Source organism: Colletotrichum tamarilloi, assembly GCF_030869305.1.
Source record: "Colletotrichum tamarilloi strain Tom-12 chromosome Unknown Scaffold_50.1, whole genome shotgun sequence".
Lineage (NCBI taxonomy): Eukaryota > Fungi > Ascomycota > Sordariomycetes > Glomerellales > Glomerellaceae > Colletotrichum > Colletotrichum tamarilloi.
The window spans coordinates 103726-235598 of NW_026849433.1; the positions used below are offsets into that span (position 1 = coordinate 103726).

Sequence of the window (131873 nt, forward strand, 5' to 3'; positions counted from 1 at the left end):
AGGAGGCCGGAGGCGTGACCCATGGAAGCGGCGGGAAGTGGAGAACGGGACCCCAGAAATCCCGGCGACACTCGGTTCCGACGTGGTGGGGCCATCTCGGAAGCTGATGAAAGGCTGAAGGACACTCACACTTTGCGCAGTGGGCAAGGAAGAAAGACTGCATGTGGAAGCCACTCGGTAGCATAATCAGTACGGATACTGAACCTTTCCCCTCCTGATACAATGATTTTGAGTTATTCGGATGGAGGGGAAGGAAAAAAGGAGGGCGGACGGACCAGGGCGTGAGGTTCGTCTGTTGATGGCTATCCCCTCCCCCATCTCGTTGCCACGTGAAGGACAAGCCAGTCGGAGTTTGGCTCTGCCGTTTGCCGTACTGCCGTACGGTTCGATAACCCAATCGCTCGCTGATTTTACCTAGCTTTTTCAGTTGGCGAATGGGGTGAAAAGATGCCAGAGGCTCTCAGACGAGACGACGGGATTGCCCGAGTCAGCTTCCCGCGTTGGAATTTGACCTCTTCAAATGTGAGCGGGCGTTCTTGCCGGGCGGTATTGGGGAAACGTGGTAGCTCGTTAGATGGTGGAGGAGGACGATGGGAACCGTTGCTGGTTTCTCTTGTTCTCGTGGGGCAATGGAAGCCTGCGAGCTGCCTTCTATGCATGTGGCGTTCATTGCAGGAGCTTCGAGAAGCTCTTGCGATGGGTTTTGGAAACTTTGGAACCGAGATCATTTCCAGCACAGACGATGAGGATCTCAGTAGAAACGCCCAAAATACAGAAGCATGCGGTGGGAAATATACTACCTCGATGGGTTGCATATGTCCGGCTGCGGGCGTTGAAGATCGTTGAGGCTACAATCTGTAGCGGCTCCCGGCTACTGCAAAAGGAGTTAGTAAAAGAGCAGCTAGGGACGGACCCGGGGAAGGGAGGAAGAGAAGGGCGAGGAAGAAGGATTTGGTGGCTGAGGCCCTATGTTTGAGTTATACTTGGAAATTTCGATGCGCTTGCGGATGCAGAGATCCTGGTAGCCACGAGGTATGCGTAGATAGAGCACTTCGATGCCGACTGTGTATCCGTAGTGTGTATCGAGTGGTCACCGTCGACCCGCACTGGTGTTTTGGATGATACCTTTCGGTGCCTCGGTCGATCTTCATTAAACCCGGTGGGATGCATACCGCATGAGCGGAGGAGGAGGCAACGTGTTTGACAGAACTATACGTGTCGCTGGCAGAGTCTGATACAGTCAACGCTCATTCCTCGAGTTTTCCGCCCTTCTCGTGATCAGAGCATATGCAGATGTCAGGTCACTGTGATCGGATAACGACTAGAGCATGTGCAGCGGCATAGTGCCGGCAGCGTGCAGCTGGCGGTGTGGCGAGGCGCAAAAGCCAAGTTTGGAGTCTGAGAGTTATTGAGAAAGACACGAGTAAACGGACCGGCTGCAAGACGCTTCGCTTGATGTATCGACAACATGAGTATCGCATAACTTGTTGTAAGAACGCCCAGCTTCGATGCCGCACTGCCAGCAATGTTTGTTTGTGGCAATAAACTGAAGTGGACGTGACCAGCCCTGGACAAGGAATCTCCTTGGCTACAAGTCCAGGATGTTTTAACTATTGAACATAGGTGTATTCTGTGAAACAAACGCATGAAACCCGCGCGTGTATCCAGAACGAATATGCATCTCGTTAGAATGCACATAGCCCCTGTCGGGTCTTGTGACGAGTGAAATCGCTTTCGGGGATTGTTTTGAATAGATTTCCGCTAGGGTCTACTACCAATGGTGAATGGTACGCTAAAAAGTTTGACTTGCGGAGTGAGCTGCCGTCATTGAGTCGTGTTCCGAGGTGGATGAATGGAGTCTTGGTCCCTTGGAGATAGAATCGGATGATAAGTCAGCAACGCACGAGCAGCATTGGGAGCCGTGGTTCTGGGTCGACCACGCGCGACATCGTGTCCACAAAATGTCTGTCGTAAGGCATGAAACGGCGTATCCGGGGCGGAGAAGGTGACTCATGTTTGAACACGTCGTGATGCCTCTTCATGCGAATCTGGAAAGCCATGCCATGCGTGGCATGAAGACCCATAGTTGTTACTTGAGACTGAACGTTGCCAGCTGCGGATTAGTCAATGATCATGACAACTTGAGTTAGCACGTCGTTGGTAATAGTAGTGCTATGAACCGAACGTCCTGGGAACATAGCAAAGTATACAGAGGACGCCGTCCATGACCATCAAAGACCATGGATGATGGCTAGTCCGTACGCTCAAGTCGAGATGAATCGGCCAATGTGCCGATCTAAGTGGAGTGAGAGACCTGTCATCGAGAAGTCGATAATCATGTGCAGTGGACAAAAAAGTCCGCTCGTCTCAAGCCTCCGTCCGCATTGACTGGGGAGCACCGACAAGTGCGGTCACACGACGCCGTGGCCAAGTCTCGACCAAAGATCTAAGCAGACCACGCAGGGAACGAAGGCAAACGGGGACTTTCGGACGACCAAACTGGGCAAAATATGACGATAAGCGCATGTCATTGTTAGAGATCTCTGGAGCAGATGGCGAGACTGCTGTGCGCTGTTTCGGGGTCCTTATGTTTTGGCAAAGGGGATGATGAAGGGTGAACAATGTCATCGCATAGTGGGATGATGGCGTCGTGATCTTTTACCGGGCCAGTTAGGCATCTTCCCCGGTGAAGTGGTTTCTGACCGTCTCAAGCAGTCCATGTTTGCTTCAGGCGCTAAAGGAGATGTGCGTGTATCTATACCCTCCTATGGGGAGCTTGATGAGGATCATGGTGTAACTATTAGGCAATCAATGGAGGGGCCTAGTCTGGCAAGGTCTTCTGCTGAGACTATCCGCGTATCTCTCTCAGCAACGCACAGCGAACTGCCATTGTCTCTTTGACGCAGTAAGCCTGGGCTCAGTCTTTGACGGCGGGTTTGCGATTCGGCTGGGCCGACGACGGATAGAGTCGGTGTCTTGGAGCCGCGGTGAAGAAGTTGGGCGTGAGACATTGTGTCTGGAATTTGAAGACGCACTTGATGCGAGACACTCGCGAATAGGCACCAGAGCAAGGAACGTCGCTGCCCTGCGGTATCAATCCCCTTCTCTACCACAAATAATTGCCAGTTGCAGCACCATCTCCGATGCAGGGTCCTCCCGCACTGGCCGGTAAGGCGCAACGACTCGTACTAGCCGGAATGAGACATGATGTCTGAGGCAGGAGGGTTAGAAATGCGAGCACAGGCGTAGTTGCAAATTGAAGCGCCTTGAGTAAGGTGGAGAGAGGAAAGCGAAAGAGACTGTTCCGAGGACCCTGAAGAAGCGGAAGCTGGTGACCAATGGTCCTAAGTCGAGGCAACCTTCTGGAGGACTTGTATAATGATTTGCGAGATGGTGCGAGGTCCTCGCCATTTCGAGAACACTGGAGAGAAGTCAATTGCGAAGCGTCTTCCCAATCACGGCTGGCACGTAGCGTGCGGTGAGCCAAATTTGGGGCCAACCAGTCAACCCACAGACGGCCCAACACGAGACATACGAGACATAATAGGTAGCCGTGTTTGTTTTCTTCATCGCGATCGCCAACTTTGGAAGTCTTGGCGTGGCTTCGGCGCCCTTTCTAAGTTCCTCGCCACCGGCCGGTCTATTGCTCGAGAGTCGGAGCAAAAGGTCAACTGCGTGATGTCTCCAACGGGCCGGCGGGGAGCGGGTGTAATTCACAGCAATAACAAATGAAGAAAGATTATAGTAGAAAGCGGCTCAGCCAACTCATCGACGTGCAGCGTGCATCCTATCTGCAAGGTCCCGAATTGTCCCCCACCTCTCGTAGTGGTTTGCATTGATTGGACAAGCGTGAAGTGACGACGTTGCAAAAAGGAGAGAAAATGGGCAGAGATGGAGTGGATGGGTCGAATGATGCTGACAAGCACCATGATCCCAGCAAAGCCACGCGGGCAGAGGAAAAGCAAGATGGTGTGGTGCTGCGCTGGAGAACGGATGTTGCGGTTCTTGACCCCTTCTCTCTCTGCTCCGTAATAATGCTGTGTAGTCTGATCGATCCGGCCCCTTTTCGACGGTAACAGGTCCGTACCTTGGGGTAAGGTAAGCAAAGTAGCCTGCTTGACGGTTAGTTTGAGACGACGGAAAAAGGAATGTTTTATCTTATTTTCTTTTCTTTTCTTTTATTTTGGGCTGCAGCTGACTGAAGGTTTGCGCGTTGACCGTTGGTTTGTGAAAAAGGAAATGGAGGTAATTTGCCCAACTTTCCATTCTAGACTACCCTAACTTTATTTTTCAATGGAAGGGATATGCAGACGCCAGACAGACAGGAAGAGTCGCAGGTGCAGTTGCATTTGGATCAGGTACTTGCATTTATTTTCAATTACGGAGTACCTTGAGGAAGGTTGCATTCGTACCTTGTGTGCTTGGTTCTCTTTCACAGCCGCCTCCCTTCTTTCCTTGCCCTGCCTGCCTGCCCTGCACTGGCAATTGGTGACTGACTGGCACCTTCCTCCATACAATTTACTGTGTTACGAAGTACTCCTGCGTAGGTATCCGTAAGGTACTGTTAAATGTACATACATTCTCCACTTTTCCTTTCTGCCCCCTTCCCTCCACGTCGCCGGTATCCTCATGCGTGACGACACCATCGTGGCTGGCCTCTCTGTTCCGTCATCTGCACGTCCCAGTTCGGCATTCGTGTCCTTGCAAAAAGTTGACTCGCCCACAATCATCGACATCGGAAATCGGGGACTGGACGGGGGTGGGCAGCTCAATCAAGCACAAGTTACAGGGCTGGAAAGAAATTGTCCGGTCTTGCCGTGCCAGCGTTCCAGCGTCTTTGCGCCCGCAAACGATCATCAACTCCCGCATCCTCGTCTTAACATCGCGGACTACATGCCTCTTACCGCAACCAGATCTCACCTGGACCCGTCACTAAACCCCCTATGCCCCCGAACAAGTTAACAACCCACGAATGCCAGTAGCCAAAGGCCTCACCTTCTGCCATTCATCCACACTTTGCCGTCCAGTCTCCCCTGTTCGCAACCACGCGCCTCCGCCGCTTCTGAAACAGCCTGACGCACCCCAGGGGCTTCCACCTCGACCCTCGATCCTCGACCCTCGAGCCCCCCCTTTTGCCCTTTTGCGCACATCTCGCACCACTCACGCATCGCGCCAGTCTGTTGACTCTTGACTATCCACTACTCCGTACACCACTGGGGCCCGGCTTTCACCGCATCGTGGTCCACGCAAGGGTTGACCCCTGGCTTCGACTCCACTGCTTCGAGAAAATCCCATCGAAGGGCCTCCATCCTTTCCATCCAACTCCCAGTCGTCTCTGCTTCGCCTCCCACCGTCCGCCCGTCCTCTCCTCTCCAGACTCTCCCACCACCACCATTTGCACTACCCATCCTGTCCTTGTCCGAACAAGTCACTTTGCTTGCTCGACTACGAAGTAGACGCCCTGACAGAACAACCGGGCACACCCTTCCAAGCTCAACGTCGCACGATTGCCAACTCTTCACAACCTGCTTGTTTACTCCGTCTTAACAACACCCTGGACGACAACCTCCTCCTCTGACCACACGCCCACCCGCTCCTCCGCTCCTTGTCCTATACATAAATCAAGCTCCCCCTCCCCGGCCGCGCCACACGACCTTCAAGATGTCGAACCCTACACCAGCCCAGGAAGAATTCAATGCTCTGCTAGCAGCAAACTCCCGTGACACCAGCAAAGTACATCCCGAAGACCGAGACCACGACCGTCGCGAACAGGACAGCCTTGACCTCGACGAGGAAGAGAGATATCGCAACTCCCAAATCGACGCCGCCATGCGTATGCCATCTCTTGGTCAGACCGGCTCCGACCTGAAGCTGCCCCCAGCTAGCTTCGATGCCGGTCGTACCACTGGTGTTAAGGGCGTCATCGCCGATGCTCGCAACTACGAGAACGCTCGCAAGACTTCTTTCATGAGCCGCGCGCGCACTACAGTGAGGCGCTCCATCTTCGGCCTCGACAACATCAACTCCCAGCCGCCACCATCGAACAAAAGCGAAAGCGAGACGGATGAGGGCAACGGCAGCGACTCTGACGACAGTTTCATGCAGCAATGGCGCGAGAGCCGCCGAAGAGAACTCGAGAGCGACTCCAACAAGGTTATTCGGAACCGGAGAACAAGTCCTAGTGTGCGAATTTACGGACGTCTGGATGAGGTTGATGCCTTGGGCTACCTCGATGCCATCGAGAAGGTTGCGCGGGACACTGTCGTTGTCGTCTTCGTCTATGACCCAGAGGTGAGCTCCATTGAGACTATCATTCCCAAGTTTTGAGTCCTAACGAGGCTTCTAGTGTGACGTTTCTGCGACAATAGAGCATGCCATGATGCCTCTTGTATCGCAGCACTCAACAATACACTTTGTCAAGGTACACTATCTTGACATTGAGTTCGACAACGCCGCTGTGCCTGCGATTTTGGCGTACCGCAACCAGGGTGACATGATCGCCAACCTCACAGGCATCATTGAAATGATCCCCGACGACGAAATGTTTGGTACTGACACGCTGGCACGGCTTTTCCAGAAGCACGACATCCTATGATGCAAACACGGTCACAAACAGCACTCAACATGCGCAAAAAAAATAACCTCATCTCCTCTGTTACGATACCCCCATTTTGCAGCGCGTTCTCTTCCGCAAGCATAACGGTTCCCTTTTTTCCTACACCATTTTCATTGCGCATTCGGTTCTCCTATCTCACCAGGACTTTTGGGTTGTGGAGCGGAGTTTTCTCTGGGATATTGTCGTCACTTTGGGGGAAGACGTTGATACACCATTGGTCTTTTCTTCGGGGTTTTCTTGTTTCTGTAATGATGAGGGGAGGTTCATGCCCGAGATGTCGGTTGCCATGCAAGAAACGTACTGGCTGCGGGTTTGGGAAGATGAAAATGCAAAATTACGCTGCAAAAGCATCTAAGGATTGTAGGCTGGGTTCCCAACTTTTACCGATTCCCTGTAGAATTCCCAAGTCCACGCGGACTCTGTCCAACGATTTTACACAAATAATGTGGACGTGCTGCTCATGATTGCATTGATGTCGGTAAATGAGAGGTTACATTGCATATACGTCGTTTTAAGGGTTGCGGTTGCCTTACCCTTAGATACACGTAGTCCCTCGACACCAAACCATCAATGAAGGTAACGAATTCAATGATAACAGCCTCCTAGGGCTGGAGGAGGGGGTGACAAGTACAAGGACAAGGCTCTCGGTGGATTTTCTGCTTCGGGACTTTGCGAGATTTCGAGGCAGATTGCGGGAGGATTTGGATCCAGTACCGGATACGGATACAGAGACATGGGTCCAAATAGAGCGTTTCTGAGATTTGGTCAGCAAAGAAACCAAGAAATGCAGCCTTTTGTTTTCTCTCGCCTCTGCGGTTACTGTCGTCTGTGTGTCTTGCGTGATCTCCAGCAACAGCAGGGGGTAAAGACAAGGAAGAATAGGAGTGAGATTGCAATTTGTTACTAATCCTGGGGTTACAATAGGAATAGTAACAAATTCTCGATTCTCTCAAGTCTCAATTCTCTGCCTCCTTCTTGTGCCGTCTTCTCCCGTTGATGGTTAACGTCCCCCTGTCCAGCTCCGTTGTTTCATAGGAACCAGAAACCACTGAGCCCAGGGAACGAAAATTCCGGCAACGTGTTCCGGCCGGGGGAAAGGGGTGGGCTGGAGCTGAAGCTGGGGCTGGGGTTGTTGGAGTGGCTGGTTTTCTGTTCCGAGAGAGAGGCCCTGTTTGCTCTTTTTTGCTTCAGGTGAAGAGTATTTTCGGGTTGTACAAGTTTCGAGTTCAAAACTGCTTGCTTCTTTTTGCATTCTTTGCATCTTGCCTTTTGACTTTTTTCACACCCATGAGTTGAGGAACATATTTCGAGCACCTACCGACCGTGTATAGATGTGTGCAATCGGGTGGGTGTATAAATCCTCTTGCGTGGCTGGTCGGGTTGGGACTGGCTTTCTTGAGGTGATTTGATACGATTTCTTGTCTGGCGCTGAAGTGTCGTCAAATTGGGTATCTGCAACGTCACGTCTGTGTTTTGTCTATCGCGAACTCCGGAATGGCATTCTTGAAATGCCAGGCCACTTGGCTAGAGATAGCGCAAAGCCTCTGGTACAGCAATCTTCAAGCCAGAGCTCTCCCAAGTCCATCGACTTGAAAAGGAGCGCATTATTCATTCCTCAATGCGAGGTGTAGATGTTGGTATGCCGGCGAAGGACAGGCTTGAGTGATGCAATGATTGCAAGTTTATTTTCACAACGGGGGTCCGAATGTCCACGAGAGACGCTGCAATATTGAGCCTTCATAACGAAGGATGAAGTTTTAGAATTGTAAGAGAAGTGAAATAAGCGAGGTTCTCTGGGTAAGGCCTGTCTCCACGATACGGTGTTGGTCAAAATGACGATGAAGTCGAAAGCACATAACCTTTCTCGTTATCAACGTATATTGCCCTACTGATTACCAACTCCAGCAAGTGACCTATCTTCGAATGTATCTTGGCTCCAATTGTGTAGTTTTTCGATGGGTACATTCCATAAACAGAAATCTCTTGCATTATCGCATGAAGATGTTCCAACGATATCTTGGCTGTTCGTTAACGTGGAAGAGGTGTCAGTCCAGCTGAGGTGAGCTGAGAATGGAAGTTGCACCGCCACTTGACACATGAGCCACAATCAAATGGTATTGAAGCCACACACCCTTTTCTTCGGCTAAGACATGGGATTCTCAGAGACAGGAAAGACGGCAAAAAGGTGAAACATTCGGAAGACATGCGGGCCTCACACAACCTAGGGTCGAAATTGTAGCTTTCTTCCCTCCCCCGCTGAGCCATGGCTGGATATACTTGCGCAGTCTTTTGTGAAATTCGTGGTGAGGCGTCGTGATCGTGGTGCGTGGCGAACCTGTTGGTCTTTTCCTATGCCGCAAGCGGGCGGGAGTCACTTGAGCTTTCCACATTGGATGACTTGGACATTTAGGTTGGTACCTTGCTTCAGCCTGTGCGAGGGGGCGATGAGTGGTTCACTTCCAGACTTTGCGCCTGAAGCGGCAGCTTGGAAGACGTGCCTACAACAAGTGCCCTGGGAAGGTCTTGAAGATAACGAGTGAATATTCCCATAGAAGAACAAGGAGTTCGGCCCAAGTGAAGCCCAAATGGAACCCGATCCAAGTTGAAAAGGAAGCTAAGAGGTGATGTTGGGAGTGAGCGGATCTTCCTCCGTCGAGATGCCACTCGAGGCCCGTAGGGGTTGGAGCTAACCCAAGGCTGTTGGCACCAACAGCGGTTCACAGGCGGGGTGATGGTGGGCTAGTGGATAAGGAACCCCACCATGGCAGGTCGCAGCGGTGCGCGGTGCGTGGTGCAAGTTGCACCTGGCACCGATTTCCTCCGGCTTGTTATCGATAAGAGGTACAACGATGCGTATCTGCTTGTGACGAGCTGCAATCAAAGTGGGCGGGGGGCAGTTGCCAGTGACATTCCATTTGAACGCGAGGTATCCAGGCCCCGGAGCGAGTGACGCATACTCGGCTTTACAAATGTCAGATGTGGTCCTTCAAGGTAAAATGAACGCCATATGTTGCGCCTTTACTCGGTCGCGAAATGGACCCCGCCCCCACCTCCAAAGAGCACATGAGATGCGTCTGGCCGACGGCTGTTAAGATGATATGACTGCTAGGGTACTTTGCACGAGTACTAAGTAGGTAAGGTGCCTTAGGTATGGAATTGTGCACTTATCTCAGCTTTGGCGCTTGACAGTTCTTGCTATTTCGTGCTATTCTGACTTGGTGCCACCTGCCTGCTCCAAAACTGCGGATGGTGAGGCAGGATATGAGGTCCGGTAAAGGAAGGAAGGAAGGAAGGTAGGTAGGTACCTTCCTGGACCGCCTGGTCGTGTCTCGACTGCCGTCCCGTTGCCTTTTCAGCTGCCTTTCTGCCTTTTTGATGGTGCGCCCGACCTGAATGTCTCTCTCCTCTCCGCACCACCCACCACCCTTGAGGTGCATCCATCCATCCATCCATCCCGATACAAACTGTCATATTCCTCCACCACATCTCTCCTTCCTTCACTTCCCATCGTCTTCTATTCAGTATTCTTCGCAGGGCACTCAACTTCCCTTCCGGAACGACCAATATCGGAACGAAACCCCCAAATCCAAACCCTGGCCTGCTGACGCTTTGACGGCTAGGACCAAACGTGAGCAACGCCATCAGGTTAGCAGACTGTACCCTTGTTCCTTATCTTTGTCGCAACTTCTCGATAGCGGCAGCCGCGTGACATCCCCAAGTCATACCCAAGGTAAGGTAGTCACCTCCGATAAACCGACCGCCTTCTCGTCCCATCTCATCCTGTCCCTTCCAGTCCCTTGCCATTTCCCCACCCCGCGTTGGCCATTTCGATCCGCAAGGCAATACCAGCTGGCAAGCACGCAGCAGCGAGCACCTTCTCGGTAAGCTGGGCAAGGCAGGCCAGGCAGACAGGCAGGTACACCGTACAGGCAACACCTGCCGCCGACCGACCTTGACGACGCACCCTACCTTACCTACCTTTACCTGAGTACCCATCTACCTTACTTCACCTCCCGCCACCACCTCACAATCCTCCTACACATCCCAAAGGCCCGGCCAGAGTTAGTTGAATCTCTTTTTTCTCTCTCTACATCCCCGAATCGTCTTTGCTACCTAGATGTTCAACTTCTTGGATCAGGTCGTTTGTCCCGAAGAAAAAGCAACCCCTCCACGCCCCTCAACCGCCGTCCGTTGTGTCAGCTCACGAGCGTGACCTGCTTCATATCCCGCTTTACCCCTCCATCCTCCCACCACCGCCACAACCATCACAACCACTCCGTTAATTCCTTCCACCACATACAGCCGCCGACTGTCGAGCATATCCCATTTCTTCCAGCTCCCAGACTTCCCGAGGCATGACGGGATAACACAAAAGGCTAACCCTTGTTATCTCGGTATGGAAGAGCAGCACAGCGCCGATTCTACCACGGACGTCGACACATCTACCCACAGCCCGGCAGCGTCGACAACCTTGTCATCTTCCGAGCTGACTTTGAGGTTCCCCCGACCACAAGGAAACCGACAACTGGCTAGCTGGATTTCGTCCAGCGAACCCGACATCATGACTCCATCAGAAGCACCCGAAGATGTCGTGGCACTGTCCGAGAGCACATACGAATTTATCAACACTGACGACGAGAGCCAGGACGGCCGTGGCACCGAAGCTGAGTCGTTGAGCTCTTTTGACTATGCCCGCCCCGACGACGTCCACAGCCTCGCTGGCACTGAACATACAGAGGATATGACCAACCAGTCCGATACGGACTCGCAAGACTCAGAGGACGCCGCGCAAGACAGGTCTCGAGCCTCGTCCATTCAATACGCTGAGCAGAGCCTCCTCAATCCGTCCTCCCGCGTCCCGACGCCGCCTTTGGGCATCGATAGCTCCATGGACATCAGCCAGCAAACCCCGCTGGTACAGTCCATCGAATTTGACGAGACGCAAGACCCAGTCTACTTCAAGCAGGTGTCAGTCAAACATACCATTCACACCTTTACCGAGGAGCAGTCGACCTCCATCGCCAAAACACTCCACTTCCCAGACCAGAACAAGCGTCTCATCGCAGCAGTCCGTCAAACAATGGCGTCACACTGTCTAGCGACGAAGGAACCTCTCCGGATCATGTACACGGGCAGCCATGCAGCCAGGCATGATATTATATACAAGATTTCCTCGGCCTTCACAGCATCTGCATCCGCAGATGGATGCGGCATCAGCGAAGATGCTGGTATCTATAACGTTGTGCCTATATCATCTCTGGGATCCCCCAAGGTCCCCGAAGTCGAGTTGATGAAGACTTCACAATACCAAATCAAGGTCGAAAATTGCACGGCAGCGAAGGAGGTTGTCTACCAAGGCGAGCGTTTCCTGGGTGAGACTGTCTATCACATCACTGTGGACGGTGATCGGACTTTCCAGTCTGCTTTTGCGCCCAGTGGATCTATCATTGAGCCTTCATGGACGCTGCCTCATGTCGCCATCTTCTACGTTACGGAGAATGACGATGAGGCTGCTAGAAGCACCCGGAATGCTGCATGGAACTTCATGCAAAGGCACGCCGTGCCTAGCATCTTCATTTCAAACGACGAGGTCCACCATCAACCTAATGCAGTATGGGACGATATGATCAACCAGCACGCTATCCACATCTGCGTGGAGTCTTCTGACCGGGCCATGCCTTCTATCAAGCTCCCAATCGACCTGACCTCATTCCTCAACATCGATGCTCGCCAGATGAATCGAAACCTGGCCTACCTTACCGGCCTTTACGATCACGCACACTGGAAGAAGAGCAAGTGCGACTCTAACACCGTGAGCAAGACTGTTCGTCATACTTGGCGCCGCGCTGTCGAGACCGTGGAAGATATCGACTTATGGGTCGTGGGCCAGACTACGTTTCTTGTCCTTAGCGTCATCGCCACAGCACTGCTCTCCAACTACTTCTTGACAGGAGTTTCAAACACACCAGCACTTTCCACAGTCTCTTCTACCACAGCTAGTACACTGTCATCCTTGACCCCGACAGTACTGTCGACTTCGACTTCGACGATCAATCTATCCACCACAACGATTCGGGTGGCTCAAAAAGCGTCTGCAACCAGCAACACGGCTGTTGCACCTTTCGCAGAGCTTGCCGACTTCATTGCAGACAAATTTCCCGACAAAGCCTACGTATGCTCGGCGGAGAAGGTCAGCCGCAATGAGATACTGATCAAAATCCCCTCTGGCACGAAAACATCATGGCTTGCCAAAGATTCGATCACTATCGATGTCCTCAAGGGCGAGAGGTCTATTAAGACCAGATTCTCTTCGACCGACGAGGGAATCTTGATTGAAATCCCTAAGTCGGAAGCGCATGGCATCCTCACTATTGCGGTCAATACAACTCGAAAGCCCAAGGTCAATGAGACCTTTGTGGTCGACCTTGGACAGACCGTCCTCGAGCGTTGTCTTGGATATGGCAAGGCGGTGGCTTCCCACGTCCTTGATACAGCAAACAGTGTCGCACATCAGGCAGAGGAGCGAGCCTTCGACCTCTCAAGCCTCAACCTCCTGAGCCTGGACTCCATCGTAGCGGATACCAGAGGGTTATCTACCCGCATCACCGCGAGGGCCGCGAACGCTGCGAATGCCATCGTCAAGGGATCTGCAGAGCTGTCTGAGAACCTGCAGAGCCTGAGAAATCCACAGCGATTGCAAGAGTTGAGAGACCGAGCGAATATTGTGTTCACGAAAGCCCAACTTCAATCTCGGCTCCTGGCGTTGAAGGTCTTGCAAAAGACGGAAGAGCATAAGGTCTACTTGGACAAGGCCAAGAAGCACATGGAAAAGCTGCGGTTGACAGCGACGGAGGCCCACAACCAACGCCTGGATAAGGAGAAGAAGGAGATGCGAGCTCGTCGGAAGAGAGAGCGCCTGGCGGCTAGATGCCAAACAGGCTCCGGCTTTTCTAGATGGACGCAGCAGTGCCGACAGCAAGGATGAGTCTGATTTTACACGCAAGTATGGAGATACCTTGGAGGCCGGTTAGGGACAAGGACTGGAAGGAACTGGAGTTATCGGTATGGATTTTGTAATGGCTGTCTCATCTTTTTTGCTTCATTCGCCCTTCAATGTTTAGTTATTCACATCGCTCTCCCCACTCTTCCCACATATTGTTCGCAGTTGCGACGGCGAAGTGAGGCAGGTCAGGGTAAGCTCCGCCGAGTTCCCGAGTTTCTAGTCGCTTTGAGGCGGCTACAGTATTTATGAATGGATGGACAGGAATGATAGACTATGAGCAGGCTTCTGCAATGATTCTCCGAGCAGCCTCGTAAAACTCCCTACTTTACATCTACAAGTTGTGCCTGGATATGCCGTGTGCTTGTGTCCGTCGTCCAAACTTGGTCCCAAGTTGAGTAGTTTCTGGAAAAGTTTCTTCCTACCTGTCTGACTGACAGAAGCACGACGGTCTGAGAGCTCACAACAGGGTCTTACAATGGTGAAGTCAGTCCGGTCATAGTTCGAGCTTGCGAGCAAAAGAGTCGCAGTTAATCATCTAGTAAGATTATTCAGTTCAATAGTGCGGATAGGGCCGGGCAATGACCAAGATAGCGTCAAAATCCTCATCCCCAAATCAGGGACTCCCGGTCCCCAGTGGCAAAGGCAGCAGGCTTGGTGATTGGCTGCGCGAATCCAGCTTGGGCTTTGGCTTAGGTGCATCCCCACAGAGCCAGGAGCGGCGACAGCATGTACAATTCCTCATTATTTGGGTGGAGGGGTACTTGCTGATGGCAGGATGACCACTGCCTGGGCACCTAACAGCAAGGGCCAGGCCCGCCCGACACCCCTCCTGCCCTCCTGTTGTTGACTTTTGAATGAGGGGCTGTTTCCTCATTTTGTCCAACCCACTCCCAACTTCACCTCGAGCGAAGAAACAGAATCATCTTTTGCTTTCCACTCTCCGATCCCCCCCTTTACTGCAGAACATACCACTGCTAGCCCTGGTAAGTATCATTCTTCTTGAGTCTTTCTCCCCGCAGTCCGCTTCCTGTCGGCCTTGATGACGAGCATGCCGTCGCGCCCGTCCGCTCGATGAGGGGCAGATTTGGTCGTAATGCAAAGTCCACGAGCTAACGTTTTTTCTCCTCGTTCCCACCCGCAGATCTAAACATCGTCATACTTCACCCCAAAACCACTACTTCGCAAAACTCATCAATATGTCTTCTGCCGAAGCTACCGAGCCCAAGGTCGAGGAGACCAAGCCCGTCGAGGTACGATCACCCCTTTGTCGCACGCGCACTCGCTCCCCCGCCCTCGTCATGTTCTCATACGAAGATAATTTAAAGCTCACCGTATCTCACGGGTTCTCCATGACGGGCGGGAGACATGCGCACTCTCTGCTCGCTCGCATCGCGATCCAATTCTCCATATTGCCACGTTCGGATGGCTGACAGTATCGCCCACAGACTACCGGCGAGGCTGAGAAGCCTGTGACCTCCTCTTCCGTTTTCTCTATGTTCGGAGGTGGTGCCAAGAAGGAGAAGAAGGAGGACGAGGACCGCGGTGACAACTCTGGCAGCGCAAAGGCCCAGCGCGATGCCGCAAAGAAGGACGGCGAGGTACGTCATATCGCACGCTCTGTTTCGATGCAGGGGTAAGTTGCGTGTTCGATCTTGTGCTAACGTTGGAAATTCCAGGAGGATGAAGCCCCCGAGTCCGAAGATGTCCACTTCGAGCCCGTCATCAAGCTGACGGAGAAGGTCGACGTCGCCACCAACGAGGAGGCCGAGGAGCAGCTTTTCAAGATGCGCGCCAAGCTTTTCAAGTTCGTCAAGGAGACCACTGAGTGGAAGGAGCGCGGCACTGGTGATGTCCGCTTGCTCAAGCACAAGGAGAACGGCAAGACCCGTCTCGTCATGCGCCGTGACAAGACCCTCAAGGTCTGCGCCAACCACTACAGTACGTTGCGTCAGACTTCATTTCACCACCAATATTCTAACAATGACTAGTCGTTCCTGAGATGAAGCTGTCCCCCAACGTCGGTTCCGACCGCAGCTGGGTGTGGAACGCCGCCGCCGATGTTAGCGAGGGTGAGGCTGAGGCCGTTACCCTGGCCATCCGCTTCGCCAACTCTGAAAGTAAGTCCATGGCCGGTATTGAAAATAGTCGCATGGCAGTGGGCTAACGAGGATACAGACGCAAACCTCTTCAAGGACTCTTTCCTGAAGGCCCAGAAGGACAACGAGGAGCTTTTCAAGGCCGCTGAGGGCGAGCCCCCCGCCGCCCCCGCTGTCGAAGAGTCTTAGATTTACCACAACCTCCCGATTCCGTGAGAAGACGAAGATGGAAGGCCCAGCACGCCGGGCTGTCATCGAAACGGCCCGACTCCCCTGCAACACCGAAACTAGCACCATTGTCAAACTTGTTTTTACACCCCCCCGATACGAGGCAGGCTGGATCACTTCGGTGAGGAGAAGCTGAAGAGTGCAAGAAAGACTTGCACCGAGTGGTGTTTGTTTTGAGCATTGATACGCGGATGGATAGCATCAAGGCTTAGGAGCAAGACACTCTACACAGCACAAATCAACAAGAATAAAGTCCCTTCTATATTGATCAGATGTTCCAGTAGGAGAGATAGACGCGCGGATGAATCATACCCCCTCACTTGAAAGCCGACCTGTCTTTCTGTGAAATTGTTGCAAAAATGCGTGTATAAATTTGATGAGCGCTATCGCTATGGCCAACCTAACAGACGACGTTCTGCTGATAAGAAAGCCCTCCTTAAGGCTTTGTCTGCCACATTGTTACGTCGAGCAAGCAAAAGGCATGTATAGGGGCAGGAGGGACAACCATTCAATTAAAGTCCTTGCTTCCTTCCCCGCAACACGCAACACGCTTGCACGCGGTAAGCTTTCCAGCCACACCCTGGGTGTCTGCATGGCCCGAGCGTCACCCTCAGCCTTCCAGTCCCAAACCTCCAAATCCCAACTGGTGAACTTCACACACTTGCTCAGTGCACATCCAGACCTCCCCCCTCTCCGAACCCGACACCCTGCTTGACCCCTATCCTGCGTTGATACAGCAGCTCATCATGATTGTCGAGGTAAGATACTGCGATCAATCCTTCCGCTCCTCCCAGCGCGCTTCGTCGCGTCGATTTGCGACATCACCATCACCAGCTCGCCCTATCCAAACGCCATGCTCGTTGACAGTTTGCGCTGTCGGCTAGCCCAGCATGATTGCTTCCTAGGCAGCCTGGACGATGAATACTGCGTATTCCTCACCCAATCGATCTGATCTTGGCATACCATACCCTTTTTCACCTTCCTCCTACCCAAATTCAACGGGGACCCAGCTACATCGTAGTCCATCAACGTTACCACCACCATGGCCCCTTCCCGAAATACCATGGCCCCGTCGTTCCAATGCTAACTTTGAGATCAAGAGGAAAGTAAGGCTCGTCACCGAGCAGAATGTCATGTAAGTTCACTTGCAAACACCCCTTCTACCATAGTGCCAGCGCCTAATCTTTATCTCCTCATCTCTAGCGACAAGCCGTCCCCCGTCGAGGATTTCCCCATGCGGAAATGGTCGATCAACGTCTACATCATCGGCGAAGATGGTGAGGAGCACCCGGCCGACTGCTTCCTCAAGGTCGTCTACAACCTCCATCCTTCCTTTGAGAACCCGACCCAAAGTTCGTATACTCTGCCTATGATTGCAACCTTGCCTGTTGCAGATCGCTGATCGCAGGCACTTCTAGCCTTCAACAAGCCTCCTTTCCGTTGTGAAAACGAGGGATGGGGTGAATTCGATATGACGATCGATTGCTACATTACCGAAAAGTCGAAGCAGTCCCTCAGCCACGACCTCAACTTCGCTAAGAACCGCTACGAGGCCGAGCATACTGTTTCCTTCAAGAACCCCTCGCAGGCCCTGCAGCTAATTTTGCGCGAAACCGGCCCCTTGCCATCAGACGATGACCGCCTCAAGAAGAAGGGCGGCGCTGGTAAGAAGGGTGCCCAGAAGTACGACTATGAAAAGATTGCCCAGGCGCTTGAGAAGCTGGATGAGGATGACCTGCTCCGCGTCATTCAGATCATCAACGATAACAAGACAGCGGAGACATACATCAAGAGTGATGTCGATGGTGAGCTTGCGCCTGCTTCCCCTGGTGTCGATCTCTTGGCCGGTCAGTTTTCCTTGTGTTGGGGATGCATGGGATCGACATTGGTAATTACAAACACCGAGTTGCGCTTTAGCTAACAGCTTTTTCTAGCGGGAGAGTTTTCCATTGATCTGTATACGATGTCGGATCAGATGACCAAGCTCCTGTGGGACTACTTGGTGAGTCAAAAATACGTTCGGGTTTAGGTTCCGCAGGCCCTTGGCTTGAATATCTTTGAACCACAAGCACTGGCCTTTGCGCGCAATATCTATGGGACTGCATGGGCTTCGGAAGTGGGCTGGGCTGGATATATATGACCGGCCGCTGACCTCACAAAAGAGCAAGAAGGGCCTTGTCAGTTAGGTTACCTACCTACCGCTCGCGGAAGATCACCTATCTCTGCACCACTCCCGACGCCAGCTTTCCCCGCGACCGAATCGAGCACGAGTCGGACAGACGAATCGACATGAGGGACTCTCTTGTGAGGGGCGGCGCGGGGCATGGGGTGTGCTCAAGGATTTCTGCTTCGCTTTACCAATGGCATCTGGCTAGGCGTTACCGGCTTCCTGCTTTTCCTTGGCTTTAGTTACGGATTTTCTTTTTCTGGTCTGCCCCTCGTCTTTCTGTGGTATTGTGTGCTTGTGCGTATTGTGTCTTATTTTGTGTATGCTACCTGAATAAAAAGCACTCGCGGGGAAGGGAAATGGGACATACTGCATTCATGTGATGGGAGGTTGTGCGTCTCTCGGGGGGGGGGGGGGGGGGGGGGTCGTAGAGCGGGTGTTGGGCAGGAATGAAGCTACGAAACGACACTGGACGGGAGTGGCTAGACGGGAAGAGAGAGAGACTAGAGGCTTTCGTTGCGAGGTTACACCGGCTCTGAGTCTCCTCGTTGTAATCATATTGTTCACCGTGCTTTTTTACCATGTCGACGTGACGTGGGTATGCGAGAAGAGGCTGTGTACGTCCCGAGCCGCAATGTCTGACTAGAGGTTTGTATGATTCGCATCTTTGATATTTTTGGTATAACTACTACCGCCCGCACTATGAATCGGAGACTATCTTTTGCTCAATGAGCATCCGACTTGAAGATGGCAAAGTATCGAAAAAGAAAAAAAAAAGGGTATATCTGAAACCATATTCTCATAAGCCGTGCCGATTTCGATTAAAAAAAAAAAGGTGATCCAGGTGCAATGCAATGGAGAACAGCCTTTGCCTTCAAATTTCATGGGCGTTGCTTGCGTAACCGCGTGACCTTGGCCACTTTGCCCGGGTCGTGTGTAATTGGTAAGAGATGAGAAAATCAAGAACAAAATCGCTACATTGGCCAGCCAGTCCATCATCTTTCTTTCAAGGCAGTATTGTCGCCCGTTTTCCTCATTTTGCAGTTTCCCCGCGCCCCATTGCTCCCAATTTTGTGTATAAATGACAGTCACACCTTGCGGATGCCCTTTTATCTTTTCTTGTCTCCTTTAGATCCCCACCCTTTGGTTTTGAGAATGTACTTTTTGTTGAGTCCTCCTTCACTGCGTTTTGCTCCTGCCTGGTTCAGGGAAAGGATGAAGGACCATCGAGAACGGGAAAGCCAGTATCCATGGCCATGTACTCGAGGAGATCGAGACCGCCGACGTTGACGCCCTCGGCCGTCATGGCGACAGCCGTGTTGTCCATATTTTGGAAAAATGCCGGTCCGGGCGGCAGGTACCACATCTCGTTGCCTGGGTTGTTCCAGTCAGTTGAGTCAAAGAGGCCTTCCATGCCTCCTGTTGTAGATGACGGTGCGTTGTTGGTTGTGTTTGTGGCTCCGCCGTTCTCAGGCGCTGGTGCCGGCGTGGACGGGCCCAGGACTGAGGCCGAGCCTGAGGGATAGGGAAAGGTGCCAGTGCTGAGGTCGAAGGGTGTAGCAGAAATGTTGGCGGGGTCGTCTGATTCTTACTGTTAGTTTCTGGTATTACGGTAGGTGGTGGATGACCAAGGGGAGGTGAAGCTTACCATGCGCGTTGAGTCCGTCACGTAACTTTGAGGCATGGTTCGCCCATGATTGGCCATCGGGACCGCCGATTGCTTGGCCGTTGGCAGCGGTGCCGTTGGTAATCCCGTGGGGATCTGGGCTCCTTCCATCCGCAGACCCGAGTCCTAAAGCAGGAGCCTGAATGAAACGGTTACGGAGCCGGCTTGTCAGGGAGTCGAGAAGATCTGCAAATCGAATTCCCAGGTGAACGTCGTCAACGATGCAATTGCGGAGTGCCTTGACAGTCTCGTCCATCAGGTCAATGCTGAGCTTGACGTCTGATCGTGGGGCACCAAGAGCAAAAGTCTTGAGCAGGAACATGGCACCGCTGATGATGCGAAAGTATGTCCGCACGGGGGCATGCTTGAGATAATCGCCCGGCAAGAGACCTTCCACAACCGTCCGAAGCAAGTTGCGGCAGCCGCTGATGACCTCTTTGATGTACTCCTGATCACTGGCGCCGAAGCCACCCAGCTGTCCCAGAGGCAGCTTACCAAAGTAATTTTGCGTCTGGGGAGACAGTTGTGCCGCGCTCCCGGCGTTATGGTTGCCATGAGTGCCGTGTCCCGCATGCGCCGTGTGACCAGCGTTATTGGTACACCGTTCAACGACAGCTTGCAGAGAAAGTGAGTTGACATAGATGCGTACATACTCGTACTCGATGGTCAGAATATGTCTGATATAAGGTGGTAACCTGAAGCGCTCAAATTCCTTCCACCAGTCCTGGAGCAGCGGATGGAAGTCTTTGAGCATCTCAGTGTACTTCCCGCTCTGGATGATATCGGTGGTGTGCTTGCGAGATTTGAAAAACTTTTCGTTGCCAATGTGCATCGCATTGCTTATGCCAGCCCAGCAATGTATTATTTGATCATCGAGCTCCAGGTCCGGGATGTAGTTGAAGGCATTTGACATGGACGACGGGTTAGTCCCAGGTGTTGTGCCCTCTGTGGATGTTGGGCGGCGACGGGTTACCGCCGGATCGCTCTTGCGCAAGGCCTCGGGTACCATGCTTGTCCAACCAAGACGACCGGCGAGCTGGGACAGATAGATCAACAGAAGACGCTTGATGCGGTACGCACGTTGTCGGTACACCTCTTCCTCGTACTCGGGGCGGGAGATGGCACCGTCGCGCAGCAGCTCATCGATGTCGTCAAACACACCAAGCTCGTATGCGAGACCCATGGCGGTGCTGAGAAGCATCCAGCACATTCTGTCACTTCTCCAGGCTGGTTCGAGCCAGCTGTCGAGGCGCTTACCGCCGATATTTGCGGACGGTCGCTGATTGCCGTGCTCGTCTGTGCTAATCAGATCACTGCCTTCGTATGACGGAAGCATGAGCTCGTCAATGGCTTCAGCTGGCGGGAAATGGAGGGCTCTCGGGTGCCACTCTGTGAGGATCATGAGTGACTCAATGGTCCCCAGAGTTCGCAGACTGCCTTTCCGCATTCCACGCCAGGGCGCTGTGCTGCTTGTTTGATCGTCAGGAACAGATGAGGCACCGGCCATAGCTGCGACCCCACCCCCAAATGCCTCTTGGCCCCACAGGCACCTCTCAATCATGCCCCGGAGATATGTCCAGAGCTGCTCGTGGATGGCGTTGGACCGACATTGGCCACCTGTGCCGGGAATCTTGCGATACCTCGAGGAAATGGTGAGAAGTGTGATGGTGAGGATGGGTTCTTCCGTGAGCAAGGTGATGTGAGATGCAGGATTGCGGAAGGTCGGTGGAGAAATTGGTGTAAGTGGTGATAGGTATTCGTAGTAGCTAGGAAATGTTAGCCTAGGATCATTGAGAATTGGTCAATTGCAGATAAGCTTACTAGTCAATGTAGTCAATGGCTTCTTGTGCGGAAAACCAGCCGGCTCTGACAAACCTAAATCTCCCCCAGGCTTTGATGGCGTCCTGGTAGCCGGGCTCACCGGAGAGATCACGTCTCGTCAGAGCCGGGTCAATAGGTTGCGGCTCAAGGGCGACGGGAACCGAGGGCCGTCCGTTGCCATTGCCCACGGGCTTCATGGTCGCACCGGGCGTGACGATGACGGGCTGCTGAGGTATGGCGGGTATGGAAGCGACACTTTCGTGACGCTTGTGGTTGTTGGTCACAGGGCTGTGAGCCGGGGGGTGGTAAGCAGCCGCGTCTTGGGTATGGCTGAGCTGGACTGACCTATCCGTAGCCGCCTTGTACAGCAGATCCAAAGCATCGTGGGGTCCGTAGACACCGGGTCGCATGAGGTCCTGAGCCTCGCGGTTCTCGAGCTGGGCGTTGGGCTCATCGTCGACGACGTAGTCGCTCCGCTGACGGCTGTCGGCTTGGCTCGTGGTGCTCGGGGTATCACCGTCTGTAGGGCGGCGCAGAGGTTGGGCCCTGCCCATGGAGCCTCCTGGAGTCAAGGGCACCTCGCTGTAGAGGCGTTTGTCGATGGCGACGGGCGGGCTGCCGCTGACGTGAACGCGCTTACGGCCATTGCGGATTGTGTAGTCATCGACATCCTCGGGCTCGGGATCCTCGCCGTCCTCGGCCTTGCGCTTCCTCCTTGTTGCGCTGAAATAACATTCTTTGCTCTCGCGACGGCATCGTACGCAGGGGGGATCGTGGGGATTATCGACGCTGCCCAGATCGCAACGGACCTTTCTCCGACGGCACGGGATGCAGGCTTGATAAACGCGTTTGTGCTGGGGGGTGGAAGCCTGGCCAGCGGCGGCGGCGGCAGCGTTTGCAGTCACGGTAGCAGTGGAGGGATTGCTGGAGGTCGTCGGGCTCAGGTTGGATGCAGCCGTGTTGTGGTATTGGGCCATGATGGGCCGGCGAAGGGGGGCAGTCTCGCTGCAATCGTGGGGTGATGGATGGCTCGACTCGGTCGACGTTTCTTTGATGGATAGAATCGGTCAGGTCGGTTTGCAACGGGTTTATGGAGGGGAAAAAGACGGGTTTACAGCCACCACGGGCGGGGCGTGGGTGGTTTTTGTCGGTCCACGTTGGGTGCTGGGAGTCTGGGACCTCTGGGACCTTTGGGACAGCTGGGCGGTCCTTTTGGGGGGTGGTGGTCAGTGCTTTTTTGTCTTCGCATCTTTTTTCGTTTTTTTGCAACGCTGCGGCTTGCAAGATTGGGGCCATTGGGGTTGGATGGCACTTGCCTCGAGGTGGGCTGGGTCAGGGAGCTTACCTTCCTCTGGTGTCCACCTGGTGCGGGGTTGGGGGACGTGGATAAGGTGAGAAGGAGCTCTTCTGCGTAAGGTACCTTTGTACACCTCACTCACTGTACCTACCTAAGGCACTTCAGCTAGGCAGGTGCAACAGACCAACTGCAGATACGTACCCAAGTCTCTACGCAGTACGTGAGGTAAGTACCTCTCTTGGCTGGGCAAGGGCGTTGCGCCTGCGTCCCTCACCAAACTGGAGTTCAAGCTGCGATTCCTTCGTCTGGATTTTCCAGAGACAATCCTCAGACACAGGGCGTATGGGTACTCGTGCGTTTTGCTCTGCTTCGCACTCGGCTCTGGCTTCTGACGGGTGCCAATGATTGCCAGAGGAGAGGTAGGGAGGCTATAGAATAGGTACCTTGGGTACTTGTTAGCTGTTGCTCTACCCAGACTTGTAAGTTGGCGAACCTCTTCAGTCAGACAAGGCCGACCAGGCGTGCTAGGCAACCCAGGCAAGTCTTGGTCAAAATTATCTCCAAAGAAGGAAAGAAAGGACGGACAGCCCGTCCTCTCTTCCTTATCGACAACGGGGATTGGCTCAAGGTACCCTGGGTTGCGTATGTCTCGCGTTCCACCTATGATTGGCGCGATTGCTACCTTGGGTGCAAGTGCAATACGGGATGGAAATGGCGTTGGAAAGAGGAAAAAAAAGATTGTGTAACAATGGAAGGGACACACTACGGTCCGCGGAGACCATCATCAGAAGAATCTTTAGCATGTCACGAGATCGAATTGAGATGAAGGGATGAGAAGTGGGAAATCTAGCAGTAGAATATAGAGATTCTAATTCGCCCATGGCAATTCGTTCATCTACCCTCAATTGAACAGCGAACACGAGACGGGCTGTCTCGACCGCGACTTCGACCTCTGGCCGTTTGAATCGAGTACATAATAAACCCAAACTAGCCAAAAACTTTAGGTAAGAGAAAAAAAAGAAAGCAGAACATCCTATACTGTAGAAGTTAAGCAACAGTTCCTGCCTTCCCGATTTTGCCTGGTGTCCCCTCTCCAGGTCCTCCAAGAAGGATACCCAAAAGGACCACCAAAGCGGGCGCAACAACGGTACACCGCGCCAGAGACGCAGGCGAAAAAACAGCAAAACGTGGATCCTCGACCCTCGGTGCCTTCGGTGTACTTCTTACGCACTGCACTGCAATGCCAATGTGAGGTCACCTGGGGACGCCGGCGGTTCCTGTTGCGTGTCGCGTTTCCATTCCATCCATACGCAAGCAGGAGAAAAATAATCAACTTGTTGCATCCCGTGACCCCCTCGTCCCACGCCGAGGGTCGAGACTTGAAGCAAAAAAGTCTGGGGAACCTACCCGAACCTGGGGTACCATGAATGTGATGGAATTCCAATGTCCAATGTCCTTCCCCATTCGAGGACTCACCCGGACCAACCGGTAGCGAAGTAACGACAAAACCATCGCCTTACCACCCGGCTCAGCTTCCTACTCGATGACCCTTCTTCTCCGCAAATCCCTGCAACCCAATCGCATAAGAGTCAATACCATATACCTACATACATTCTGTACAAATGGGTAGGCACGCCATCACGGACAAACCAGTTCGTCATGCCTCACTGCAGGACATGGACCGTCAACCTCCCGTACTCTCCTCGTCGGCCTACCTTGCCTTCAAGCTACCTTAGGCCGCCGCCAACTCCAAACTCCAAGCTCCAAACTCCAAAACTCCCCCAGCCTACCGCCACCACTCGCGACAAAGCACACCCGCGTCCTCGTGGTCACGTTTCCCCCCCTCGAGGCGCAGCAAACCCAGGTCACGTTTTGCCCAACTCGCCTCTCACATTCGTCCAACACATCCGAGCTCTCTTTCCTGTCCACCGAGTCCGTGGTTCATGCCCGTCATCTCCGTCCGTTCACCAACCCCCGTGATCGCGCACTACGTGGCCGTTCAATCCTCCTCACCTTGTACCTCTTCACTTGCTTATCCGTAGTAAACCCGTAATTTCTGCCCATGCTATACAATTGAGATTCGCTGCCAAGAACCCCTAATCAACGAAAACCGAAAAAAGGACCCCCTCTTTCGGCCAAAGACTCCGGGAGAATGAAACTCTACGCAGGTACCACTCACAATGCCTTTCCCTAAGTGCCTAAATAGAGCGTGGATCCCGTCCCTCTATCTTATCATCCCCGTCCACATATTGGCCATTGCTCTGAGGTGGGCGGCGGGGACAGCGTATCTGTACGCGGGGTAGCTCAAGGCTCGATAAAAGCTGATGCGCGGAGAAGCTACTTGACTCAGGAGTCAGGACCAGGACGGGGGAGTCTACAACATAAATGAACGTCCCGCCTCAAAACTTTGGCTCAGAGCTCCAGCTTCCTTGACCGCACTCGGCGTGTTGTAGTTGTATGCCTGTGTATGTCCTTGACTGTATTTCCAACTTTGTTTGAGTGCCCTGGATGGGAGTGGCTCACGTACATACTCTCGAATAATGATGTATTTGTTGAATTGATCCCTCCTAAGGAGTAATCTGACGAGTTCGGGCCGTCCACTTGGATACACATGTACAAGTCCATAAGTTTCAGAGACAGTCAGCAGACAAAATGAGAATCGCGAGTCAAAGCCATGTGATAGCTAGGTGTACATATAGCCTACGACAGGTGCCCCTTTTCATCAATGGGCCGCCTCAATCGCCTTGTGCCAATTTGCACCCCCGCTCTAACACCAACTTGCCAATAGTGGATTCTTCCATCGAACATCTTGGAATGCCGGAGTGTGTATCAGCTGCCGTAACGTAACACCTCATGCTTCGGTCATGATTGCTCTTCGACGGATACCGAAGCCAACGCCGAAAATCCCACTGCAACGATACTCCATGATTCAGTATGCTCCTTTCAACCAATTCTAAGAACTCTTCTTGGGTGCTGCGGCATCAGTCTGTTCAACCTCGGCCGGGAGAATAGCCGGAGTCGTGTCAGGGGCAACTTCCGGGGATTCGCCATCATCAATCGGTCCAGGCTCCTCTTCAAGGGTCCCATCTAGCGTCGTCGGCTTGAAGTCACCATTATCAATTGACGCGGGGTCATGCCCACGTCCACTGTTGCTCGCCGAGACGCCAATGGCCGGGGCACCTCCCTCAGCAATCTTTTGCTTCGTCTCCCGGATGATCTTTTCAGACTCGCTGACCTTGGCTGGATTGGGCGGAGGGCGCTCAATTCCAATGGCGTTCTCCTTGTCGTTCTGGCTCTCTAACAAAGCTTCCTTGTCGAGACGAACAATCATGCAGGACAGGTTGTCCGTGCTGAAGCGGTTCAGCGCATGATCAACGAGAAGCTTCGATGCCTCAACCGGGTCCTCAATGTTGCGAACAAGGTCGACAGCCTCTTGATCGGAACAGACATCCCAAAGCTAGAACACAAATTAGCCATGTTTCACTGCTTGGGTAGCACAGGACTTACTCCATCGCAAGCAATAATCATAAACTCGTCACTCTCGGGCTGAATGACGGTCTCGGTGGTATACGGGTGCCCAGTGACAAGATCCTTCATATAGGTGTCGCCCAGAGCTCTCGTTACGGCCAAAACACCATTAACGCGGTTGTTGAGTATCAAACCGCCAGCGTTCGCTATCCGTTTTCCTTCATTCTCGTCGCTGCCCTTGTGGTCATACGAAAGACGAAGCGCTTTACCGCCGCGGCAGAGTATAATACGGGCATCGCCAACGTTAGCCGTGTAGAGAACGCGCTGGCGGCTTGCTGCACTCTTCAGTTTGGCATGGGTAGCCTCGGGACCACTTGATGCCGCCTTGTCGTCTGCGGTCTCTTCTGAAGTCAGCTTAGCAGCCTTTGTGGCTGCCGCAGTAGCTGGCGCAATAGCCTGAGAACCGGTTGCCGAGCGGTCACTCGGGACCCGTTCCTCCCAACGCAGCACGGCGACGGCAGCTGTGCATCCACTATTCTTAAGAGGGAGCTTCTCCAACTGTGCGTCAACAGAAGTAAACGTTTGATCAAGGAGTTCGGGAATGGGGCCATTGGGATTCTTTCGGATTATTTCCTCCAGTATGATATGAAGTTTTTTGCCACACCAGTCGGCAGCAAAGGTGCCAGCGTGACCATCAAAGATGGCAAAGTATCCATTGTCCGTTTCAACCATCTCTTGCGAGGAGGCGTCCTTCTCGTCGGATACAGAGTCGCTCTTTTTACCATCGATGGCAGGGGCTGGGGTATGCAAAAAGTTATAGAGGAAGGCATGGGTGTCCTCCATGGTACGGCGGCACTTTTTGTTCCTATCTTCCCAGACACCGACGCGGAAAGTGGAACGCGGGCCGGGAATTGAGTCGCCGGCTGAGTTGTTGTGCTGGCCCTGAGGCACAGCGAGAGCAGGATCCTGCTTACCCAGCTTCTGGAGAGGGGTCTGCGAGCTCACATCCGAGTTGGATCGGCCGACCTGGGAAAAGTTCAGGGTGTTCTTGGCATGAGCCAGCAGGCCCGCGGCCTTACTTTGAACACCGCTGGCACGGCGCTTCTTATCCGCAGCGCCATCTTGCTGCCGTCCCGGGGGACTGCTGTTTCCGCTCCGTTTGTCGCCGCTGGCGGCCTGGTCGTTTGACTTAAGGGAGGCTGAGGCGCCCTTGTCGGATTCGGGCGAAGGCGACTTGCGGTCCTCTTTTGGGTCGCTCTCCGCCTTGGACGCAGCCGAGTTAGAGCCGCCGCCGAACATTCTAGTCAGCAGACCACTCCCCTGGTTGGAGAGGCTGCGACGCTTGCTTCCTGCCAGTTTAAAGAACCTCGAAAAGACGTCAGAGGGACCGGTCCACACGCAGGGTCAATCGAGTTCGATGGGGTCGCAGTGAAGCTGTCTTCGTTGGATGCGTTTTGGATTTCGGAGAAGGATTGTCGCGAAGATGGATGTCTGATAAAGGTATCGTCAGTATTAGGTGAAGAGGTTGGAGAGAACGGTCGTCGGGCCCATGGAGGGGCAGAATGGTCCGAGGCCGACCGGGGGCTAGGCAGAGGGTCGGGTCCGAGCTGAGGAGGATTGATGCATAGGTAAGACGAAAGGAGCCAAGAGAGGAAGAGACGCTGGTCTCTGAGCGGCAGGCGGTATGGCGACCAAGTGCGCCAGCTAGTGGCTATGTGACTGACGTCTAATATCAAGATGGCGCAGGTAGGTATGTGCTCTGCGAGACTCGTAGCGCAACCAGATGCTCAAAAAGTGCTGCGCGCAGCCCGCAAAAAAAGGGTTTGATGAAGATACGGGAACAAGCAGATATCAACAGCGGGATGTATGATGTTTGTGTGTCCAGTTGGCCTGGGGTGACAAGTGACGTAGGCTGGCTGAATGATGGTGGAGGGGAAACCAGAAGGGTAGAAGCAGCAGTAACTCACCAGAGTGACGTACCCAGCGATTCGGAGTGCCGGGACGACGTGGTTGAAGCTGGTATTGATGGCGAGATAGAGACGCCGAGGGTGCAGTTTGAAGATTGCCGGGTGTGATGGCAAAGGCTGCAATATCGTCTAGGAGGGGAGGAGATGGCAGGTTGTTGGTGTTGCGTGAACAAGGTAATGTAATGATGGTGGGCGGCAGAGAGAAAGAGAGTTGAGGTTGTGGAAAGGCGATGCGAAATGCTGCCCGCTTGGTGCTGGTAAGTGTCTCCGCAGCAGCCTACCTAGGAGGGGGAGGGGATGGGAGGGGCACGGGGAGGGCAGAGGCCAGAGTTGGACGGTTTGGAGGGACCGGGAAGGGGGGAAGGTGAAAAGCGAAAGCGGCGGGAACGATTCACAGGGTCCCGTCCTTCCATTCTTAGCGGCGCTTAATACCTGTTCTCCGCTCTCCGTTATGGGGCCTTTCTTCCCTGGCCTGAGCTTCTCACTCTTGTTCTCAACCACCCAAATCCCTATATAGGTATCGCAGCAGCTGAAGATAGTCTGAAACTTAATGCTGTCCAACACCTCAAATATTCACCGAGGGTGAGGCAGATGCGCAGTTAGGTAAGTTGACAGTCACAGCCTTTAACATTGAAGAGGGGGAAATAGGTATAGAGTTGTGTGACCACACAGGCGACGCAAGTTGTGTACCTCAGCACCTCAGTGATGAACAACACCAACTGGGGGGCGGCGAGCTCCACTCGGGCCGTAGTGTACACAGTAGTGTACTGCCACCTGCGTTGTCAAGTCTCACTTGAGGCGGTGATGACCTGCGTCAGGTTGGGAGGTGAGGCGAGACGAAGCGAGGCGAGTGTCCGTGTGTGTAGCGTCCGACGGGAAACTGGATCTGAATCTGGATCCCTCCCCAAGCCAAGAAACAAAGGGCACGCCGGGAGTTTCGACTGTTCTTGTGAGATGTGTCTGATATTTGGACAGTAAGTCCTTGGCTAAACCGACGGGCATATGCTTCGGAGTATCTGCAGGGACAGAGAGGGGATGAAATAGAGCAATATGAGCACTAAGTTAGCCTCATACGCCCTGCGAAATACACTCTTCTCACTGATTCCAACTACCTACCTATTCCATCTATCTCTGTCCAAAGTGACGAGTGTGGTCTCGATCTCAAAGTGGACTACTGACCTCACTCCAACGCCCACCCAATGGGAATGCTAGGTCAAAATCGGCGTTTCTCTCGCCGATCACCAGCGCCAAAGTACCGAATCACTTTGCGTTCTCGTCATCCTGCTAGGTAAGCATCGACCGCATCATTTTTCAAACGTCTTTCGGTCTATCAGATGTAGAAACAATAATCATGTATCTAGGTTCGCATGGCTGGGCGTCCCATGTGACGCATAAACGAACAGGCTCAATCTAGGCTCTCACTCATGCCACACATGAGAAACACACTGCCATTGCGTTTCTCAATGCGCATATGCCATGCCAGAGATACGATGAATAGTATTGAACAGAACATGGCACGCTGGCTGGAGTGTAAGACGACCCTCGGCCGAAAGCCAATATGTGCGGCTAAGCCACTCCGTAACCCGACCCAATCTAGAATATGTTGGCTGCCCCAAGCGCAAGTTGCTATGGCAAGAGAAAGTCATGATCAAGCTTGTTTACACCACAGACAAGGACGGCATATGATAGTATTGCGTGGTCCACCTCGACATTATGGACCGAGGGCGGATGTGCCTTTGCTGGTCACGACGTGTTGGCGTGACAGCTCAACTGGCATATGAACCCTGCCGATCAAGCGGGGCGTGTAAGGGTACCCGCTTAAGCTATCGATCAAGCGCCCATCTATATCCTGCTCCATCGAACCTCATAGGCACAAGCTCACAAACAACCTGTTGTTGTGAGAAATCAGGGTCCGTTGGGGGCCCATTTCGCTGGGTTGGGCTGGCCTGGAAAATGTAGATTACCTTGGAGATATCCGATGGCCCACATGTGCTTGCACAGCACTACACTAACAGAATCGCTGACTCGAGTCATCAGTGCCGCCGACATGGCATTCTGCGAGTGGTAGATTCGTGTGGTTGCTTTAATGCAACGATTTGCCTGGATCCTCACCTTCACCACGACAACCGACTCTCATTTGTCTTGCATGCCAAGTAGATACTCGGGATAAACCTATGTGCATCAGATGAACCGTGGAAGCGACACCCAAGCATGAGGGATGACCATGTTCAGCACACAGGAGGGGCCGGCACTGGGTACAGACGAATAACGCAATGTTCCGATGCCACCTCCCAAACAGCATTTCACGGCTCGTTCACGGCGACCCCCATTGAAGTAGACGTATTGTGAAGTAGACGTATTGCATATTTAGAGCCTTGCCCGAGAAAAAGTTCGCCTTCCCTTATCCTGGAACGCCGTTCCACATGTGACAAAACAAACTGGCTGCTCCGTTACCTCCCTTATACATCGCTGTCGTCCGCAAAATATCGTCATCACTCCACCAGCCCCTCCATTGTTGTCATTACCGCCGAAGACTGTCCAGGCGGGCCTGAAGGTCGTCGTCGCCGGGATCCGCACCTCCACCTCCACCACCTCCAACTGCTTGGGCAATTCTGCCTTCGGGGACGGCCGCAGTTTGCATCCCGGACGGCGTTTCGCCCAGCTGCACAGTCTATCGTTAGCTGTTGAACCGCCAATGTCTGGATGGGGGTACTTACCGCTGATGTCAAGTCAACTCCAATCTCTTCCAGGACTTGCTCGACAACTTCCTCGCCTTCCTCCTCGGCACCAACATCCATAGCATCATCCATAACGTCGTCCATCATCTCTTGTCTCTGGTCCATAATGTCGTTCTCGCGCTCAAACTCCATTGCGATGCGCTGAAGAGCGGGGAGGTTCATCGATCGGTTCATGGTGCCAAGAGCTTGGGTTGCGCCCTTCATGGCCGTCATCATTTGTTCGTTGGTGCGGTATGTCTGTAAGATGAAGTGTCAGCTAAAGTTTACGAGCCCCAGTGACCGGTTGTGTAATACCTGAAGCCGGAGAGAGATCTTTTGCAGTTGACTGCGCATGCCGTAGAACTTCTCAATGTACCTGCAATGACAGTTAGCCGGTTTGTGCGCCGTACACCCATCGGCTTTGTGACTCCTTGCCTTCTTGTCCGGACCAAATCCTTGGCCTGGATCTTGCAGGCGCCCATCTGTCCCTTCTGAGCACTTTGCTTGATCTGGGTAATCAACTGCTTCTCCTGCTTCTCCAACTTGGTTCGGACCTGATCCAATTCTCGAATCGCCTTATCAAGCATGCGCTGATTCTTGCGCAGACGCTCCGCTGGCGTCATTCGCTTGCCGAACGCCCATTCCAGAATCTAGGCCACAGGGTTAGTGGTCGGTCGAGTCGCGGCGGGGAAAGGTGCGCGCAGCATACATTCATCGTGGCGGCTGGGAACAATCGTTTCCGAGCGGATGAAGCGTCGTGTATCGGAATGGCAACAGGAAGGCACTCAAGAGATCGATGGTAGCGATTGTGTAGCTATCGTGGAGAGGAGTTGATAGTGGAGGTTGATTGATATTCGGGTTGCCTGGCACTCGCGTAACAGGCAAGGGTACGTACAACAGCTTGGCACAGCGTCAGGTAACTTCCAAGGAAACCACAGGTGAGTGGTGAGTGCTGCTCAGATCGGTTGCGCTGACCCGCTGAAAGGTCCGACCAGGTTCCAACTTCCCACCTGGGGGGAAATGATTAGATAAGGAATGGAAGCGTGGCAGCCCGGCCTCGGATGGCGGCGGCATTTTCCGACTCGAAGTTTTGAGCCAATGGGCGAAGCGCCGCGACAAAGGGTGGTGGGAAATTTGCCGCTCCGCCCAAAATCATGCGCTGGGAGTTCCATTCATGTACGGAGTACATGACGAGCTTCCCTAAAAAACATTCTCGACTTGCTACGCTAAAACCTCGTCGCCTCCCAAACAAATCCCCTTTCTTCCCGTCCTCTAACCCACCTGATTGTTTCTCGACCATGCTGCTTCAACCCTCGACCGACCGAAAATGAGCCAAGATTATTTTTCAAAGAAGGGCAAGGCCCCCATGGACCAGGAGATTGACAAGGACGACAACGACGCGCCTTACCAACCAGTGCCGTCATCGAGCAGGCCACCGCAATTCATGACCGTTGGATCCGGCTCCACCTCTGCACATGCAGCGCATCTCCAGTCACTACTCGAAAACGATTCTGGCTACGGCGGCAGTATCGCGGACGGCGACGCCATGACTTCCTCCGGCGACCGACATATTCCGACTCCTGTCAATGGCCAGCTCTCCGAAGCTGACCGGCGCAGTCAGGCCGGCGCTATCCACCAGCTGTGGTACAATGCCCACAGGGTGACGCTGGGTCGCTCCATCAACAAGGTCATTGAGCTCCTCAAGGAGTTGCAAGAGATGAACGTGTCCTGGCCAGCCCACTATCCATCTGTCCAGCGAGCCGAGGGAGCCCGCCCTGCCCCTTCACACTCATATTCGACCATCGGCGAAGCCCCCGCGTCAACATCCGCCTCGTCCGTTCCGTCTTCTCCGACCGCTCCCCCATCCTTACGACGATCCTTCACATCGCTAGAAGCGCGCGAGAGTGCCGAGTCGAGCCGTGCACAGGAAAGACGGGCGCCAGAAGAGCCACGACTCGTCACACCTCAAATTGCCCAGGACTTCTCGGTCCTCAAACTGGATCTCAAGCTGGGCTCGCTTCACCAGGCAGAGCTTGTCCACTCTTTGGAGAAGGGGTCCATCGCCTCCCTTTTGGATGGCAAGATCAGTTCCAGCGTTCGACACCTGCTCAACCTCCGTGAACGGATCGAAGATACTTCCAGCAAAGTCTTGATCACTGGTGATCTGAATGCCGGCAAATCGACCTTCTGCAATGCTCTGCTTCGAAGAAAGGTCCTTCCCGAGGATCAACAACCCTGCACGGCAATCTTTTGCGAGGTTCTGGATGCAAGGGAGAATGGAGGCCTCGAGGAGGTGCATGCCGTTCACAAGGACGCCGACTATGACCGCCATAACGAGACCACATACGACGTTTACAAGCTGGCGCAGCTCGAGGAGCTCGTAGTGGACAACGAGAAATACACCCAATGCAAGGTCTACGTCAAGGATGTACGAACCATTGACGAGTCTCTGCTCAACAATGGTGTGGTTGATATCGCTTTGATCGATGCCCCGGGTCTCAACTCTGATACAACCAAAACGACGGCCGTCTTCGCCCGACAGGAGGAGATCGATGTCGTTGTCTTCGTGGTATCAGCTGCCAACCATTTCACTATGACGGCCAAGGAGTTCATCTGGGCAGCAGCTGCTGAGAAGGCTTACTTGTTCATTGTGGTGAACGGTTATGACAATATCAGAGACAAGAATAGGTGTCAGAAGATGATCCTCGACCAGGTCCACGGGCTGAGCCCGAGAACGCACAAGGAATCAAATGAGCTGGTTCACTTCGTCTCGAGTAATGCCGTTCCTACAGCTCCTGCGCCACCAGGCGGGCCGTCTGGTGGGGGCAGCGGCGGAGGCGGTGGTGACGACCCTGGTGACGATCCTAAGGGCAAAGGCAAGGACGTTGAGAAGATCCGAGACTTTGAGAACCTCGAGCAATCGTTGCGGAGATTCGTTCTCGAGAAGCGCGCCAGATCCAAGCTGGCACCGGCAAAGACTTACCTCCTCAATATTTTGAACGACGTTCACGTTCTTGCCAACGTCAACTCAGAGGTTGCAAACTCCGAACTTGATCGTGTCGTCAAGGAGCTCAAGGAGATTGAGCCCCAGCTCGAATCCAGCAGAAAGGCCACGGCGCAGGTTGGCGATGAGATTGACAAGATCACCGAAGGGACATGCAAGGAGGTCTACGACTACACGCGGACCACTCTCAGCACGGCTATCGATCATGCTGGGGACAACAACCACGGCGTTCCTTACCGGGGCATCTTCAATGCTTTCGAGTACGCAGAGGAATTGAAGGAAGCCATGATGTCCTACATCCATGAGTCAGTTGTTGCCTGCGAGGAACACGCAAAGACCAAGACGGTCGGTGGCGTGAACGCCATTAAGCAGCTCGGCATCATGCATCTTGGCGACGACTACCAGAGCCTGGTGTTCCGGCCCGACGTCATGTTCAAGAGAAAGCGCGACTCCATGGCACGTAATGTCGACGTCCCCACTGAACTCTGGGATTTTGTCGACTGGCACACCATCGTCCAGAAGCAGGAGAAGGTGGCAGGCACGGGAATGGCTCTCACCGTTGCGGGAGCTCTCGTTCCTCGCATGATGGGTTCCAGCGGCTGGTTGGACCATGCGTTGAGCGCAGCGAAGATTATGGGCAACGACAACTTGCGTCGCCTCGTTGTCCCCGCCATCGTTGCAGCTTGTAAGTTTTTCGAATCTCGTTCTTTGCTAGTAGCAGATGAAGCTAACGTCAAACCCCCTTTCAGCATTCGCAGCCGCCGCCTACATCCTCAACCAGATCCCCAACTCTCTGCCCCATCGGCTTTCCACCAAGATTGCGGCTCAACTGGAGGCAGTCGACTACGTGCACACCAACTCGACGCGCATCACGGGCTCAGTCCGCAAGGTTCTCCGCTTCCCTGCCGACAACCTCCGCGTCGGCCTCGAGCAGTCCGTCAAGGACCTCGGCAAGCGCCGCGAGGAGACGCTCAAGGTCCGCCAGGAGAGCGAGGTCGCGCTAAAGTACTTTGGCAACCTCGTCCGCAACAGCGCGCAGCAGAGGACCGTCGTCGAGGGCGTCGACCTGGATGCCCCGCCGCCGGGCGCCGTCGGTGCCGGCCTTCATTGAAAAGAAAGAAAGAAAGAAAGAAAAGGACAAGAGCAAGAAAAGAACAATACCCATCTCAATTCCTTGTTTAATGTGGCACAAACTATACCTTACGATAGCATGGAAAAAACGGCGTTTAATTATCCGGTGATTCGAACACTGGGCCTTCCCCCTCGATGTATACCTGAGTTTATATCCCTCCCCCTTTTGCCCTCATGGACTTTTTTTCGTTTCCTTTCACAAAAGTGTGCTGTTGAGAGCACATCACGATAGGCATGTACGTAGACGCAAAGACAACCTAATTCTCGATACACTTATTGAAACCGTGACTACGTTTCTCAGAGACCCGTAGTTGAGTTTCGATGGCGGCATGCTCATCAGATGCGACCATTTACAGTATGGAGGATGGAATTCCAGTCCGAATGGTGTATATCAGCTTCAGCTCGGGCCCCAAATCCGAATATGCATCGACGGGCTGATCGGCGGCGGCGGCGGCGGCGGCGGCGGCGGCGGCAAACCTTTGCGCGGTCCAAGGTCAAATGTCACGGGGGAGAACATGAGGTGTGCTCCGGACGGGACATGCAATCTCCCTACTCCCTCCACTTGCTTACGTAGTGTATGGGCAGTTCAACGCTGCCGAGGCACCGTTTATGCCCGGAGCTGTGAACCGGAGCCAGCTAGCGCCGGGGTGCCGCTGGGCCGTTGGGCTATTGGGCCATATTGGATTCCGTTCTCCTGAGAGAGAGATTCCCTCAATGTTTCCTCACCCCATAATGCGGATAACGTTCTTTCGAAGAAGATCTGAGATTAAATTCTACAGCAGCGGTGGAGCCTGCAGGTATCTGTTACCTAAGGTATCTGTAGCTTCTGGGTGCTGGGATGACGTCTCCGCAGCTATCCGTACCCATGTTGATCCGTTGAAGATTTTAGATGAACGCCTCGATTTACGAGATACTGAGGGGTTCGCCTACGGACACATGAATGAAATCTCGTTCATGTGACGAGGTTCATCCAACTTGCAATGAACCAAGACGGCATGCCGGGAAACTCGAGGACTCGCTCCGCTTTGACCGCGCTGCTTTCAAGTGATGAAATCGGGGGTTTATGCATCACCGGACTTGGATGAGAGGGCGGGGGAATATGCACGCTGCATGTTGCACGCTTGCATTATGTACTTCGTACCTTACCTTCTACTGCACGCTAGGAGCTACAGGCACTTTATTTGAGGTTTGAGAGGTCTGGCCCTTACACTATGTAGAACAGTAGCAAAGTTTCCCGGTGCTGCCGCTGGAGCTGGGACTCTGAGTGTTGAGGTCCGCAATACGGAGTACATTGGCCAGATTTGCGATGTGATGGGACGAGAGAGATCGGAGGTTAATATGAGCTGCATCGTCCGAAACAATGACAAATGCTACTGAGGACGGATAACATGCACTTGCAGAGGAGGACCCCTACCGTTGCCCCTCTTTTTCGCTGAACAACGGAACTTCTAGAAAGATGCATAGCGAACTTAGTAGAGGTGGGAAACGAGTCCGAGAAGAGACGTTTGGTGAGAGACCCACGCGTTCGAACGGCTGGTACGGGACCAGTCTCTGGGTAGTGGGAGGAAACGGCAGCGAGAAATTGGGGTGAGAGATTATTCTCAAGCTTGGGGGGGACGGCTCTCTATGGTGGTGATTCGGCGAACTTTTTTGATTTGACTCTCATTTCCGCACCTGGGCTTCTTTGGCAAGCAGGCCGTTGTGGATTCGACGACGGTCATAGCGCATGGCCGAACCGCCGGTGGAGTTACGGTGTACACTGAGATTGGTTGACTGCTTATCCCATTGCGCCATGCGTGTGCTGAGAAACGTCAAACATTGTGGCTTTCGGAAGAATGATCTTGCTGGCACTGGCGATGGCCATTGTTGATGGTCAGTAATCCGCGCACGTTAGAGTGGTTGAACCAGATGTCGTTGGAGCAAGACTCGGAGAGCCTTTCTGCCACCTCCACTTGGCAGTCCATGGAGTCGGGAATCAGCCAGGGTGGCATCATTCAGTGTTCACGTCAAGCCGTGGGAATTTGGCTCAGAGTTTTGCTAAAGTCAGAAAGCTAGGGTCGATCATGTGGTGGTGGGATACGGAGATCATTCCGACGGGACGAACTCTGCTCATCCCCCCCATGGTGCTATTCTTGAACCTGAGTCGTGGCGGGTGTAAGTGGTCGTTCGTCATTATTGTTCCTTTGGCCGTTGAGGTTGGAGGAATGTGAACGTTGCGTATGTCGAGCCCCAAAATATGACACTAACCACTTGTTTGACTTGAGTGAATGGATGGTTCAAAACAACAGCATCCCCCGGAACCTATTCGTCGCATGTCGTCCAACTTGCGACGCAGACATGTTGAAGCAGTTTCAATATCCTGTGTATATTGAGTTCTCCGATTCGTCGAGAGTCGATCCCGTAGCCAATGTCCAGTCAGCGTGGCGTGCAAGTGCAGCCTACTCAGGTTCCGGGACTCCGGCGGCAGCATTGGACGTTTCATTGCCCTTGCTCCCCCGGACCTGCCACGTTCTGCCCGCCCGCCTAGCTGGTGTCTTTCTTTCTTTCTCTCTCTCTTTTTGTGTCTTGTCACTTCGTGCCTTGACCGGTGTCTTGACCTGACTCTTTCTGACCTTTCTCGGCACGGTTGTCGTGTCCAAAATAGTGTCGAGAGGAACTTACGTGGGCTGACGGCGAATGACAAGATGGCGTCGCTTTGTTCCCCCTTAGCAAGTTTTCCAGTAGCGGCAAAGGGTGGCGTAACATGATGGTGGAGGATTAGGGGGCACTGGAATGGAGTGTTTTGTTTGGTCGTTCAACGGCGAAGAAGAAAGACAAAACGGTTCTCGTTGAATTCTTAGGTAAATCGTGACCGTAGCTTGGAAGCCCCTTCCTTTCAGTTCCACCGCTCTAATTCCTAGTAGGTATCAGTTCGTGGCTAATGAGATGCAGAGAAGGGTATCTGTTGGAGAGGCCAACATCAACAGAGTTTCTTTGGACCAGCGATCAGTCCGAATTAGAAGGCTTGGAAGGGACCGATTTGCTGCAGGACGCAGATGCCCCGTGCTCTGCCTCCGTGCCTTTCCACCGGGATGGATGGTGGTCTGTGTTGTACTACTCAAGCGGCAGTCCCAGCGATTCCAGGGTGCGTTGCAGACGATTGGAAGCAGAGGATTGGCTGAGGGGATTGTCATCATGGTTGTTGGAACTTGGTTGGTGGTCGTCCGTCTCCCTTGGTCTTGTTCTAAAGAATTCCCGTTCTTTTCCCCCTTATTAAGGACGTCTGCTGCGTAAACCATAAGACGACTCCATTCTCGCCCTAAGCCCGCAGACGAGACCCCAAAAGGGAGAAGATCCAGGGGGGGCCCGAGAGCAGCCGGCGCGAGGTGCTTTAGCTTTAAGCTGTATCTGCAGGACCGGGGCGGGTGAGGATAGGTGGTTTAAAGATGGTGGTTGGTTGGAAGTGGTGGGTTCGAGATGAAGTCCAGCGACGATGAGCAGAGGGGAGAAGTCAAAAGTCATCCCTTTGATGCTTAACTAAGCCAATTGGAGTTGGCGAGGAAGGAGACACTTTCTGTTTGGTCCCTTCCAAAATAATCCATTTATGATTTGGTGCCTTCCGTTGTCAAACCCGGTCTTTCAGGCAGGCATGGACCCGTTGCGGATACCTTCCCTTACTGTGTAGACGGTACGTAGTAGACCCCAATGGGCCCTCCCCTGCCAGTCAGAGACACAAAGTTGGGGTTCCCTTCCATTTCGACGAGACTTCCATGACAAGCAAAAGAAGTTCCCGACTGTCGCCTCTTTCTCTCCTATCCGCCCCCCCTTTTCTTCCCGCTCCGTAATACTTTTTCTGCTGTCAACTTATGCGTGTCTTCCAAGCGCAATACTGCGTATCTTCAGCTTGCGACCTTTGCGACTTGGTTACATCTCTACACCTAAACTACTTTTTTCTTCTCTCTTCTTTATCCTTATCTCTCTTCCTGTGCCCACCCTACCTTACCTTACTTTCTTTTGGACCCCTTGTTGTCCTCGACCCTTCAGACCCTTAGCTCTTTAGTCGTACTAGTCCCATCCAATTCTTCATTTACGCCTTTCTTCACGGTACTCTATCCGTACTGCCCTTGCCACGGTCCAGCCGTAATTACACCTTCTCTCCATTCATTTTATCTGGCTGCCTTAGCAGTAGCTGCACGCTCATTTCGAGAGGTACCTTGACCTTTCGTACCTACCTGTCTGTCTCTCAGTCGTTACTTCCATCGCCTACTTTGGTACTGGGTGCGTAGTCAACCCTGTCTGCTGCACTGCGTTCTCATCCCACGCGTCGACCACCACCTCACCTGCAGCAAACTGGTGCAACAATACGACTTCACCCACCCCCCGAGCCGGCAAACGCGACCTGGGCAGATCAGACTATCATTATCCGTACCTATCCAGAACCTCCCTACGCCCAAGACACCCCTCCGTCTCACTCGGCCTCCACCAAGAAGCTCCCCTCGTCGAGGTCCGTGGCTCAAACACGACCTTTTCCCACTTTCTCTTTCCTGTCGCATTTCCCATAGACGACTCAAATCTCCCTCCTCAACCCTCGTCTACCTACACAACAAAGGGCCGGACACACTTTCTTCTGCCTGTGTCTCTTTTGTGCTGCCCCTCTTTCTTCACGACACTTCTTGGTGCCCATGTGCAGCTCGCCCATGCCCCTTGGCCTGTTCTACATGTCGCCGCCTTTGCCGCTGCTGCTGTCGCCGCTGCACTCTTCAGCCTTACCCCTGAAAATCGCAATCGCCATCGGTCTGGCCTGCGCATACTAAGCGACGAAAAACCCCCCTTCCGAACCACTTTTTGGTTATCCGTCTGAATCCACCCGATTTCGCTCTGCGGCCCCCCGGATACCAGCCTCGCCAGCAGCTACCTCCGTACAGTTCCGTACAGCTCCGTACAGCTCCCGGCTCCCCGTCGCAGTCGCAGTAGCAGTCGTAGTCGCAGTCGCCGCGCGCTCGCTCTCCACGCCCGCCGACCACCAGCACTGACGTGGACAACGACGACGAAGACCGCAAACCCTCGTAGCTCGCCAAGTCGACAGGGAGGATGTCGCTCAATGGCCTGGACGACCCCAAGGTCAAGGAGGCCCATGAGGCTGCCGTCGCTGAACCAGGAGGATGGTATGAATCCCTCCCTTTTATCCCCACTGCGAAAGACCGAAACATCTTCTTCTCCGTGCCCGTCACCGCTTGCCAGCTCGAAGTAGCTCGCCGGCTGTACACCGCTTCCCTTATATCTCAATATGCAAATTTCCCTTGTCTCTTTGCTGGCCTTTGAGGCGCTGCTAGATTCACGTAGGCTGACCGACGTCATGAACCATTGCGTAATATAGGTTTCTCCTCAAGTATGCCAGTCGCGATGACGTTGAACTATTGGGTCGCGGGAATGGTGGCATTGTAGAGATCCGGAACAACATCGCTCAATTCGAAAATGACAACGAAGACCACTCGCCCTTATTTGGCTTTCTGAGGTACCGACGCCGGAACGTAATCATCAAATATCTTCCCGAAGATTGTTCTCGACTTGTCCAAGGTGGGTTTGTCTCTAGGCTGTGGCGCACTATTGTGGTCTTTCCCCCATTCCAGAGGGAGATGAAGCTGACTGGGCCTTCTGTCTGTCAATCGTAGCGCGAGTCACTGTCCACTTCAATGCCGTATGCGAGCGGTTTGCGCCGTACAATACCGATTTCTCGATAGCTTCCGCGAAGGAGCTCAAGGACACCAAGCTGTCTGCCGCCTGCTCCTTGCACGCTGCATCTGGATCAACCTCGTCCTCGACCAGCTCTTTGAGACGGAGACGGTTGATGGAGATTGCGGAAGAGGAAGAAGAAGAACAGAGAGCAAGCAAGCGGAAGTCCACCGGTGATAATCTGGTTGAAGACGCGACAGAGGATTTGACAGAAACCCCGAAATCGCCCATTGACGGTCCGCCCGTGACGTTGAACGCCGACCTTGCCAATTCGCCAGAAGAGAGCAAGTTTTCTACATCATTGGAGCCGCCCGAATTTGTTGGCGCCAGACCACCTTCACCTTCGAAATCAGTAGACGAAGGACGTCGCATGTCATCGCAGTCCCTGCGACCCGAGCTTTATTCTTCGTCATCTTATACCTACGGCAAACCCAGAGTCAAACTTGCCCCACGACCATCTCTCGACGTTGCCGGCCGTGCTCGCACCGGAACTGCTGCTGTGGGGGCTGCTTTCCGACCAATTTCGCAGATGCCCTCTGGCTTCAAGCTATTTTCCAAGGGTTCCAAAAAGGGAAAGTCCAAGGAAAATACTCTGGATCCTGCCGAACCAGCCCACCCCGACGAAACAACCGAAATCTCCTTGGCCGCCACTTCAATACCCCTACCCGACGGGGATCCCATTTCCCAGGTTGATGAACCCGTTAGGCCACACACGAGCTCAGGACGACCCACAACGAGCTCGGGCGCTTCAATTAAATCCGCGATGCCGTCCTTCACCACCCTTTCCGCCAAACAGGTCATGACGCCTGAAAAGGCGCGTCTAATGAAGGCCATGCAACTGAGGGAGAAGAAGAAGAAAATGAACCAACAATCCGCCTTCGCCCCTGTTATCGATGCCCCTGCTGAGGAGGTCGCCTCGGAAAAGGCTCAGCCTGTCGAACACATTGAGGAGATAACCGAGGAGACCCTAGCTGCCGAAGCAGATGACGACGACGAACGTAAGAGACGACTTTCGGTCTCCAAGGCAGATTCAGGCATTGTCGTTGACACATCGTCAGTGTCTGTCCACACCGACGTGGCCTCTGAGTTCACTCAGAGTGACTCTCATCCTGCATCGCCAATCATAGCATCTTCCGAACCCGACCAGTCGACGAAGGCGTCATCACTTTCCGAATCCACCGAAGAGACAGTAAAGGAGCTCGAGGAAGAGAATCTTGATGCTGATATGGATATGGTTGAGGCACACGAGCAAGTCGAGCGGGAGGCGGAGGTTGAGCAAGCTCATGTTATTGAAGAGGCTACGGCCCCTGAATCGAACGAGCCCAAGGCCGATACCAGTGAGAAACAGGACGATACCGAGCCGGTGGTTGAATCCACCCCCACGATTCAAGACGTAGTCACCGACCCCCCCGAAACCAACCCAGTCGATGTTCCCGCACCCAAGGAAGCTCTACCTGCCGACGAGAACTCGATCGAGGACAAGGAGGAAACCCCCGCTGTCATACCACAAGGACTTGATGTCGAGCAAGCGGAAACCACTGGACTCGCCCAGCCCATAGAACCACAACTTGAGACTGAGAAGGTAGCAGTCGAGGCTCAACAACCCAAATCGCCCACCTTTAGCTTACCAATCTCCAAGTTTTCCACGAGCCCAACTCAGCCAAAGGCTCCCGTCGAATCGACGAAGCCGACTCCGCTGGATGTCAGCGACACCGTTTCTTTGCCGGCGGAAGTATCACCCAAATCGCCGCTATCTCCTCGCTCGCCTGGACTTGGAGTTCCTCGGTCCAAGTTCTCGACCCAGGATCTCAGGTCGGCTGCAGCTGTCGAAGTTCCCACCATCGTGTCGCCTGAAGAACAGGCACCCACAGAGCCACTGCCCACTGCTGAAGAGGAAAACGACAGTGTTGCTGAGGAGACTCCGGTAGCCGCGGAGGCGTCCAAGCGAAGATCGCTCGTTGAACCGATCCGGACCGATCTGGAAGTACTCGAGAAGCGCGCAAACGACAACATCTCTGACGATGAGGACTTGTTAGATGAGCTGCATTCTGCTACAGTTGAGCAAGCACAGCATATAACTGTATCCAAATCGCCCATTACCCCAGTGTTTCCCAGCCCGACGATTCAGAACGCTAGCAGGCCGACGTCGCGCGGAGTTGTTCGCACCATTTCGAACCCAGTGCGGGGGCTCACGGCTGCAGATGTGGCTCAAGCCCAAAGCCAGAGATCAATCTCATCCGGCGCAGCCTTTCTGCACAAGATTACGCAGCAACAGGGCAACAATCACTTGAAGCCAAACCAGCCTAACAAGATTGGATCTAGCATCTCCCAACGTATCAAGGCTCTGGAAAAGCTGTCTGCCCATGCACCCGGTGTTGTCGAAGCGGACACAAGTAGTCTGAAGGCTCCGAGGCCATCCTCAGCATTCTTCGCCGTTAAGAGGGGAAGCGTCCGGGATCCGCCATCTCGTTCCCCTTCGGTTGTCGACAGGACGAGGCCTTCGACACGTGGCGCCAGTCCTGTCCCCCCTATTATGACCGAGTCTGTAGAGTCATCTCCGGAGACTGCAGGCCGGGGTAGATCGGGGTCCATGGCAAACAGGCTCTCAATGTTTGAGATGCCTGGCAGCAATCCGCCCAGGGGCCGCCCAGAATCCATCTCCGTTACGGCGCGAATCATTCGCGACCCCAGCCAGGCTGGTAAGGCGCCGGAGCCGCCCAAAAACCCCTCCGAGTTCGAACGACTCGATCTTAAGGTGTCGCCTTTAGTTGTCGATCATCAGAAGGCTGAGCTCCCGCTCCCGCCAGCCAATCTGGCCACAGTGGAGCCCTCCAAGGAGACTATCCAAGAGCGAAGACTGTCAAAGGAGAAGCGCCGCTCTCAGTCCATTGACCCAAAGGAGGATGTCGAAGAAGCTCCGAGGCGCTCGTCTCTCAGCATCATGAAGGACTTCATCAAGGACCGCCGCAAGTCACTCACTTCTCCCTCCACAGAGGCGTTGACCGCTCCTCTCCCCATGTCTCCTGGCTCAAAGTCTCCCTCAAGACCCCCTTCTACTCACGCGAATTCTGGTGGTCACAGCCGCCGTCTATCGATCAGCAGTCGTCGATCTTCCATTAGCAAGGAGAACGACTTGAGCGGTGCCATGTCTCCGTCCATGTTTACTGAGGGCAGCGGCTCTGGCGACGATAGCAAATCCACTGCTAGCGACAAGAAGAAGGGTCGCGCGGGTCGATTCATGCGTCGCCTCTCGTCATCCCTGAGCAGTGCTGGGCGTGGTAAGACCATGACCCCGACTGCCATCTCTCCTACAGTTCAGGAGGAGGACGCATCAGAGGTGGCCCGCCTCCAGCAGCCTACCATCGAAGCTTTCATGGGAGATGTCAATGTCCAATTTCCAGACAACTTGCTATGGAAGCGTCGCAGCATGTGCCTGGACTCCCAAGGGTTCTTGATCTTGAGCGCCGTCGCCGCTGGCAACGCCGCCAAGAACAAGCAGCCTACAGGTGCCGGTGTCAAGAGATACCATCTCTCGGACTTCCGGGTGCCCTACATCCCCGACATGGAAATTCAGGAGCTGCCTAACAGCATTTGCCTTGACTTGGTCGAAGGCTCCGGCTTGCAGGTTGCGTGCGAAGATCGCGCCGGCCAGATGAATGTGCTGCACAGTAAGTCAAGGCATGGTCGCCAGATTTTCCACATTCATGCTAATAGATATTTAGTTCTTCGAGACGCGCATCAAAGCCACAGTTCCTTCGGGCAGTAAACACAATGGCGATACCTACCTACATTACTTTATCAAACCTTGGGACATACTTTTGCCCACCCTTTTCTATTATACCCCAAACTCTTTTTGACTCTTCTCAAGTACCCATTACCAACACGCCAACCGCCTTTCCTTTTTGTCAACATACCTTCTTACCATCGACCTCAACTCGCTCGCATGGTTCATTGCCTGCCTTCACAGCTCCAACATAACAACATACACCCAATACCAAGCGAGAGCAATAAGCGTCCGAAACGGAAGTAACTCATTCGCTACCCATTTCACACGTACTCTCACGCCTTCTATTATCAACAGGCAATAATTTCATGGCCAAACGCCATTTACACACACACACTTGTGATTTCCTAATTTTTGCACTTCGCTTCAGTCAGGAAATGATACCACCCCTCAACCGGGGATTGTTCAGTTTGGAGACGCGTCATTTTTGGAGGAAGGGCCGGCGTGTGCTTGAAAGAGAACCCACTCAACGACCGGCCCCGGAGAGACGGAAGAGAAAAAGTCGAAGAAGAGGATCGCTTTTCTTTTGCAGGATCCAATCTTTGAGTCGGCTGGCGCGTTTGACGCCTACTGTGTGTAGGAAAACTTCTGGACTGTACATACTACCCACCATCTCGGCGAAGAACAGCTGGAAGGTTTTATCTTGAGATAGACTTGGCCGGTTCTCTGCGGAGGCGTCAAAATGAGATGCAGATATCTGACTTCACCCTGGTGCTCCTTCTTCGTTATAGTTTGACAGTGAGAGGTGTGGTGTTTCGGTCTTGTTTTGACAACACTCAGTTTCAAGGTAGGCCAAATGAACGAGTGCCTTGGGCTTGCATCGGCTGGCTAACCTTGTGGCACAGAAAGGGGACACGACAGAGTTGAAAACTAGTCAAAGTCACAAGCAGGGTACAAATTGATCAATGCAAGAACGGGTCTTTTGGAGGTCGTAACTATCGCTCGGAATGCCAATGGTCCACTCATCTCGCTCGCAAGTCTCAGTAATGGGCATGCTTCCAGATCTCCAACGATCCCCAGTCATATCAGGAACCTGTCTGCCCCTATTCTCTCCTTCCACACTCTATCAGATAGGATGTGGCAGCAGCCTGGCTCGTCGCCAATTGTATCGTTTCCAGCCTATGCGCGTATGCTTTTAACCAAGCGCACCCAGCATCGCTCTGTCCTCCTAGTCAGATACCCTCCAGTTTCCGCGTCGCGGAATACAACTTTGTATGCCTCTTGTTCGTGTTCGTTTCAGAAGGAGCGGTGACTACCTATGCTCGATGTTAGTCAAGCTTTTTTTGGTCTCATCGTGAGATTGGCGAGAAGGAAGGAAGAAGAAGGAACGGCTGTCTTACCAAATTTGATTTTTTTTCCCGCAAGTGCTGGACGTTTAGAACAGGATTCGAAACGGTCACTCGTGAAGTTTGACCAGGAGGGATTTGAGCATTGCTTAGTTGTTATTATTGGCCGTACGGTTCGCACGAGCCTGCTGACGCGCCATCTGGCGACGCATGTTGCGGTTCTGAGGGGGGAGGCCAGTCGTCATGGCAGGCTCCTGCTGGTATCCGACACGAACGACATGGCCGTCGCGGCCGCGAAGCTCTCCGACGACGCGATCAATTGCCTCCTGCGCCTCGCGGCGCTGGGCCTCGGCGCGCTCCTCGCGACCCATGAAGAACATTCTGACGCGGCGGCGGATGAAGGGGATCCAGCCACCGCGGGGGCCGTACTCGCCGCGGAGGAGGCGACCTGTCCAGACACTGATGTCGAGGAAGTCGTCGGTGAGGTGGTCGGTGTACCAAAGGCAAGGGATCCAGCAGCAGCACATGGCGGAGATGAGGATTCCCAGGGGGATGGAGAGAGCGAGGGCCTTGGCGATGTTCAACAGCCAGTTGCCCGATGTGGAGAGGACCCAAGCGCGGAGAGCTTCGACTTCCTCGGTGGTGGTAGGCATTGCTGCGGTTGCGATGGATGTTGTTGACGATGAGAAGAGGCTTGTTGGAGTTGAGCTTGTAGTCGTTGTGGGAGTGTTGAAGGAGGGAAGGTAAGGGCCTTCGCCCTGCCAGAGGTTAGTCATCGTTGGAGCAGAGGGTGGGAGGCGGACGGGCAGCCGGTAATTCGAGCAGTGGAAGGCGGGAGGAACTTGAGGTTGAACTTTGAAATCGTGAGAATCGTGAGAATCGTGAGAATCGTGAGAATCGTGAGCGTAGAGACGGTGCTGCCCGATGGTATCGAAGTTATCAATGGGAAGCGCAGGCGTGGGTACCGTACATTGAATGCGTTGGAACCAAGGGTATTGTCTAGAGATATATGTCAGAGAATCGGTGTGATTAACTAGGACGACTAGCACAACAACTCACAGCTTTTGATGAGAAGAACTCTGATTCTTTGAGCAAACACAGGAGGAGAGGGATTCGATTATTGGTGTTTAAGCAGAGTATTCGAGAGTATTCGAATGGATTATATGGGTTTGTTGAAGCTAGAAGCCTCGCATGCAATCGATGGACGGATGTGAGCGTGTGGGTGGGTTTTGGTGACCATGAAAAGAACAACATCTGGGTGGAAGGGTATAAAGGCTCGAGGTTTTTTGGGTACTCAACTGTGAGGAAAGGATATGTCTGTGATGGAAGAAAACAGCCTTCAGATGACGAAGGAGTCAACAATGGAAGAACCGGAAAAGGGAGGCAGGTACGCTATAATGTAAAGAGGCAAGAACGACCTTCCTACCTTTGCCCTCATGTTGTATTGCGTATCTACGAAGAATAGAGCACCCAGCTGATGTACGATATATCTGTGTAGAAGTATACACCATACCCCATGAGAAGAGAAGCACCTACATGGCCAGAAGACTTGGTACCCAAAGATCACAAATAACGCTTAGTCTCCCCCAGAAACCCGGATATAGCCTCCCAAGCAACCCCCCTCCGCATCCCCGTCTCATCATCCCATGATGAATGAAGCCCAACGAGCGCCCCCGTCTTACTATCGACCAGCGGTGCGCCGCTGTGACCCCAGTACGTCCAGCAAGAATGCATTAGCGCCCCGATCTCCGAATTATCCTGCGGGTCCTGGCCCTCGGCGCAGCCCCTGAACGTGCCGGTGCTGAGGTGGAGGACGTTGTAGTCCGTCTTTGTTCCCGGGACAGCCGCCTCGAAGTCCTCGCTGCCCGGGTGGCCGACGCAGATGAGTCGGGCCTTCAAGGCGGGCGGTGAGGGGGAGAGGGTCACAAAGGGGAAACTCCCTGAGTGCGGTGGTGATGATGATGATGATGTCGGTCCCGAAGGTGGCGGAGATTGTTGTGCTGAGGTGATTTTCAACAGGGCCAGGTCTCTCTTGTCATCCCATGCTAGTGCTTTGGCTTCGACTACTTGGCCTGAAGCAAAGAGAAGCCAGTGGCTTTTGGAATCGTCAAAATCGTCAACGGTCTCGGCGATGCAGTGGGAGCAAGTGAGGAGAATGCCGTTGGGTGAGATACAGACTGCTGTGCCTGCTTCTTCCTGGGCAAAGACCAGAGTTGCCATGACTGATGAGGCTAGTCCTTTTCTTTCCATGTCTTCTGGGATATCAAGTGGTGTGTCTCTTAGTAATTGACGCTTCTTTAAGAGCAGCTGAATGCTTTTCTTCCCTAAGTCTTTGAGTTTGAGGCCGGCGTGGAGGACTTCTGGAAGAATATGCAGGCCTTCCACCGACAAGCCTGTCGTACTGTATTCAGGTTCCATGATGATAGAGTTAAGATTGTTGTTTGTAGTTTGGGATAGTCTCGAAGAGGCGGCCGCTGCTTCGTCCAATCTCGCTGTTTGTCTCGTCCTCCTGGTTGAGACTGCGGGTCTCCGTGTTTCCTCCATTATCACAATGCCGGGGAGGGGGTTCAGTAATGATATGAATCAACTGTAAAGAATCACCGGAGGATAACACCGAGTCGATGCTGAAGTATTAATTTGATAAGGCATTGGGCCGCAGGATTTGGACATTTCGAGGGCGGTGAGGCTGCTGCCTAATTTTACCGTGATTGGCTAGCCTCAACGGCACTTAGATCCGGAAGTGAAGTCAAAGTAGATATCAAACATTATTGGTTTGTTTTGCGGATCGAGAGCGTGGGTGGTTGGTATTTTATTAGCCATCAACCTGCTTCTCTGTCCATTCGCTAATAAGATTCTTGTAGTCCTCTGGGCCGTATGGTTCAGATGCCTCAGCAATCACGCCATTCTTCCTGTATACCTTTAACCCCAGATCGCCCACCAGCTGGTCGATATACGGCACAGCATCAAAAACAAAGTCTGGGAACTTGTCCCCGTGCCCGGCAGGGTACCTCCATTTGCAGAACCGACTGTGAAGCGCAGTCTCGTACCGCAGCTTTTCCATCGTCTCAGCACTTATTATGGCCTCGGTCACTGAGGGCATCTGGTCATGGAAGTAGGCGTCGATCCATAGTGATTGCACGTGGGAGATCATCGCCACGGTGAAATTCATCAACACGCCCGCGAACGCAATGTCGCGGTGCGCCAGCAGCTTGGCCGATGGCGGTACCATGAAGCGATGGAGCACGTACGGCGTGAGGGGTGTATACGGGTTGACGGCCTCTTTTGTCGAGATGCCTTCATCCTCGACGAGTGCCTTAAGCTTCTTGTTCTGAACAGGCTGATCCTTGAGACGCGGCCATTTCTCGAAAATTTCCTTGTCGATAGTTTCAATCATCTCGGCGGGCGGGAAACTTTCTGCAGAAGGCTTGTGCGGGAGACCGAGCTCCTTGTCGATGCCTTCGGGCAGAAATTTTATAGGCTGGAATTGCTTCCACCCGGTTGCGCAACAAAGAACGTCTGATGCCAGGGAAGAGCCGTCGGAAAGGTGGACGGTGCCTGGCGATAGCCTCACCAGGTCGGCAATATGCACCTTTACTGTCCCGTTGCGGATGAGATCGAAGAAATCCGTCTCGTAGTTCAGAATAGAGAAGCTGGAAGCCGTAAACATGGCCTCGCTCCACGGTTTCAGCTTCTTCAGCTCCGGGTCCGAATCAAACCTGTTCAGGGTAATGACATCGTTGCCGAGGACGCTCCAGAAGTTATTGGTGATGCCGCGGCCGATCGCCGTGCCGTGATAAAAGTTCCTCGTCTTGACGTATCCATCGGCGTCGCCCCAAGAACAGGGACTGAACCATGTAAGGGCGCGTGTATGAACGAGCTTTTCTAGCCACTTCTTCAAGGGCGTGACATATGGGGGAGCCATCCATACTGGACCATGTCCGGATTCTACATTCTATTAGCATTGGTTGTAATGATTTTGCGGTGGTCATCTCGAGATACCTCTAATCACCCAATTCACCTTGATGCCCTTGATCGCGTAGGCGTATACGAGATCCCACGCTGATTTGGTACCACCAAATACCGTCACGGATTTTGCTGATTCCAGAGTGTCTGCATGCTGAAGAAAGTCTTTGCTGTGGAAAATAGGGGCACCAAACGTCTCTTGGCCTTTGAAATCGGGGAGGAAGGCTTCTGAAGTGAGACCAGTTGCAACAACTAGCTTCTTTGCGAGGACCTGAACCTCGCCACCGTCCTCGCCGTTCACAAGAGTCAGGACCCAGCCGCCGCTCTCTTGATGCTCCGCCGAGAGAAGCTGATGCTTGAAGCGGATCTTGTCAAATATGCCAAAGGTCTCGGCGTACTTTAACAGATAGTCATGCAGCACTTGGCCGGGAATGTGATCTCCGGGCAAGATCCCGAAGGTCTCCGGATCCATGGGGAAGTCGGGGTACTCGTAGGTTCCGAGCATGTTGTTGCTCTTCAGCCCCGGGTAGAGACGGTGCTCGGCCCATACTCCGCCGGCGGTCGAGGCTTGCTCAAAGAGTGCCAGCGAGTGTTGGGGATGGAGCTGGTGGTGAGTCTTGGCCGCCGCTAGACCGAACCATCCTGTAGACTCGGCTTCAGATTGTGACCTTCGTTGGTGGTTTAGGGGGATGTTACTCACCAGCTCCGATAACGACGAAGTCGAGAGTCTCCATTGTGTAGAGCGGGATCGGTTCCGAGCCCCCGAGGTCGATGCTTCTGAGACAATTGGACAAATATTTTTTCGAGGCGTTTATTTCGAGGCGAAGATCCCACCAGTGCGGGAAAAGGGTTGGGCATGCCTTCCTCGCATTCTGAATTGCGAATAAGCACTAGAATTCTGTCAGAACCCCTGGCCTGCAGACGAACATGGGAATATTGGGTCTTTCTTGGCCAGCTGCATTAATGATTGATTTGGCGTTGGTTGGTCTTCTGGCATCTGCATCCTTCGTGGATTTGGGTTCCATACCCGAATGGCCAACATTGAGTGCTGATTCGTCAATGGTCGGGAATTCTGCATGCCCCCCTTGCTGTTTCCATCTCCCACGGCATTTATCAATTCTTCAAGAAGTTGTCCATCAATTTGCCGGCCGGCGACTTGCAGTGGAGCAGCATTGTCCGAGTATGAGCATCCTGCTAGCCGAAAAATAGCGGCACAAATAGTGATCAAGGCTCAAAGAATCCCGTACCTATGAAGGATCTGGATGGGAACTGCGCTCAGGCGGAGTCAAGGATGCCCTGACGTCTAGACCCAGCCGGAGGCGTTCCCCGGATGACAAGTTACTGTTAGTACAAAGATAAAGACCCACTGAACTAGATGGGATGGCAGCAGGGCCGTTGACTCGTGGTGGACTCATGGCGGAGGAGGACTGCCTGTCACGTCTAATTCGCCGGTTGCGCAACACTGACAATTTGACAAGGAGGCTGTTTATGGCAGATCGAACTGCGTCGGTTTGGGAGGTTTATGGTCATGACCAGCATAGAGGTGAGTAAGGATGCTTTTTGACTGCAAGACGATGAAGTTTGCTGAAGCCAGATGCTCGTGCCGAAACAATGTTTCTCCAGGATGAACCCCTTGGGGTACCGTCGCGGCGGTACGTAGTTTAACAACCTCAAGACGGTTTAAACCTATGGGACGGTAAAGTGCAACAAGTCATCCATTTTCGGGATACAAGCACGACCACTAAGCATCTCTGTCCGACTGTCGCTGTTCTATTGGAGACTTCTTCAACGCAGGTACCACTCGTCATTCTGAAGATATCCACAGTCGTTGACACGGCTCGCAAGGGTCCTATCCCCGGCGCCGCGCTTTCTGACCCCATGTGTTGGCCCACGGCCATGTAACCCTCGCGAGTCAAGGCCGTGCCCCTGGCCCATAACACTTCTGGCCAACGACAGACTAACAATTCGACAGGGCTGCTAGTTGATGTTCGGAACTTCCGTAATATCAGATATGGTGTAAATGGTCACTCTTCTGGAACACAAGACTCATGTCAAGATATCTAGCAAAAGATCACGAAAATATGACCAGTATTTAGGCCTGGAAAAGGGAAAGGGGTAAATTAACTGAGATGTCACAGACAAGTTAAAGCCTGGTTCTAAGGCGATGGTCGCGCAGGATAGCTCCAGCGCTGAAGCATAAGCATGGATGTGCTTTCAAGAGGGTCGTGTTTGCCTTGCCATCACGCTGAGCTAATGATCTGCCGACATTGTCTACGTGCATTAGCATTGGGATTGGTCGTATTGGGCATCATTATGGTGGCAAAGGCCGACGCTTGACCATATCGGTAGTCTGGACCTTCGACGAGCCGCATCGATGTCGGCCAGAAGTCTGTTAGCTTTCGATCAAATGCCATCAAGATAACATATCCGTATCCGTAGAAGGGGGTGCTTCACCAAGCAAGCGGCGTGCGGGACTTGCAACCGCCGTTAGTGCTTTCTCCTGAACATAGCGGCGAGCCCATTTCGGCAACTTATCGTAATATGGAATAGTCCACATGCTGTCTCAGCCTCTCTGCCTGACAGCTGGTTGATTACCTATGCACTCCGTACAATTATGTATCCGTACAGCAGACAATTGACCGGCGCAAAATCTACTCTAAAATTGGCCGGGGATTCCAAGTCGCTGGCCCGGGCTTCTTATCGTCCGAACTCCTCGCGCTTGTTCGTCTCAATCATCACCTTCATCATCATCACCGGTTCCGTCAGCCGTGTGCAACCAAACCACCCACTAGCTATTCGCACGTACTTTGGGTTTGCTAGGGCATGTAGTTTGTGTTTCAGCGAGGGGAACGGATATGCACGTAAGCGCACCCTTTCCCAGCACTTCCCACGAGCCGCCCATGCCGCTTGTGTCCAAGTCAAAGTCTCCGCGGTGACGGGGGAATGCGACATAAGTATCGACATGCGTACGCCTCCCATCCAATTCCGGGACCCCGGTACCTTGCCCTTGCTGGGTTCATTCTGTAGTAGCTGCGATCTGCATAGCTGAAAGGCAGGGCCCTCGACGACCTATTCCCCAAAAGTCTTATCTGGGTTTCACTGCTATATACCTTGCCTGCTCTACGGAGTACTCCACCTGGCATTACTCTTGAAGACGACTTTTCCCCTTCTTCTCTACTCCATGCTATTAGACTCGTCGACTTCCTGCACCACGCGGGGTATCCGGTTGACATGATCCCAACGACATGTCCGAATTCTCGACAGAAGCTTTCGCGCTTCTTGGCGTAGCCATCGCCGTCATCTTCTTGAGGACCTATGCGCGAATTGCCGCTGTTGGCTTCAAGCGTCTGCAGGCAGATGACTATCTCATGCTATTTATCATTGTAAGTCTCTCGATAGCTGTTGACCGGTATGAGTACGAGATACTGACTGGAATGCATAGTTCACGTACTCCGCCGAGACTGCTTTGGCGTACAGCGTCGGAGCGCATTGGAAGGGACTCGCCAACAATGGCATGACGGATGAGGAGCGGAGAACTTTGGACCCAAACAGCGAAGAATATTCGACAAGGTAGGCGATGAAAAGTGCTATGTTTTGAGGCAATGGTCTAATATCATACTCGCAGGGTCAACGGATCGAAGACACAAATCGCGGGATGGATTACTTACAGCTGTCTCGTCCTCTGGCCTGCAAAGGCTGCAATGTGCACGTTTTACCTGCGCCTAACAGTATGGAGCCCGTAAGAAATCAATCATGCGCTTTCAAGCTGACGAGTCGCTCAGGAGGGATTGCATAACTTTCGCAAGCGGATCATCGCGGGTTTCGTTCTGATCGCGATAACATGGCTGGCAGTATTGTTTTCCATCACCTTCAGCTGCTTTCCGATAAGCAAAAATTGGCAAATCTACCCAGACCCTGGCAGTAAGTACCGCATAACTCTCTCATATGTCAATGACTAAAGGGCAGCCAGACTTTTGCCAGCCGGCCATTTCAAAAGTCAACATCATCGTCACCGTCTGTCTCAATGTCATCACGGATTTCTACCTGCTAAGCATACCGATACCGATGCTGTGGAGCGCCAGGCTACCCCTGAGACAGAAGCTCGGCCTCATTGTCCTGTTCTCGGGAGGTATCTTTGTAACTATGGCTGGTATCCTACGCTGCGTGCTCATCATCACGGTAGGCCAATCCTCATGTGATACATACGGGACTCGATGGCTGACTTGTGCGCATCGTAGAACCCTGTCACAGGAGCGCAGCAGGCAGGTTCGTGGGCCGTCCGCGAGACCTTCGTCGCAATTGTCACCACCAACATCCCGATGATCTTCCCCCTACTTCGACGCTGGCTTACACCCATCTTCGGCTCCATATCGAGTACCCTATCACGAGGTGGCACCAACAACAAGTACGACAAGCCTAACCGTTCCGACCTACCGGCGCCCGGGAGCATCATGCTTGGAAGTGTGACTGAGGGCAGCAGTAATAAGAAGAAGAACCGGCCGCCATACACGCAGTATCCGATTACAGAGTTTACGATGTCCGGGAGCGAGGAGCACCTGAATAAGTCGCCACCTTTGCCGGGAGGCATCAGCAAGAATGTGGAGATACATATCAAGGAATCGAAAAGGGCTAGTGAGAAAGATACATCGAGTACAGACAGCAATATCGAAGGCCGAGACGCATACTTTACGGTCGAGGTGAATGGAGTTGAGAGGCCAAAAGCAACGAGGAGTAAGAGCTATCGAGAAAGCATGCGATCTACGTTCTCAGCGGGCGGTAACAGGAAAGACGACGGCATTGTATAATATGCCTTAATATGGAATTAATCACATGATATCACCGCCGCATTTTTATAGTGATCATTCAAACGATTCAAACGCCAATAGTATGGAAGTGTTTGGTAAAAGGCGAAATGACTTGGGGTCGGCCACCCCTTTCGCTGAGCATTGCGTTGCTAATGATTGACAACGCCCTCGTGCACTGACTTGCCATAGGTTGAATATACCGGCGAGAGAGACTGGACAAGGGATCGTGACTTGAAGAGTTGAGAAAGTATGACTTTTGGCTCTTCTCTCCAAACGCAGTAGAAAACTTGCTTCACCTCCCTATCCAACATCATCCTCCTGGACTACAATCAACTCAAGTTCCTTCAATCCCTATACCATTTTTTTCTGCAGTTTAAAATAACTAGCATCGATCGCACCGTATCGGATCCATTCCACGATCTCAAACCCAGCAGTGGTTTTCGCGACAAAACGCACAAAACCTCCTCGCATCAACCACCACCACCCCGCCATTCCGATCTAACAGGTTCCTACAGAAACACTCCCCGCAACGACACCGCTGAGGCTGCCACGGGGTATCACACGTATCAACCCGCGAGGCCTGTAAAGCGGGAGGGGTCAGTATCCTGGCCCGAAGGTGCGGGTTGCTTGCCTGACGACTGAGGCGGAACGGCAAGGCGGGTAGATGAGCGTGTACTGAGGGCGGAGGTGGCGATGGAGACGGAGCCTGTTGTCGGCGCAGGGGTGGCGTCGGGGGTCGAGCTGTTGCGCTGCGGTCGTTCATGTCCTCTGAAGATGAGGATAGGAATGGAGAGGTGAGGGGGGATGATCCGGGTGTTGAGCGGACGTAGTCGGGGATGTGGTTCCGGGGGTGGCGGTGGCGATGGAGTTCCGGGGTTATGGAGTCGTCGCTGAAGGAAGGGGATTGTGATGTGAATGTTTCGGATGCGGGGGTCGGTAGGGACGTCCAGGACGACCCACTTACCCACTGGGTTTCGGGGAAGACTGGCGAGGGCTGCTCGTCGTTCTCGATGCTTGGGATGATATCAAATGACGTCTCTGTTGGTTCTTCTCTCTCGGGGCGTAGTCTGGACCTATGGGCGTCTCTCCATGGAGAAGGTAGATAATGGGCTGGGAGACGAGCGCGTTGTGTGGTCTCCCAGTACGAGGGGCCGGGAGGCCAGTGGATGTATGACTGCGTGCTGTGACTGTGCTCGTCATCGCTGTTGTCTCTGTCATATCTTGGCGCTGCGTAGCCCAGGTAATCGCATCGAGGATCTTCGAACGTCTCTTGTTTCTCATAGTGGGAGTTTGAAGGATGAGGTATGTTGCCAAAGAAGGGTGAGCCCTGCGACGGTGGAAATGGGCTGCGGGCCGGAGACGAGAGTTGAGGGTGACGGTTGCGGCGGTGGGTATACATCATGCCTCTGTTTGGCCGGTTTGACGGAGGCGTGTAGAGAATTCGGTCTCGTTCAGTATCTCGGGAATCAGTCAGAACTATAGTGCTTGATTTACGGAGGCATAACCATTAGGTAGGTAGGCTAAAGATCCTCTTTTGTATCATGATATCTCAGGAAATCAATAGCCAGTGATTCACAACAAAGTAGGACTCCCATGTGACAACGCGCTTTAACAAGCAAGACTTCGTAGTGATTAGGATATAACTACGGTATGCCAGAAGATTGATTCATCGTTTCGGTCGGGGGATCGGAAGTTTGGTTGTTGGTGTCACGTCAACCTGAGACTGCCTTGGTTTGCCGTATCGTCAGGCGTTAAGTATACTGTCAGAGACCCAGGTTTGAAGAGTGTTTGCATCCTACAGTTAGTCATCATGCTGCTATTGTTTGGGAGGAAAGCCCAGGGATCATCGCCAAGTTCATCGGCATCGAAGCAACCGGACATCCATTCCAAGCTTGTACCAGATGCTGGTGAAGTTGTGAGGTTTCAATTCGAGAAAGCATGTTAGCCAAGATGCAAGCGAAACTTATTCTTCTCTGTAGCATCGACCGTACAACCATCAGCTCCTACCCAAACGTTGTTCTTTGGCCTGATATGTTTCTTGATATCTGATGAGTGAGGCTCAGCATCATTGTACCGAACCCAACTATACATAGAGCTCGAATCAATTCGAAATGGATAGCTAAACCAACAGGACAGAGAACCCCGATGGAGGCGGTGAAGGTTTCTGTGCGGGGCTTCCTTCTTTGTAAAAATTCACCGAGGAGCACATCTCCCTGGCCTCACATTGCCCGCAAAGAGAAACTAAGAAAATCCCAACGAAGGTATAGATTATATAAGCTATAGACCGTTGCTCATTCTCGTTCGTTCATTACGTATTCGTTCCAATAACAATTCTCGATCATGAAAAGCAATCGAGTACTATAGACTGGCCTTTGTTCTCTTTCCTATTCTCTTTATTATTGTTCTTCCCAGGCTCCTTCCTATTCTCGTTCTCGTTCTTTTTCTTATTTGTTCGTAGCGTATTCGTTATAGTAGCAATTTATAACAATTCTTTAAAGTAGTAGACTACTATAGACCGATCCTCATTCTCGTTCCTCTGTTAAGTATTCGTCCCCACAGTAACTCAGGACAATCAAAAGCAAATCAACCCAACGAACTCACCCCTAGCTAGCACATCCTCTACCACCTCAATCTCTACACTTCCAGTGCCGAACGCCCCAATGGCCCCGATGAATCCTGACCCTGCTGACGACGAGAGCGACCCTGAGCTGTTCGTCATGCAGGACTTTGTGCCAGCACCGAACCTCACGAAACCACGGATTCAAATACTGAGAGCTTCCCCCTTCCCGTCCACCCCACCCCCGCCACGGAGCGACCGCCTCGGGCCCCACCAACCCCGCAACACCCCGGCTGCGCCTCCGCCCCACATCGGCAGACGACCACGGCCCCCCGAGACGAGGGAAATTTTCGGTCCTTACTCCGGGAACATGACGTCAGCGTCTACTCTTCGGATTTTGCGCTCTCGGGCTCTGGCCAAACGTCGGGCTGGGTTCATCGCAGTCTCGTAAGAAAAAATGCCATGGAGTTTCCGGCTGAAGTATCAGCCGATGTGTCCGCAATGTTGTGCGTTTGTCACCAAATACCGCTTCTATACCTATAAGCCCCACCTCGTCACCTGTAATCGCTTCTTGCTCATCATTTCCTTATCAAGCATACAATGTTCATCTAGAGATAAAATTGAAATCTACAGAAAGGCCATATTCATTCCCCTCAAGTATGTGCACAGAATAGACAATACAATTACCACAAACCTCGGCCGTTCAGTAAGACGTCTCTTTTGCTCGTTTCCGTCCGAGCATGTCAAGACCCATGCAGGTATCGCTGTCATGATGCATATAACCACACCCAATGCAATGCTATGCTGCTTTCACAGTCTATGCCGTCCTCATCACTCTCTCGTCTACTTGCGTCCTCTCGGCACCGTGCTCTCTGCAAATCGGATGCCTCTCCTCGTCGGGGGAACTCTCTCTCCACCTTCGTCATCTGAATCATCATCCTGATTTGAGCCGAGCGCAGCCTCCCTACGGCGTCTCTCAGCAGGCGTCTCTCCGCTGTCCAAATCCTCCTCGCTCTGGTTCGACAGAACCGCCAGTCTGCGCTTCTTCTCAGCAGCCGTCTCCTCGTCACCCTCGGCGTCTGCTTGTTGCGCGGGTGCCGGTGGCAAGGCTGGCGCCGTGTTCACCCGCTGAGGCGTGAAAGAGCCAGAACGTTTCTCGTTGGAATCGCTTCCAATCTTGATGGTCGGAATGTTGGCATGTCTGTCAGCCGGCGAAGGAATATCTCCCTTTGCAATTGACTTTACGCGCTGAGAAGCAGTGGACTGGTCCACAACCTGTCGCCGGGTCTTGTCGTCGAGCTTTTGAACTTCACGAATGAAGTCCTCCTTTGTCATGCGCTGGCCAACTCCACCAATCGTGAATCTGATGTGTCGGTCATCCTCCTTTTGACCTTCTGCAGCGTTCTTCGCGTTGCCGGCACCTCCGCCCAGGTATTTCTGCCATCCTGACTTTGCAGGTGTCTTCGCCGTGCCGTCGGCGCTTGACTCTCCGTTGTTTTCGTCTTCAGCCGCAGGCTTCTCCGATGCTTTTAGAAGACCTCCCATGCCAAGGTACTTAAGACTTTGCTGGGTAAGGCCTGTTCCAGGTTCCTTGGGAGCCTTTGACGATGGCAATTCGTAAGTCTTGATAACTTCTCCATCCTCATCTTCGACAATAATCTATGTACTTGTTAGTTTCTTTTCTCGTCCATCACCAATCTGGAGAAACTCACGGTATTGCCGAACTGGAAGGCTCGAGCTGGCTCATGCCGTCTATCGGCTTTGCTCTTCTCCTTGCGCTTCTCCACTTCTGACGTGTACACATCCCCGACCTTCTTTTTGAACGAATCCAGGGTCCAGTTGAACTTTTCACCTTGCTTTGAATGGGCAGCCGCAATAGCCGACATGTCGGTTTCGACTGGTACGCGATGATGAGCTTCAGCCTCCGCAACTGCCTCTGCTCTACTTTCAGAGCGCTCGACAGTCAGCACGTCTCCATCCTCATTCTCGACCACCAAGTTGTCTCCTTCCTCGTAGATGGAAATCTTGGGTGGCGTTTGCGTTCTGCTAGATCCCTCATCGGGGGATGGTGTGATCTCGTCGTCGTCCTTCTCCGGGTCTCTCGCGCGACCTCTTTCAGAGTCGCGCCTAGGGGTCGTAGTGCCTTCGGCGTCGGGTGATTGAGGGTCCTTCTCGTTGAGGAGCGGCTCGCGTTTAGTGGGGAAGATGGCGGATTGGGAAACAGGTCCGCCGGGCCCGATGCCATCGTCCCACTTGTTCTTCTTGCTGCTGCGTTTCCTTGAGGTTGATCGAGCGCGAGACTTCGTTCCGTCTTCGTCTTTTTGACGTCTCAAGAAAGCGCCAGGGAAGCCTACTGGGGGTAGAGTGCCGGGCGGGAACTCGGGCATCTTGAGCTCTTCTCCTTCGGTGTCGGACATGGTTCGGGCTTGCGATCGAGATTGCGACGAGATTCTCGGCAGGCGGTTCATCCAGGTAGGGCCGTCTTCGGGGGCGGTGGTGTAGGACATGGTGATTGTCAACGTGTTGATGCGCTTGCCGAGAGTAAACACGGCAACGGATGAGCCATGAACAATGATGGACGAAATGACTAGGAATGTCACGATGGGCCAGATGACCGCAACGAGTGTTCTGTGTTCGATATCTTCCGGCGGGGTGTCGGAAAGCGGCACGGGCGTCTCCCACTGCAACTCAGCGCGAGCTAGAATGGCGACGAAAATGGCACCGACGCCGATGGGACCAAAGTGACCAGCGAAAACTGCCTCACGCCAAGTTTTGATGTCCGGTATGAATGGCTTCAAGATAAGCATGGCGGGAATGCGTCGGAACAAGATGACGAAAATGGCGATTACAACCAAGCGCCAGGGGGTGATACCCTCAGCGACGTTGTTGTACTGTTCCCAGGGGATGATGGTTCCGAGGAAGACGAAATATGCCAAATTGATCAATAAATCGATGACGTTGGACACGTGAGATTCTTCCGTCTTTGAGGAGAACCAACCGTCGTTTGAGAAACCTACACCGGCAGCGAAGCCGACTAGTAGATCGTCCATACCGAGCAGACTACCAGCACCGGCACAGAACAAAGCGAGCACGAAGTAGAAGACCAGGAAACTCTCCCGATCAATCAGATCGCGCTCCTCTGCAAACTTGATGCCGTGACGTGCGATGTAGCCAACGAGGAAGCCGAAAATGGCGCCAAAGATGCACTCATAGAGAATCGTGTAGACAATCCAGTGAAATGTCGTTTTCCGGGCATCCATGTGCTCCTGGATCAGGTAGATTCCGAGGTAGACGAAAGGGAAGGCCATGCCGTCGTTGCAGCCGGACTCTGCCGACAAAAGATCTCGCAAATGCTTGGGAACTCGCTTGGCGAATTTGCCCTTACCGACGACGGAAGAGGCCAAGACAGGATCGGTAGCAGTGACACAGGCGGCAATGACCAAACTCTCAAGCCAAGATAACGGGTCAATGAGCCACCAGATGAAGAGACTGACAATGAGCCAGCCAAACATCATGACGGGGATCAGCAGAAGAGTGACGGATCTCCAGTGCTTCTCCATGTAGAACTTTGGCAATTCGACACCGACGGCGAAACATTGGACGACGAGAACAATGCGGGAGAATTCGATGGTAACCAAGTCGACATTTCCCCAACTTTTCGGGTCGATCAGATTGGCGGCGTGGGGGCCAAAGATAATACCACAGATGGTGGCAACGGTAGCTTCACCAATGTACATCTTCTCCTTGATGATAGAGGAGCACAGCATGAAAAGTGTGGTGAAGCCGCCCAAGATGATGTACACCAAGTGCGGCTTGGTGATTGAGAGGTGATCCCACGCCATGGTGGCGGAATTGGGAGGTTATCTCTATGTGTGGGTGTTTATTCGGTTGGCGTTGGTAGAATACTAGGAATTCGTCGCAAGCCGTGTTACTTGGGGTCGCTCAACCGCCGGCAGCAAAGGGAATGTAAGCTGGGCCTGGCGAAGGGCGCGAAACTCCCCAGTCAATGGATTGCGTCCCGAGAGCGAGGATGGCTCGATGCATTCGAGGAAAAAGTCGGCGTGCCAAGAGGCAGATGGGCCTAAGGTAAGGAAAGGATCGGGTGGTGTCGAATCGAGTCGAGTCGAGGAAAGTGAGAGAAGCGGATACAAAGTCTGGGAGCTATGAGGTCACCAAGCGGGTGTTGCCTCTTGGTGCGCGTTGATCGGCTTCTTGTGCGCCTCGTTCGGGATTGCGACTTCTGGGGGAAGATGTCGCGACAATGGACGTCCTGGAAACAATGTCGACGAAATCTCGGGTCAGTATCGATAGACCTCGAGGGTTTACATGAACAAAAAGAGCGACAGAAACTAGGAAAAGCTTCGGGGTTCATGGAACCTAAGTATGTCGCAGGGAAAAGACAGCCAAGATGTTGGCGTACTGATAGCAGAGGATGATCCATGCAAGAAAAAAAGCCAGGCCCCGCTTAGCGCCAGTTGGTGGGGGGTACCACTGGGGCGTGGACCTGGCAAGCCTGGGGGGCAATACCTAGGTACCTGGAAGGCAAGCCGCAAGTGGGAGAGAAAGAACCATTTTCTGCTCTTTTTTCCCGGGCTGCGTTCCCAGTGGTTCTTGCTGTCCGCCGTCGGTGGGAGGCGCATGGCGGCATGCCTTGGGGGGGGTTTGCTTACGTTGGTGTCTATTGTCTGGTACCTCGAAAGTACCGACGGGATAGTCGTCGTCCTTCCATTGCGGCTTGCCGTACAGAGTAAACCTTGCCAATCCATCACTCGAACGGTGCCGGTGCCGTCTTCCGGCTGTATTCTGCCCGCACTTGACTTGCTACGTCTATAAAGTTCAAAGACAGACATTCATCAGCTTGTAGGGGATGCGAATCCGCGGAATAAGGTTGCCTCAGTGGTGGCTCACTGGCTCTACCGATATCGCGCCTCAGATTTGGGTTCGTCTGGCAGGGTTGATCAGGTTGCGTACTACGTAGGTTCTTGATGTCTGCTCATCTACACTAGACGCCCTGCGGATGAACCATGCCTGATTACGGGCTAGTCTTGTCCCGGCTTTTCAAGTAGCACGCACACGCCCTCGGATGCGATGCGATACGATAGGGACTAGGGAGCACGTCGTGTGAGACATGCTGCCCAGAGCCACGTTCCACTGCAACGGGCCAGATCCTTCTCTGTGTGCAAAGCACCTTGTTCTGAAATCCGCGTCTTCCATTGTTTTGGTGACCGGCACTCGGGACCGATGGGAATGCGACACGCATACTTCTCACACATTGCAGCGCCATTATGCGCTGGGGGCAACTGAGAGGAAGTTCGAAACTCCAAGAGGATAACAAAGGAGCCCAATGACGAGGGTACAGATGATAGTGTAGTGTCAGCGGTGCTCGGTTCCAGACGGTGAATGGCCCATGTATGCCAAGCGGCTCAAAACAAGGATGTACCCAAAGTGACCGACTTGTTGCCATGACTGGCCGCGTGGTGTCGTAATCACCCCCGGGAGGCGGTTAATCTCTTTTGTCGCACAGAAAAAAGTCGCATACGGAGAGACAGGGTTAGGATGACATGAGATAAAGCGCCGTTGGGCGGAGTCGAAAACTTGAGCCTCTTTCTGCCGGGTTGAGCGACGGACGGTGTCGCTTGTTGATTGACTTGATATCAGTTCACCGATACGTCTTGCAGTAACCCCTCATTCGCAACGCATGTCGTTGAAAACCCCAGATTTCGGATCTGGTGTATGCACCGATTTGCCATGGACTATCTGTAAGGGTCCATTACTTGTGTCAATCCTACAGAGTCTTGTCCTTCTTGGAGTCTCTTGACGAACCGTTGGCAAAAGCTTGACCGGTGTCTTTTTGGTGCCATTTTGACAGTTCTTGGTGAGTTTGTGCGACTTGGATTGGGTCTCCCAAGGCTCCAAGCATTGGCGGCGTGATTTTGTGCCGCGAGGTTGCTGGCCAAGCCAGTTCGCGAGATCGCCAACTCCATTTGGAGGCTCGGCGCCCAGAGGAGGCGGCGTCACCGCCCACTTTTTTTCGGGTTGTCGTGGAGAGGCTGGCTCGAGTCATGACTGTGTTGTTGATATGTTGTATCTGTCGGCAGCTTGAATCCTGCACACAGTACTGCTATAACGTCAAATGTAATCGGAATTTCTCGAAGCGTCTGGTCGTCAAGTGTGGTGATGATAGTGTGGTGCTTTCTTGGTGAGGTTGAAGAATGGTACGTAGTGACATCTGAGGTGAGGTGAGGTGAGGCGAGGCAAGAAATAATGGAAGGATGCCGAAGTTCCTCCACATTCGTCCCGTTCCTTCCCTCGTCTTTCTAAGTTTCTGTGTGAGGAAAGTGCAGTCGGCACAAGACTGAAGGTACTTCCGGGATACTTCCGCACGGTTCCCACTGCGACTGCCATTCCACACTTCCACTCCAGTCTCCAGGTCCTCAGCCAGCCAATCCACAGTATTGTTTTTTCCTTCAGGTTCCTTCCCACTGCCACTAGGAAGATTTGGACCCTGGTCTCGTCGCAATGTTTTTCTTCCTTTCTTTTTTTTTTTCTGCCCGTCCCTTGCTCCGCCGGAGAATGACAAGGTGACAATCAACGCCCGTGTTATTGCAGTCGCTCTCGCTATCCATGACAATAACAACTGCTGGTATCCGGTCCAGGAAAACGAAAACTCTACTCCCTGACGGCACTCCAAGAATACCTTATCTCCTGACTAGCGACAATCAACCTGAATACAGCACATCAGCTGCGGCTGGCCTAGGATTTCTCAACAATTTGTGCAAAATTCAAATACATAACATCAACAATTCCAGTGAGACGTCGCACTCGCCGGGGCTGCCGGGCCTCTCTCGGAGTGGCCTGCACTCAATCGATTGCTCACTCGCGCTCTCTTCAAGCTACCTTGCTATGTTAGTAGGTACTTTGGGAGGTGGGCATGCCACGTTCCGCCTCGATTTCTCACTCTCCCACCACCCTCCGCCCTCCTCCTCCGCGGTCCGCCAGACTTTCGCGGCACTCCATCCCCCAGGCCCGTCCTCCTTTTCCCCCGTACCCGCCAATAGCCTTTTCGTCTCTTCATCTCTAGCCACGCCGTCTCACATTAGCCAACAGCCTCGCTTCGCATCGTTTGGTCCGAACATCCCATCCTCGCCCTCCCAACTCATCTTCTTGGTAATGTCTATTGTTCCCCAGGACAAGCACGTATTCAATCGCAAGGAGCCCGCACCAATCATGGCTTGACCTACTCAACTACTGCATGCCCATCCAACCCTCAGAAGACTGCCCTGCTGTAACCCCTCCTCTCTCTCTCTCTCCCCTTCCCACCCCTCCAATTCGCTCACATGCGCCGCGACGTCACCAATCCCTTTACCTTCATTCGCCCATGATTCAGCAAGCCAAGAGTCTAAGTCAACGACCACCCGCGATCTACTCGTCACTCCGCATATTCGGTCTACGATGCGTCTTCTGAGTCTTGACAGGCCAATCTTTTCCCTGACGAACTCCTTCTGCCCCGTTTTCCCACTCATACTAGTCGACAAACACCCTTGCCTCTCTCCATCACTCTATTTGCACTAGACCTGAAGAACCCAGACTCGCTGCCAAAAGCTTGCGCGAATAGCGCACTACACTTCACCTTCCTGTTTGACCGTACTACGGATTGCTTGGCTGCAGGCAAAGAACACAGCAATGCTTGGTGTTGACGCAACACGAGTCGAAGAACTGTTTCCACCCATCGTTTCCTCATGCCCGCACACTTCGGTTGACGGAACTCTCTGTTTTGTCTGTTTACGCTTTGATGTTTGCTCATCCTTCTTTTGTAACGTGCATTTTGCTTGGGTTGTGTCACCGCGGATGACTGATTCTCCACAAGCTGAACCAGTCTCGGCACACGGATGGCGCCGTTTGGGCCAACTGATCAGCCCTGCATGGCCGTTCCGGTGCCGCCGTTCGGCCGTTGACCGTAGAGGCATTGTCGATCTTGGCCTTTTGCGTTTCGTGCAGCAACCATTCCCAGTCCCATCAACTGAAGTTATACCGGATCTCTCTCTCAACTCTCAACTCTCCCCGCAACAAGTCTGACTTTCAGACCAGACTCAGCTGTGCATTTCTTACGTTCCACTGCCTTTCCTGAACATTTTCCGCCTTCATCGGCCCGATGATGGGACCCCGCTTCGGGGACTCGGACCCGCTGAGGCCTGGAGATCTCATTCAGCCCTCACTCATCCCCACAACTAACCCACATCCCTCGAATCATCGCAATAAATCCCAGACTTCGCTGCAAACCAGCAACTCACTTCGAGGTAAAATTCATCACTTAAGCGTCGATGGTTTAGTGGTAAAATTCTCCGTTGCCATCAAGCAGCGTCGGGGAGCCGGGGGTTCGATTCCCCCTCGACGCAATCTTTTGCTTTTGCATGATGTTCAGAAGCCTTTTGCTCAAGGAAATATATCATTCCCTGCTGGTAGAGCTCTATCATTGTATCTGTGTACTTCGTCTGACTTGCATGAGCTTACTTCAGTTGCCAATGCCTTTGCAGAAATGTTTGCAACACATTGGTGACTTCTCCAGTGAAGGCAGTGAGTTGATTAGGGTTTCCACCTTCTACAGACATAAGAGTAGGCTCTCTGACTGAATCATTCATAACATGTTTGGGTCAGAGTGGTTGTAAGTCATGAAGAGAGACTCACGCAAATCTCTATTACCATCTTTATCGCAGCCTCCTCTAGGAATGATTTTGTTTGACTCTCTTGTAATGCTGCGGCAATGCCTCAAGTAATTCTGAAGCAAGGTATATAAGTATGAACACGGAACTCGGTTAGAACCAATAGGACTCTCATCATCGAAGCAAGACGTAACAGACAACAGACAGACACAACATCATCGCAAAGACAACCAAAATCAGGAAGTCAAGCAAGAGACAACCTCCACAATGGCCAAAGGCAAAATTTTCAAGAGCAGACGTCGCGTCGAATTGAAAAGGGAGATTGAAGAAGAACAGCACGGATACTATGACGCCGCCCCAAGCTCAAGCCAGCAAAGCCAAGGCAGCATCGGCGGCACCAACGAAGACAGCGGCGTCCCCGGCCCACACCAACTCGTCTGGCCCTTCTCCTACGCGGTACTCCAAGCCCACGCGGCCAGCCAGAGCGACGGCGGCGCGAGGCTTCTCGAGGATGCCAGGTGGAAGTGCTGCAACTGCGGCTATTACAATGCGATGCCCGCACGCGGGTTGAGGCTGATGCACTGCCGGAACCCTGAGGGGTGCGTGGTGAACCCGGGGACTTTGCAGGTGCACGCTGGACCTGCTTCGTGTTGTGCGATTGTTGGGCCCGAGGGGGCTTGGACGCCGATGGATGTCTTGGATTTGAGGTTTCGTAGTGAGGAGGCGATGATGGGGGCGAGGGGAGATTGATGATATTGGCAGTGCTTGGAGCTATGATAGAGTTACGGTAGCCTAGGTAGTAGTTAGTTTGATACCCAATTTTGAACACACTCTTTATTGGAAGGATCATGAGTTTTCTCAGTCTCAAGGTTCAACATGTCCCAATCTATGTCTAGGTAGATGTGACCATATGCTATGGTTCGGGTTCATGGTATAGTTGCACAGTACGCCCACGCTTGCGTAAGTATAGGAGTTATTAGTATCGACATGCTCATGCCTGTCCTCAACGAGACTTGGCTGATGAAGTTTGATTGAGCCAGATTTCACAGCCAGACCTTGTAGGTGAGTTACTCCGCCTGAGTCTCTCGACGTCTGGAGGCAATTGAGGCCTTGCGCACCTACTAGACGCTTATCGAGTTATTCTTGATGGTGCTTGCGCGAGCTTTCCTGATGTTCGGCTTAGAAGAACAGTCGTTGATCTAAGTGCTTGGTTGTGACGCGCGATGAGTGTGAAGTACTTGCAACACGAGTCTCTGAGTCTTGGGGGAACCGGAGAAGATGTCAATAGCTAAAGAATTTTCCTGAATCACATTGATGCCTTCTCAAAAGTCGAACTACAAATATCGCGAGGATGAACGCCGACATGACAGACCTGGAACTCAGTCTTCCACCTACACGAAACCCAACTCAAACCATTGCTCAGCCACAATACATAACCTGAATAATATTTCGCTTTCCCATCCACCAAGATGTCTCTCTGTATGGTCCCTCTAACACTACAAGAATTCGCATCTCTAGACCCACCCGAAGTCTTCCGGGAGTACTGCCTCTGGACATGCTGCCGATGCTTCACGGACAGAAACCGCATGCCGGCCGAGCCCGCGACCCAGGTCTGTCGAAATGACGGCGACCGGCCCTGCTCTTGTGGTTATGAGCGACACGGTATCCATGTTGGGCCGTGTCAGTGGTGCGTGGTTTGGATGCCTAGGTTACTCTTGTTGGCTTGTATGAGGGCGGTTGAGATTGATGAGGTCAGGATGTGGTGAGGATGGGAGAGGACGTCTCGCGGTTACAAGGTTTGAGACCCGTACAGTAGAGAGGGTTATGACAGAGAAAATCCCGCATCTGATAGTATAGTCATATGAACACAGTCATCTTGACAATGGAATGAGATTGGCTTAGCCGATCATCGACTGAGTATCATTTGAGGAAACCCGCCTCCACCACCGGTCCATACTGCAAATACTCCATCAAAGCCTAGGGAGTGTCAGGTTCACCAACCGATAAGATGTGATAGAATGACCGCTTCGTCGCCAGTTGTCGTGCGCTCTCGTAGGTGCTGCTACATCTACTTGTGTGATCACGTTCAACTTTCCCCAAGTAATCAGGAAGAAAACCCAGAAGGACAGTGATGAGAAGCGAGACTCTGACTGTTGGTTGCCTCTCCTTGTCGTCTAAGCCTCCTCCACCTCATGAACTCATCGTCTGATGTCTTATTTGCTTGGGGCCAACATCACGTTGCAACCTGGTGGCCGAAGCTCATTCACCAGAACGCAATATGCTAGGATTAAATTCCTCTGAATCACTGCCTTTCTACCTCCTCATGTCAACATCATCTCCTTTGGGTTGGCTTGAGAATGAGATAAATACTGATCCGGATCCTGACTTTCAGTATTTGGATCCCTCTCCCATAGTATCTTTCTCACTTACACAGCGAACCTCCTCTGATATCATCAGGTAATTTAAAACGTAAGAGCGACTTAACATCTTGAACACTAAATATCTCGAACTGCCACCATGGCGAAACTCCAGAAGATCAGGATGCCAGTCTTTTGGAACAGTAACCGCCCGTGGAATCTGAAAAGACGGTGCTGGTGGACTTGTTGCAAGTGCGGTACCAGGAACGAATTCGAAGAGGGCCACACCTTGACACAATGCCGGAAAGCGGATTGCCCTGGAGGAGACGGTCCACATTGGGGGCCTTGTAGTTTCTGCTCGGCATGGGAGCCGGTGAACCTCTTGGGATGAGGAGTGATATGCTACTATAGCCGTCTTCGTCATCGACGGCGACGACGACGGCTATAATAGAATAATCTCTAGGGGTTGCCAGTGACAGGCAGTCCGTAGGTTGAATAAGTCTAAGTCTCAGGCACTTGAGTAGTGGAGTACTCATTCGGTACCTCAGAGATAGAACGTAGTCTGAAGTTAGCAAGTAGTTTGAAGTTAGTAGTTGGTCTGAAGAAAGTCCAATAGTCTTGATTATTAACCGCATGATTCACATCTCGGAGCGTTTGTGAGACAACTTATCAATCGGCAGAATTCACCATGAGAAGTTGAAGAAAATAAGTCGAATTATCTGTCAAGTACCAAAAATCACAACCTCGGATCCCTCATGCACATAGCAACCATGTAGTAAGAGCCAGATCTTCACCATAAATTTCTTCCAGCCAGTCATGTACTCGAAAATTGAGTCCTCCTCCAACCCCTCGAGACATCCTAGCATCTCCCAACCCACCCGTCTATAAATGACGTTCTAAGGGCAAGAAATGCTACCGAACTGGTTCTTTGTGGCTTGCCACCAGCTAGACTCAACCATGCCGGCATTACATCCAACACCGGTGGTGAAACTCCAAGCGAGGTTGCCGTTGCTGCCGCCGCAGCTGGGACCGCTGACGGCACAGGCGCCGAAGCGCTTGAGGTTATCCCAGAGGCCGCCGCACTTTCCGGGGACGTCGTCGACACCGCTGGCGGTGATGGACCAGCGGTTTTGTGAGTGGCTGCAGGTGGCGGCTGAGGCTAAAGGAGCGACGGTGGCTAGGGCGAAGACGGCGGTCGAGGTTGTGAACTTCATTTTGTGGTGGTATTGTGGTGGTATTGTCGGGGTGATGTGAAGATTGAGGGGGAGAGAGCTTGTGTAGATGCTTGGAGATTGGACCGGATGAGGTTCTTGTGGTGGACTGTGTGTTGAATGGATGGTGATGGCGATGAGGGAAGATCATACTGAGTGGCGGTCTGAGGGACTTAAATGCGACTAGAGAAATCAACATTCGAGGTCACCACGGGCTGCATCTTCTTTCGATACAGCATCCATCTAGCTCAAGGAAGCTACCTAGAATGGGTCTCGGAACAACCCTGCAACGGCGACAAAGCTGAGGAAAGAAGCAGGCATAAGCATCACGAGAATCCTCAACTAACACTCTGGAGCTGTGAGCTGAGTTGGCCCACTCCGGGACAAGGGGGCATCAACACTTAGTGGAGCTTAGCACGAGGGTTTTATCTTGAGAATCATGAGTTGTCAGCTCGAGTGAATGTGAAGAGCTTCCAAGCGGTGAAGCTGACGGCCCAGGCTCTGAGGATCCTTGAATTTTAGATTTGGTATGCCTCTCGGCAGGCACATTCGCAGAGTCCCGAGTCCTCACTGTCCTATTCGGCATTGAGGTTCGCGACTGAATGAGACGGAGACTTGCAAAAAGGACCGGAAATAACCAGGTTGCAGAAACTGATAGTTTGAAGAGTCCAACCATGGCCATGCGAAAGCGTCCTGATCGGGACAAAATTACCAGTTACGCGAAGACCTTGATGGGATCCGTGGGGTTGAAGAGTGCTGCGATACGATGGGACATGGGTGTTAATATTCGGCTTACTGTGGGCCAAAGTAGACCCTCTTCGGACCTCTCCAGCAGCCCCGTTTCTGACAGTTCGGCGAGTCAGAAGTGGATTGTATGCCTATGTTCTCGCTGGGGTGAGAGGCCGGTGCATCATCGCAGATATGAAGTCGGCGACTCGTAATATTCCGAGCGTGTGCCTACGCCAAGCCCTCGAAGCCTATTTGCCTAAGAGAAGTGTTTGCAGTTGTAGCCTCAAAACACTTCCAACTGGCTGTTCAGCCTGACTTTCCGTAGTTCTAAGGAAACTTCTCGCTTCGGAGGAACTTGGGTGCTATTGACGATGATGAAGGAAGTCGACTTCATCGCCCGATCCGGTGTCATAGATTGAAGGCCATCTGCCGCCTTTCCTCAGAAGGTAACTTTGATCTTACGAGCTTTCCAAAAATTTAACTTCTCACTCTGTAGAGAAGCCGTCTTCATAGACCTTGGTGTGCCTAGTCGACGACATCTGGGGACCCCTACATTAGGCGGCCGATCCCTTCTCTTAGTGAGTACGGAGTGCGGAGTGCCTCATAGGCATTGGTACTCCGTACGAACGCACAGCCAAAACGGGAGTCCGAGATACACAACTCGCTTACAAGCGGAGTCTTGCAGGTGACTTGTGCGTTTGTGCTTGCTTACACGGATGTAAGTCCCGCGCGTATGACGATGGGAACAGTTCCAGCCTACTACCGCGCCATCCTCCTTTCCTATCGGGGATGACGAACTCCATGAACTTATGCGGCTGGATAGGTCTCTTTCCATACCAATGGCGGTCAGTTAATAGCCTTCGACCTGAGATAATGAACTTTGTTCTTTTGAAACTTGTCAAGGACTTCACCGATTGTTGGCAAGTCAGTCGTACAACACCATTCCCGTGTATGGAAAGTCCACAGCTTCTTGAAAACCATCGATGAACAGTGATAGCAACTAATGCGAACTACTTAGTGTAGTTCCATTCTCATGGATAGAGTAAGTGAGGCAAATTTCTATCGCCTATGATCAGAACAACATGCCCTCAGTGATTAGCCTCACGTGAGTGGGACTTGGGATGAGCTGCCTTGAAGAACATGCCAACTCAGTTGTGCGTAGGAGCAAACAGCTTTGGTGTAAGGGCTATGTCTTACAAGACCCCTTGATATTTCACTTGTAATCTCGAAGGTGTAACTTCCAGTTCTAGCAGGACGTCGATTAAGCACATGGAATCGGAATTTCAGGCCAAATCAGCCTCATGTCATGTAGCACTGTCCGCCTTAATCGGCTTGCTGCGCTCATATGTGTGTACATAGTACTTTGATCAAGTAGTCCATATAAGACTGGACTATTTCAGTTGAATAAAAGGCTAAGAAGACAACTTTACATTCTCATCAACGTACACCCAGTGTGAATGATGCCCTGCAACAGCAAAGCGCAAAACTTGTCCAAGGAGGGGGGGAGCTTTCAGGAATACGAGCCCATCACGGAAATAGACGAAGATCATGTCCGATACATGTATTCGACCGAGAACCAAGATGCCTTAGCAAACGAAAGGGAAACATTAAGGCTAGGCGACAGTCCAAATGATCCTGACCGGCGGCACTGGAGAGAAGGACTTTTGAAGCATGACGGACTTATGGAAGACCTCAGCATCTCCTCGCCTCAACAAACTCCTTCGGTTCTGTCTTCGCTGGAGTATCTCGGAAGGCCGGCTGCATTGGACATTTCAGTAGAGGAGAAGGCGCTTGTGCATGAAGACCCGACGTGGCGCCCGGCCTGGCTGCGTCCTTTCGTTCTCGCCACTTTTGCAGGGCTCTTCTCATGTGCTGCCGTCGCCCTCCTCATCATGTTATGCTATTCCCATAAGAACGATGGATTGTTCAGGACTGGGTCCACATTAACATTTTGGTGGAAATTTGGTCCAACCGCTGGTAAGCAACTTGTGCCATCGATTCCAACATGATTGACCCTTGAAGTCTGACGTCTTTGCCGTGTAGTGCTTACCCTTGTGGCGGGCCTTTGGACCAGAGTTGAGCTTCAGTCTCAAATATACATGCCCTGGATTGTTCTACGCCAGGAGGAGCACGACGGTGGTAATGGCTCCGACCTTGACTATACGTCAATGATGACACCGGCTCTCCTCTATCACTCACTCCGTCGGAAGCATTTCCTAGTGTTTTCGACAGCACTAGTATCTCTCCTTCTCAAGATTCAGGTAGTCCTAATGCCAGGTTTGCTCCATCCTGGGCAGGCTCAGGTTTCAGGGTCAACTCCGGTGCAAGTTTTAGACGCTTTCAGGGCGGGCGTTCTCTGGGCGACCGACGAAGACTTGGGAACTGAGGATGAGGCTCTATCGGAATATCGAAGCTTCAATACTTACTATACCGCTCGAGCCATCAAAGACTATAACTTGAGTTACCCATTCGGTCTGACGGGCGATGCGGCTTTTCAACTCTTTGTGCCGAGAGGCAGTCCGAATGCGCCCATTACGGTCCGCGTAGATGGCTTTTTCACAGATATGCACTGCCTGAAGCTCGAAACCTTTGAGGTACAACAAGCGACCGACCCCATGCGTCTTGGCTTTATCCTCAATTTTGAGGGGTGCCTTGACGTACCGATCGAGCTCCCGAAAGAGGAAGGGATTATCTGGGGCCTCTACACTCCGCTGAATGATGATCGGCCGTGTCGGAGTCTTCCTCAAGAAAATCCGCAATACGTATTCTCGACTGGTACGCTAGAATTGCCATCTATACAAGAATGGTCGCAGCAGAATGTTAAGGTTGTTGCATTTGCAGCTGTTATTTGCTCTCCAACTGCCTGGACTTCGGAGGTTGAAGTTGTGGATAACGGAATCAGCACTGAGCTTAAGAAATTGGAAGACCAGTCTCAGACGCCGCTTGACGTTGCCGTCTGGACTATGCTGGATATTTCCATGCCTATTACGTTTGAGCCTGGTTTTGATTTTTCTCTTTACTCATCAGACGATGAGGGTGATTTCGGGTACGGACCGGCTGGAGTATGGGCGCATCTTCAAAACGAAGCTACAGATGGCCGGACTGGTATTTTGAACACAACCGATGCGCTGTACGATTCCATGATTGGCCTGACCAGAAAGCTTGGTCCCATAGCTGGTCACTACTGTCTCCGTCACAACGAGAGCGCGGAGATCATGGGTGATGAACGCAGGCAAGTTGTGAAATTGAAGGTTGTAGGCTGGATTGGATACTCCATGGTGGTGGTCTTCGCTCTTATCGCGTCAATCAACATCTTCGTCTTCATTCGATATAATCAGTGCACAAAGGTATGGAACAGAGATCCCGCAACAGTTCTCGGGAGCATACTTTTCTTCCAGGCACACCAGCAACTCATCGACCAGAAGATACGCTTCGACGAAAAGCACACAGATTCCTGGCAGGATCAAAGCGGGTCTGTACCAGTCACGTTGAGAAAATTGGTGCAGACGGCTTTCAGTATTGTCGTTATCGTTATGATTGCAACTGTTCTGTACACCTCAAAGTTATCAAACGCGAACATTGGGCTGCTTCCCATAGAGAATGACAATCAACTGCTCTGGACTTCGTTACCGACGCTGATCGTGCTGGGTATTGCACTATATACGACATCATTCAACTCATCACTGAGAGGCTTATTCGTCCTTCACATCCTCTCCAAGGAACCTTGTTCTTCGCAGCAACTGGACATCGCGCTCTTGGACATGCTTGGGCCACAGGCTCTGTATTCAGCGACTCGGCGGAAGGCTTGGCTCATCTCGCTTTCACAATTCTTGGCAAGCCTCTGTGCTTTTCTAACAACCATCGCCTCGACCCTGTTCACAGCCGAGTATATTCAAGAACGCGTAGAATTCAAACTCAAACAGCAGAGCGTATTCGGTAACAGACCGTTGAAGTCTGGAGAACAGCATTATTGGAACAATCGAGTGTCTGTAGGAAGCCTGGTGTTACAGAAAGGAGAGAACCTCACATACCCGGAGAACACATTTGGTGATCTTGCGTTCCCTAGCATCGGCAATCTGCCACCTTCAATCGCTGGACTGGATCGAATGGCCGAAGGCACCCATATCGAAATGTACCTACCGGCAGCGACACTGATGGCAAGCTGTGAAAACCACAGCCAAGCGCTCAGCATCGCTAACACAACAGATGGCCGGGATGTAGAGTTCGACGTGCGCATACCAGTCACCTGCTCTAATGGAACGTCCGATATCATGAGATGTAACGTGATCGGCTGGCGGCCTTCTAAATACCATGGAGAGCCACGCATTGTTTATGCCCAAAGTCTGGGGTTCGGGCTGGATGAGTATTCACTTTGTGGCGTAGAGTCCTCCAGTGACGACGACGCCTTGGTTTCTGCACCTTCGATAACTCAAGTCTATTTTTGGGGAGTTTTCGACACTCAGAAATCTGATTTCAGTTTGCTGCAAGCCTGGCAGTGCCAGTACTCATGGGCAAAGGTCATGGTATCTGTCGACATGATTTCTACTCACGGCAAGCTCGTCATAAACCACAACAATCCTCCACGACCCAATCGCTCGACTTTAGTTCCATGGGAATCTTCGCTTCTTGTGCCCTTTCTTCAACCTGATGATGATGGAGCATCGTATGTGTACGGTAGCGCTTTCCCCAAAGTGGAATTCACGCCTAAACCACTGGGTTCATCGTCCCAAGCCTTCAACATCCTGCTTCCGCCTTATGGAAAGGTTTCCTTCGAAGCTTTCAGTGATTTAGAGCAGAGTTGGGACATTGTAGAAGCATTGAACTACGATCGCGCTCTTCTAAGCGCACAGCTTCTCAACCTCGAAAATCGACTAGGTGTAGAGGAAATGCCATCCGAGGAATTAGAGCTACTGAACGCAGTCCTTATCAACAATAACGCTAAGCGACTCTTTCAAAACCCAACATCGACGTATCTTCTCGTGGGAATTCTGAGTATTGTTGGAACAGTCCATATTTTCATGCTGCTTTCATCGGTCTTACGACGATTCACGACTTGGCGGAGGGGATTGCTCGATATGGATGTCAAAGGCCTGGCCCCCGATGGGTTTAGCAGCATCGCGATGATGGCTGCTCTTCTGGACTCTTCGAAATTTGAGAAGCATGTCCCTGAAGACTCTCATAAGTTATCGAAGGAAGACCTTTACGACAGGCTGTCATCTATGCGCTTTCGCATGGGCTGGTTTCGAAGAGAGTCTGATCGAACGATGCACTTTACTGTCGGGGTTATGGACGACGATGACTTCAGATTCGTGGGCAATAAGGAGGACGTGGGTTATGAAGACATCAACAAGCAAGATGTGGACAGCTCAGACGTGGATCGCCAAGACATGGATAGCGAGGGCACTTTGCAAGGCGAGGAAAGATCAGAGATTGAGAGGACAGGCAGGCCTGTTTCCACAGCCTAGGGACCTTTGGTTTTGGTCCACTCCTTTTGTCTTCTTTTACTTTCGCAATAATAGGCTCACTTACATCTTCTGTCATTCTTCACGAGTTGCAAAACCAAATCAGTTCCTCCATTACGATAGTAGCTGCACCCGTGATACTCGGTCTCAGAGCCGGGCCTCAGAGCCGGCAGTCGTCCGTAACTCCCGGATACGACCCCACCTCGCTCCGATTAAGCCCGCCGACCAACGGCATCCTTCCATACCATATCCTCCGCCCGACTTCCAACCGCAAAACAAGCCAACCCGCCAAATATCGTATATAACAATCCCACGCATGAGGCCATCCAAAAGCTCCCCACAACCAATCCCCAGAAGTAAACGAAAAAAAAAACAAAAGAGTTCGCCCCCCCGGTGGCGAACGGGGGCTACATCTCTTGGTGCACATGCTGGGACTCGAACCTTGACCCTCCTGGTGTAGGCTGCTGAACAGGAAGCTCGCCCGTAACCATCCCGCCAAACGGCAGCTTTGACCTGACCTCGCAAGCCTGTGAGGCGCCTGCTGCCGTTGGTGACGGGAATGGACTTGAGGGGGTCTATATGGGCTTCCTTCCTGCGTGTATTCACTCACCAAGGTGACGGGGAAGAATCATCAGATAGATATTTGTAAGGCAGGTGCGGTTGACAACCCACACTGCCTGGCTCCTTCCTCCATGGTTCTAAGCCGGATCAACCAGAACCCCTTCGCCGCCAAAGACTAAACCAGGATCCCTAAGCCTCACAACCACCAAGGCCGGACCTTGATTGAACCCCTCCTCCGTCATCAATCAATCAATCATCAGCCTTAACACGTTCTAGCCCCCCTCACCCTTCCCTGACTTGACAAACAACCCAGCTCGAAAGGCCTACACCCAGTCTTTGGTACCGTCGAAACCCCGCCGCATGAACTTCTCTGTAGCGGCGCGAGAGGTGACTGGTCGAGAGACTCGAGCGGCCGTATCCGAAGAAGCTTGGTTCATGCGTGGCAGACCGGGGTGAGCCCGCTGGGGTCCCAGCCGGCTGCGCGGCGCCCCGGACCGGGGGAGTGCATTGGGGGAAGATCCTTGCGTCGGGGGGCCTTGCATGACAGCTGCGTAATGGAGGCTCAAAGAGGCGGGGGAGAAAAGACAATATGATTGCGGATGCGGCGTCTGTCGGCCATCCAAGAGTCACTATAGGCACAATCCAGATTCCTGCAGAACCAGAGGGCTCTGACGCTCAGTTGTAGGCAATTCATCTTGCTTCTCCAATTTCGTCTCCAGGCTTAGCTATCTCTATCTGCTCAAGCCATGCTATGTGGTATCTAGTGTTACAATGTCCGTATCTTAATGAAGGTATCTTGATGCGCCGTGAAAGGTCATAATCCACGCAATCGTCATACTTGGCGTTCTTCGCCCTCTTTCCGCAACTCCAGCCACTTTCTGGGGGCACTTTGATGCGTCGGGCTGTCTCCTTCCTTACTTTTCCCAGCTGTAATCTCCCGACAAAAGAAATAATAATCTTACACATTAGTAGTTGGTCTCTTCAGGCGTTTCGCTCCAGCATTCGAAATCCAGATACTTCGAACCCAACACTCAAATAATTCCATGCATGACAACGGCAAGGACTGGTAGGCCCCACGCGATACGACCTCTTGGTTTGCTGACCATACCGCCGTTCATGAGCAAAGCATCGAGAGGGTTCACCGGGGCTGAAGAGGTGCTTTGCGGTGAGGCCTGGTTCTCAGTCGTTGTCGTTGAAGTGACAATAGTGGTGGGAGGTATGATAGGGGGCGCCTGACTAGATACTGGCGGTATCGCTGTGGTTGCCGGAGGCAGAGGCGCCTGGCTCGACGGCGGCAGTATAATAGGCGTTGATGTTGATAATGATGTCGTTGGTGGCGGCGGCGGTGGAGCGACAGACGTCGTAGCCGGCGGAGGCGGGGGTGGAGGAGGAGCAATGGCGGTTGTTGAAGGCAGAATGATTATCGTTGTGGTAGATATCGTCTGCACTGCCGATGACGTCTGTTGGTTGAGTGCGCCGCAGAGCAAGTTTACCAGGTTTCCGGACAGAGCTTGGCCAAGTATCGTGTTGACCTGTACTTGAACAGACTGACAAACGTCCTGGAGATTACTTTGCATGCGAGTCAGGCCATTTCTGCATTTCTGGGAGCACGTTCCCGTGCTACCAAAGTCGGTGGCTTCGCATCCTTCGATGGGGTTGTTGTATGACAAAAGGCAACCCAGCGGGACGGAGAGCTCTGTAATCAGCTGGAAATTAGACAGGCTGAGTGATGTGCTTCCGACGCTGATTGTTGCTGCTGTTGCTGCTGACGCCAAGACTAAGAGCTCGACCAAGCGCCGCTGAGGGCATTCGAATATCGGTCTCCTCATTTCGGGTGTTTTCGTCCGTCGGCTGTGAATGAGATCGCGTTCTGGCGTGGCGTAGCCGCCGTTGGGTGTGTTTGAGATGATTTTCCCACTCGGGCGTTGTTGATTGTGAGATTCTATTCGTATATTGGTTGTAAATGTTTCGTGGCAGATGGTCGAATCGTCGTCGACAGGACAGTGACGAAGCGGCCAGAAAGACGGTAGCCAACTGAACTTGACAGACCAGGATTTGGCTGGGAGGCACTTGACTTTTGGGGATGGAATGACAGAAGCGTGGCAGTTCGGGCGGCGGGCAGTGAAGGCCAGAGGGTCGAAACGTTTTGCGTGTCAGACAGAGGCTGCTGGGGATGACGGCACAATCGGCTGGGAGAACCACGTCAATGCGGGTCGCAGGGCCGGCAGGGTCCAGAGCTTAGACGACCAAACGGTTGGGTATCCTGGGGCGTTGATTTGAAGGTTTTGGTGTTGTCTGGCTGTGAAGCTGCTGCTGAGGAAGTGCTTACAGATGACGATGGTGTGAAGGTCGCGGGAGTGCGCTCTCTTTTGGGCGAGCTCGTCAATGCCAGCAGGCCGCTTTGGTGTATAGTCGAGATCTGGTGATTGGGGCGGCTTGAGACTAAGAGAGTCGTTGGTGATGAAGCGTGTTTCTTGTCTTAGCCGGCATGGACCATGCGCTGGTCAGACAGGGTTTAGGGGAGCCTCTCTTTTCTACCACATGGGTAGAGGATGGGCGGAGAAATGGACCGTTTGAAGAGAAGAGATCCAAAGGGATGACTGGTCGGTGGGATTATTGACGGCGAGGTTGCCGATCGTGATTCACCGTAGCGAAGAAGGGTTGCACTAGCAGACTAGCAGACGAGCAGACTTTAGGTCGGACCAAGTCGGGCAAGATGAGAGGAAATCAAGAGGCAAAAAGGTTCAGGAGCCGCCTTTGCGCTGTTGGAGGGTGAAGCTTCGTTGGTCTGTCTATCCGTTTTCTCGCCTTCAAAGTGGCATGCAGTCCGGACGGATGGTGTTTGTCCGAATGTGAAGACGTCGCTGATTGGAAGGGTCGGAAGCTGTAAGTCAAGGAGTTGGTTGATGAAGCCACTTGGGCGTCGGTGACACCGGGCGACGGGCAGTTGCGTCTGTGTCGGCGTCGGTCCGGCTGGGACTGGGAATACGGCAAGGTAAGGTACCTTAAGGTAGGGAGAAGGGACGGAGCGAACAGAGGAAGGGAGAGTATCCGCAGGAGAAGGAGGGTGAGGGTGAGGGTGAAGGGTGAGGGCAAGGAGGTGCGATCAAACACTGCTGATCTTGAGGTTGGGCGATCCGAGGTTTTGTGAAACAGAGTTGCTGCCGTCCGCTGCTCAATGACACCCAAACACGCTGCTGTGGCTCTGGACTTTGAGTTCCCTGGTCAGACAGAAGAGAGACGCGGAGCCGAGTGTTCGGGGACGCAAGGAATGCAGGTGGCCTTGATGGAGAAGTGGGCGCAACAAGATAAGTAATCTGTAGACAACAGGTTGAAGAAGACTGGACGAACAGATGAGCAGCTCGCTCAGATATGAGGACGGCGAGTGACGAGGTCGGAGAATAGTTGAGGGAACAGGAAGACACTAGTCGACTGCGTCCTTATGGCTCTATTCGTCAAGAAGACCCTTGTCTTTCTTGCAGTCTTCCCTTCTTCGGGAAAGACGTCAAGAAAAGTGTCCGTCATACTTGTTGATTTGCAGCCAACGAGCTGGACTGATGGCATGTCTCTGGATGGATCATGGGAGTTCTCCGTAGGTAAGGTATGTGGTGAACGGGGCAACCCCTGCGCAGCCGCAGTTCCGTGCAAAGGCACAAACGCCCGGGCGACATCTGACAGGTTGCAGCATTTGGGACGTCAACGGAGGCTGCAGAGGCTGCAAAGTCTTGCAAAGAAGCAGGGGCTCCTTGATGAATCCTTGAAGTCTGTGAACCAGTCAGTCTGCAGTTATGATGAGTAAGTGGTGAAAGAGTGGTGGAGTGTTGGCGGGAGGGAGAAGAACGAAACACTTTTGGCGTTTGAAGTCAAGGTGCAGCTAACCCCTTGTGGGTCTGTGATTGGCCTGTGTTGCACCTGGGGGAGGCCCTTCCAGCTGTGGCCTGCCGCCTGCCCACCCAAAGCGCACAGGGCCGTTTGTGGCCAGGTACACAGTACACCGTACCTCACAGTGGAGGAAGAGCCACAGACTCGTCGGTTGTGCCCGCCCGGGGGCAACTTGGGGGAAGCCATTGGCGCCTGTGATTCGTCCAACAAAAGTCACTGGCTCACAGCTGAGAAGGAAGTCTGGGGTGTTCCTGGCCAACCATTTTCTCACTCTGCGCTCACTCACTCGCTGCTCCTCGTTCATCCAGTCACTGTAAGCTTTTCCTGCCTACGGGGACCTCACGAACTCTGTCCGACGTCGGTCTCATGAACTCTGAGATGATCTCATGTTCATTGGTTGGCTACTTAGTTGAAATACTACCAGTGAGAGCTGTGATTTGAGAGGCCGACCAGCAGCAGTCGCAGCTCACTCAAAAAGACTCATCCTCAATCCATAGGCTTACTACTACAGGTCGATCGCACTCACTCATCCGCAAACATGTTCGTCCGAAAGCTGCCTTTCACTGCGTTTCTTATTGATGACTTCTTCGTCATCAACAAGACCTCTAGAAGTCTAGAGCAACATCGCGTCTTCGCTAGTACGGATCGCAAGTCTTGCTGACGACTTAATTCATTTACGCAGGTGGACCAATACTTATTCCGACACGCGACCACGTAACCGAAGCCGTTCACGGCTTCCCCCACAACGGATACCTCTTAAAATAGTACTGGGAGCATCGAAGCAAGAAACAAATGGCTTCCAGCCACGTTTAAATGCTGATAAAGCCCTCCCTACTTCGACTTCATACTTATAATTCTCATGCTCTCCCGGCTCGCATGATGCTCCTCATGTACTGTCTCCTCCAACTGCTTCAGATGAACGAAATGATACGACTCCGCTTATTCTCTAGCTTTGGTCAGAGCACACACTGATCTAACGGCACCACCGTAGCGAGTGAGATGTCGCAACCAGGGAAATACGTCTTCCTCTCGACTCATCTGTGAGTAGGAAGAAAGACAAACTCACAGGAATACCTTGTATGTCGCTCTTGGTGAGACCTCACAATCATAAATAATGAGATTAGACGCCCCATGCTGCGCCACTCGTGGCTCATTCGGTTGAGATTAGCAAACCCGGGGAACTGGGCATCGTGGAGAGCGCACTGATGCACATCGCGGCCACATCTACTTCCTTGGTTATACCTTAAGTTACCGTGCCTCAACCTTATCGTTACCGCAGCGCGCCACCACCTCATCATTTCATTTTTCGTGTCGCCAGCCCGGGGAGGTGAGAGGCCTATGATATTGAGAGATTGGGATTCCCTAGGCATTTACGATGAAGCTTCATCGCGTCATGCAAGAGGCTTAGGCAGCAACATTCTGTGTCGACGCTCGAGCGGGGTGGGTGATACCCTGGTACCTACCCGGTTCAGCCATGTCGCATCACAGAGCCACAGGAACGAGACACCAACGTGTACTAGTGCTTTATCGCCAAATCTAACGGGCTCAAATGGAAAAGTAAGACGAGCTGCCTTTAATTAGATCGACCTCGACCTGCAATGATCACACTGGCGCGAGCTGCCATTGGTTCGGTGCCACATAAGCAATCCCCCTGTGGACATGGCTTGTCAAGCTCTCGACGGGAATGGCGCTAGCCCAAGCAGCAGCCCTGGCACTCCTCGACCGCCACCGTTGGACCAATACCAATCCAACTCTGATTGATGGTTTTTTGAGTTGGATCTCGTTGCCTACCCGAGCCCGACATCCTTGATCCTGGAGTTGCTGTCAGCCTCCTATTCCTACCCTACACTACCTTAATTCAATAAGTTAGACTACATGCCTCCTCCTTCTGCGGACTCACGTATTTCACCGTTCTTGAAGCTACCATGCCTTTGAACGCTGGCCAGCGTCGTCGCCCATCATGCCTGGTCCCATCGCGTCGACCCGCGACCTCTTTGTAGCCCAGCCGAGGAGCATTCACCGAAAACCCGTTGCTTCGGCGCAGTACGAAGTTGTTGGGGTGCAGGATGATGATGATGAGCAGGACAGAGGGCTCCGGGGTCACGATAACAGTGTGCGACACCGCGAACACCCGGCCTTGGACGAGAACAGAGCGTTTTTGGATGAGCCTGTCGATTTCAGCAGTCACCACAGACACGATGGCGATCACTACTTATCCCCAGAACATGGTCTGGCGTCTGTGATTTCGCAGAACAAAAACAGCCCTCACGTATCCGAGTTTGGCTATAGCAAGAGCCCAACGCCATCGCAATGGTCCGAGGAGTCCCGGCCTCGCATGTGGAACCCTCTGTGGCTGAGAAAGACGGCTCTCATCACGTTTGCGGTGTGTTTTGTCGCCATGCTTCTCACGACGGCTCTACTCTACCACTTCTCCGTACAGAATCATGGATTGAGCACACAGCAAGAAGTCAATCATTATGGCTGGAAGTATGGACCTACAGCTGGTTAGTATTGAGGTCTAAAGACAATCAAGTTGCATCAAACACTGACATGACATCGTTGCCAAGTTCTCGTCATCGTGGCTGCTTTGTGGCGACAGGTAGACTACGCCAACAAGATCCTGATGCCGTGGAAGGAACTACGTAGTGGTCCTTCTGATGTGCATAAGACACTTCTTCTAGACTACGTCTCACCACTGGTGACGACCAGTTTCTGGAAAGCAATCAAGAATCGCCATTGGGCTGTCGTTGGCAGCATCGCTGGCTGGGCTCTGATCCTCCTCACTGTAAGAAGCCAACTGGAGACAACGGGAAAGACGGAAGGGCGAGAACTAACGCTAATAGACCGTCTTCTCCACCGGTCTACTCATTCTCGAGCCAACGGAAGTTACAAGCGATAACGTCGATATTGTGATGACGACCAGCTTCGACGCTGGTGGATTCGATATTCTAGACATGGGACCGGGTCCTGCACAGGTGTACTACGCCATCAACTTCCAAAATTTGCCTTACCCGTCCGGTACATCAGAAGACATGGTCATTCCCCAGCTCAATGCGATGGGGAATGGTCGTCCCGATGCCAACTTTACCGCCACAACACCAGGTGCCAAGATTGGGTTCAGCTGCAAGACGCTGCCCATACAGAACGCGACCAAGACCTCGCTGCCTTGGTTCAGCATCAACGGGGCCTTCTGGGTCGCCAATATCACCACGCCGGAGTGCAACATTACCCGCGCCATCGTTGCCGCCGGCCCGGACCATAACATCTACGCAAAGCGAAACGCCACGCAGAACTACCAAGCATGGTACCAGGACTACACTTGCAATAACGGTGTGGACTGGAGCGCACCGCTGAACCCTCCTCTGACCAAGTACACCACCGAACAGCTAACCAATACCAGCCTCCCGCATCGCATGCTTTTTACCGTAGCGGACATGAGGTTTTCTCCCATGGACACGAGGCGGAACGGCCCCGCGTACATCTATATGGAAAAGATTGTGGCAGTCATGTGCAAGTATGATTACACCATGAGCAACTACGAAGTCAAATCGACTACCCTTGCCGGAGCCAAGTCAGAGGTTGCTCTGCAGAACGCCATTCAAAACACGAATGTCAATGGCAGTATCGCTGGCTTCCCGAACGGGTATTTGGGTCTCGCTGTCAGTAATTCTGCGGAACAGACCAAGATTGGCGATGGAGGCGTGGACTTTGTCTTATCGACATCCGTCCCGACCTTCTTCCTCATGATGAAAATGAAGCGTGGTTTGTCCACGATAGGATCTTTCATGGACACGGACCTTCTAATTTCCACGGCATCTGAGGTCTTCAAGGGAATAGGCGCTCAGGTTTTGTCTCAGACGTCCCTAAAGCCTTCCAATACGACGACGCAGGGTTCCATCACATACCTGGAGAACCGCCTGCATGTCAAGGGCCTTTCGACAGCCTTGATGTGTTCCTTTTTGGGAATTCTGACTCTCATAAGCATTGCTATGATCTTCCTCCGGCCTCAAAACGTCGCACCGAGAGAGCCAGGATCGATCGCGGCGAGTGTCACAATACTGGCGGCGAGTCCGGACTTGAACAAGCTGTTAACTGGCCTGGGGTCATCACGCAGAAGTCTCATCCGAGAAACGCTATCTGGGTTTCTGTTCAAAGGGTCTCTCCGACCTGGGCCAGAGACCACATACACCATTGAGCCTAGCCATGGTCAAATGGAACCCTCACGTAGCGCAGTGCCGAGGGAACACCAGTTGATTTCTTGGTGGCGCCCTTTGGCTGGGGCTCCGTGGTTCCTGGTAGTCAGTGTCTTTTTACCTCTGGGGGCTATTGCAGCGTTGGAAATCATACAGCGTATTTCAGACAACCGAGATGGGTTCATGGAGGTGGGCACGAAGACTTCGACCGTCTTGGCGACATACATACCTGCCGCCGTGGCCATCTCCTTGGCTGGTATGTACTCGAGCTTCGAGGCTATGGCTGCCATATTTGCGCCATTTGCCGCGCTCAAGAAGCGGAACGCCATTGCCAGCCGCTCCGTATTCATGAACCTCGTCGGCAGGATGGCTCCTCACGCCATATGGGACTCTATTCGCTCAGGGCATTTCGGCGTCACTGTCATTCTTATGGCTAACATCATTGCTGGATTCCTCACCATTGTTGTTTCGGGTCTTTACAGCGTCTTGGCCGTGCAGCAGGTTGAAGGCGTTGCCCTGCAACAGATGGACGCATTCCGGCTTGACCAGACTACTCTCTGGGCCGAAGATGACCAAGCGACCGCAATCACATCGTTGATAGAGTACGTCAACCTGCCAGATCCAAAATGGACGTCTGGTGATTTGGTTTTCAACGAGATCAAACCCATGGGTCTTAGCAATCAGGCCATCGCCAATGGCCAGGTTCCGCTGTCGGCCAAGATGACGGGAATCCGCGGCAACTTGAATTGCTCCGTCATACCTGCCGAGCAACGCGAAGTTCAGCCGGTACTGTTCGACAGAAGTACCATGGAGGTTCGTCTCGGCGGCATGGCGAGTTCGGTGAGCGTCAACAATCAGACTGCCCTACTTGCCATAAATACCACCCTTCCCTGGATGTGCGGACGCAGGCCATCAAACACGACCTCCAAAACGTGGATGCAATACTTTCAGATCCCAAGCTCGGGGTCTCCGGTATATCTTGGAAAAGCTTCCATCATGATTTGGAGTTTGGGAAACTCGAGTCTCGTCTATGGTGACGGTGCAATTGATACGAGCCCATCAGCTGGAAATGGCTGGCCGACGACCGACTATGATATCGGAGGTATGGGCTGTCCTACGGTAGCCGTCACATTTGGCACCGCGAGGGCCACCCCCCGGAAGGAAAAGTATAGGAACACAACGAGGACCAACTTTGACGTTGAGAGCGACCTGGCGACAATCGTGTGCCATCAGAATATTCAGGAGATCGAAGCCAACGTCACGTTCAACGCTCCGGATATGACACTCAGCAGGACGTCGCCGCCGTCGGTGGACGAGTCAACGATTGAGCTCCTACGTGCCCCAAAGTCAGACACGACGTCCTTTGAGTTCTCCCTCAACAAATTCTTTTTGGACTTTTCGACCTCGGCCCGGAACGTGACGATTCAAGGACCAAACGGCAGCAACATGACTGGTTTCGAGTCTCTCATCGATCCTTTCACGCGAGCGCTCGTCACGGGTAGGAACGGGCGGCCAATCGAGGAGCTAGCCGGCGAGAAGAACTCGCAAAATCTGATTGAGGCCTCGAACGGCCTATACAAGACGTACATTGCGCAAGCCATCGCGGCTAACATGCGCAACGCGACGAGCAGCACGGGATCAAACCGGCTGCCCACGTACCAAGGCCTCCTGGTATCTCAGAGCGCGCGACGACTACACCAGAACGCCGGGCCCAAGATTGCTCTACAGGCGATGCTGGGCGTCATGGCGCTGTGTATCGTCGTGTCGAGGTTGCTGATCGACGTCAACGGGGTGCTGCCTCACGATCCATGCTCGATTGCTGGGACGGGAACGATGCTTGCTGGGAGCGAGATGGCGACGAGGAGGGTCGTTCCGGAGGGGGCGGAGTGGAGGGGCGACGGGGAGCTCGGTCGGGCTGGGGTGTTTGGTGGTGCTATGAGGTTTGGGATTGGGTGGTGGCGGGATGGAGGTGTTGATAGGTTCGGAATTGATGTTGAGGAGGAGAAGGCGTGATCATGATTCTCATCCGTGGATGGATGCAAGGAAGCGGATTTGTCTTCGAATATATATACCCGTGCTCTATGAAGCAATGAACGAAATGATAATCGATCGTATAAGACTTTGACCACCCCTATAATGAAAAGAATTGGATTCATCAAGCCACTTCAATTAATGGCAATATCTTGAGATTCAGAGTCGTCGAAGACTTCCCAACGATGAACACCAAGCTCGAAGCAACGCATTCCATCATCATCACCCTTCCTCCGCGAGCATTCTCCCTTTTCGCGGATTTCGATCCAGTCAAACATACCTTGAACGATAGCTGGACTCAGGCTATGTAATACTGAGCCACTTAAGTTAAACTTCAAGTTGTATACTTTTCAATAACTACTCTCTGTTCCGACTTCCACGTCCATCATCCTCCGGATGCGGGGACTTCTCTTGATACGACACGAGGTTAGCGCAGTCTTCCCCAAATACGAGCAGAGGTTAGACTCATTCTTGGAACCCACCTGTGTCGGAGATTATCCAATCAGATACACTCAAGACACCATAAGCCTGTGGATCCTGTCCGGAGGCGACCGGGGTAGCTCGACGTCGATCGTGAGTTGAATGAGCGCCTCATGACCGGAGGGGGTTTCCGGAGGAGTGGGCCTCGTAAACTCCGGGAGGATCAAAAAGAGCGCGCTCTTGCTGACGCATGTTTTGTTTTCGTTCCTGCGGCTCTGTTTCCTCCTTTCGTATCTGCTGTCAGCCGAGCATCGCCACCTACCTCCATGGTGAATCTGCCTCGACCTCGTTAGACCATCTAAGCCGTGTCCGGTCCCTTGAGTATCGTGGACCTGCAGGGCGCCGATCGAGCCAGTCCAATCCGTGTACAGGATCAGATCATTGCAAGTCACCTCAGCTAGGCTTGCCGGGCTATCGATATGTCTGCCTTGGAAACATCTCCGGGCGATGACGTGCGCAAGCGCAGGGCTCATAAGAAGTCCAGGAAGGGGTGCGGAAACTGCAAGTTGCGGCGGGTGAAAGTACGTATCATATCTAAGGATTGAGTCCATCTTGAGCATTCATCTTGCGCACTCCTGTTCATGTCAGCGAGTCTACCCCTATCATTATTCGTGCAACCACCCCTCATAGGGACCCTGGAGATAGGTCTTTACAAGGGACTCTAACTGGGATGACTATCCATCTTTGGCTTTCTGTTTCCTGTTTATAGTGTCTAACAATAGACATAGTGCGACGAGACTAAACCCCGATGCGTGAAATGCGTCTCGTACGGCGTGATATGCTCCTACGCCCCCGCGTCCGCGGCGACGGCCCTCTCTGTGGAAGTGGCGTTTAGTGTTGATCTCTCGTCTGCTTCAACTACTCCCACACCTCCTCAAACGAGAGCTGGTCCCGCTCCTCCATCTATGGGAGCCGCTCCGCCTGCTCAGGCCCCCTTCCCGCCCCGTTACGTCCCTCCGCCGTTACCACAAACCGGATCCATGGAAAGCCCAGACGCGGCGTACCTGTTGACCCCCACAGACGTCCGCCTTCTCGAACGCTTCCAGAAGAGGACGGTCCTGAGTCTCGGCTCAGCAAAGAGTAGAACAATCTATGAGAAAAAGACCCTCCCTATTGCATTCTGCGTAAGCCCCTGAACCCTCCCTTCACCCAACACTCTTCCGAGTACATCGTAGACTAACAAACACCCAAGCACCCCGTCGTAATGCACACAGTAATAGCAATGACCCACCTCCACGACCTAACGCTCCTCACCCCCTCCAACACCCCGCCCTCCCAGGCAACCCAAACAGCCCTAGCCTACCACTGGTACCGCGGCGTCTCCCTCCTCCACCGCAAGCTCTCCAACCCCATCCTTCCCAGCGAGCGCGACGCCCTCTGGCTCGCGGCGGCCTTCATCAGCGTCGCCGCCTTTGCAAACGTCGCCTCCCTCGCCGCGCCCCGCGACGCCTGGCCGCTGAGGCAGGGGTGCCCCTCGGACCTTGACTGGCTCAAGCTGGGCGACGGGAAGAAGCAGGTGTGGAAGATGACAGACACGATACGCGCGCCGAGGGGTGTGTTTGCGGATGCGGCGAGCGAGTTGTATGCTCACTTGATGAAGCCCGTCGAGGCACCGTGTTGCAGCATCAATGATGGACCCGAGGAAAAAGGGAAGACGACGGATGCATGGAGTCCTCCCCTCCCAGAAGGTTTCGCAGACCTCTTCGACCTCATCCAGGACCCAACCCACGCGAACCCGTACTTCACAGCCGCCGCCTCCCTCGTCGCCTGCTGGCGCGTGCCCCCGACGGTGACAGCGGACCCGGACTCGATCGAGCTGATCAAGCCTTTCATGGGCTTCATCAGCAAGCTGGACCCGCGGTTCCGGCGGCTGCTCGAGGAGAAAGACGAGCGGGCGATGCTGCTGCTGGCGTACTGGTTCGCGCGGGTGTGTGATCGAAAGCACTGGTGGATGTGGAAGCGCGCCGTGCTGGAGACGAGGGCAATTTGCGAGTATTTGGAGGCGAGATGGCGGGGGAGGCGGGAGGTGAGGCTTGTTGCCTTTCCGAGGATGATGGCGGATCAGTGCGGGTTGTTGTGATGTCCCGTCATGTTGGTGAAGCATCTTGGGCTGTGCGTTGAGATGAGTGAAGATGGTCATTTCACTAGAGCGGTGAACTAAAACTTGGAAACACTGAGAGTTGAGGCTGGTTGGAAAAGTAAATATAAATGATGATTGAATGAATGAACAAGACACGCGCAAAAGCGTGCCTCCTGGGAAGTGTACATCTTGGTATCGCTCAAACCCAATGCTAATTGACCAGAAAAATCATATCGCCGCTCAACGCCCAATTACACAAATACCAAGTGCAAGTTCCTTACGCGCCGACCTTGACTTCCTGGCTGTTAGCGGTCTTCTCGCCGTTCTCCTCATCTTTGGCTTTCGCTGCGCCATCTTCGCCCGCAGCAGAGTCGCCGTGCGGATATAGCGGCTTGCTGGGGTCGTAGCCAACAGACTTGACTATCCCCAAGCCTTTGGTCCTGCCCTCTCGGAACAATAACCGATCACCAGGGGCGAGGTACTCGGGTCGCTGGACGAACCGGAACGCCACCGTTGCTCTGTCGCCAGTTCGAATGTACGGGCGGTCAACATCAATTATCGCGCACGTCTGCGAGACTGGTCCAACATGGAGCATGGCCTGATACTTTGTCTTGATGGTGGTCGCGTGAGAGAGAATCAAGACTAAAGACATATCAGCTTGAGCACCGGATTGTATACTTGTTCGATGTGACTCACCTTCTGCTATGAATTCTCTGTGAACCTTGGGAGCTGGCTGTCCCTCGAGCTTGGGCAAAACAACCATGCCTTTCCTGACATCCTTACGCCGGACTTTCTTCAAGGCGAAGGACGCCGACTGCCCCGCAGAAGCAGCTGGAACCCCCAATCGCTTGCGTTCGATGGAACGAATACTGGTGGACGTGAACTGCCCCAAGGAGTCGGGACCGATGAGCACGTTGTCACCGGCGTGGATCACACCGGCCTTGATGATTCCGGAGACAACTGTGCCGACGAATGGAACCGAAAATGTGTCGTTGATGTGGAATTCAAAGGGCGCCTCGGAATCATAGCGTCCGTGATGCGGCAAGATGTTGAGGAATGTTCGGACCAAGTCGAGGTTCTCACCCGTGACATTGGAAACCTGGAAGACGGGGCATATCCTCTGGCTGATGAACTGGGTGGCCGTGTTTATGCTCTCCTCACGGTCTTTGATGAAGATGGGAATCTTTCGCGCTCCTGGACTCTTCAGAATCTTGGTAATCTGGCTGATGGTCTGCTCGAGAATCTGAGGTGGGCAAATATCAATCTTGGTAATTACGACCATCACCGGGACGTTGAGTGCCAGAGCAATGCCCAAGTGCTCTTTGCTCATGCCAATCAGGCCGTTGTTGGCCGCAACCATCAGCAAGCAGTAGTTGGGGCTGCTCGACAACAGACCAAACACGGTCGTTCGCAGGTACTTTTCGTGACCTGCCAAGTCAGTGAAGGTAATGACCTTGGCGCTGCGTTTTCCAATCTCTTCCCACGACAGTTTTCCTGGTGATCGTTAGTGAGTCATTCTAACGACAGAAGATAGAGAGGTGCCTACTCCCAGGAGTATCAGAGACAACAACCTCTCCAACAGTGTCGAAGCCTAGGATCTCCATGCCGACGGAGCTGGTTCTGCCCGTCTCAATCTCGTGCTTATGGCGGAAGAGGTTCACTCGTGCGCGTCCTCTGCCATCGTCGAGGTCACCCTTGACAAGGACTCCCAGAAGAGAACTCTTTCCAGCGTCGACTATGGTGTGCGTGTTAGCCTGTTTTCACTGCTGTTCTGATGCTGCGAAGAGACCAGCTCGCCCACCAAGTAGATCATGGGCAGACGCAGAGGGCACATACCGTTGCCAACCACGGCTATTCGGGTCTCAATAACATCCTCTACTGTTGCTGGAGTCTGGCGAATCATGATTTTGCCGCTGCAATGGCTGTCTTTGCCAGACTGAGCGCTCGGGGCCTCGACATCGCCACCGATGTTCTTGGTGATGAGCGTCTGGCAGTCGGCTCGTATCCTCTTGGCCGCCTCCTTTAATCTGGTGTATGCAGCGTTCCATTGCTCTATTGACAATGCCATCGACTCGCCGTTGTTCTCGAAACCAAGCTCGAACACGGCCTCCCCGTGGCCCTCAGCTATCCTTTCCTGGAGCACTCCCTCCAACTTCTGAAGTGTGTCGTCATCGGTGCCCAGAAGGAGGTCTTTCAGCCGGGCGCTAGGAGTAGGCTCGGCTAGGTCGAGGTTGTCAAAGAGCTCGTCGAGTTCGGCATGCTGATGTTCAGGGACTTCAGTAACCTTGGAAGTGTCGGTTGATTTGGCGCTTGGGTATCGTAATGCCTGCTGCTTCTCGACGTACTCGGCAAAGTCGCTAAGAGCCTAGAGTAGAGTGGTCAGCGACGATCAGGGCGAAGAGGCATTCGAACTCTTTGGGATCTCCATACAGCTTCGCCCTTACGCTTCTCATGCGGTAATGACTTTATGTTCTTGCTCGTCATGGTGGGGTGATGGGAGCAGCTATATCCGTATCCTAAGGATCATTGATACGTGTCAAAAGCAGTACGATGGGGTTGTGAAAGATATCTGATGGAATTGATCGACGGGAGTGCAATGCAGCGTGTCAAGGCTATATAGAGGGAGGGGCGGATTTTAGTTCCGACAAAGTTGGCGTCGCGACGGGACAGTGAAAGGAGTCATCGATTGACTCGGAGCGGCGAAGTCTAACGGCAGGCAGTGCCGCAGTGACAGTCGAGGCCACTTCCACCTCCACACCACGCCCGGGTGACAGAATGCCCCGCTGCTTTACTTTTAGGCCGCTTATTCTGGGGCCAATTATCCCCTGCCGGTTTCCTGAAATGTATCTATGTTATATGCAACAGCCCTCGCAACTAGCGCCTTTCATACGAGGATCCCGAATCAGGACAAGTTCTGACCTGCTGAGCATTGCGCTGAATCACTTGGTTTGGCCTCGCTCAGAATACAGTATCGTACTCGGATTTTTACAGATACATAGAGCATTAAGGCATGGTAGGCGTGGTGGGAATACAGAGATGGGCGAGTCTAAAGCAGCGTTGACATCATGAGTAACTCGGCGGGGCTTATCGATAAGAGCTTTGGCACGGGCCAGCATCAACCTACCTAATGCTGTGGTGACGCCTGGATGGTGGTGGATTTACCTACTAAGGCAAGGTCATTGCAGAATGCGGAGCCCCGGATTGTGTCTTGACTGAAGTATCCGTAAGATACCTAATCACAGAATGGCGGTTCTATCAATCTTCAGCCATGGCGACCCGCATGGCTGGATACACTCACCACAAAGGTCGCGGCAAACGGAAGTGGAAGTTTGTGTGACTCAGGCACTCAATTGCTTGCTTGTGAGTTGATTTGCGGCTGTACCCTGTTTGCTGCGCCTCTTGCCGGACCTGATCAACTGCTGCCAACCAGGAGCAAGAAAGAGTCATCAAAGTGTTCGGAATAGCACATCTAGAGCTTTCGAAAATCCAATTAAATGGAATAGAGAAACATAAAGCAGGGTGCGCTGAAGCGTGCTCCATTGCTAGGAATGTCTATTTGAACTGCAAACGACGAGATTGAGTGTATGGTTATAATGGGTAAGTCTGCCCAGCTGTTCCTCAGCCATGATAATGAAGCGTCCTAGTGGCCCTGGCTGCACCATCGTACCAATACGCAAGTTGTCCCAGGCTGTAGTGGAGTAGATTCTGCAACAGGCCCAGGGGTGCTAATGTGGTCTCGGGATGAGGGTATATGGAGAGAGACCGCATTGATGATATTCGTATGAAGAGTTACATCTTTTCCTCTCCGGTGTCGCGACAAGAGACGTCAAAACGCGTTGTGAGCGGTGAGATGTTGTCGTCGGCTCGGGTGTGCTTGGTGTTGACTCAAAACCAAAGCCCCTTCGCGGCGATGGTTGATGCGTGATCCCCCAATGGTTATGAGGACGTTTGAGGCGAGATGAGAACCACGCTATCACCTGCGAACTTGTTAGACTTTTGACTAGTTCCTCAGATGTGCTGGAACTTACCACGAACAAAGAGCATTTCCGACTTTCTGCTGATGGTCTGCGATATGCTGTCAGCATTTGAAGAGACATCAAGCTCATCGAGCCTTCTCACCTTCACTTCCTCATCTTCTTCATCCTCATCCACCACATAGATGGTCTCCTCGACCTCACCCAGAACAAGGTTGCAATGACTGTCGTATGCCTGTGATACGAGTTAGTATGCCTCATGCAACTCCGAGACACGCATCCCAACTCACATGAAGTCTGCCCTTAAGCTCACGGTCACCTCTCAGCTTGACGAAAACCATTTCGTCGAGCAGGAGCTTGACGAGGTCAAGAGGCTCCTGGACATGCGTGGTGTCTTCGCCGGCGTCCGCCATGGTGATTTGAAGAGTGAAGTTCGGGTCGAAGAGAAGGGAGCAGGGGGCTCTGTGATGAGATGGATCGGTGCGGTTCCTTGATATGAAGACACAGCGATTCAACTGGGATGGCCGAGAGGCGATGGGTGGGGCCAGCTACAGGAGGAATTGTGCATTTTGCGCGGGCAAAGCTCAGCTGCACATCATTGGTCAAACCCTCTCGGAGTCGGCAGAGAGATAGTCCGGCTGCTCAGCCCACAATGAGATTGAACCGTGCCACGGCACACCGGAAGGTGGGCCAGGAATGGGTCTTGCCCCAGGTCTGCGTGGAGCTTCCCGTCCCTTGTCCGGGATGGCACGGTTAGAGGGGAAGGGAGCAGGGCACTAAAGCAGGCACTTGCAGCACTTCTGTTGTAACTTTGAGCGGGCAAACAGGCACTGGCGAGCCACAAAGACAAGGAGGATGGCCGATGGATGAGGAGGAGGAGGCGGCGGCAAGCAACGGCGGCGGCGGCAGCGGAAGAAGCAAAGTTGGGGAAGCTGGGCTGTCGGGGAAAACGCCTCGACCTGCGTAAGCTGTGCTTGGGGGAGCTGTGCCTTCCTCCATGGCTTGCCGATGTGGTACGGTACGTCCCCCTTCACAGTGAGGGGACAGCTTTTTGTTTGTCCTTTTCACTCAGCAACCTCCCCTCACGCGAGCAAAACGGTCGTTCAGCCACATCTTTGAAGAAACACAACTTCCGTTTGGCCGTGCCATTGGCTTCGAAGCATAAGACATGATTCGATACAGACCTCGCAACCTTCCATTATGATACCAACTATTGAGGCCAAAGGCCTTCGACAGCTGCTGCGGCATCAAGGTCCCCCTCGCGGCACGCCCTCGAAAATCTTGGCTGCCCGATTACGAAGATGCTACGGGCATCTGCCCCCTTTTCCCATATCAACAGCTCCCGCCAGAATCCTAATTCCACGAAATGGGCTGGACATATCCACGAGATGCATGTCCCAGTCGTATAAGCTCAGCTTCGACACCTCGGCCCCTGCGATCGAGTCGCACTCAGATCAATCTGCCGACGCGCATCTCGCAGATTTGCTACGAGCGGTTCAATCACAGGATACAACCCAAATAGTGAAGAGCGTCAAAGGCCTAGCATGTCACCCACGAGCCATTGAGGCGGCAGACGCGTTGCAAAGGCTGCCGCCGACTACATTTTCGGAAATCGTGCGCTCCCTAGACCCCTCTCGCGTCGGCCCTCGCAGCAATGCAACCCACGGTTCGCGTATCGAGAATGGACTTGGCCAGTACAGCTCTCTTGCCTCGGTCGCTGATCGGTTTGGTGTTCCCAAAATATACAAAAGCACCTTTCAGTCATTGCGTACGCTATTCGGTCTACGATCCTACCATGGCAGCGAGCCTTCTCGACTCGACTACGTCGTTCTCTTAAGATGCGCCGGTGCCGCATCTGATGTCCAGGCTGCCAAGGAAATTTGGGATGTGACGAAGGGGGAGGAAGATAGCCACCACAGGAATGGCCAGGACTATACCGAATACTTCAAGACTCGATTTCTCACAGACCCAGCCTACTCGCACAACGATAAGGCCAGGCTGCGAGTGCGACTCCGTGATTTACATGGCCGTAGGAAGAACATTAAAGACACCCGGATGTTGTGGCCCCTCGAGAGACTGAGACTTAGCCTTGTTGCCAACAGGAGGTTCACCTACGGCCGTGCTAGTTGGGAACCGACTCACGACTTACATCGCCTCCTCAGCTTGCCCGCCCCTGTCGGACGACTAAATGCATTCATCCGCAAAAAGCACAAAGTGGTGGACGAAGAGTACTACTGCGCGTACCTAGTAGCCTGCGCACGCGCTGGCTCAGTCAGGGAGATGACTCGAATTCTCTATAAAGTATGGGGCATCCTCATCACCGACAGAGATCATCGAGCAGCAACGATTGTCAAGGCCAACAGGGCGGACAGTATCAGGCGAACACCGACGCCAACACAGCCTCTAATCAACGCCATCGTGCAGTCTTTCGGTTGCACTGGTCATGTCATTCTAGCCAGAAAACTAATCGAGTATATCTCTGCAGAATGGGGCATCCCTATACCGCCAGATACCTGGTCGTCGCTCCTGGAGTGGACCTACCTAATATCTTCTAAACCGGTCACCCGAGAGTACAAGACTATGAGCGACAAAAACAGGGTCGTTCGGTCCAACGACGTGTTGGCTGTATGGGACGCCATGACGGCCAATCCCCATCTGGGAAAGCCCGGCTTCCGTGACCTTGACATTTACACTAGGTCGCTGGTTGCTTCTGGTAAGCTGGATGAGGCTTGGGACTCCATCAGACATACATGCGCCGAGTACGACTCACTTTGCAAGGATGTCGAGGCAGCTCTGTTTGAGACCCTTTTTCCATCGCCACCGCCAGCTTCAATATCTCGTCACCATCGACTAAAAGCACAGCAACACATGTCATGGTACTCCATCCAACGCTCGTGCCAGCAATGGTTGCGGCAGGCCAGCGTACGCTTACGCCGCGAGCCCGCGCTGGGATCCCAAATCATCCCTGACTTTGTCAACGATTTTCGCCGTTTTCTCCCTGATCCGATTACGTACTCGACGTATGGAGGCACTGTCAGAATCCTGAACCAAGACATCGCCGCGCCCAAAACCAAATGGGTGAAGCAGATTGTTCGCTCCGAGCCAACTCGGAGACTGGCTCCCGATCCAAGCCGGCCAAAGGTTTCTAAACCAGACGGGGCTGCGGAGGATGCGGAAGCTGTACCCATTGTCACCGAGGCGGGCGACCCAGTGTATGAGAGCATGACGATTACCCTCAGACGATCAACACGAAGAATGGTCCGCCAACGAAGGGAGGTCAGATTTGGAGAGCAAGAGAATCGTCTACGATTTGAGCTTGGCAAGTCGGCAAGTCAGGGGGTTGTGAATGAAGGTGAGGCGATTAGCACGGTTGAAGCTCTGAATTCGCAACGGTTACCACAGACCGGTCCCCTATTCCGAAAGGAGGTCTTAAAGGCCTTGGTGTGGTAGATGGCAGAAGGCGATCCATTTGGCAAGAGGAATCTGGAAGACATGTCGAGAGGACCCTGTCTGGTAGATGGACTCCGATAGATGATTCAATGAATTGAACTCCAATGTCATGGGAAAAGATTTGTGTTCTGATGCGTTGCTACTGCAATACTTCTATCAATTGGGTACCGATGAATAATTGGAGATGTAATCTGTTCCCATCATCTGGTGTACCTCGTCTTCATTCTGTAACTGCAACGCTGATGATTTTTGTACCTCCGGCGATATATGTTGGTATCTACCCAAAGCACGTGGAGTCCATGCAAAAACGCCTGCTCATGATCAAGGGGGTGGTGGATGGGGGAATATGAGATGCTAGGTAGGATATGCCTTGTTTTCTTTTTCAATCCATGCTTTACCATCAACTTCTCTTTGCTCCTCCCCCTCTTTTTTCTTCTCACTCTCGTGACTAAGATATCCCATACTTTTGCGCAGCTTACTTACGCCTTGGTCTCCTCTTCGGCCTCGACCTTTTCCAGCCGCAAGTCGTTGAGGACCATGTACCTGCTCAATGAGATCCATCCATAGCGGAACCAGACCATCTGGCTCTTGTGCGCCGTGGTCATTGCGCTCCACGCCGTGGCCCAACCGCCCTTTGCGCCCAGCTCGCTGAGGAACACGAGCGCCGTCGGGTGGTAGTTGTCGTCTTCCTCGTCCTCGTCATCGCTTTCGTCGTCCTCCTTCTTTGGCTTCTTGGGCGGTTTCGGGGGGTTGCTGCCGGCCGTGGTTGCCCAGGAGAAGAGCGTGGGGATGGCGTCGAGGAAGTTGGTGTACTTGCGCGCAAAGGGGACCGAGGTCAGGGTATAGAGATCGACGGGGGAGGGCCAACGCGGGTTGGTAGAAAGGGCGGCGATAAAGGCGCGGGCACCGTGGTATAGTGAGATGTGGTTCGGGTGGGAAGAGACGCCGGTCGAGTCAAAGGTGATGAGGACGTCAATGTTGGCGTCGGGTTCCTCGCCAGCGGCTCGCTGGCGGGCGAGCTGCGGCGCAAAGGCGCGGCCGAGGAGGGTAGAGATCTTGGTCTTGTCCCAAACGTTTGTCATGGAGTCTTGAAAGTCGCTGGAGGTGCCGGGAGGCGGTCAGATTAGCTCGTCCAGGGTCTGGAGTGGAGTTGAGGGGCAGTGGGTTAGGAGGGGGAATTGCTCACGGGCTGTCAATGACGAAGACGTCGTGTTCCTGCTGCAGACCGAGCTTCATGCCGCTCTTGATCAGCTCCTTCTTGCGAGTCTCGCCCAAGCCGTCGGCGTTGCCTATACAGTTGCCCCTCTTGTCAGCCACGGCGTCCTTTTGCCCCTGCAACAATGCCCCCAAGAAGTTTGCTGACCTGAACTCAAACACAGAATCTTGACATGATTGCCTGTATCCGGTTTGGTGAGGGCCAAAACTGTTGGCGCAAAGAACATGGCTTCATCATCCGGGTGTGCAATCAAGAGACAGATGCGTTTGTTCTCCAGGGTTGGGAGTCTCGGCGTGATCAACGGGACCAGGTATATATACAATGCAGGCGCAACAGCCACCAGCAAGGCGCCGAAGAGCATTATCCAACCCATTGTCAACTACAATTGTCGCAAATTCCAACACCGGGCCGCTCTGGTATACGATATCGTTTCGTTGGTGAGGAGGTTTCGAGTTCCCCAAGGTGGGGTTATTTTCGGGAGGAGTATTTCGAGGATGCGGTGTGGCGTGTGTCGGCGAGTCGCAGCCTCGCGCAGAAAGATGACGGGTCCGAAGAGGTCGCAAAAGGTGTATGCTGAGACGGAAGAGTTCTCAGAGAAACCCAAGAGAGTCGCAAAGCAGCACTAGATACTCGATGGAGGTCACGAGGCAAGCAGCATCGCGCGGGAAAGAAGAGCAGAAGCGTGAGATGCCACCTTGCGATTTTGGGGGACCCTGGTCTAATCTCGGAGGAGCTTCTTAGCGACAACGGGTGGTGGTGGTGGTGGCTGTCAATGGTGGTGTGGGTGGTCGCAAATAGCGGGAGACGATCGGCTGGGAAATTGGATGAGCTGGGGCCCGGGCGATTCGGTGCCTCGCTCACTCACGCTGCCTCCCGTCACCACCTCAGTTCGGTCATTCTGTCGCAACTGGCGCGCCATCTGCGCCGTCGGTGTGTGGTCGCACCCGTTCCCTTCCCGAAAATGCAGGCGGTGACAGATCCTCGCGGAACGGGGCCCTGACAACACTAAATCCGCCCTGAGGGGCGAGCGACGCCTGGCAATTGGCCCTCCGGAGCAATGTGTCAGGCGACAGGGCATGGCCGCATGGGTTCGTTTGGTCACTGGACCGATGTCCTGCAGCAGGGGCCAGGGGAGCTTTCTACCTTTTATTTTCCAGGTGCAGGACTTCCCTGACAGCTGGTGAGCTCCAGCTACTATACCTTATGGGCTGACGGCGGGACAAGGAACTGTCAAACTGTAAACTGTGTCTTTGTCAGCCAACCTAAGCAGCTCAGCACGCGACCAGACGAAGACATCCGACGACAACATACCTTGCAGCTGCCACTTGGCTGCATCTCACAGACGGAGAGACCTCTGTATTGGCATCGCCGAAGCTTGAGGTGTCCCTGAGCGGATTGTCAAAGGACGGCGAGGGAAAAGTCTCAACCACGGCTCATCGAGTGTTCACTCGCAACCTTAAACATGGCCAAAAAGGGGACCAAGGAAAAGAGGGTGAAGGATCCTAAAGGCATCCCCCTTGCCCAGCCTGATCGGTCAGCTCCCAGCGAAGCCACTTTGCTGCAGATGGCCCAAGATCGTGGTCTTTTCAAGCAGGCCGACAAGGACCCGCGGAATAAGAATTTACCCAAGGGTGCTGTCCGAATTGACAGGCCGGGTAGCGAGGATAGTGACGATGATGAGGACGACGAAGAGGCCTTGTTGTCTCCCTTGATGGAGCGCATCATGGACACACTGCTCTGGACTGTAAGTCTTGCCATGGTACACGGCACCCTCGACGTGCTCGTCCAGAATCAGTATGCCAAGGAGATCGAATGGCCCAATGTCTTCAGCCGTACCCTCATTGCGTTGATGGGTGAGTTTCAAGTCGGTCCCCTTCATTCTGCTCCTCTGCTGATGACGACGGTGGGCGGTAGTGCTCTTCTTTCTTTTCTATAATCTCCATGCTTTCCCATCCAGCCCAAACCTTATCCCGGGACTGCCGGCTCGTTACCAGCATGCCATTCGACAGGCCATCTTCTTCGTGGCCGGTGTGTGGGCTGGATGCCATCTGATTTACATCACCAACAAGTTCAGTTATCTGTATATCATGAAACAGGCGCCGACTCTGGGATGTGTATGGATTTGGTCGGTCTTGGAGCTTGACCTTCCCGTGGCGGTGGCCAGCCTGGCGGTGGCAGGTGCTTATTTGCTGCAAGGAGGGTATTCCATTAAATAGGCGGTTCACGACTCGTTATTTGGACCTCGACCGCTGGGTAGACTGCGAATTGGCCCGCCGGTGGTGCCCTCGATTCGTCAACTCGCTTGGAAGCTGTTGCGAGGGACTGGATAATCGGCGCGACCTAACGGGATCGGCCAACGGTGAATCTGGACCGTGGCTGAGTCGACTCCGATGCATCAGACGATAGACGAGGCCCTCCAGCTGATGGATCTGGGCTCTCTGCTCAGATATTTGATTCTCCATACGAATAAAGCTCTCTTCAGCCTTGGCTTCCGTCCACGTCGTCCTCGATTCCAAATCTCGAATCCGACTGCGACAAATGATCAGTAATAGCGACCAACAACTCGTCAGCAAAAGTATCTTACGAAGAAATCATGCTCATTTGCGTGAACTGCACTCTTGCCGTCAATGCTTCCCTCTGGCGGACCAGCTCCAACGTTTTGGTCCGGACCGGCAGCCAAGCCATGGCAACATTGGTCGTGAAGCTCCAACTCTTGGGCACGAGAGTCCATTTACCCTGATTCTCGGCGTCTTGGCCCGCAGCCTTAGTCTCGGCCTCGGCCAGCAGTTCCAGGATCCGTTTCTCCAGCTTAATCAAATCGTCCATCACAAAGGCGTACATCTGATATTCAGGTTGGCGAGAATGGGGACCTCCCGATCTTTCACCGGCTGTGCGAACAAGATCTGATAGCCACGTGGATTCCGTTTTGAACCATGACAGCGAGGCCTTGACCCGAAAATACTCGTCGTCGCTGTTGCGCAGATATGTGATTCTGACGTACACTGCTGCGACAATAGCGACAACAAATGTGAGGATTCCGGCGACATTGGCCGCGATGGACAGAGGGCTGTCCTGCTGCGACGTCTGGTCCATCGGGATGGTCCAGAGAATGACGTTTGCGGCTCTGTTTCGGTGACGCCAAGTTTGCGAGAGAGAATTGTAACGAGGCTCGCACGCAGTCAATGTTTGACTTGCTCCCACGGGCCCGACAGCAAAGGTCCGAAGGGAGCTTGGGAAGGAGCTTCCATTTGAAGAGAAGTTTCTAGGTTCCAGGTGAAAGGTACCTACCCCTGTGCCCTGGGGCACCCGTCGCTAAGATTTTAGCGCCGTTCTTGGCTTCCCGTAGTGGGGCCGTAATTCACCTCGCTCCGGCCCCGCGTAATCTCGAATTGTCGACGACAGACTCCCGATGTTGCAGTTGATGTCCTCCGAGTTTCCGAAATGACGAGAATTCTCTATATCACTGCAGTTATGTGTGCGGTCTTTATATGCTCTCTTCCGGTTGTTGTCTCTAGATTTGACGATGCCAGTCACCTCATACACTGACGAATGTCTGGGCCAGATCTTAAGACTGGAATTCTTCATCTTTTGGTGTTGGTAAGGTAAGACCAAACAACGGCGGAACACAATTCCAAACATGAGGATCAGGTGAATCGTCTAGTAAAACGGTTCGTCTATTTGACTTGTTTCCAGAGCGCAGAACCTGTGGTGCTCTCGGGGTGTTGAACTTTGCTCACCGGAACAATCCTGTCGATTATCGGAGAAAGCCCTCGCGGAAAGAGCCCTCTTCATATTAATGAGTCGCTGCTTCCTCAGGATCAGTTGTGAAATACCAGAAATATTCTGACCGCCCTCGGTTGACCTATTATGGACGAAGGGACACACTGAATTCCCTACCCTCCTACCCTCCTACCCGGATTTCTTCCACCCTTCTTCTACTTTTTCTCTTCCCCATCCAACCAACCTTTCCAGTCTCCAATCCCAGCTATATCAACCAGACAAGCCCACCAACGAAGGTATTCCCAACTCTTCCCTAGTTACCGATCAAAGCTTCATTCTAACTAGGAATTCCAGCATCATCATCCACAATGTCTTCGCCCTACACCATCCCGTACAAGGCCACCGCCTCGACCTTTGTGCCGGGCGCCGCCGCCCACCCCCCAGCGCCCCAAGATCATGCCGCAGCGAATATGCGGACGGTCCGGCAGCCGGCGGTCGCCGGACAGCCTCTTGCTGCTGACACTAGTCACAGCAATGCCCCGGTGGCCGTGGGTGGCGCCCCTCGGGATGCCATCCCGGCGAAGTTCTCGTCGGCGGTTGAGGCCGCTGCTGGCGGTGGCATTGCCATCGCCGCCCCGGGTGGCCTCCGGGGTGTTGGTGGCCCAGCTTCGGCTGGTGCTGCTGACAGCAGCGGCCAGAGTGGCCATTGTGGTGAAGCTGTGCCCACCACCAGCACTGTGAGTCTCCTCCCTTTTATATCCTTCTTCCTGTCCCCCAATCAGTAACTGGACGTGAGAGAACAACCACAATGGCTCTTTCTTCATGTCCTCATTTCATCTCATGTTGAGTTACTGATCCTGCTTTACTGATCTGGCGCTGCCTGGGAGATCTCCAATATCTATATAAAGCCCCCTTCTCTCCCCTTTGATTCTGACTTCTTTCTTCCTCCAGACCACCACCACCACTCCCCTTGGCACTGACGGCTGTGAAGAAATGGAGCAGCAGCTCCAGACTACTCAGGCTGAGATTGCTCGGCTGAAGGCTGAGAATGCTCAGCTCAAGGCAGACAGTGCAAGAACCAAGGCCGAGAATGGGAAGTTGAGGGAGGCTATTGGCACCGCTGGTCTTGCCTTTGACGAGAACGAGGGGCTCCGGGCCGTGATTCTGCGACTTGAGAAGGTGGCATCGCACAAAGTCATCCAGAACGAGAACTTGTTCCGGCAGATGGCAGACATCCAAGGCCAGGCTCTGGCTCTGAATCAAGATCGAGACAGGCTTCGGACTAAGAACCGCCTTCTTCGAGCTGAGCTTCGCCAGGCCATCAGAACACTTCTTGGTCTCCATAGCGAGAACATGGAGCTGAAGGACAAGGAAAAGGACGCCACTATGGGTGCCCAGATCCTCACCGACATGCTTGCTGCCGTATACAACAAGATCGTTGACGACGCCCCGGACATCATGCCTACTCTTTCGGAGCGTGTGCAGAAGACCATTGAGCATGTCTACGAGAATTGGAAGGAGGAGCAGTTTCTGCAGGTATTCCACCTCGAGCAAGCGATGCAGACGACCTCTCCCTATGATCTGGTCCCTCGGCACACCCCGGTTCCTTCTCGTGGCGGTATCGAGTTCATCCCTCTTGAAGGCAACGAGGAAGATGAAGGTACCCCGAACGCCGTATCTGGTACCTCGACAGTCGTGCCCCCTGCACCGCAGCCGCAACAGCCGGTGCAGCATCAGCCCCCTCCCCATATTCCCAATCACAACATTGCCAATCCGCACGCCACTGGCTTTATACCTGGTCAGACCAACATCTTCAGGCTGATCATCGACTCCCCTGGTCAACAGTTGTATGAGAACAACATGCCCCATGTCGACAGTCCTCACACGCCTACCACCGGTGGCCCTGCCCCTCCTAATGGCGGTACTGTCAGCCTCTCCGACAACCTTTACGATCCTGATACTCCCACCCTTCATGGCGCTTCTAACGCCGTTGACGGTCGCGAGGATCCCCGCGATGGCATTACCATGACCAACGACGAACCCGAAGGTCACGAGGATCTCCAGACTCCCCAGACTCCACAAACTCCCACTCCTCTTCGGCACCATGGAGCGAATGTTCTTGGAACACCGGATGCTTGAGTGCGTCCACTGAGCTGAGTTTTCTCGATATCTTCCGATCAGGTAAGTCCTTGATGCCAATGTCTTTGATGCTTGACTTCTTTTACTGACTGATTGTTCAGGCAAGAGCAGCCACGATTCCCATGAGCGCATTGATCATGTCCACTCGCACTAATGCATGCTTGGCAGCAAGGCGTTACGACGAGTCAAAAGAGCTTTCATAGCGCATTGAGCTTTGCGACAGTTCTTCTGGGTGTCTTGGAGGTTGCGATTGCTTTAAAAAGCTTCTATCTAGGCTTCAAATTACCCTCTAGATTTCCTTGGAGTCTTGGTCCCGGCTCATTTTGGCCTTTCCGCAATCACCGCTCTTTGGTCACGACTTGGCAACAACAACAATCAAGTTGGCATACGAACTCTCCTTTTCTGTGGTACGACATTCGACTTATGCCATTAAGTATTCATAATTCTTTCTTCATCGGTTACGGCACTTCTTCTTCTCTCTTTTCTTTCGCAAGACCTGCACTTTAATACACATGGCTAGCATGTGGCAGTCGTGCATCGGCCTCTTGCATGGGAAGCTAGATTTTCTTTTCACCCCCGCCTTTAATAGACAGCATAGTTTGTCTACCGTTGGCATCGCGGGATTGGTTTCGGAACGGTTTGGTATTCAGGGCTCAGAATGGGATCATAAGGGAAAGGGATATGGCGATTGCGGCTACCAGATGGACATGCGAGGCTCACAATAGCAAGCAGGGTTAGCATACAGCAATCAGACGCTCATATCTCGTCAATGAAGTCGCTGGCATCGAGTGAATGTGTGACATGTGGTGGTCGTTGCCATTAGGCTAAGTTCTGGGCAGTGAATCTCTTGACGATAGTGTTGCTATAAAAGCTGGCCTCTCCTTCTTGAAGACTGGAGTAACCCGCTCAAACCAACCTCTAAGAGCACCACAAACCCATTGCTAGAATGACCTTACTTGATTACATCTCACATGGACGAACCACCACTACCCCCGCAGCCCACAGAGCGAGAGGGCAACCCCTCATGGGGCAGACTACGAACAGTCAGGCGAGCCCGCAACTCAACCCACGACATCCCCTGCGGCGAAGAATGCCTAGTATACCCAAAAGGTAAGACCAATCACACGCCGACCGGAATCATGGGCAAGATCGCCCGATATCTAGAACTAGACCTCGAGAGCCGACCCTCAAAGGACGACGTCTGGATGGAGAGGAAGGGGAGAAAGAGGCGTCGTGGCGGGAGACATCGGCGCTGCCCGCGGCCGAACCAGTTTCATCCAGGTGAGGAAGGAGGTTTGGAGGATGCGGAGGAGACTATGGATGGGGAGTTGATTGAGCCTGTTGCGCGGGAGGTAGGTGGCGCCGGCGGTTGTGGTGATGGTGGTGGTGAGGTTGGGAGAGTGTATCCTCCTGCTGCTGTGCGCGGCCAGGAGAGACCTGCTGATCGGGTGGCTGCCGTTTGGGGAGGTTGCGAGAATCCGGCTGCTGGGCCTGCTATCGAAGAGGCTACTCCGGTGCTTCTGTGTCCTGGACAGGCGAGGGAGGGGGAGGTGAGGCTACCTGGCGCTGTCGAGGTTCCTCGAGGTGAAGGCGCTGATCCATCTCAGAGATGGGAAGGAGGTTCCGGTCGAATTGCGACTAGTGGTCAGTGGCGGTGGTGACATATCTTTCAATTAGATAGAGTTGATATAGTTACATTATGGTTTGAGCATAATGAAGAACTGGCCTTCTTTGGGACCTTTCACGAACCCGTGGTTCTTGGAATACCTCAGGTTGGCGAAGTCGAGTGATAGACACCACTGTGACATCAGTGCATGGCCTAGAGTGAGCGATAGAAGAATCAACGGCAAGGCTTGAGTTTTCTGGAGCTATGACTGGAAACATAGGGGAGTATTCAGGCAGGCTTTTAGTCAAGGAAGATGTGATGAGCAGATTGACACATGATCTAAGAAGCAAGATGATCAACACAAGTAAATTTCAAGCAAGGCGCAGCTAATAACATTACCACTTCGGTGCACTTGCCTTCCTCTATGTATGATGTGCCTCCTATGAACTTCTGGTGTAGTTGTCTGTCTGCCTCAAGGAGTTTTCGTTGGTCGCTCGCATATCTGATGCTGTACTCTAGGCAAGGAAGTCTTGCGTATCAACAAACTTCAATTAGCCCTTCAAGTACCTAGCGTCTGGTACTGTTCAAATGAGAACATCATGATGCCAAGCGTTTCTTTTAGAAGGAGACCACACTAAAACGTCAACCATTCAAGACCGTTGAGGTAGAATTCCAGCATCGCGACACGTAAAAGACTTGAAGAGGAATTGACTCAATGCAGTTTCGACTCTGACGCCTGCCCAACACCTACCCTTAACTCGACATTCTCAAATGTTCTGAACAATTGGAATTTGAAACTCGGAAGTTTCGTTCCACGTCCCAGGCACCAGCGGCGAGTCCGCCCTCAAGTCAGCCCGCAAGGCGGCCATCGTCAGCCGCAAAACTGGGACCGCTCCGTGAAAGAACACCAAAAATCCCCCACAAAACAAGCTCCGTTCCGCACCCTCACAACGTTGCACAACCTCACTCGACTTCACTCAACGTCACCTCATCTGGCCCGGAAAAGAATAGAAGCAACATCACGTCACCAGAATTTCGCCTCAATCCTCAGCAAAGACAGCCTCGCAAACAAAAGTTACCAAAGAACACCATCATCGCCATGGCATCCAACCCCGAAACCGCTCAACCTCCACCACGAACCCAACCTCAACCGCGTCCACCACCACCCGCGTTCAACCTCACCTACCCCCCCTCCCTAGAATCTTACAACATCCCCGCGGCAACTTGGCTCACCGCAAACTCCAAATCATGGGACGGCCTCGCAACAGGCGCCCTCATCTTCTCCCCCTCGACCAACAAAATCCTCCTCCTCCAGCGCGCCGCCCACGACAGCATGCCCCTACGCTGGGAGACGCCCGGCGGTGCAGCGGACCTAGAGGACGTGAGCCTGTTTGCAGCGTGCGCGCGCGAGCTGTGGGAGGAGGCTGGGCTCGAGGCCGTGGAGATTGTGAGAATCGTAAGCGAGGGGGAGGGGAAGGACCCAGGGAGCGTGTTTACGAATCGGACTGGGACGAGGGTTTTTTGTCGGTTTGCGTTTGAGGTTACGGTGAGGGATGATGGTGATGGGGGGAGAGGGGTGGAGGAGATGGTGAGAATCGATCCGGAGGAGCATTGTGATTTTGTGTGGGCTTCTGAGGAGGAGGTGAGGAGGGAGAGGGTTGGGGAGAGGGAGATTCCGATTACGAATGGGCAGATGGCGAGGTTGATTCTTGATGGGTTCCGGAGGAGGAGAGAGGAGGTCTAGAGGGTTCATGGCTGGTGAGGAGTTGTCGAGCACAGAATGGTCGGTTGTCCTTTATGTCAACGAGGACGAGGAACTATAGAGATAGATGAGGCTCTTGGAGCAAGATCAGAAAGAATCGACACCATTACGAAGTTAGTATTGCTCCGGCATAGAGGACAGGATATCATTGCGTGAGACGAAGGAGACAACCATAATGATGATTTCATCAATGAAAGATACTCGAGTGTGCATACCGTTTGGATACTCAAATGCATTCCCATAAGCCAATATGGCGTTCTTGCCTTCGTGATGGATTACTCGCTCTCATGTATCTCTGCCAATCATCGCCTTGATACATCCGTAATCCCTAGGCATCTAATAATCAAGACATAACACCAAAGCCGAACCCACCCATACATCCTTCATGCTCACAACACCATGACTCTTAGTTCAGAGTCCCGCTCAGTAGCCCGCCCCTGCCGGAGTCCAAGGCCCTTCACGATAGATATGGTGCCGACGGCCACTGTCGCCATGAGAAACAACAACCTTGTGCTTCATAGCCCCGATGAGTGTCAGCCGCTGGTCAATATGGAATACTTTATAGAGGGCAATCAGAAAGAGAAAAGAGAAGTTCTCCAAAGAAGCGCAGCGTACTGAAAGTTTCCTTCATCGGCGTTCAACCATTCCATAAGGCTGAGTAGAGATAGCTTCACCATGGCTGCCAGACCGCGCATCTGGCGCACTTCAGCCTGGCAAGGGGACAAATAGCTTCTGGGTGTAAGATAGCTTTACTTGGATGGACTGTGAAGAGCCCAGAGGTATGAAGTGGCAGCTGGTATACTCGATATCTTGATAAACAGTGTCGGCTGACATACGAGGATATGATAGTGAAAGGTGGGGGTTCAGAAGTCATCACGGCCTTCTTCATGTCAAACATGGATACATGAGCGTCAGCTGACGCCCCAACGACACCCTTATGTTTACGAAAGGTCGCAACGTGGCGGCTGAATCCTTTCTGGGTCTTGCGAGCAATCGGAGCTTTTGCCATAATTGCCAGGCCAATCAGCGCAAACCGCTCCCAAGATGATGGGTTGAGGAATTCAGTAAGCAATTACAGGAGCGATCGCCAATAAGCTGCTGCCTACCTTGAGTGCTAAGACTTGCTCTCGCCATCTTGCAAAGTTGACTCTGATCCTACCCGTAAGATCATCAACTTTTGAAATATCAAAAGAAGCCCGCGATGCTCCCAAACCTGGGCATGATCGTCGGCCCAAGGTGTTTCTATGAAGTGCTGATCTTCGGGCGAGAGATGCCGGCGCCAGGGCGGAGCCGAAGCGAGACAGCGTTTTGCTGCGTGCAATGGGCCGAGGGATCACTACTGCGGCCCGACGCCGGCGGTAGATTGAGGCGCAGAATTCGCAACATCGGCGATTCAGGTACCAAAGTGCATGCATCTGCACGTTCGAGAGGAAGGACTTGACAAACTTGGCAGATGCCCTGTTCGACTCAGGGGTAGTTCGTGGGCTGGGTGCACTCCAGGGTCAAAGCGAGCAAGGCAAAGCGAAGCAAAGGCTTTGGGGCTTTGAGGCCTCTGCCGATCTAAGATTCTAATGAATGCATCTTGTTTGAACGTGGAGCAACAATAGTTTGGCGGCAATTTGAATTCCCTAGTAGGGCGTTCCACTGGAGGCGATGACTTGTCAATATCATGCCGAACGCGATAGCGGCTTGGTTGCTCGACTTGATTCAAGGTGCTTAGGACCGTAGCCTGGTAGCAGCGTACCGCGTCAAACGAGCTTCAGACATGACTTGATGGAGCTCAGAAGCCTCAAAGTGCGAACACCAAGCGGGCACACCGGTCATGCCGGAGCTCCGGGAGCACGGGTCTAGACCTCTGCAGACAGCCCACTAAGAGCCTTACACGGCCCGGACAGCGACCGTGGCGGATTTACTTCGTCATTTGCGGCTCAGGCTCGGTGGTGCAGAACTGTCGTGATAGCGTGGAGCGTAGTGTACAGGTAGTAGTGTCGTCTTTGTTGAGGCCAGCTCCATAGCTCCTGAGCTTCAGAGGTGGAAATGGCGCTACTACGATGATCGGCAATGCCCGACGCATACCATCATCAGGGCTGCCCAAGCCGTTGTCCTCCTCCACCCTGTAGCAGCGTAGGGGAAAATTAGCACAGTTAGTCAGGTTCCTAGCGCAGGGTCCCAATGATTGAGGCGGAATCATTGCCAAGGGGGGTCTCGAAGAGATGGAATCTATTGCTGACAGAGGTTGATTCCATGGCGTAGATCTGACAGAAACGAGCAACGGATGACACGAATGAGGCGAGCGCAAAAGTGAGTGGCCTTTGGCGTTGCCGTTTTGGGGAAGCCGGCAAGGAAACAGAGCTGAGTCTCGAACTTGAGCAATGAGGGGTCGTTGGGCGGTGAGTCCCAACATCCCCAGTCGGAGGCAGAACCGGAGAGGAAAGATGATCCGTGGAGTGGAAATAGTCTGGATTATTCGTCTGTAGGTTTTCGTAGACTGTACTCCGTATCTGTACCTGCAATGTGGATGTGGTGGGATGGTTGGTGAGGCTGCTCATTGGGCTCCGCTGAAGTTGGTTATTGGCATGCCGGGGTTTGAAAAGCCATGATCGGCGCGCCTACATCCAAGACACCCCGCGAAGGAGAAGGAGAGCGAACTACTGAAGAACGACGTGGGGTCTGCAAAGCTTTGATGGCTCATGATGCCGAAAAAAAAAACCAAAAAAAAACCAGGGACTTTGTGGATCTATGAGGCACAGTAGTGAGTATCCACGATCTCTTGATGCTGGTCTCAGTTTCGTCCAAGGACTGGACTCCATCACAATACCTATCTCAGGCTCCAGTCCTTTCGTGATGAGGCTTGATAAGTTTGACAGGCGGCTTGGTACCTAAGCTGTGGCGAGTTGCTTCGTGGAGGCGGATGGATATCCATTCTACTAGTTCGCCTTGTGCTGGGTGACACTGACGGGAGGTGAGGCTATGGGTGATGGGATTCGCTGTTGTTGTCGTGAAGATTTGCGGTGAGCTAGTTCGGGTAGGTCGTCAGTCCCAAGATTTGGATACGACTCTGCGTGCGCCTTGATTGATAGCTGGTGACCCATGGCAATAATACCAGCTGGATTTGTTTGTTGTTTTTGGCGACTCAGACTGTACATACTCTGTAGTCTGTACGGACCGTAACCGTACTCCATCCCCAGTAGTCTCTTACGCCCGCCCGATGGCAATATGGGACGACTCGAGCTTGACCGCCGCAATTGGACGTGGGTTGACATTGACAATGCATCGTTGCCAATTGGGGAGAAGTGAGAAATCTGATGGTGCGTTATCATCGCGGATGACAATGAATGGCAGATGACAGCAGCAGCGTCACATTGCGGCGAGCTTTCCGCGGAGTCCAATGCAGCAGGCGTCACGGATGCGGAAGTGCCAAAGTGCTTGTGGCTGCGTGGTAGGAACATCGATTGTGCCTACCTCACCTAGGTGCCCAGATTGCGAAGGTACCTTGCTTTACTGAAGGACCTGGGACTGCAGTACGCCTGAAAGTGGCAGTGACGATGCGGAAATGTGTTGCCGTGCTTCTTACCTGCTTTGCGAAGGTAGGTACAGCCGTACTGCTGCTTCTTTCCTGTTGCAACTTGAAGCTGTGGCTGATTGCTTCCTGCCTCTTTCTTGATGAAATCAATTGCGGCTGGCCGGCACTCTCGCGGGGCAGGAGCAAGATGCCGTGCAACCTACACTACAACTGCCTGCATCTACACGGTACACTGCTGCAGGCGCATAGGTACCCACGTACCTTCCTCAAAGGTGCAGGAAGTTACGAATCCGCGACTCACGCGGCCCCACTCCCCAGATGCTGATGACCTCAGTGGCGTCGATCCTCGATCTTGCATTCGTGGCATTGGCTGCAGCCAGCTCGACTGTGGATACCGACTTCCCCACACCTTCCCAGTCGAGTTTTCCAATCCCCATGTGCTTCTTTCCCTTTTCGCTCATGATTCCTCGGTCATCAGTCATCAGTCAGCATTTTGTTGCTCTGCCGTGTTTCCCCCCTCCCATCGTCACTCTATTGTGTGTGTTTGGTTCCATTTAGTCCCGAAAGGCATCTGTCAGCTCACTTTTTTTCCTTCTGTTCTTTCACCGGCTTCGGAAGACGACCGACCGGTAATGTGGATCTTCCGGCCCTACCGAGCCCTCTGAAGTCCGTTCTCGAGGAGATGAGGGATATGGATAGACTCTACCTACCTACTACTTCACGTGGGGAGCTGAGAAAACGAACTCGAACCATGCGATGACTTCGAATCAATTCCAAGAAGCCTCGCTCGGATCCGCGTCTGGATTCTGCTTCGGTTCACTCGCGAACCCTCAGACCCCTTGCCCGAACTCTGCTCAGCATCCTCCGTGAATGCAGTGACGCACTTTGCGTCGGCTTGTCCTTGATTTCCTCCCCGGCTTGCACAGCACGACGGCACAGCGTGGACGCCGCCCAGCTCAGCTCAACCTAGGCGGAGGCACTGGAGTAGAACACAGCTCACAATATGATCTATTCGACTCTTGCTAGCTCAATCTCGACCTCGCAGACTCATCCCCTCACACGGTTACACATGCACTTACAAGACACAAGACACCACATGCTATGCTACTTGCGGTACTCCCAACCAACTCACAACCAACTGCATGCCGCATAACCGCGCTACTGTTTCTTGTCGACCTCCAAATCTCGCGCTAGAGCCTTGTTTCGTCCATGGTCACCCAACCTGCCGCAGGCCTGCTCGCACTCACCCGCCCACCACCTCTCTAGGAAGGCTCTTGAGGCTGCTCTGTGCCTTGATCTGATGGCCTCGCCAGACTGACCCGGACACGAGACCTGCCTTACACGCGCATCTTTGGTTGACTCGCACTCTGTTGCAATGATGCGTCTGCGGTCTGTTAGGTCATAGCCAACCACTCCCTTGCGAATTCGCAAAGGTCTGTCAACCAAGTTGCGCGCAAAATACCTGTCTCGGGCGCTCTCAGGATGCTGTGGCTCTCAAGACTCTGGCCCTTGACTGGCTGCCATGTCAGACAGCTGCACCCAGCAAAAAAGGTGCCGTCATCATCTCCCTTTTTAGGGTCGTCTATCAGGCACCGGCCCGTCCTGGCGCGCTGACAAGCTTACTGTCCCTATCTCCGCCTCCCCACACTGCCGGGTGCGAATCTTCCGCTGCCTCCAACCCGGAACTACGCAAGTGTTCTCTTGGCATTTTCGTTCAACGGCCGCCGTGGTAGCTGCTGTAAGGGACTCACAGTTTTCGAGCGAGCCAGCAACTCTTGATAATACGTGGGTTCGAAAGTATTGCGAGAGTACGCAGAACAAAGACTGTAGCATAGCAATCCGAGCTCAATAAGGAGCTCCATCGAGGCCTCGTCGTTGGGCCCCAATCGAAGAGCCTACAGATCGCGGAGGATCGCACTTAAGCCCGCCAGGATATCCTCGATGCCCTTTTTCAACAGTCATCGTCAGCCCTGCAATTTTCACCGCCCGCAACTCACTGGCCAGTTCGTGGCATACTGTTGCCCTGGGGTTTCCCATGTCGAGAAGCCAAAAGACCCTCCTTCCGCCATACGTACTCCTCTTTTCCGATTAGGCCTGCTTTGGAACAGCTTTCTTCCAAGGAACAGCGCCAGTCAAGACCTTGGACTGCACTTTCTGTGCTGCGTGGCCCCCTGTTGACACCCCAGCCACTAGGCTCAATGCAATGAGCCCTAGGTCAGCCTGGCCAGCCCGAATTCTACAGTTTGGAACACCAAAGTTGAGATGGCAGAGATTGCGTCTTAATGCGAGAGAATAGGAGATGGAGAAGGCCATGATGCAAACGGGCGTGCGAGTGAAACATGGCCGTTTGGCGCCACACGGTTGGGAACTGGTGCACAGGCAAACAATCAAAGTTCCAGAGTCACAACTACTTACCTACCCTGCCTTCAACCTCTGAGCATGCGGTAATGTGTTGCGTTGCCCTTCGCCGCATCCCATCATTTCACACACACTCTTCGAACTGTCAAGTGTCAAACCTTCAGACCATCAAGCATCTCAGTGGGACGACACCCATTATTCTCGCAAGATGACTCGGACATGGCGATTTCCAAGAGAGTGTAGCGCATGACTCTCTAAAGGACCAATGAGGGTGGCGTGGGGATCTCACAGGACAGCCAGGGCACGCAGGGGTTACGGCGGTTTGGTCTTGTACTTCTTGGAAGTCTCGGCGCCGCGGCGGCCATCCATTGAAAGTCAGAGACATTTGATACTCATGCCAGGCCTCCAAGAGTCCAGCCATCCCATCAAGTCGCGTGTTTTGGCATTGCCCTACCCACAATGGCAAAGGATTCGTACCTGCGAAAACACCACACAGCGTCTCCGTGGCTCCGCAGCTGTGAATTGCGGGCCGAGTCTTGGGATATGGAATCATTGAATTTCAGCGTACGCGATATACACGGAAAAAAGGATTGCTCCGGCAATTGTCGTTCGCCGTTCGTCGGTGCCTCAGTTCTACATCTGCGAAATGGCCAGGGCAATGTTGCTCAGTAACCAACATTTGATCATTTGTCAATTGGCGGGCAAAAAGTCCGGCACGTATGCCGAAGCTCGGCAGACGGGGGGATCTGCTCATCGCCTAACTTATTTGGTGCCAGATCACGTTGATCTGTCAAAAGAGGCAGAACAGAGTTGAGACTACAACGGCACTAGGACGCAATAGACGCGCTGACACGGCACATTGAGACTTTTGGTGGCCGCGGCACGATACGTCGTGACGACTGTGCTCGAGCTTGACCCATCGTAGTGATTACCGAAGCATTTCTTCTCATCTTCCAGAAGGATATCAACAATAACGGCCGGGGGAAAAGAGGATCGCTCTATTGTTCGACATTGAGAAGTATGTACTCCGTACTCGCCAACGGATGATACGGCGCATCATTGCCCGATATTGCTTGCGGCTACGCCCTTGGATCGCGGCTCATCGCATAGACCTGCCAAGGTCTTGCTTGCCAACGAGTCCCGATAGACAGCAGGCGGCAAGGCATGGTTCGACAACATCCCAGGTGTGCCCTGGGGAGCGACCAAACGGATTCGAGACTGTCACACTTGTCTGTACCGAATACGTCGTGCTTCATGTCAAATATGAGAAAGAGCCAAAGATCTATTGGTGAAGCGGCAGACTGGAGGTAAAGATGGTATGTACATGCAAGTTGCCGATAGTTGGCATGTGTACGGAGTAGAACGCAGGCTGCTCACACATTGGTTTGTCGAATATTCGGTAGAGTCTCTCTCTCTCTCTCTTATCAAGCACCAGCCACACTGCCACGAATACAAACTCCACCAACGCCGACCACTCGCCACGCTGATCTGCATTTCTCTCTCGCATTTGGCTGGATTCCCAGTCTTCCCCGGCTATGCGCAGCCACTGCTTACTCACACAACGCAGAGGAGAAAGACATTCACTTTGACACCGTCATCACTCTCTGTTTCGCACCACTCCCTGCATCTCCAGCAAGACATGGGCAGATGCAACTCTGCAAGTGCAGGACGCCAGACAATTGGTATCCGCCCAGGCGCCAGGAAAGCCGAGCCCGGCCCAGCGCGGAGCCACAATTCAGAAGTCCCTTGCCCTTCTATTGGAAACGAGCAGCTGCGTACACTGGAAATTTGAAGAGAAAGAAAAAAAAAACCCCCAATTTCAGAGGCAGCAACCAGGGTCATACCAAGGCCTTGAATACATCATAGGTTGATCATCCGTTCACGCAAGCTCTGAGCAAGGACTTCCTGAACATCCGGCCGGCCTGCAGATGCTTGGAAGAAGACGAAGAAAGTCTGCTCCCAATTGCCCACACACTCAATGGATTGGACTGGATCGGATTGGGCTCTGCCTACTTACGGATACCTTACCTAGTTGATTCAAACCACCATACGTACCGAGGAAGGTCTGGCAGGCAATAGTTGCGCATGCCGCCAACTTTCATGGTTGCCAATGCCGTCTCTTCCATCGGTTCCGCGCTACGAATACCTCAGCTCATCCTGCGTGCCGTCCTTTTCCTGGTGTCTGTAAATAATATTCTTCTTCCTCTTACAACTACCTACACACACACACGCGAGCTACCAGAGCCATCTATCGCATTGGAATTCCGCAAGCGTCCCGTCTTATCCTTCGTCTCCCGTTATACCCGAGGGCAATAGTCCACAAACCTCGACATACCTTCAGTTAGAACCTACGTAGACATTCGCTACTAATCGCCCACGCCACTCAGACGTTCAATTCCATCTCGTCCCGCCTCGTCCGCCATTGTAAGCTATGCCTATTGCCTACGTCCCCCTGCCCTGCTCTTTTACCTTATTCACTATTTTCCTTCTTCCCCTCTTCCCAAACGTCCCATCTCATTTCAACCCATAATATACCCCCCGTCGCTTCGTCTTTTCTTGCGAAGGCCAGAGCCAAACAGAAGAAGGAAAAGAAGTCCATCCGTCCTTCTTTGGCCCCCTTATCCTGCTCCTCCCGCCCCAAATCAAGCTCGCAAGTTACCCATCCTTGGAAGAGGGGACACACAGGGCGCACACCGCACACACCGCACACCACTCACCGTGGCCGCGTCGCAGAGTCTCTTCCCCCGCCAGACAGCATCCTTGCATGCTGCTTGAGTCTACCGTCACAACCAATCCCACTATTTCGTTGGATACGCTGCGCGACAAAGCCAATTCCCACTGTTTCCATTCGGCATCCAGAACTTTGAGGTTGGGATACCGTCGCAGCAGTGAACCATCGCGACCGCTTTACCCTGCCGTACCTGGTCTTCCGGCTTGCCTGCCCACGCCTCTCCGCCTCTCACTCTCTCACTATCACTCTCATATTCACACACTTCTCTTCACCGTACGTGCGCTCCGCTCAACTGTACCTCTCTTGCTGTTCGCTCGCCTTGCTGGTACTCTCTAGCTCTCGCCTACCATTTCACATCTCCATATTCCCCCCGCCTGAACAGGGGCAGTTCCCGGGTCATCGACTCTAACCGCTTCGCCTCGCCCTCGCTTGCCTCTCCCTTCTTCCCCCATCCTACACCCCTCATCGTTGTCGACATCTTCCCTGTCGTCAACATCTCACTCGTCGATTATCGATTCTCTGGCCCATCTCATCGCTCTTTCCCCCACCAGTCACTGCAATCACGGAATCCTCACTCACCCCCCTCCCTTCTGTACCTTCACAGGTCTCTCAGGCTTCAACAGTTCGAGTGGCGTTGCGCGCGGGGCTCCCCATCTTCACTCTACTGAGGCAGTCAGAAGGTAAAACGTGAGACATCCATTCAACACGGACGGAGCCTGACTGGTCCGGACTTGTGAGAGTGTCCTGCGGTATCTTTGCCGACTTGACCTGGCCGCCCCGGGACTGGATGAGAATTGAATTTCGATTGGAGACTTTCGATGCTTGTTCCCACCTTGCTCTCGTCTATCCCACACTTTCTCCCCTCCTTCTGATCTCTCTTCCCTCCCTCCTCCCACCACGGCTGCTACTTGTTCCTGTACAAACACACACACACTCACTCACTCACTCACACTCACACTCACACTCACACTCACGCACTCACACGCACCTTATCCCGCACCCGCACCCGCATGCCGTACTGATCTTCCCGTTGTACCTAGCAACTAGACTTTCTTCTCCCGCCAAACAAGACGCAGAGATCTTGCTTTTCCTTCAGGAGGTCCGAGGGTGGAATGTGATTAAGCCTCCACCCGGCTCTTGTCACTGACTGATCGCATGCACGCCTGACTCTGACGCTGCTCAACCGGTACGTCTTGCATTTTCCTTCTAGTACCTTTCCCTCACATTCTGAGGCTGCCCGTCCCGCCTAGCGCCATCTCCATCTCGTTGTACCTTTCCATACTCCATACGCCTTTCTTTACCTTGCCTTACCGGCCGTTAGTCTTGTCTCCCAAGACCAAGACGACGCATTTCTTATGCCCCATGCCTGTCTCTCCATGTGCAGCAAGTGCTCGCACCGCGCCGTGTCCCATCACCGCTGCACATTATCACGGGCAACCCTGCATCCCACCTCAAACCCCCATCATCCCTAACTCGCCTCGATGCCCGACACTCCTTGACCCGACCTACACATCCTCGTCTCCTCTTCCTATGGATACCCTCACTTGCTTTTTGCCAGCGCATAGAACCATCTCATGCACCTAATCTGGCCAGTACCCCAGACCACTCTCCTATTGTCTCTGACCGTAGGAAACTTCCCCTACACACGCCCTTTCTAAAACTCCATACCTTAAACTTCAACCTCTCTCTTCTATTTCTTATACATACTCTGCATACCGCGCCCACTTTCTGGCTGAGTGATTCCGGACTCTTTGTCACTCGGCCACACGCTACATGTTTTTTCCTACCAGTGGTGTCTAACAATGCCGGCCACCATGACAGATTCGGAGCGATCTCGGCGTACGGAAAACTGGATTCCCACATCCACCCGAGGCGGCGTCTACTACTGCCCCAGATATCTTCTCGATCCTCCCGCTACACAACAAAATCGCCTACCAACGCCGCCCATCCGTGCTCGCCAAGTAAGACCGCGATCAATACACATCACTTCGTGGCCCTCGGGCTTTGTACCCCACGAATTACGGCCACAACCAGAACGTCCTGTCAAGAGGAGGAAACCGTCAAAAGCAGTATCCCCAACTACAACAGCGCTGGGCAAGACGTCATTGAAGTTCAGCATCAAGCAGTTCTTCTCCCTCTCTCAAAAGCAAGTGCCGAGTCGTTCTACGTCGCGCGCATCCACACTCTCCAGGCCCACGCTTTCGAGACCCCCCAGCAGAGCCGCGAGCATTCTCAATCGACTCTCTACCTATCGTGAGGTAGATTTGGTGGTTCCGGACGAAGACACAATGGCGCTACGATCTGCCGCCATGAGCGAGGCCCTGCGGCCGCCTCTGATGAGCTCTACTTACAACACACCCGGGCAGCGAAACAGCTTGATGTCGGTACGGAGCGCAAAGAGCAACGTAACATCAATGGTCACCGAGATCCCCAAGCCAATCGCCCATGGCAGCGGCGTCAGCTGCTCGATCTTGATGGCGGAACCGAACATTTTCTTGACTGGGTTCGACCACGACGGCCACAGACAACATTCACAAGGCGGCACAGCTCTCCTTCGCGGAAAGCTGCAATTGAAGGTCACGAAAAACATCAAGATCAAGGGTGTGAGCTTGAAGTTGGTGGGAAAGGCTCGCACCGAATGGCCCGAAGGAATTCCTCCCTTGAAAGTCGACCTCTATGAGGAGGAGTCGCTGCGTACGCAAGTTTTGACCTTTTTCAACGCCGTAAACGACGGGTGGGAGACCGAGTACGGGAATCAGTGTGTCTACACATTGAAGAACAGCTCCACGAATTCTTCCTCAACCAACCTCGCCTCCAGCTCTCCCCGCAACTCGATGTCGCCCTCGCTACTCTCAATACCGCCTAACCGACAGGGTCTTACCGCCAAGGAGCTGAAGCGCCTGTCTCTACAGTCAAATCAGTCGAGGAGCTTTGGCAAGGGCGACAACCCCAGCGGCAACCAGGCAAAGGGTTACAAGGTGTTTTACCCAGGTACTTATGAGTACACCTTTGAGCTGCCCATCGACCACCATCAGTTGGAGACAACTAAGCTTCAGTATGGCTCTGTGAAGTGGGAGCTGCAGGCAACCGTTGAGCGAGCTGGCGCTTTCAAGCCCAATCTTCACGGTTCCAAGGAAGTCGCCATCGTCCGCGTGCCAGACCAGCTCTCGCTTGAAATGACGGAACCCATCTCAATTAGCAGGCAATGGGAGGATCAACTCCACTACGACATTATCATTTCGGGCAAATCGTTTCCCCTGGGCACCAAAATCCCGATTGCCTTTAAGCTCACGCCGCTTGCCAAGGTTCAGGTTCACAAACTCAAGGTTTTCGTCACCGAATCGATTGAATACTGGACCAACGACCGTAGAGTTACCCGTAAAGATCCGGGTAGGAAGATTCTCCTGCTCGAGAAGACTTCTGGCAAGCCATTAGACCCTGCCTATGCGTCGTCGGATGTTCGCGTACTCAATGGTGGTGAGCTCACGCCCCGCCAGCGCCGGGAGGCCCGAGAATCTGCAGCTATGCGGCGCGCAGCCGATGCCTCTCGACACGGCGTCATGCCCGAGCCTCTCCCCGAACCAGTAGACAACATCTTGGGTGACTTGGATCTTGGACTGGAGAGTTACTGGGGGTCCACCGAAATTGAAATGAACGTTCAATTGCCGACTTGTGAGACCATGGCAAAGAGCAAGGAGATGCGCTTGCACCCCGATTGCAGTTGGAAGAATGTCAATGTGTACCACTGGATCAAGGTAAGTCTTTTTTTATCCACTTGATTACCCGCAACGACTAACAGCCATCCTAAGATCGTCATGCGGATTTCCCGCCTCGACCCTGAGGATCCCACCGGTACCAAACGCCGTCACTTTGAGATCAGCATCGACTCACCGTTCACGGTACTCAACTGCCGCGCTACCCAAGCCAACACCTCTCTTCCCGAGTACTCAGGCCCCGATGTTGGCCTGAATCAAAGCCGTCACACGTCTTGCGGCTGCCCCGATGCTGTCACTATCTCTGGTCCATCCGAGGGCTCACCCAACAATCTTTCAACCGGCGCCCTCACCGTAATGGAGGCGCCTGGTAACCTTCCCGCGCCCCCACAAGCCGCCCACCTTCCCTCCTCACCGCAACCTACAACCGGCGGTACCGGCCGGTCGTCGCCGCCGAACTCCCAAACGTCGGTTGACCCTCTCGCCGACGTACATCCCCGACCCATTCACCTACTTCGCGTGCCGTCCTACAACCCGCCTGCGTTTGATGCTGAGACGCCCCCGCCGCCCGCCGAGAACGATCAGCTTCCGCTGCAGACGCCCCCACCTCAGTACGATGTCATTGTCGGCACGCCGAGCGTTGACGGCATGGCAGACTACTTTGCTCGTCTCGCTGACTACGGCTACGACGAACCCGAGGAAGACTCTGACTCGGATGAGGGCCCGGCTCGCATCACTGAGCGTGGAGGGCGCGTCAACGTGGCGCACCCTCGCACACCCGGCGGCAGGCGCGCTCCCAGCCGCAGTATGGAGATCCAGCGCCCTCCCGTCGAACTAAGAATGGACGCTCTACCCAGCTTAAACTTGCGCAGGGATGGTGTCCACCCGCAAATCAACTGAACATAATGCTGTAATATCACAGAAAAAGAACTGTCACAAATTGGAGGAGATGAGATGATCAGACGAGAAACTTGGACGATGAAGACTTGGAGAGGACACATTCGAATTACTTTTGCATCATGACTATGGATCATCGAGACGACATCTAAAAAACCACTTACCAATGCATCCTCATCAGGATTGGTCGGCGCATTCACGAAGGGGAATGGGTTTCGGTTGGGGAATGTATGCTCGTTAGATGCGAGCAGTACCAGGAGGAACACAGTCTGGCGTTCTTGTTGTCTTTTTTTTGGGATATATACCTGGACTCTACGTCTACTGCTCTGTGTGAATATTGATTCCCTGGATATGTACTGGACTTGAAGACAAACACCTTACATCATGCACACGATTCTCTTAAGTAATGGTGATGCTTCATGATCTCGCCCGATGGCACTCGGCTATTATCATGTTGTTTTCAGCGGACTTCACACTGAACGTAGCTTGATCACTTGCATATAACATCAACCGCCCGCTGAAGGGTGCACTACATTGAACCTAGCGTGGCATGGCACCTATCAGACCAGTTCAGCAGGACCAGCTATTGAATTACTTGGCTTTTCTCCTAATCGAGGTGCTTCTCGCCACACCAAGAACTCTATAAGCTATGTGAAATCGGCCCAGTCCCGACCCATCGGTGCATGTAATTTCTCACCGACGGCTATTGGTATCAGAGATTGCGGCGGGACCCCCGTAGGAGACAGGGTAAACGATTGAAAAGGGGGCGCTGAGGACTGCCGTGGTCTGGGTTTCTTCAAGGGGTCGGGGGTTGCGAAAAAAGGGGGCGAGGGACGAAGATCGATTGGTGGTCTTTTCCTCGGGGCACGTGGAGGAAAGTCAAGTCGATTGGCATTTAGGAGGTTACCGGAAAGCGCCGTCCATCAATCGAGAGTTTGACAATGGGGGATCGAAGGGGGAACAAGGGGATTCCGGTAATCACTTTAAAAGGCTACGTTCGAATTCGTTTGGCTGCGAATCCTATGAGCCATGAGTGAGATGTCGTCATGGACGGGGGATTATTTGGGAAGGGGTCCCTTGAGAGCCATAGGATCCTGGTCCCGTGTTTGGAGGGTAGAGGGCATGTATATGAACGAAGTTACCAGCGTGACGACTATCTTTATTGACCAGCGGCAAGCGAAACCGTAGCCGGAACTTTAACGTTATCCTGCCCATGTTGGAGGAGAGGCAAACGTCTTTTTCAGCTGATGGGGGGGGGGGGGGCGTTTGTTTCATGAGCGGGTGGGAGTGTGACCTCACCGCGGACACGGAGTTTTGAGAATTCAGGAAACATTGAAAGGATCGATTTGCGAAAAGCTGAAGGATATTTGGTTTGACAAGGTTCATGTTTGGAAAAAGTATCCATCGTAGCAGGTACGCATTTCCGAGTGAAAGTAGCGAAGGTTGCTTTTGGAATTATCATTGTGGTAGGAAGAGGGGCCCTCTGAGTTTGGGGAGAGGAAGGGAGAGACAAATGTTGTTAATGGCATTGACGGGATCGCTCGTGCGGACGGCGGGATCGGAATTCGGGGGTTCTTACTTTTGGATTGGGGATTGGGGATTGGCTTTTCCGATGGTGGTGAGGAAGGGGGATTGGGATACCGTGCGGTGTGAGTGGAGGGTAATCTGCTTGAGTTGGTCTAGGCTTTTCTGGAAGAGAGTTTGAGCAGGATGAAGTGAGTTTGCGTCGTTCAGAGCTGAAATGCCGGGATAAGATTTGGACATGTTGGAGTTGGATGGAGAAAAACAGAGAGGGAGAAGGTCGAGGCTCGGAGCCGGCTGTGGGTTTGGTAAGTAGCGTATCGTCCTGCAAATAACTTCAATCTCGATGGCGGAAGAATGAGGTTGACTGCCATGTACTTTGCGGAGTGATTTCTTTCTCGAAGAAGAGACTTCGACGCTAGAAACGTGGTCACCACTTGGTCCCGAGCCGAGGCTTTGAGGGAAGGAGAAGGGAAAACCAAAGCGACAGTTTCGTCTGATGATTACAACCAACCCACGACGATCTTTCAAGGCTGCTTACTCAGATCTTTAAAGAGCCTGGGCTCATGGTTGGACAGGAATCCTGGAAGCTGCACGTGTTGTGGTCTAGAATTGAGGCAATTATACTGACAAGGGGTAGTGTTGTTCCTTGACAGGCTATGCAACCCTGGCGTCTAACGTGACCGGAGATCTTTCAAATTTGACACTATTGGAGGAATAAGTCATACATGTCGAGTTCGTGACTAGACGCGTATCTGGTGACCGATTCTAGGCTGAGAGAACGGTGTCGTCTAGGGTTTCGAGGGTTACATGTAGACTTGGAGGGAGGACTAGGGAGATTTGATGGTGGAATACGGGGATGTGGACGACATTTTGGCACCTGGTAACTCGCTGCCAGTGCGCGTATCATGAGGTGCTGGTTGAATGCTTCGATTTTTCCAAAGTATGAACGTGGAATACTTTTCCCTAGTTAGGGGAGGGCGATCGGCGCACGATTTCCTTACACGTAATGTCTTCCTTAACATGCCGTCGAGGTTGAAAGATTACTTATCAATTTTCAAAACTCAAGAGTCCTCGTCTAGTGACTAGAACCCAGAAGTCGATGTCAAACCCTACGAACCTTGGCTATACCATTCCAAGAACATGACTAATACTTGGCACCGTTGGAGGTACAAGGCGATCGTTTCTTTACGCAGGGATCTCACTTACAGAGCTGTTTGCTAGGTTGATGATATTTCTATCTAAATCTATACTTTCTACATAAGGTACGTGTTGCAAGAGAGCAGTACATTAGTTGTTAAAAAGCATTGATAGGTTCAACTGGTCCAACAATTTGCAGCAGATTGTGCGCTGTGGTCTGTTCATGTTCCTCTGAATTCGACAAAGGCAAAAAGATCTGCCAAGGGACCCATGCAGAAATCCATGGACCCTGCCTCAAGCTCATAAAGACTGAGGGGCACAACTTCATCGAGCTGTGAGATGAGCAGAAGCTATGGTAGGACTACCTCCCTGAAGCAAATCATGACGTCTGTTTTCCCAGGATCTGAGAAATATCATACCAGAACTCGTGCGTTTCAAAATTTCATTCTTCGATACAGAGTCCGCATCTACAGTACCGAGGGCAAGGAAAGTTGATGATATTTATGTCGACCCAGCTAGTGATCGACAGGCCTCAGTGGCCGTAGTCCTCATATTTCAGTGGAATTCAGCTCAAAGTCTTGCATTTCGCGGCAAAACCATACTCATATCGTGTTTGATATCACCTCTAGAAGAGGCTATCCGTTTGGGAAGGCTTCACAAACAAGGGGTCAAACATCTTGCGTCCTGATGTGGATCGCACCGGAACTGACTTGAGATGGCAACCTCGGAGCTGGTTAATTGGGAACCATTGCTAGCCTCGGAGTAGGTCTGGTTCTCTGATTGTAGATCGTCTGCTTACTCGTAGAGTATTTTGTATCAAGAAGCCCCAAGTCATCGAGTGATTATATCATGTGAGTATCGTCGAAGGAGAAGTCTGCAGACCAATATGCGGTTCTGCCCGCGACCCCACATCCACGCATATCGATGACTAGTTCCGCCTTAAGGGTTCTTATGAGCGGGGAATGGGACGAACTTCTGCCCTCACAACCAGCCTTATCATGACTGAGTCATTCTTGGTTTCTTAAATAATGCCTTGCATCCCCTCTCACGAGTCGTCCTCTCTCTTTTGATCAGTAGACTTTCTTCACTGCGCTTGCAATTTCGGCTTCATAATGAGTCACGGCCTTTCAACTCGCGGCAGCATCGCAGCCAAGCCGGACGATGGCATGCTTCTATGGAAGATCGTCCAGGACCTCTGGGACCCGGAAACGAATCCCAAAGGCTACGTGAGCTTGGGCATCGCGGAAAATACTCTCATGCACGATAGACTGTCGAAGCATATTCACGAGAACCTAGCAGTTCCGAACCACTCGTTCACGTACGGCGATGGCATGACCGGCTCGAAGCGTCTGAAGGCGTCACTCGCGCACTTTCTCACTGAGCGACTACATCCAGTAACGGCCATCGAAGCGCAACACATCTCCGTCACCAATGGTTGCAGTTCGGCAATAGAACATCTTTGCTGGGCATTGGGCAACCCTGGCGAAGGCTTCCTTCTCGGCCAACCCCACTACGGAGCTTTCCTTCCCGATGTTGAGTATCGAACGGGCTGCAAGCTCGTGCAGGTTCCTTTCCACGAAGTTGACCCTTTCGGTTTGGATGCGGTCCGGAAGTATGAGGAAGCGTTGCTGTCCGCTAGGGAAAAGGGGATCAAGATTGCCGCCCTCATCTTATGTCACCCTCACAACCCTCTCGGACGTTGCTATCCGCGGGAGACCATTGTCGATTTGATGCGACTGTGCCAGCAGTACGATATGCATCTCATCAGTGACGAGATATACGCGCTCTCCGTCTGGAAGAACACAATCGATACGCAACCAGCGCCGGTTCCTTTCGAATCTTGCCTCTCCATCAGTACGACAGACATCATGGAGGCCCATCGACTGCACGTTCTCTGGGGCATGTCCAAAGACTTCGGCGCCAACGGTATCAGACTTGGCGCCATCATTTCACAGCACAATTCGTCGTTCCATAGCTCCTTGACCCCGGTCGGTATCTACAGCTCACCTTCCGGCCTTACTGACCACGCAACGGCCAACATTCTCGATGATCGCGAATGGGTGGATGGCTACATCGACGAGAATCAGCACAAGCTCCAAGAAAACTTTGAGCTGGTGGCCAACTGGGTTACAGAGAACGGGATCAAGTACGCACCTGGGGCAAACGCTGCATTTTTTCTGTGGGTTGATCTGGGCAAAGCCTACCGTGAACGACGGCCGGGTGCAGAATTTGAGGATATCAGCATAGAGGTGATGAGGGCGTTGCTCGACAAGAAGGTGTTTTTGGCATCAGGAAAACAGTTTGGCGCCGAGCAGCCGGGGTGGTTCCGGATCGTGTTTTCCAACAAGAAGGATGTGCTACTTGAAGGCCTCAAACGAGTTGCTGCTGCCTTAGACCACTGAGCTTGATGTGATATGATTTGCTTGGGTTCTAACTTCACTTTGCAAAAGCGCACAGAGACGGCAATGGGCCTCAGATGCTTGGTTTTTCCTCGGACAAATACTGCTTCCGATAACTGATGTTAGCTGCTTATCATTAAGAGAAGGTTTGCGCAAGATTACTCTCGTAGAATTTCTCCTACCAAAACACCAAGCTTAAATAATCCTTGCGTTGATCGTCAAAAGCCCCTGCACGATGATAAGATCATGCAGCACGCAGCATGAGTACGACCAGATAAAGCTGTGAACGATATTTCGCCTTACCTCATCATTCAGTTGCTTTGGCTCCATCGTGCCGTTCCAGTTATCATGGGCGAGGCTTCTTATGTAGCACAGCCCTGTGGTGTTTACCAAGGGAAATCATCCTGCGATTGGTTTTCTGTTACGTAGTGTCATTCTTGACTCGCTTAGCGTTCCTGCTGTTGTGGTAGAATGGTACTGACGACTGACGCGTGGTGCGGAATGCGCGGGGGCCTTTGAGTACTGTGGTTTGAAATGAAGCTCTCTACATCTAAGCATTGGACATTGAACAAGAAGTATCGCCTGCCTTATCGAACTCCCATTTGCAATGATGAACGGATTCAAGACTTCGATTACCACAGTCGGCGTGGGCGACAACTTACATAAGAGATGGGTCAGTTTAGTTGCTTACTCTTCGGATGAAGGTAGCCCTTGAGATGTCACAGTGAGACATTGAACGTTCACGGGTGTATTTTGACTATTTCTTCTTCAGAGATGACCAATACCCAGACTGATTCGTTAAGTAATGAGAATGAGAAAATGGCACAGTTACCAACTTTGAAGACACGTAAATGCCCAGATTGCACGGTGCTCGAGGCCGGCAGTGTCTGGATAGTTTTGCCAATTGCGGTAAGGCCTCGTTCATCTGGCTGGGCTGCAGGGATCCTCGATCGCCATTAACCCACATCTGCTTAATGCCTCCAGACATTAGCACAAGATCCCTGCGAACCCGCGCGGTTCCCACCGGTGTGCTAGTAATGCCCAGTCCTGCGTCAAGATCATGTGTTGATGTGATCTTGAATTTTGATTTCGGGTGTTCTCGGCGTACGCGCTTCATAGCAGACTTAGATGTCTGACTTCATCACCGATGAGGGTGACAGCTTTAGCCTTAACTCTAGTTTGTGTACTGGTATCACTCAGTTCCCGTCATCACGAGTCGGAACTACATAGTCTAGGTATGTAGAAGAATCAATTATATGCTAAAAAGAGAGGGCTTACCGCTACGGTGTAGCCGACATCTTTCTCACTTCGCTCATACCGATGACATAGTACACCGTTGCAACGGCACACTAGGAGAGTATGGCCATATGTTAGGGGGCGATGTGACCTAAAGCTGCAAGGACCCCACGTCTGAACAATGGTCATAATAAGCGTAACCGAGAAAGCACATATTGCGAATCCACGCTAAAGAGGGCTGAGTGGTTACCTTCATCCGAACGCTGGGGATTAGCTTGGCCCGGGGTGCAGTGACGTTGGGAAGGGGTAGGCAGTCTGACCGGGATACCAACGATCTGGATCGCGTCATGTACATTCAACTTACCAAACTTGGATGAAAACAGCCAACATCAGTCTACACGAGTCGTCTATTGTGGAGTTCGGAACGTGAGGCCTGCTCGGCTTTCGGAACGCAGTGCACCTTGAGCCCCTGATGCCAATACGTACAGTCTCATGGACTGAAAATATAAGTAAGTAGTGTTTGCCGGATGGAAAACACACCTAAACACCATCTCAAAATCACCGTCACTCTTTTTTACACAAAGCCAACTGAAGTCCCAACTCAAAATGGTTCTGCCCACATTCGTTCTTTCGGCTGCTCTGGCCACATCTGTTGCAGCCTACGATACCCTCCTCAACTTTCACGGCGCCCCCGAAGTCGAAACCCGCACGATTGACGACATTCACAAGGCTGCTGTCGCTGAAGGTGGTGTCGTTACTCTTTGGCACGGGGGTGATGAGAAGACTCAACAGGACGCTCTGAAGGAAGCTTTCGAGAAGCGCTTCCCCGGAATGACCCTTAACCTCACCGTCGACATCTCCAAATATATCGACGGCGACATCGACCGCCAGCTGTCGCAAGGCAACGTTTACGTTGACAGCGTCATTCTTCAGACCCTTCAAGACTATCCCAGATGGGACCAGGAAGGTGCTTTGCTGCGGTACAAACCATTGGACTTTGACAAGATCCACCCTGGCTTCCGTGATGTATGGGCTTCGTGGTATGCGGTTGTTGTGTTTGGTTGGACCAACATCTGGAACACCGAAAAGGTTTCCGAAGGCCCCGTCGAGTACTCGGATTTCTTGAAGCCTGAGTACAAGGACAAGTTGGTCTTTACCTACCCGAATGACGATGATGCCGTTCTTTATGCGTTCGACCTGGCGTAAGCAATAACCTCTGATAAATACTTCTTTATGTGTGAATACTAATTGGAAGCAGTATGCAGCAGAACGGATACAGCTGGTTCGAGAATCTCCTCGCCCAAAACCCTCGTTGGGTCCGCGGCACTGCTACCCCGACCACCGTCATGGGTCAGGCCAACAACTCATACGCCGTCACCTTCACCGGCGCTCTCGGACTAGCACCCACTGCTCCTTTCAATGTTTCCATTCCTAAGAATGGTTTCTTCGTCACTTGGGGCCAGCGCGCCGCGATTCTCAAGGACGCCCCCCACAAGGAGGGAGCAAAGCTTCTCCACAACTTCTTGCTCAGCGAGGAGTATCAGAGCCCCAACAACACCGGCATGTGGAGCGTCCGCAAGGACATTCCTGCCCCCGCTGGCTTCCCGGAACTGATGGACGTCAACTCTACGAACCCTATTGACTTTGAGCGTTTCATGGCGGATCGGGAGCGTGTTGAGAGACTAAAGCTTTTCTTCGAGAGCAAGATTGGCTCCGCCCAAGGACTCAGCCCCTTGGTTGACGACTTGTAAACATGCGACCGAATACATAGAAATATAGCATAGAATGTTGCTTTTTCTAGATAGATCAAGTGAACGAAGAGATCCTAGCTCGTTACAAGTTGTTGTTCTCACGTGGTCATCACGAGGATGTCGTGTTAATCTATCCCACCTCCTTCAACCACCACATACGACCATACCCATTGGAAAATTCGGGATCCCGTCCGCTCTCCCATAGACAAGCCAATGAGGGCCGGATTAGTAGTTGGGTCGGTGACGACCAGCGAATACCTGGTGTTGTATGTTTTTTTGCTGAATTTGTGATGATATCTCGACATCGTGAAGTTTTGGTGTTGTGGTGGGCCACGCCCAAAACGTGACTCCACATAGAGTTGATAAACCCATAATCCTGGTCAAATACGACCTGTTGAATCTACTACTCCCTCCTTCCAATGTTGACGTAGTTTTTGAACCACTGAAAAGTAGATCACAAACCTAGCGCGAAAGCATTCGTAGAGACTTTGTCATGATCTCAAACAAGGGCCGATTCTTTGGCTCGAAATACATTACCCAGCTTTTCTGTACATACCGCATGCGATGACGCAATAGATCGGCCGAACTGTCAGAAGTGGGAAAGGAGGCAGGCACATAATACCTCAAGTTGGGATCTGGATTTCTTTCGAATGGTTGTTATGATTAGGGGACTATTAGAAGAAAAAAGTTAAACACTATACCGTCGCATCATCGTATGGAGAATACGTATGACGAAGTTAACATTACACCAATCCATCAAATCCGTGTTCAAACGACCCCATAAACTCTACTACCCATAAGCTGTCCCTTCTCTATTGCATGTCAGTATTATCATCAGACCTCGGCAAGACCACGACCGACAAAATCTGCTTAGCCGCTGAGCTTCCACGGCATTTCCCTGATAGGCCAATGTCTTCAAATGCTTTTCTAATACAATCTTGTATAGAGAGATACAGTGTGATTATTCTCTCCGTGACAAGAGTCTCTACTTGACCAAGACATTCAACAGAAACCAACTAATCCTCCCTTGTGTCTAAGGCTGGCTGGACTGACTCCGCTTCGGGTGATGTGAAGCCGAAGGACGAGCAGTCTGTATAACCTCAACTAGAGTTTGTGTAACCTGAACCATTGTTTTTGGTATGAGACAGCCTGGACCTTTCATTCTCGTTACCTCACTGCGAGCGGCCAAAGAAGACATGTCGCCACTGAGAGAGACTTGGCGACACACAGCTCCGTGGTTCTCAAAGCCATGGTGTATGTGCTGCCAAGAGCTATGTACCGCCCAGACACCATCGATGGAATGGAAAGGTTGGAAGAAGTTCCACATGCTCGGCGACTTGTTGTGTACATAGGCTTGGAGTCCGGGACTGGGCCATGGCTCGGCACTTCAAAGAAGGTATGCGTCTAACCAGACTGCCGAGCTGATCAGTCGATCCCCTCGGCCCGGCTGGTCGGATGACTTCACGCGACTCTATCACACGCCGGAAGCAATGTTTACCCCTTACAGCACCCCTCTCATCCGTTGAACACATTGTCTGGGCCCCATGTTGTGGATGCAAGGAATAGATCCTGTGGCTTGCTGAAAGATCAACCTTTCTCAATATGATACGCCATGAAGCATGCTCAACGCATCTAGGGAAAGGATGATCCAACGTCATTTGTGTGCCTATGAAATCAAAATGACCAATCATCCTGTGGTTCGCCATGACACTTAGGCCGAAAGCATGCAAAGGGAACCGGGGAAGTGTCTCACAGACCGGCGGGAGACAACATCCAGCACCACGGAGATGGAAGGTGCTCCGTCTTTGAGAACTATTGATCTTCGTTTTGCACTTTCATCCTCTTGAGACTGTCTCACAGGTTGAACAAGCAGTGTGATCTTACTTCTCGAGGCACAAGAATCGGACAGAGGGGAAGGCAGTCGGATTTCTTGGGAATGACATCACAGTATGAGCACTGGAACATGAATCATTGCATAAGCAGAGTAGTCGGTTTTGTGCACACATACTTGGAGCTCGAACACATGGCTACGCTATTGCGCATTAGCGGTAGAGAAGCCGGAGAGATGCGCTGCACGCGCGCCAAGACTGCATTGTTAAGGCCGTGAAGCTTAGTCCCAGGCAGTTTCTTGGTGGCTTGAAGCACATCATGAGCAATGAAAATAGCAACGAGGCGTCCAAAAAACCACAGGTCCCACATCAAGATGGTGAGAGATGAGAACTTCCGGCGCCATGTCACATAGCTAACGTCTCTAGTGAGAGTGCTTCTGCAATGAGGTCTCTTAATTTGAATTATCCTCAGTAAATCGACCTGAGTCTAGACAAAACACTACGGGCTTTACATTGAAAACGTTATTCTACAGCTTGGACTTGCCGACTGAAGATGAACACCAAGTCGAGAAACGTCCACAGATCGGGCCGCATTTTGGCACTACGATCGGAATGCAATCTCTAGGGTGGTTGAGTCATCTCGTTCAGTTCCCTAGCAAGCCCATGACATGGACTTTTCTCTCCGCAATGTACGGCCGCAAACGTTGTCTCGGACAGTGCCATTGACGGAATCTCCCTTAGGTAATTGCTCAAGACTCGTCGTCCCGCTACGGAACAAGCTCAGTCCGATGATCGAAGCCGGCTCGACCACCCCGCTGTCGATGAATGCGGCCCGCTGGGAACTATCCGCTGACATATTTCCCGTGAGCCTAGCCTGTCCGCCAAGCCACGGCTAGGCTAGATCTAGCTCTTGTCACTATTGCCTAATAGCCAGCTCCCATAACGTCTATGTGGGCTCGAGCTTCATGAAAGGGTTGCTCCCGTTGAATGTGGGGTTAGAGGCTGTTTTGAACAGCACTGATTCGTGGATACTAAATGGTCTTAGACAACGACCATCGTCCACGGGAAACTCCAGTAGACCCTGAGACATCTCAGACCCAACCACATCCACTCCCGCCACATGCGGTGACAAGTTGAAAGAGGAGTCAACAAACTGTCCGTTCCCAGCTCCCTGCAAGGGGATTGAGGTCTTCTTGGGGAGGAAACTGGAAATGGGGCCCTCCGGGAATGACAGCAGAGGAGACGCCTCACCCGCTCAGCATTCTTGTGAGGAAGATTCCGTGCAACTCGTGTGTCTTACTGGGCTTTCAGACTCCTTTGACTCTCTTCAGCTGGCGCCCGGGCGGGAGTGTCTTGCCGCCCAGAGGCGTTTCCAAAGAGATTCTGTGTAGGTTTCTTTGGCTATGCGGGAGCGTTGCCGTGTCGTCATCTCACACCGATGAACACTACCATCACTGCGAGCCTTGCCCCGTTACACAGAATATCGGACAGTGAAAACTTCTCATCTTAACACAGGAATGATTTACAAGATGACGGGGCAGATCATCACCTCATCTCAGACAGGCACAAGCATCGGACCCGGCGCCCGGTGCATCTCAAGAAGATGATGGAAGGCTCCGTTACCATGGTAAGAGTTCAAAGATGTATGCCGAATTCACCATCTCGATGCCGCGCGGTAGTTCAGCCCGGGAAAGCCAAGATGACTCGACGTTCTTGGGGTTTAGCTCGACGCCTTGGCAGCGCCTGACATCAAATTGAGACAAGCGGTAAGTCAACATACCCACTTCCTGGCACCCCCCTGTTTCTGGCACCCACAAAAACGCGAAAATCCACCACAACCCAATGCCCACCCCCAACCTCCTTTTATCACAACATTTTCAATTCGCGTCCAAATGGGCTCATCTTTTGCACATGTCTTCTTCTATATATAATGCCTCAATATACCGAAGATCAGCTTCGTCAGGCTCTCGAGGA

General features: G+C 52.8%; 41 protein-coding genes across 41 annotated transcripts; 24 read left to right on the forward strand and 17 right to left on the reverse strand.

The window, feature by feature from the left end:
* Positions 1-3225: 3225 nt before the first annotated feature.
* CTAM01_10611 (uncharacterized protein) lies at positions 3226-3411 on the reverse strand (the record flags this gene model as incomplete). The annotated part of the gene is made up of 1 exon (XM_060526626.1): positions 3226-3411. The coding sequence occupies one exon, from the start codon at positions 3409-3411 to the stop codon at positions 3226-3228; it is 186 nt and encodes a 61-aa protein (XP_060378721.1).
* A 2250-nt stretch (positions 3412-5661) lies between these two features.
* On the forward strand, positions 5662-6595 carry CTAM01_10612 (phosducin; the record flags this gene model as incomplete). The annotated part of the gene is made up of 2 exons (XM_060526627.1): positions 5662-6291; positions 6347-6595. 2 exons carry the CDS (start codon positions 5662-5664, stop codon positions 6593-6595), a joined length of 879 nt encoding a protein of 292 aa, XP_060378722.1.
* A 3414-nt stretch (positions 6596-10009) lies between these two features.
* On the forward strand, positions 10010-10604 carry CTAM01_10613 (uncharacterized protein; the record flags this gene model as incomplete). Its single annotated transcript, XM_060526628.1, has 2 exons — positions 10010-10261; positions 10356-10604. The coding sequence occupies 2 exons, from the start codon at positions 10010-10012 to the stop codon at positions 10602-10604; spliced, it is 501 nt and encodes a 166-aa protein (XP_060378723.1).
* A 408-nt stretch (positions 10605-11012) lies between these two features.
* On the forward strand, positions 11013-13601 carry CTAM01_10614 (uncharacterized protein; the record flags this gene model as incomplete). Its single annotated transcript, XM_060526629.1, has 1 exon — positions 11013-13601. The coding sequence occupies one exon, from the start codon at positions 11013-11015 to the stop codon at positions 13599-13601; it is 2589 nt and encodes an 862-aa protein (XP_060378724.1).
* Positions 13602-14815: 1214 nt separating this feature from the next.
* Positions 14816-15904, forward strand: CTAM01_10615 (RanBP1 domain-containing protein; the record flags this gene model as incomplete). The annotated part of the gene is made up of 5 exons (XM_060526630.1): positions 14816-14869; positions 15065-15217; positions 15296-15557; positions 15608-15736; positions 15795-15904. The coding sequence occupies 5 exons, from the start codon at positions 14816-14818 to the stop codon at positions 15902-15904; spliced, it is 708 nt and encodes a 235-aa protein (XP_060378725.1).
* A 785-nt stretch (positions 15905-16689) lies between these two features.
* Positions 16690-18129, forward strand: CTAM01_10616 (YEATS family protein; the record flags this gene model as incomplete). The annotated part of the gene is made up of 6 exons (XM_060526631.1): positions 16690-16701; positions 17044-17078; positions 17147-17295; positions 17362-17790; positions 17878-17945; positions 18106-18129. The coding sequence occupies 6 exons, from the start codon at positions 16690-16692 to the stop codon at positions 18127-18129; spliced, it is 717 nt and encodes a 238-aa protein (XP_060378726.1).
* A 1185-nt stretch (positions 18130-19314) lies between these two features.
* Positions 19315-22574, reverse strand: CTAM01_10617 (uncharacterized protein; the record flags this gene model as incomplete). Its single annotated transcript, XM_060526632.1, has 3 exons — positions 19315-19691; positions 19759-21542; positions 21598-22574. The coding sequence occupies 3 exons, from the start codon at positions 22572-22574 to the stop codon at positions 19315-19317; spliced, it is 3138 nt and encodes a 1045-aa protein (XP_060378727.1).
* Positions 22575-25847: 3273 nt separating this feature from the next.
* On the reverse strand, positions 25848-27661 carry CTAM01_10618 (protein phosphatase 2C; the record flags this gene model as incomplete). The annotated part of the gene is made up of 2 exons (XM_060526633.1): positions 25848-26351; positions 26402-27661. 2 exons carry the CDS (start codon positions 27659-27661, stop codon positions 25848-25850), a joined length of 1764 nt encoding a protein of 587 aa, XP_060378728.1.
* Positions 27662-30850: 3189 nt separating this feature from the next.
* On the reverse strand, positions 30851-31761 carry CTAM01_10619 (uncharacterized protein; the record flags this gene model as incomplete). Its single annotated transcript, XM_060526634.1, has 4 exons — positions 30851-30991; positions 31047-31304; positions 31457-31696; positions 31756-31761. 4 exons carry the CDS (start codon positions 31759-31761, stop codon positions 30851-30853), a joined length of 645 nt encoding a protein of 214 aa, XP_060378729.1.
* A 612-nt stretch (positions 31762-32373) lies between these two features.
* Positions 32374-35161, forward strand: CTAM01_10620 (transmembrane GTPase fzo1; the record flags this gene model as incomplete). Its single annotated transcript, XM_060526635.1, has 2 exons — positions 32374-34735; positions 34800-35161. The coding sequence occupies 2 exons, from the start codon at positions 32374-32376 to the stop codon at positions 35159-35161; spliced, it is 2724 nt and encodes a 907-aa protein (XP_060378730.1).
* Positions 35162-35531: 370 nt separating this feature from the next.
* Positions 35532-36048, reverse strand: CTAM01_10621 (uncharacterized protein; the record flags this gene model as incomplete). The annotated part of the gene is made up of 3 exons (XM_060526636.1): positions 35532-35658; positions 35752-35847; positions 35990-36048. 3 exons carry the CDS (start codon positions 36046-36048, stop codon positions 35532-35534), a joined length of 282 nt encoding a protein of 93 aa, XP_060378731.1.
* A 4203-nt stretch (positions 36049-40251) lies between these two features.
* CTAM01_10622 (uncharacterized protein) lies at positions 40252-44659 on the forward strand (the record flags this gene model as incomplete). Its single annotated transcript, XM_060526637.1, has 4 exons — positions 40252-40325; positions 40538-40737; positions 40833-44561; positions 44616-44659. The coding sequence occupies 4 exons, from the start codon at positions 40252-40254 to the stop codon at positions 44657-44659; spliced, it is 4047 nt and encodes a 1348-aa protein (XP_060378732.1).
* A 1453-nt stretch (positions 44660-46112) lies between these two features.
* On the reverse strand, positions 46113-46616 carry CTAM01_10623 (uncharacterized protein; the record flags this gene model as incomplete). The annotated part of the gene is made up of 1 exon (XM_060526638.1): positions 46113-46616. One exon carries the CDS (start codon positions 46614-46616, stop codon positions 46113-46115), a length of 504 nt encoding a protein of 167 aa, XP_060378733.1.
* Positions 46617-46735: 119 nt separating this feature from the next.
* Positions 46736-48183, reverse strand: CTAM01_10624 (AT hook domain-containing protein family protein; the record flags this gene model as incomplete). Its single annotated transcript, XM_060526639.1, has 2 exons — positions 46736-46962; positions 47646-48183. 2 exons carry the CDS (start codon positions 48181-48183, stop codon positions 46736-46738), a joined length of 765 nt encoding a protein of 254 aa, XP_060378734.1.
* Positions 48184-48775: 592 nt separating this feature from the next.
* On the reverse strand, positions 48776-50660 carry CTAM01_10625 (uncharacterized protein; the record flags this gene model as incomplete). The annotated part of the gene is made up of 3 exons (XM_060526640.1): positions 48776-49908; positions 49963-50568; positions 50627-50660. The coding sequence occupies 3 exons, from the start codon at positions 50658-50660 to the stop codon at positions 48776-48778; spliced, it is 1773 nt and encodes a 590-aa protein (XP_060378735.1).
* A 193-nt stretch (positions 50661-50853) lies between these two features.
* On the forward strand, positions 50854-51135 carry CTAM01_10626 (uncharacterized protein; the record flags this gene model as incomplete). The annotated part of the gene is made up of 1 exon (XM_060526641.1): positions 50854-51135. One exon carries the CDS (start codon positions 50854-50856, stop codon positions 51133-51135), a length of 282 nt encoding a protein of 93 aa, XP_060378736.1.
* A 2036-nt stretch (positions 51136-53171) lies between these two features.
* CTAM01_10627 (uncharacterized protein) lies at positions 53172-54731 on the forward strand (the record flags this gene model as incomplete). The annotated part of the gene is made up of 6 exons (XM_060526642.1): positions 53172-53309; positions 53369-53496; positions 53552-53654; positions 53709-53847; positions 53897-54105; positions 54165-54731. The coding sequence occupies 6 exons, from the start codon at positions 53172-53174 to the stop codon at positions 54729-54731; spliced, it is 1284 nt and encodes a 427-aa protein (XP_060378737.1).
* Positions 54732-55297: 566 nt separating this feature from the next.
* On the reverse strand, positions 55298-56130 carry CTAM01_10628 (uncharacterized protein; the record flags this gene model as incomplete). Its single annotated transcript, XM_060526643.1, has 2 exons — positions 55298-55621; positions 55696-56130. 2 exons carry the CDS (start codon positions 56128-56130, stop codon positions 55298-55300), a joined length of 759 nt encoding a protein of 252 aa, XP_060378738.1.
* A 1261-nt stretch (positions 56131-57391) lies between these two features.
* On the forward strand, positions 57392-57739 carry CTAM01_10629 (uncharacterized protein; the record flags this gene model as incomplete). Its single annotated transcript, XM_060526644.1, has 1 exon — positions 57392-57739. One exon carries the CDS (start codon positions 57392-57394, stop codon positions 57737-57739), a length of 348 nt encoding a protein of 115 aa, XP_060378739.1.
* A 392-nt stretch (positions 57740-58131) lies between these two features.
* On the reverse strand, positions 58132-61130 carry CTAM01_10630 (sodium/hydrogen antiporter; the record flags this gene model as incomplete). The annotated part of the gene is made up of 2 exons (XM_060526645.1): positions 58132-58947; positions 59001-61130. 2 exons carry the CDS (start codon positions 61128-61130, stop codon positions 58132-58134), a joined length of 2946 nt encoding a protein of 981 aa, XP_060378740.1.
* Positions 61131-66215: 5085 nt separating this feature from the next.
* On the forward strand, positions 66216-66698 carry CTAM01_10631 (uncharacterized protein; the record flags this gene model as incomplete). Its single annotated transcript, XM_060526646.1, has 1 exon — positions 66216-66698. One exon carries the CDS (start codon positions 66216-66218, stop codon positions 66696-66698), a length of 483 nt encoding a protein of 160 aa, XP_060378741.1.
* Positions 66699-69201: 2503 nt separating this feature from the next.
* On the reverse strand, positions 69202-69519 carry CTAM01_10632 (uncharacterized protein; the record flags this gene model as incomplete). Its single annotated transcript, XM_060526647.1, has 1 exon — positions 69202-69519. One exon carries the CDS (start codon positions 69517-69519, stop codon positions 69202-69204), a length of 318 nt encoding a protein of 105 aa, XP_060378742.1.
* Positions 69520-71702: 2183 nt separating this feature from the next.
* On the forward strand, positions 71703-75710 carry CTAM01_10633 (uncharacterized protein; the record flags this gene model as incomplete). Its single annotated transcript, XM_060526648.1, has 2 exons — positions 71703-72222; positions 72289-75710. The coding sequence occupies 2 exons, from the start codon at positions 71703-71705 to the stop codon at positions 75708-75710; spliced, it is 3942 nt and encodes a 1313-aa protein (XP_060378743.1).
* A 1589-nt stretch (positions 75711-77299) lies between these two features.
* On the reverse strand, positions 77300-78097 carry CTAM01_10634 (uncharacterized protein; the record flags this gene model as incomplete). Its single annotated transcript, XM_060526649.1, has 1 exon — positions 77300-78097. The coding sequence occupies one exon, from the start codon at positions 78095-78097 to the stop codon at positions 77300-77302; it is 798 nt and encodes a 265-aa protein (XP_060378744.1).
* Positions 78098-79710: 1613 nt separating this feature from the next.
* Positions 79711-81004, forward strand: CTAM01_10635 (uncharacterized protein; the record flags this gene model as incomplete). The annotated part of the gene is made up of 5 exons (XM_060526650.1): positions 79711-79869; positions 79981-80063; positions 80353-80463; positions 80595-80690; positions 80833-81004. 5 exons carry the CDS (start codon positions 79711-79713, stop codon positions 81002-81004), a joined length of 621 nt encoding a protein of 206 aa, XP_060378745.1.
* Positions 81005-82110: 1106 nt separating this feature from the next.
* Positions 82111-86356, forward strand: CTAM01_10636 (uncharacterized protein; the record flags this gene model as incomplete). The annotated part of the gene is made up of 3 exons (XM_060526651.1): positions 82111-82654; positions 82718-82935; positions 82994-86356. The coding sequence occupies 3 exons, from the start codon at positions 82111-82113 to the stop codon at positions 86354-86356; spliced, it is 4125 nt and encodes a 1374-aa protein (XP_060378746.1).
* A 917-nt stretch (positions 86357-87273) lies between these two features.
* Positions 87274-88934, forward strand: CTAM01_10637 (uncharacterized protein; the record flags this gene model as incomplete). The annotated part of the gene is made up of 3 exons (XM_060526652.1): positions 87274-87375; positions 87583-87978; positions 88047-88934. The coding sequence occupies 3 exons, from the start codon at positions 87274-87276 to the stop codon at positions 88932-88934; spliced, it is 1386 nt and encodes a 461-aa protein (XP_060378747.1).
* A 277-nt stretch (positions 88935-89211) lies between these two features.
* CTAM01_10638 (elongation factor Tu GTP binding domain-containing protein) lies at positions 89212-91418 on the reverse strand (the record flags this gene model as incomplete). The annotated part of the gene is made up of 5 exons (XM_060526653.1): positions 89212-89576; positions 89631-90428; positions 90481-90669; positions 90771-91299; positions 91365-91418. 5 exons carry the CDS (start codon positions 91416-91418, stop codon positions 89212-89214), a joined length of 1935 nt encoding a protein of 644 aa, XP_060378748.1.
* A 1452-nt stretch (positions 91419-92870) lies between these two features.
* Positions 92871-93321, reverse strand: CTAM01_10639 (LSM domain-containing protein; the record flags this gene model as incomplete). The annotated part of the gene is made up of 3 exons (XM_060526654.1): positions 92871-92911; positions 92963-93143; positions 93199-93321. The coding sequence occupies 3 exons, from the start codon at positions 93319-93321 to the stop codon at positions 92871-92873; spliced, it is 345 nt and encodes a 114-aa protein (XP_060378749.1).
* A 787-nt stretch (positions 93322-94108) lies between these two features.
* On the forward strand, positions 94109-96358 carry CTAM01_10640 (uncharacterized protein; the record flags this gene model as incomplete). Its single annotated transcript, XM_060526655.1, has 1 exon — positions 94109-96358. One exon carries the CDS (start codon positions 94109-94111, stop codon positions 96356-96358), a length of 2250 nt encoding a protein of 749 aa, XP_060378750.1.
* Positions 96359-96837: 479 nt separating this feature from the next.
* CTAM01_10641 (GlcNAc-PI de-N-acetylase) lies at positions 96838-97947 on the reverse strand (the record flags this gene model as incomplete). Its single annotated transcript, XM_060526656.1, has 3 exons — positions 96838-97456; positions 97545-97647; positions 97722-97947. 3 exons carry the CDS (start codon positions 97945-97947, stop codon positions 96838-96840), a joined length of 948 nt encoding a protein of 315 aa, XP_060378751.1.
* A 1089-nt stretch (positions 97948-99036) lies between these two features.
* Positions 99037-99510, forward strand: CTAM01_10642 (uncharacterized protein; the record flags this gene model as incomplete). The annotated part of the gene is made up of 1 exon (XM_060526657.1): positions 99037-99510. The coding sequence occupies one exon, from the start codon at positions 99037-99039 to the stop codon at positions 99508-99510; it is 474 nt and encodes a 157-aa protein (XP_060378752.1).
* A 295-nt stretch (positions 99511-99805) lies between these two features.
* CTAM01_10643 (uncharacterized protein) lies at positions 99806-100667 on the reverse strand (the record flags this gene model as incomplete). Its single annotated transcript, XM_060526658.1, has 2 exons — positions 99806-100103; positions 100159-100667. 2 exons carry the CDS (start codon positions 100665-100667, stop codon positions 99806-99808), a joined length of 807 nt encoding a protein of 268 aa, XP_060378753.1.
* Positions 100668-101662: 995 nt separating this feature from the next.
* CTAM01_10644 (uncharacterized protein) lies at positions 101663-103433 on the forward strand (the record flags this gene model as incomplete). The annotated part of the gene is made up of 2 exons (XM_060526659.1): positions 101663-102031; positions 102246-103433. 2 exons carry the CDS (start codon positions 101663-101665, stop codon positions 103431-103433), a joined length of 1557 nt encoding a protein of 518 aa, XP_060378754.1.
* A 971-nt stretch (positions 103434-104404) lies between these two features.
* Positions 104405-105939, forward strand: CTAM01_10645 (uncharacterized protein; the record flags this gene model as incomplete). Its single annotated transcript, XM_060526660.1, has 2 exons — positions 104405-105077; positions 105863-105939. The coding sequence occupies 2 exons, from the start codon at positions 104405-104407 to the stop codon at positions 105937-105939; spliced, it is 750 nt and encodes a 249-aa protein (XP_060378755.1).
* A 199-nt stretch (positions 105940-106138) lies between these two features.
* CTAM01_10646 (NUDIX domain-containing protein) lies at positions 106139-106783 on the forward strand (the record flags this gene model as incomplete). Its single annotated transcript, XM_060526661.1, has 1 exon — positions 106139-106783. The coding sequence occupies one exon, from the start codon at positions 106139-106141 to the stop codon at positions 106781-106783; it is 645 nt and encodes a 214-aa protein (XP_060378756.1).
* A 1927-nt stretch (positions 106784-108710) lies between these two features.
* On the reverse strand, positions 108711-110806 carry CTAM01_10647 (uncharacterized protein; the record flags this gene model as incomplete). The annotated part of the gene is made up of 4 exons (XM_060526662.1): positions 108711-108954; positions 109730-109907; positions 110376-110417; positions 110626-110806. The coding sequence occupies 4 exons, from the start codon at positions 110804-110806 to the stop codon at positions 108711-108713; spliced, it is 645 nt and encodes a 214-aa protein (XP_060378757.1).
* A 3961-nt stretch (positions 110807-114767) lies between these two features.
* Positions 114768-114998, forward strand: CTAM01_10648 (uncharacterized protein; the record flags this gene model as incomplete). Its single annotated transcript, XM_060526663.1, has 1 exon — positions 114768-114998. The coding sequence occupies one exon, from the start codon at positions 114768-114770 to the stop codon at positions 114996-114998; it is 231 nt and encodes a 76-aa protein (XP_060378758.1).
* Positions 114999-117215: 2217 nt separating this feature from the next.
* CTAM01_10649 (arrestin domain-containing protein) lies at positions 117216-120026 on the forward strand (the record flags this gene model as incomplete). Its single annotated transcript, XM_060526664.1, has 2 exons — positions 117216-119168; positions 119223-120026. The coding sequence occupies 2 exons, from the start codon at positions 117216-117218 to the stop codon at positions 120024-120026; spliced, it is 2757 nt and encodes a 918-aa protein (XP_060378759.1).
* Positions 120027-123796: 3770 nt separating this feature from the next.
* Positions 123797-125086, forward strand: CTAM01_10650 (uncharacterized protein; the record flags this gene model as incomplete). Its single annotated transcript, XM_060526665.1, has 1 exon — positions 123797-125086. One exon carries the CDS (start codon positions 123797-123799, stop codon positions 125084-125086), a length of 1290 nt encoding a protein of 429 aa, XP_060378760.1.
* A 1839-nt stretch (positions 125087-126925) lies between these two features.
* On the forward strand, positions 126926-128070 carry CTAM01_10651 (ABC transporter; the record flags this gene model as incomplete). The annotated part of the gene is made up of 2 exons (XM_060526666.1): positions 126926-127521; positions 127578-128070. 2 exons carry the CDS (start codon positions 126926-126928, stop codon positions 128068-128070), a joined length of 1089 nt encoding a protein of 362 aa, XP_060378761.1.
* Positions 128071-131873: the final 3803 nt, after the last annotated feature.